This window comes from Pistacia vera, unplaced genomic scaffold (assembly GCF_008641045.1).
Source record: "Pistacia vera cultivar Batoury unplaced genomic scaffold, PisVer_v2 Contig193, whole genome shotgun sequence".
Taxonomy (NCBI): domain Eukaryota; kingdom Viridiplantae; phylum Streptophyta; class Magnoliopsida; order Sapindales; family Anacardiaceae; genus Pistacia; species Pistacia vera.
This window is the reverse complement of record NW_022195994.1, coordinates 104,190-226,693: the sequence shown is the minus strand read 5'-3', so window position 1 is coordinate 226,693 and position 122,504 is coordinate 104,190. Positions and strand designations below refer to the sequence as shown.

Sequence of the window (122,504 nt, the reverse complement as noted above, 5' to 3'; positions counted from 1 at the left end):
ATAGACCGTCGGTCCTCTAGATTGCTACCCCAATCAGCATCAGCATAACACTCAACTTTTAAAGTGCTGGCTGGTTTAAAATGTAACCCATAGTGTTGTGTTCCCTTAATATACCTTAATATTCTCTTGCAAGCCTGCCACTGAAGTTCTGTAGGGGCTTGCAAGAACTGACTCAGTTTGTTGACAGGGAAACTAATGTCTGGTCTTGTAAGAGTTAATTATTGAAGGGCTCCTATAGTGCTGCGATAAAGACTTAGGTCAGCAAAAGGTTCACTATCAGTAGAGCAAAGTTTTGTGCCCACAGCCATGGGTGTAGAGCAGGCATGACAGTCCAACATTTTGGTTTTAGACAGTAGATCTGAAACATATTTGCTTTGCTTCAAATGGATACCAGTTGCTGTTCTAGTTGCCTCTAACCCCAAAAAAATATTGTAAAGAGCCAAGAGTCTTAAGAGAGAACTCATCATTAAGGTATTTCATGAGTTGAGTGATAAAACACTTATCTGATCCAGCAATCAAAATATCATCCACATAAGCAAGTACATAGGTGAAAAATGAGTTGTGACAAAGCACAAACATGCTAGAATTAGAAACTAAATTTTGGAACCCTTTGTGATATAAGGCAGCCTTCAACTTATCAAACCAAGCTCTCGAAGCTTGTTTAAGTCCATACAAAGCCTTATTTAACTTACAAACATAGGAAGGCCTAGTAGGATCCTCAAAACCAACAGGTTGACTCATGTAAACTTCTTCATTTAAGGTTCCATTCAAGAAGGCATTATTTACATCTACTTGCTGAATATCCCACCTATTTGTGACAGCTAAGGTAAGGATTATCCTAATGGTAGATGGCTTGATAACTGGGCTAAAGGTTTCAAAGTAATCTAGGCCAGGAGTTTGTTGAAAACCCTTAGCAACAAGTCTAGCTTTATACTTTTGCAGGGAACCATTAGCATTGTATTTTGTGCTAAAAACCCACTTGTTGCCTATAATATTTTCATCAGGAAGAGGAGGGACAAGAATCCATGTGTCATTTTTCATTAATGCATCAAATTCACTTTGCATTGCCCCTTTCCATTCAGCACTATGAAGGGCTTCAAACACAGTGTTTGGTTCAGGAACAACAGCAGTAATTTCTAAATTGAGGGCTGTGGAAGACATTGTGTTAAAAGGAGCTGCTGTTGCTTTGGATCTTGTAGTCATGGGGTGTGTGTCTGAGGTTGAGGTAGATGATTTGAAAGTCATACAATCAGTAGAATTCTTTAGTGATGTGAGATCAACCTCAAGTGAGCATGAAAGTAAACCAGGACATGTAGAGAGGACAGTTAAATGAGAGGCTAAATCAGTAGAATGGTTTGAATTTGTAGGCTGGAATGTGGAACTGTTTGAACCAGTAGGCTGATGTGTGGAATTGTTTGAACCTGTAGGCTGATGTGTTGAATTATTTGATGATGATGACTTAGTTAAAGATGTAGGTTGGTGTGTGGAGGTATTTGATGATGATGACTTAGTTAAAAATGGAGGCTGGTATGATGTGAAATCAACTTCAATGTTAAAGGTTGGTAATGATTGGTTTAGGTCAGCAGGTTGATGTGAATCTATGGCTAATGATTCAAACTGTGTTGAACCATAAACAGGTAGAGAAGTGTTATGTGTAGGTAAAGGAGTGTTATGTGTAGTATGTGATTTTGTTGAGTTAGTCTCATGCTACAGTTAAAAAATCAGACTTACTTGAGGGATTTGTTACAGCAGAAGGATCTTTAGAAGGCCTTTGTGGAGACTCAGGAGAAGGTACAGATGTGAATGGAAAAGGTAGAGATGTATTGGTTAAAGGCTGATTTTGAGAGGACTCAAAACTAGATTCAGAATCAGATTTAGGAACAGACTGAGAACAAAAATTGTTAAAGGAGAAAGGAAACTCTAATTCATCACCCAAAAACCCTTAAGCTTTCATAGACAGGAGATATTTTAAATAACATTTGGTAAGGTGAGATATTATTTAAAACAGGGGTAGGCATTCTATTAATAACATAAACAGCAGATTCAAAAGATAACCACCAAAAATGAAGAGGCATTGAAGCTTGAGCAAGCAAGGTTAGTCCTGTTTTAACTATGTGCCTATGTTTTCTTTCACTTCTACCATTTTGTTGGTGGATATGAGAGCATGAATGTCTAAGCTGAATGCTTAAGTTTGTGAGATATGTATGTAGTGCTATGAATTCCCCTCCTTGATCAGATTGTAGACATTTTAATTTGTAACCAAACTGTCTCTCAGCAAGATGATGAAATTTAATAAAAATGGACTTAACTTCAGCTTTAGTTCTAAGGGGAAACAGCCAAGTGTATCTGCTGTAATCATCAAGAAATTGTATGTAATACCTAAAACCTTCAGAAGAAGGTAACGGGGCAGGACCCTATACGTCACTATGGACTAATTCTAATGGAGCAGTGGCATGAGAAGAGGAAGGAGGGAAACTTGCATTGTGAAGTTTGCCTAGTTGACATGCATCACAGAATAAAAAGGAAATTTGTGTAAGTGTGGCAGACTTTGAGTTAGTTAGGGTGGATAAAATTTTATGTAAGATTGTGGAATGTGGGTGCCCTAGTCTTCTGTGCCAGATCATATGATCCTGAGCACTTTGAAGCCACTCAGTCCAGCTCAAGGGAGAATGTTAGAATAAAAAGGACTGAAATGCCAACTGTCAAAAGATGTGGGGTTTCTTTGTAATATTACTGAAACGATGCCGTTTCAGTAATCTTCAGTCTTTCTCTTCAGCTGAATTGTGTTACTCCCTTTAGTCTAGTCTTCATCAGTTCTCTCTTCTCTTTGTAAACTCTCTCTTGTAAGCTCACTGTATAAAAATGGGCTTTTGAATGCAACACAAATCAATCAATGAAATGCATAGTCTCAGTTTTAATTTACAAATTTTCTGAAGATGTGAAAGCAAGACGGCATGTAATGCTGCAACCAACAATGAGAAGATAAATTCATTGTTTGTGCTCTCATATATATTGACTAAATTTACAATTACAGAGGCATCCTTAAAGCTGGAATGTAAAAAGGTTAGTATCACGTATTTACGTTAGACAGCTGCACAGCATATGAGTTGTCTGTACAGTAACGATGATGCTTTTCAAGCAACAGAAAAAGATAAAGCATTGGTGGACCTAGGTGATTCTCATTCTTGCAATTATTGTACTAGTTCTCATCCAGAACCACAAGCAAAGCCAGCCCAGCTATAATTTTGAAATAACTTTTCTGGCCACTTAACTTCGGTCGCACGCATCAATTGGCTCCTACCCCGAAAGTGAAAGACGATGATATATATCTGAAAGAGCATCTTAAACAGTTTGCTCTCATCAATTACTGATCGTGTAAGACAAGACTACCACTTCAACGTATTATGAAAAAATTTTGCAAAGGCCCCTTTTTCTCTATTTGATCGTGGAATTAGCACTTTTTCGCACAATCTTCATAAGAGTCTCGTTGCTTTCGGCGATTGTCTTTCAATGTTTTATCCTTTCAGTTTCAGCTGACCAAGATCACATTGGCTAATTTGTCTGATAATGGTACAGTATTGACAATGGAATAACATTGAATAAATAAGATTGAAAAAGATATTTATGCTTTTATTTATAAGTGTTAAGTGTTTGTTTTTACAAATTTTAATTATCTAAAAATAATGTTTTTACGTAAATATCTTTGTCAATATTAAGTATGATATGTATCTATAATTTTTATTATAAATCATAAATTTGATAAAATGTAACAAAAATTTTAATTTTGTACATAATTTGATTTAATTTTTTGATTGTGTCTTACAATGAAACTAAAATAAGAACGTAAATAGATAAGTTAATAGAAATTAAGGTTTTAAGGGTTATGATAAAAATTAAAAAATTATAATTAGGATAATTTTGAAGAAATTATTTAAAACAAACAAATAAAAGTCTTTACTCTTCAATTAAAAGCTAATTTTGTTAACTACTTTCGCAGATATCATATTATCTGCTGAATAAAATCTACTTTGGCTTTATATCTGCTGAATAATGGATAGGCACGTTGCTTTCTTTGCTTTGTTTTTGTTGACTAACAAAACATTATTAGTCTTTCATCAGATTTCAAAATAATTTCATTAAAATTATCTCTGGTTATGTACCAGTCAACACACTCGTTAATAGTAACCACATTATTGCATAGTTAAAGGGGAATTAGTGGAAACCAACTGTTTACAAATTACAGCCAAAGATGATTATTATGTTAAGCACAAAACAAGTGTATAATTGGATAGCTTAAGCTTTTGAGAGGCCCACTTTAATTTCTTTTGTTTCCCCCTTTCACATTTTTGTCGTTAATTTCAATGCTGTCATGGATACCACTTGTTACTGTCCGTCATTTAAAATTCCTTAATGTCGATCGTCATCACAGAATACAAGACTTGGAACATACCTACTTACTCTTTCTTTAAATTTGGTTATTAAACTTTTTAATCAGAGCGTGGCTGTAAATAAACATAAAATTAAAGAGTACACGGACATGTTCTCACCCAAGTTTAGCGAAATCCAAGCTTCCCCAGTGTAGCACGTATGCATGTGTCAATAGTCCCCTGAACTATCGCATGACAATGCATTTCATGACTCATCATCATTTTCGTGCTTGGAGTCTCGTCTTTATATACTGGGATTTGCACAGATTTATACCCAACTATTTTCCTGCTATCGCTACTTCTAGCATCACTAGCAGTATCATCTGTTTCCAGTATATTTTTCCTTGATATAATAGGTTGAATTTCCTTATTCCGCTCTAGAGACACCGAGTTTCTAGGCGTAGGAAGAGTAACCTCAACCTCGTTATCAAGTTCCTGGATTTGAATTCCCCGATTTGGGTTTAATTCCACCACGCTGGGCTGTGTAGAATATTCCAAAACCCATCGTTTCGGCCACATAAGAGCCTTCGCATTGACTACCGTAGGCCGAATCGGAATTACAGAATCCTGTCCCGGGCCATGAACCTCAGTATCTGCACTGGAGTTCATACGTATAGGATTAACAGAATTTATCAACCGATAAATTAACCTATACTGAATTGCTATTCCATCACTAGAAGCCATTAATTCTTCTAGTCCTTAAGTATGAATTTGAAGAACCATAATCCGTTTGAGATTTGGATCCTGGAGACTAACCATATATCCTGGTTTAACAGTCCCGTATGCATCTCCCAAAGCTAAGTTAGCATGAAAACTGCCAACTAAAGCTTTACCAAACGTAAGCCATCGTCTGTCCAGTAAAGCAACCTGAACAGGTACATTCATTCCTCCACGGAATAGTCCCTGCACACGAATCTGTACAGCACCAAGTTGTACATAATTATACTTGCCATTTGCCCGTTTGGCAAGATTTCGAACCTTTCGTAGCCACTCATCATTCGAGAGTACTAATTCTCCCTCTCGAGACTGAGACAAAGCTACACGAACAAGTTTCTCGTGTACATCTTCCAAGCCTTCAGCTTTAAATATCCACTTAGAGCGTTTCTCAAAAACCTCTCTTGGTGTTAACCTCGGAATTACCAAATTATCAGGGTTACCCGAGTGATCCTCGTAATTAGATGATGAACTAATTACCGAGTTAGGATTTTCATCTTCATTTCTAATTGGGATAAGATCATCCTCATCACCAATACCGCAATTCCTAGGATATTCATTTAGACTACTAGTCTTTTGCATGAATATACCTATGCGTTGAAGATTTGAAGATTTTTCCTCAAAAGTCGTATCTTTTGAGTCATCCTCTGAAGAATCCGAATCATCAAAGTAATCTGATATTAATTCATAAACCTCATCATCAGAATCAATTTCGTATCCCCAAACTGGCTCAAATTCAGAAGTTTGGCTTTCCGCGTTGACTTCCAAAAATCTTACCGCAGCCGTCTTCTTTCCCTTATGAGGGCATTTATCCGCAAAATGATTTTTGTCACCACAAATCCAGCAACAATTACAATCTTTTGCGTTTTTGCTAGCTGGGCAGGTAGCACAAAACTTAAGTGCTCCGCGTTTTTTAGCGTTAAGTCTACCTTTCCCTGTTCGCCTAATCAACCTTCCATGATCCGGAAGATTCCGTTTATTAGTAACAGGTTGTTTTACCATATTACGAACAATCGAAATCGGTCAATACATTCTTTCGCTGCTAAAACTTCCTTCTCATGGACAGGATAGTTTATTTCAGCAGGAGAGAATTTTCCTGACGCATATCGAACAATCCGTTCAATATTATCAGTACCCTTAGCCTTAAGCACACCTCCCCAATACAAGTTAGATGCATCACTTTCTATAATGAGTTTATCCTCATCTTCCGGGAGTTTTAAAGGTTTTAATTGCTTTGTCAAGGCCTTGGTCCGCTTAACACAATTAGTGTCTTCAAGTGTCCAATCCCAGGGCACTTTATCACTAACCTTAAGCGTCAAGCCATTAATTACATTTGCGAGATTAGGAACATACTCACGCATGTAATTGGCTAATCTAAGAAATTGCTGTAACATATGCTTATCTTCCAGCACATCTGGAAAATCCAGCAACTTCTTTGAGATATGTTCTTGGAGTTGAATACCTCCTTCACCTATCTCAAAGCCTAAGAACTTCACCTTGTTCTTAAACCATTCTACCTTTCTTTCAGATAGAATCATTCCATTATCAAGGAACCTTTTGCACACAAGTCTAAGATGATTTACATGTTCTTTCATGGTTTTACTAAAAACCAGAACATCATCAATATAGACTACACAAAAGTTAGATAAATCTCCAAAGACTTTATCCATTTTCCTCTGGAATATTGATGGTGCCTGCTTAAGCCCAAAAGGCAAAACCATCCATTCAAACAATCCTTTCGAACAGGTGAAAGCCGTCAAAGGAATGCTTGACTCCGCCATCCTGATCTGCCAGAATCCTGACTTCAGATCAAATTTGGAGAAGATTTTTCCAAATCTAGCTTTATTTAAACAAGCTGATTTGTTTGGTATCTTATAAGCATCGTCAATGGTTTTTTTATTTAACTGCCTATAATCGATAACCATCCGCGCTTTACCTCTTAACTGCTCAGCTCTATTCATGACCATGAATGCTGGCGAAGAGTGTGGACTTTTACTGGCGCGTATCAATTGCTTTTCCAGCAATTCCGGTATTTGCTTACTGAATTCCTCCTCTGCATCAAGAGTATAAGGAAAAGATTTGGTCACTATTTTATCATCTTTCCTTTTCAATTCAAGTGAAGCATATATACCGTTCCTTTCCCATAACTTTAATGGTTGATCATCAAAGCATGGAGAAAGTTCCTCTTTAAAGGATTTTACAAGTTCCTCAATCCTTAAAGAGTTCTTTTGGCTCTCGTTTTCCACCTTCAAGACTTTTTCCTTATGTATGAATTTATCCGTGCTCTCAAGGCATGCACCAGAGGGATCATCCTCCTGCGATATACCTCATGCGATCCGGTTTGTATGATAACTAGGATACAACCTTTGAAAGAAAACATTACAAGCCTCATCCACTTCTTCTGCTTCAGAAGATTTCAACCACCATTTCCTTGTTTCCAAAACCTGGAAAACAATGTGATCTACTTCTTGCCTTAGTTTCACCGGTCTAAAACCGTTTCTCACTTTTGAAACTTCAGGCTTAGCAAGAATAGAGATTTTATGACCTCCTAGGATAATGTGGTTATTATCCTGAGTAAATGGTCTAACCTCTGCCTGACCTCGCAGAAAGCTATTTCTGAGAATAAAATCTACCTCTAAGTAATCCACAACTAGGACTTCCCTTAGAGTGAATTTTTTCTCGTTTAACAGTACAACCACGTTTTCTACCACATCCGTGATCATACTTTGACCTCCATCTGCAACCGTATTTAGGATAGGTTTTTCCAATGGTTTCCAAAGCTCCTGTGGAAAACATTGCTTCCTTGCAATACATTTGGTTGCTCCTGTGTCTACAAGAATATCCAGAGTATATTCCTCATATTCTGGAAAACAAAGTGTAGCACGTATGCATGTGTCAATAGTCCCCTGAACTATCGAAATTATCTAATATAACAGTTAATGAGTAAAATAGTCATTTTACATTGAATTACATATGAAATCAAAATGAAAATTTCAAAATAATTATGTTTTCATCCCTAATTTTCAGCCAAATTCATCACCTTTCACAACTCACCTCTACCTTCGCAATCACCAGTTTGGCTTGATTCTAGTGTTGTTCATCACCCCTGACTCCACCTCTAGCTTCCCCACTCTTCACTCACAAAAACCCCTCTCATTTGCCGATCGCTGGCCACAACAACCATGTCGTGCAACCATTTTTTCCGGTTCCCAGCCATTTTGAGCGGCAAAAACCCTAATCGCACCATGATTTCACTCCTTGGCCCCTCTAACCTTCCCAGCCATGACAGCTCATTGTTTGCCATCCACCACTCCGCTAGGGTTTGTTCATGTTTGTTGGAATTGGATGTTGATTAAGGAGTTTTTTATGCAATTGAAGTTTTTGGTCTATTTGGTTGTTTAATTAGAGTGTTTGTGTGGTTGTTTTTAGTCAGAGAATCCACCCATTCACCACCATTCGCTCATCTTTTGTCGGTAGCCAACTTGCTCATCTCCTTTTGATTGTTGTAGACTTTTTAGGCGGTGATTTTCGACTTCGCAAACCTCCATCTTTGCAACAATTTTCCGATCGCCGCACTCATTGGAAATTCATCCAACCACCTCCATTTGACCCCACATTCTCCCCTCTTCAAAACCCACCCCCACATCCGCTTCCCTCGCTCACCATTTGCCAGCCACCAACCTTTCTTTTGCGCCCAGTGGGGGCAGTGGGTGGGCCAAAATCTAGAAAGGGTTTTGGGAATGGCCAAAATCTAGGGGTTAAAAACTCATTTTGTAATTTATTTTTCAAGGGCTGTTTGGTAATATCACTATTTATATTGTGCTAGAACCCAAAAAATCACAAATGGTGTTGATTTAAGGGTAGGAATCTAGAATTTATGAAACCAAGGATGGGAAACTTAAGTTTTGCTAAACCTTAGGTGGACTTGATCTTTTGCTATATAATTCACCTCCTAACGAGACCCCATAATTTAATGTTAGGGAAAAGTCAAGTGATTTAACATGATTTTAAAAAATTCAAGGAGGATTGTAATTGAAAAAAGTAAATAAGTTGGACCAAATCAAAAAATATAAACACAAATATAATCTGGTCAAACACAAAATAGTAACAAAAATTAATGAATTTTTTATTGAGTAAGGTCACCCCCACCCACTAGTCTCTTAGTAGGTCCATCCCCACCTTCTACTAACCTCTTACTTCACAATGGCCATACACCAATACTTAATGAAAGAGCTGTAAATAGTACAAATTTGGGTGCATATAACCCAAGGCAAATTTTATTACCCATATATATATATTAAACAGGAGATTTTCAAAAACTAGCCCTCAGTTTTTGTTAATCATCAAAGTTATGGTACTTTTGTGGATAATAGTCAAAAATCACCCATGAAGCCTAATAATGCCATCCAATTCCGTTAACTTGCAAGTTGAAATGTACATAAGATTACCAATTTGTTCTCTCTTTCATTATATTTGAATTAACTGATGCTTGCGTTTACAGTTACCATGTTACCCTTTAACGGTTGAATTAACTGATAATTCCCTAACGGTGCACTGAAGCTATGGGTAACGGGTATTATTTAGGAAACCTCACCGATACTGAGGGAGAGAATTATTTAGGAAACCTCAAGTGTAAATTGTAATTAGCTCTTTGTTGTTAGGGTAATAGAGCTATTGACTTTCTACTGATCAAGTGATGAGATTTATTTCACTCCATAACCTTATTATATACATTCTACCATCTGCTTCTGTTTCCACTCTTTGCATTACCCTCAATCAAGAGAAAATTTAGCTGACCGGCCATCCCAAGTTTCGATTTAAGAAAATGGCCTTGAAACTGTTTTTCATTTTTTTTTTAATTTAGAAAAGCTGATGTGGCACAGTTAGGATCCATTAAACATGCAAAATGGGTTAAAATGAAAAGATTAAAACATATAAGGACAAAATATAATTAATGATAGTTTTTAAAATTTGAAATTTGAAAAAGAGCCCCACACATTCAAATCGCTTAATCGAAACCAATTAGGCAAAAATCGATATCTTCAATACCTAAACTCATTCTGTGCAATTTCCGATAATAACAGTCCACGTTCCTGCAAATTTTCACACCCAAATTCAATCCTAAAGCTTCTTCCTTTCTTAAAATCATGGCTGACATTCACAATGAGGAGGAAAACCCAACGCCTCTTCGAATCGTAGAGTCCGGTGGTGCAAGCAGTTTAATGGCTGCTCCGGTGGATCCTTCGATCAGTGAAGGTATTCCAGCAGCGGAGACGATGGCGGCACAACAAGAGAGAGAACAGGAGCAAAACGGTTCTGAAGAGGAAGAGAAGGTCGGGCAGAATTCAGGCCAGGAAGAGGAGTCCGGCGAGAGTTCAGGTGAGGAGGAAAAGGAGGAGGAGGCCGCTAAAGAAAAGGTATTTGTATTTGCCGAGACCTAAGATCGCTTAAGCGATCCTTTGTATCGCTTAAGCGATTGATGGCTTTTACTCTTGGTCGCTTAAGCTATTTATGATTGCTTAAGAGTAAAAGCGGTGAATCGTTTAAGCGATATAAACGATCGCTTAAGCAATCTTAGATCTGGCAGATGTTGATTCTGCCTCGTACAAGATCTCTTAAGCGATCTGTAATCGCTTAAGCGACCAAGAGTAAAAGTGATGAATCGTTTTTACTCTTGGTCACTTAAGCGATTATCGCTTAAGATCTGGGCAGATTTGATTCTGCCTCGGAAGAGATCGCTTAAGTGATCCTTTGTATCGCTTAAGCAATTTCAGATCGCTTAAGAATAAAAGCGTCGAATCGCTTAAGTGATCTTAGATCTGGGCAGATGTTGATTCTGCCTCGGAAGAGATCGCTTAAGCAATCTTAAATCGCTTAAGCGACCAAGAGTAAAATCGACGAATCGCTTAAGCGATCTTCTATATCGCTTAAGCGATTCGTCACTTAAGAGATCTTATATGAGGCAGAATCATCTGCTCATCACTTAAGCGATTCTTCCAGAGTGTATTTTGTTTATATTTGATTTGGTTTAGTTTTTTTGCTGATATTTTTTTTATATCGATTGTGCAGATTTTCCGGAGCGTAAACTATAGAAAGTACGGATTAGAGTATGTAAGCGATATGGTATCGTACTTCCCTGTGAGGGTGATAGTGAGGTCAAGTTGGGATGTTTTAACGAGAATAACGGGGATTTTAGGGACAGTGAGGAATGGTGAAAGGAGATTCAAAGAGACTTGTTTCAGTCATTTTTGGGATATGGACACAAAATGGAAAAAGACATTCTAGGGATCGGGAGTGCATTATATGTTGCTGCACTCAATAAAAAGCAACAAAAAGCACGAAATGTGGTTCGTAGTGGATGGAAAGCCACTACGTTTTGGGATGATGTAATATGCGTTGGCGATTGGCTTAAGATGTGGGGAATTGCCAAGTGAGGTTGAGGAAAAAAGAATAAAGGACAGTACGGGAGCCAAAAGGTTGTCTAACAAGGTTTTGGCGGGGAACACGTCTGTTAAGGCACAGGAATTAGAGGACAGGTTAAAAGATGGTGAGTTTAACGATTCAGAGACGTTCAAACTGTGCTTGGTATTGTTCTTGCATTCGATCCTAATGGCTGGTGACTCAACAAAAGCCGTTGATATTGATAGAGTGAAGTTTGTAAGCAACTTGAACTTCTTTAATGCTTATCCGTGGGGACGGGTATCATTTAAGCGAACCATGGAGTCCCTGCAAGCAAAATACCTGGCGTTAAAGCACTCCCAATGGGCCGAGAAGAATAGAGCGGCCACGTACAATTTATTTGGCTTCCCATGGGCAATGCAGGTAAATATTAATAGGTTTTTGTTATATTTTTTTTAATATATGTGTTTGAATTATGATATGGACTGTTTTTTACAATGTAGGCTTGGATGTATGAGGCCATCCCTGTCCTGGCTAAGGCGGGGGGAGGATTAGGGCTTCGGTTGTGCAACAGACATTTCCTAGGATGCTGCGGTGGCATAACCAGAAGTGTACCCATTGGGATTATGAGCAAATAGAGATTGAAATTCAATCAGCTCGGGTAAGATTAAAGGATTAAGCTTTTGAATATGCACTTGCTTTAAAATGTCGCTTAAATCTGATTGATTTTGTTTCTTATTGCAGGGGGTTATCCGTCCCTTCCTCACCGCTACTGGGGGTTGAAGCGCAACAGCACTATGTCACATCTTTCTTAGCACTGAAGGATCAAAGGGATGAAGGGATAGACCGCCTGACGCGGGAGCTACAAGGGGTCACACATGTGAGGGTAGTTGCAGGGCCACTGCTTGAGAATGTGGTTGATGCCAAGGAGGATGATGCCGCAATCGGTGGGAGGGAGGAGGAAGAGGTTCGTATGCCTCAGCAAACCGGTACAACAAGTACCGCTTTGTCGAGGCATCGAGGTCAAGAAAGTGAGGTGGTTGACCTCATAAACAGTTTGTTTGATAGTTTTACAACAGCTGTTTATGGCAGGTTTGATAAGATGGAAGAGCGGTTGAAAAGGGTGGAGGAGAAAGTGGATAAGGTGGCAGAGAAAGTTGTTAGGGTGGAGGAGGAAGTTGGTAGGGTGCAGGAGGAAGTTGGTGGAGTATTGAAGGCGGTTGAAGTGCAACCTGGGCTGAAAAGAGAGAGCCGAAAGAGCAGGTTTGTGAAATCGCCTTACACCGTACTAACACGTGGAATTAAGAGGAAAACAAAGAAACAAATTGAGGAAGAAGCCAAAATTGAGGGGGTTAAAGAGGTTGCTGGAGGAAGTGGGACAGTTATAATGGAGAAGGTTGAGACGGGAGGCGAAGGAAACGGGGACATACAAATGGAGGAAGGGGGAGGAAGCGGGCAAGCAAAAATGGAGTCCACTGTCGATTTGTATAGGCCAATAGAGGAGGAAAAGAAAAAACCCTTCTATACCTATTAAAATGAATCCGGAATTGATGCCCTTGTAAAGTGTAAGACCGGGGATTATTCTCGAGATTGGTTTGAAAAAATTTTGACGATGGGCAGCTGGCTTCACGACTCGGTGAGTTATTTTCGCTTAATTTTCCTTATTTTTGCTTATGTTTTCTATGAGGTATTGTATACTTATCATGTTGTTTTTATTTGATACAGCACATCGATGAGGTATTGGCACTAATGAGGCTGCGACAAACCAGCAATGGTGATCTACTGTATCCCGATTGTGCCATCACCGATGTGGCCTTTGGCCAAACGTTGGTATCGACATATCGCAATTTATTGAAAAAGGCCATTGGTACATCTGTAGCAAAAGGAGACAAGCAAAAACGATCGAGCACAGAAGACTTGGATTGCGTCCCTAATGATTTTAAGTTTGATGATAGAATGATGCAATATGTAATGGGGGACAAGCCCAAATATTGCCATAGTTGGGCAAAGGTTAAAAGTGTCTACTGCATCATTCTGGTCAAGGAAATGCACTGGATAGCAGTCGTCGCGCTCTTAGAGGAGAGGTTGTTGAAGATCCTTAACTGCAAACCAACAATTTGTTGAGACAGGCAGTTGGAGGACGAGTTAGAGCCACTGTCCGTGTTGTTCCTGCGGCTGTTACGTGACAGCAGGATGTTTGAGCACCTTGGTGATGAAGCATTGACAGGAAAGTGGCCACTCAAGCGCATTCCCGTCCCAACAAATGAGTCAGGGTATATTTTGTATAAAACTTACATAATATAATTGTTCTATAAGTTGATTCTAATGCTAATGTCATCTTCCTATTGTAGTACTGATTGTAGGGCATATGCCCTAAAATTTATTCAGTTCGACATGACCAACAGCCCGATGGACAGATTGAATGATGAAACAATGACCATCTTTCGGGAGCGCTGGGCTGTTGAGTGCTTCCATGGGGAAATGGATCCGTTTTGAGTGACCACAACCCAATCAAAAGGTTTGGAACTTGTACTTTGAATTTTGTAGTTTATGTGATGTTGATGTTGATACTTAGGTTGTGGTGCTGATGCTGCAAGTGTTATGCTGATGTTGATGTCCTTTGGATTGCATCAAAAAGTGCAACTATTGGAAACTCTCTTTCTATTAACAACTTCAAATTTATGGACTCGGTTATGTTTGTGGTCATGACATCAAATATTCTTCCAAGAAAGTAAGCTCTACTCCATCACTCGAACCAACATCATGCTCAAGATACTTAGCAACTCTATCATCCTTGATTCGGATTTGCTGGAAGTGCTCCTCGAACTCATCAATGCGATAAGCTTTTGCTGTCATGTAGTATGTCTAAAGGAGGCCAGCACACTTAAACTTTTGTTTTATGTTCTCACCAAGGTGCCTCATACAGAATCCGTGATATGCTTGACGGTAAATAATGGCAATCCCCTTCTTTATAGAGTTGTGCCTATCGGATATTATGCACAACTCCTCAGTGTCAGGCACTATCGTACGTAACTGCTGAAAAAACCAAGTCCATGACTCGTCATCCTCAGAGTCAACCACACACCATGCAACAGGATATGTGTGATTCTTGCTGTCCTGTGCAGTGGCCACCAACAATGTACCTCCATACTTTCCCGTCAGAAAGCAACCATCAACAGCCAACACCTTTCTCATGTTTACAAAACCCTTTATAGCAGAACTGTAAGCAACAAAAAAATATTTAAACATCATATTCCTGTCCCACTTTAAAGCCATCTTGCTACCTTAGTTTGTCAACTCAAGCATATAACAGTATGCTTCTAATACTGCGTACCCGTGCTCCGACGTGCCCCTCACAAAATCTTATGCATGTTGTCTCCCTTTCCAGCATTTCCAGTAACTAACAGCACATTCCAACTCTTTGCGCACAAGTCTCTGAATGTCTTTAGGAGATGGACCTTTCCCTTCAACGAACCGACTTTTGACAAATTGTCCAATAACATCAGCGGACGCTTGTCGATGCTCACCTGAAATATGTCCCAAACCACATGTGTGCTCACGGGTATATGTGCTAAGAATAAATTTTTCCGACTCCGCTAACCTTCTACAATAAACCCGCCACTTGCACTTTCGATCACGACATGCAACCGTCACAGCTAATGAATTTGACTTATTGGTGATGAACTCAAAATTACCTCTCACGACAACAGGTTTTAGCTTTCTCACCACTTCCTTTTTGTTGTCAAATAAATACCCTACGCGTAACTCCGATCCATCCGTAAAAACATGAGCTGATTCACTACTACCTCCAATTGCCCCCTCTGAATCTGCATAAACGACCATAGTGTTCTCTTCCTCACAATCTACGCCTTCTGCATAATCTGTATTTAAAGGAATCTCTACATCTGTGGGAACATGTACGAGGTCCTCCTCCTCAACATTTTCATTCTGCCCCTCATCACCAACCTCTTCTACAGTCTCCTCCTCATCACCCAATTCACCGTCTACTCTTGATTTTTCAACTAACAAATCAATGGCCTCGTAGTTCAAATTAAAACCAGGCAAATCTCCGCTTACTTCCTCGTTATCCCCTTTCTTTGAACCAACTTCCAACGGTTTTTCTACAAAAGAAACCCTTAAAATCGGCCTCGAACAATTATCGGCCCACATCAATCATATATAACTTCACACTTTCATCCGACTTTAATATAGCAGGAGGTACCTTATAATTTTCAGGATCTCTGCTTAAAATATACTTCACAACTATATCACTTCGCGAGCAACTCAAATTACCTCTTCTAATTATTTCATCAATCAACTCATCAAAACTAACCTCTGTGCTCACAGCAATTGGTATAACTTCTTTGCTCTTCCCAATCCACTTCCACCTACTTTCTTCCTCTACCCACTCACCAAAATATTCAACACCCAAAACAACTTGTCCCATGTGTGATAATAGCCAACTACCTGTAATGCAAGAAAAAAAATATTCTTAAATGCTATACTAAGGGTTCAAATATTTTAAAAAGAATCTGCACAGTCGCTTATATGGTCTGCTGTATCGCTTAAGCGATCATGGTAATTTATACTAGATCGCTTAAGCGATAACTTGATCACTTAAGCGATCGAGTATAAATAACAATGATCGCTTAAGCGATCTTATGCCATTTACTGATCGCTTAAGCGATCTGCTCCTATACACCAGACTTTTACCAGATCGCTTAAGTGATCTAATGCCACATACTTGATCGCTTAAGCGATCTATCTGCTGCATTACCAGACCTACCAAATCGCTTAAGCAATATACCAGATCACTTAAGCGATCCATCGTACCAAGAACACATTTTCAGTGATCTCCACCTACAATCGATCCATCATACCCAGAACAAATTTTCAACAAATTTCACTCCTTTCAACTTGCATTACATCAAACACAACCCAACAACCTAAACAACTAAATCAAAATCATAACCCAAACCCCATCCATTATTAAATCTTTGTAAATCTAAATACAAAATGTAAAGAGGAGATACACATGCTTACATGAAATGTCAAGAGGAGGAGGAGGGGGATCTTTGGCGGAGAAAATGTTAATGGTGGAGGAAGAAGAAAGTGTTAATGGCGGAGGAACAAGAAGATAGAGGAATGAGGAAGAAGAAGATGTAGAGGAAAGAGGAAGAAGAAGATGTAGACGAATAAGAAGATGCAGACGAAGAAGAAGATGTAGACGAATAAGAAGATGCAGACAAAGCTAAGAAGAAACAGCAACCAAGGTGGAGATGCGTTAATGGCGGGAGGAAGAAGAAGGTGTTTGGGTTTGTTTGCAAGAATTTCGGGTTTTTCGGAATATAATATAATTTTTAAAAGATTACATAATACTTCTTTTAATCCTAATTAAGTATTAATCAAGTTTAATTACCCTTAATCAATAATATAACTATTTAGTTAAAACTTTAAAACTTGATAACCTTTTAATTACATTCAAACTTAATAAACTGCCCTATCAATCAATAAACACTTGCCTGTTATTCAAACTTAATAAACTGCCCTATCAATCAACAAACAGTTGCCTGTTATTGTTTAAATGTTCTCACTGTTGTTCTCATTCATACTGTTTTCCACCACTAATCTCGTCATTCCTCTCCGTTCCAGCTCTCTCTAGCCTCTTGATCTTCTACGGCTTTTTCCCTTTTCTTCTTTCTCATTCCTTCAGACTGCTACCTCCGATCTTTTTATTTCTAAAACCCAAAAAATAAATAAATAAATTAGCCAGAAACCAGTTCTCTTGATTTTTCACTCTTTGTCAGTTTGTCTCATTCCTTTATTTCTTGTTTTATTTATTAAAAATAAAAAAAAGCTTATTATCAGCATTTTGTCCTTACTGTTATTTGATTTTGATCTCCGCTTGTTCTGTTTCAATTTTTCTTTCTCTACTGATTCTATTTTGATTTTGCTCTCTCTTGTTCTGTTGTTGTCTCTGTTTTATTTTCAGTTGCTTTTTTCTCTTCCACTTTTCAAACTTAAAAAAGAAGTGAAGGAGAGACGGAAACAGAGTTGAAAATGGTTGAAACTGTCGTAAGTGTTGTTGTCGAAGTTGGCAAGTGGTTAGCTGCTCCGATTGGGCGTCAATTTATGTACTTGTACAACTATAAGAGCAACTTTGACGATCTCAAAAATGAAGTTGAGAAGCTTAAGGAAGCAGAAGAGGAGGTGACGGATAGGGTTGTTGCGGCTGAAAGAAATGTGGAAAAGATCAAATATAGGGTTAAGGAGTGGCAGAAGAACGTCGATTCCATCATTGTTCAAGCAGACAATTTGATTGCAGAGAAAGAGAACGACCGTTGTTTCAAGGGATTTTGTCCTAACTTGATCACCCGCTACAAATATGGTAAGAAAGCATTCAAAATGAAGGAGGATAATATATTTCCACTCCTGCAGCAACAAAAAGACTTTGATAAGGTTTCCAATCCCACTATTCTGGACGACGTGCGGCTTAAACCTGACAAAAATTACACTGAAATGGCATCAAGAAATTCTATTTTGAGTGATATAGTGAACGCGTTAAATGATGCTAATGTAAACATGATTGGGATCTATGGAATGGGTGGCATCGGCAAGACGACGATAGCGAAGGAAGTTGCTATAAGAGTCAAGAAGTTCTTTGATGTGGTTGTTTTCGTCGAGGTAACTGAGGCTCCTGACGTAAAGAAGATTCAAACAGAAATGGCAGATCAGTTACGTCTGCAGTTCAATAACGAAACTGAAAAAATAAGTAAATTGTATGAACGGTTGAAGAAGAAAGAGGAGAAGAACGACGGGAAGATTCTTATCATTTTAGATAATCTGTGGGATGATAATTTTGATTTGAAGAGTATAGGGATTCCTGATCAATCTGATGACAGGGGATGTAAATTATTGGTGACAGCAAGATACCAACATGTATTGAAGAATATGGGTGACCCTAAACCTTTCCCGATTGGCAATTTAAGTGAAGAAGAGAGTTGGAGGTTGTTTAAGAATATGGCAGGTGAGCAGGTCATAGAATTTTCATTTTTCTTTGCATATTTTAAACTCTATTTTTCTTTGCATAATTTAGTTTTCAAAATCTTTACACATGACTCACAAATTACAGAAAATAGAGTAGAGGATATAGAAATCGCAAATCCAAGAACCTTTGGCCCGATTACACATGACTCACACTTCTTTTAACTCAAAGAAGAAACCTCAAGAGCAACCTCTCTAACTCTTCCAAAACCTGATCCTTATGATCAGAAACTTGACTCTGTTTCTTGATTATATGTTACAACTTTCAAAGATTTTTTTTAAAAAGCTTCTTAAAGGAGTTTAAGTTACTAGCAATACTATATAAAATTTATATTTCCGCTTCATTAACTTTTGATCTCGTTTTCCCTGTAGGTGATTTCATTGAAAAACATGAGTTTAAATCTCTGGCAGAAAACATATGCAGCATATGTAAAGGTTTGCCCATTGCCATTGTTACTATAGCAAGAGCATTGAGGCACAAGAACCAACCATCTCAATGGAAAACGGCCTTGCGAACATTGAAAAGGTCTTCCCCAGAAAACATCACAGGAGAGATGAAAGAGGCATATGCGACTATAGACTTGAGTTACAAGTATTTAAAAGGTGAGGTACTACAGAAAACTTTTTTACTCTGTAGTCTAATGACACATCGGTGTTTCATTTTAGACTTGGTCAAATATGTTGTGGGCTTGGATATATTCCAAGACATTTATACAATAGAAGAAGCGCGAGATAAAGTGTCTGATTTGATCTATGACCTCAAAGACTCATGTTTATTGTTTACTGGTCACACCAACGAATCATTTTCTATGCATGATTTTGTTCGGGAAGTTGCTTTGTCCATTGCAAATCGAGACGACCATGTATTTTCTGTGAGAAATGAGATTACATGGTCATGGCCTCCTCAAAATTGTCTAAAAATTTGCAAAAAGATCTTTGTATGTGATAGTTCTATTAGTGAGTTGCACAATGGATTGGATTGTCCGGAGCTTGAATCTTTCTTCATGAGCACCAAGATTGGTGATTCTCATGTTGAAATCCCTGAGAATTTTTTCACAAAGATGACAAAACTCAAAGTTCTAGATTTGGTTAGAGTGCAATTTTTCTCTTTGCAGTCATCACTTCAATTCCTAGTAAACCTTCAAACATTGTGTTTGGATTATTGTAAACTTGAAGATGTAGCCATCATTGGAGTGCTAAACGAATTAAAAATTCTTAGTTTACGAGGTTCAAATGTTGAGCATTTGCCAAAAGAAATTGGTCGATTGACTCAATTAAGGCTGTTAGATTTAAGCCATTGTCGAAAACTAAATTTTATAGCACCAAATGTTCTATCAAGCTTAGTCAAATTGGAAGAATTGTATATGAATGGATGCTCTGTTGTATGGGAGGCTGAAGCAAGCAATGTTGAAAGAAGTAATGCTAGCCTTGGAGAGTTGAAGTATCTGTCTCATCTGACCACTTTAGAATTACATATTAAAGATGAAAAGATGATTCCTAAAGGTTTGTTCACCACCCAAAAGCTTGAGAGATACGAAATATCAATAGGAGATGGGTCTTCTACATTTGGTAGGTCGCACATAGAACGTGATGATGGGCGGTTCATGCGTATTCTGAGCTTTAGTTTTGATGAGCCTTGGACCTCTTCTAGAATGTTGAAATTGAAGCTTACTTCCATCATTTGGTCAGAGGAATTGCAGGGCTTCAGGAATGTTGAATTCTTATGCATAGACAAACTAAAGCAAGGTATAAAGAATGTCCTTTATGAATTAGATAAAGAGGGGTTTTCAAAATTGAAACATCTTCATGTTCACAATAATCCTAACATCTTGTGTCTTGTTGACTCAATCAAGTGCGTACCTCATGATGCCTTTCCTGCTTTCCCCCTCTTGGAGTCATTAATTCTTTTCAATTTGATTGAGTTACGGAGGATATGTTATGGTCAACCTATAGTAGGGTCTTTCTGTAACTTAAAAATCGTAGAAGTAAGAAGTTGTACTAAACTGGAAAATATCTTCTCATTCTCCAATTCTAGAAGCCTTCCACAACTTCAAAGAATCAATGTGTCAGATTGCAAGAATATGAAAGCGGCTTTCATTGTTGAAAGAGAAGATGATGTCAACATTAACGAAGTAATCTGTCAATTACGGTTTTTGACTTTGATGAATCTTCCACGGATTGCAAACTTCTACTTAGAAGTAAAGACACCATCAACGTCGCAATCAAGCCAGGAATCGACAACTGATTTGCAGTACAATGATGTCAATTTGGCGCATGAACTTGATACTCCCTCACCACTTTTTAACGAAAAGGTCTGATTGACGAAAATCTTTTACTTATGCATCATATGTTCTATCTTTTCTTAATTCTTGTTAAATTTCGTTAGCATATGTACGAAAGTAAATTCCTTATCTGAAAGAAGACGGAAAAAAAAAAAAAAAATCTCATATAGTAACTTAACATCAAATAACAAATATTGCAAATAAAACTATGTTACCTTTGTTATATCTTTCTGAATGAGCCAATTCTTCATATGATTTAATTTTCAGTTAAATTTGTTACAATAAATATAGCTAGCTTTTGACATACAGTTTGAGTGCACAAGTAATTTGTAATTTTATCAAGTGGACTTCATTCATGCTAAAGTTTGTGTACTGATAAGTATGTTAAATATATGCATATGCTAAGAGAGGGAGATAGATGCTCAATAATCCTTAATAATTTTCTGTGATTAAAACTATTCAGAGGCAAAAGAGAGATTTGTAACATTAATGGCATGTCTTACATATGACAATGAGAATTAATTATTGCTTTTTTTCCTTCACATATGAGTGTAGGTTGTTTTCCCGAATTTGGAGGCTTTAGAACTGCAAGATCTCAATTCGAAAGTGATATGGGATAACAAACTTCCAACAATGTCTTCTTGTTACCAGAGTTTGACACGGCTGATCATTGGGAACCTTGGAAAACTGAAATATGTATTTCCATCTTCTATGGTAAAAAACTTTGAGCAGCTCCAACACCTTGAGATAAGAAATTGTAAGGAATTAAATGAGATTATTGCCAAAGAAGAAGGAGCAGAAGCAGCTGCTACATTTATGTTTCCAAAGATAGAATCCCTATATCTTAGAAACTTATCAGAACTTACAACATTCTATTCTGGGATACACACTTCAACATGGCCTTTGTTAAAGAACTTGGTGGTGTCTGATTGTCGCAAGCTACACATATTCACTTCAGAATATAAGGTATGTTCCTTCTTCTTTGTTTAATAATATAAATAAAAAAGTTAGTGCAAGAGACCATAGGTAACCTCTTCAACTCACACACGTGTTTAAATATAATTTAAAATATCTTGTCTATATTTACATATAACTGTTATCAGGTAATTAACTAACTTGCTATTTGATGCAAATGCATTCCATAATTATAAGTTTGTCTTACAAGAGTGCCTTTAGTTACAAAATTTCCGCTTTTCAGGTTAATTTTCTTTTTCCATATTTTAGATGATTGAATTGAAGATGAACATATATATGAGCTATGATTCGTGTCATGGTGATGAGTTTCTTTACTTGAACAAAGAGACAGATGAAAGCAAATATTTGTAAATAAGAAAAAATCAATTACCCATCCTACATTTTCGGAAAATCCAACTTTTTAGTCAAGCTTCACGATTTTAATCAAATTAAATAATAAAAACTTCCGAAAAATTAAATTTGGCCAGGTGCGATCTAGCCTGAATCGCACCTGGTTTGGTGCAACACAAGCCTAATCACACTTGGCCAAGGTGGCCGACCAACGTCGATGAGCTGGCTGGTGGCCTACAATTGGCATGCGCGGCCAAATCCTGGCTAGCTAGGTTATCGGCAATTACCGATTCTAAACAACTTTTTTTTTTTTTTTTAATAGTTTTTATAATTTATTTATTTATAATTTATAGTTCCAGAATAATTTTTAATTTTCCAGATTTTTTTTTGAGTTTTCAGATTTTAGTTTCGTTTTCAATTAATTTTTTCAATTTTTCAAATTTTTAGTTTACTAATTCTCTCTAACGTTTATAAATTTTTTAGATTTTCTTTTAATGTCTAGATTTTAGTTTTTAGTTTAATTTTGCAGATGTTTTAGTTTTGTTCATAAATTTTTTTAAGTCAAAGGGCCAAGATGGTATTTCTTGTTTGTAAGAAATACCATATTTATAAAATCTAGGGTGACAAATGTAAATTTGATAAAGTTAAGGTCGAAAATGTTATTCTGCAAGCCTAGACCTAGAAAATGATAAAAGAAGGCCTAATAAACTTTTATTTCATCCTTAACTCAACAGTTAATAGATCAATTAACGTCATCTCTAATGTGGGGGTAACTTGATGGATTTCTGAAAAGTTTGGAGGAAAGTTGATTAAAATTGTGAAATTTGAACGAAAAGTTGGCTTTCTGCGAAAAGGTAGGGTGGAAAATTTATTTTTTCTCATTTTTAAATTAAATTTTGTAGGAATTATATATTGCACCATCCAAGAAAATTAAAATCTATTTGATAAAATTTTTTGAAATTCTTTTTGATACTGAATAAACTAAGAATAAAATTAAATAAATCAATTTTGCATTTTTAAGTTTCCTAAAAAAATTTTAATATCATTTTATACAAACAACTTTAGAAAAATGAAACCAATGAGAGTAGATCTATTAGAGCTTTTTTCAAATGAAAGAAATATATACATGAAGTAATTATAAAATCTTCTAATATTCCTTGGAATTTGAAAAATCAAACTAACATTATTCAAGGAATTAATTATATAAATTTTTATTTATTTTCTTTATAATTTTAAAATATTTTTTTTTCTAGATATATAGTTAGTATTCACCCTTATTTTTTTTTCTAAAATATAAATAATAATTATGTAAATAAAAAGAAGTGTAAGTGTATGCAATATTTTATGAGCGAAATTAACAGTCTCTTCTATTACAAGTAGAAGAAATATGTGTTATCAGATAGAAGTTTTGTTGTGCAAATCATATGCATGACAAAAACTAATGGCAGATATGTAAATAAAGGTAAAACAATTGTCTTCTGTTTGCTAAGCGAACTGGAATTTGGAACGCAGAATTTGGAGAAAACATACTCGTATAAGTTGCAGAGGCTAGCCTGTTGCTCAACCTAATAAAAGATGGAATACATATATTTATGAGAAACAATTGTTACTTCTTTTACTTGATCAGTCAAGAATATATTGAAACAATTAACTTTGGGTGCAGGTTGTTTTCCCAAATTTGGAAGATGTCAGGCTGCAAGCAATTAATTCTCAAATGATATGGGACAGTCAACTTCCGCCAATGTCTGATTGCTATCAACATTTGACACGCTTGATCATCAAGGACATTGGAAAACTGAAATATGTATTTCCATCATCTATGGTTAAAAACTTTGAGCAGCTCCAGCACCTTGAGATAAGCAATTGTGACGAATTAAAGGAGATCATTGCCAAAGAAGGAGGAGTAGAAGCACCTCCTACATTTATATTTCCACGGGTAGAATTCCTTCAATTTGGAAACTTGCCAAAACTAACAACTTTTTACCCTGGAATACACTCTTCAGAATGGCCCAAGTTAAAGAAGTTGCAGGTGTATAGTTGTGACAAACTACACATATTCACTTCACAATTTAAGGTATGGGTCTTTCTTTCTTTAATATTAGAAATAAAAAAGTTATTGCAAAAGACAATAGGTAACCTCTTCAACTTACACGTGTTTAATTCCAATTTAAAACATCTTGTCTAAATTTACATATGAATTACATCTATTGTTATCAGGCAATCAATTAACTCTCTATCTGATGCAAATGTTCCATAATTATAAGTTTGTCTTACAAGAATGCTTTTCTTTAATATTAGAAATAAAAAAATTCGTGTTATAGTTTCTTTACTTCAACAAAGAGACAGATGAAAGCAAATATTGGATATGAGAAACAATCAATTACCCACCCTACGTTTTCCAAAAAGCCACTTTTCGTTCAAGCTTCACGATTTTAGTCAACCTCCCCCCACGTTACCCCCATTTCACAGATGGTGTTAATAAATCCGATTCCAGCAAGCTTTTTATTTTTTTTTTATAGTTTTTATAATTTCTTTATTTTTAATTTATACTTGCAAAATAGTTTTTGAATTTCCAGATGTTTTTTTAAGTTTTCAGATTTTAGTTTCTTTGTTAATTAATTTTTAAATATTTCAAATTTTTAGATTTCTAATTCTCTCTAACTTTTATAAACATTTTAGATTTTCTTTTAATGTTTTAGATATTCCTTTTTTTCTAGATTTTTTTTTTTTAATTTTCACAATATTTATTTAATTTTACGGATTTTTTAGCCTTCTTGATAATTTCTTTAAAGTCAAAGGGCAAATATGGTATTTCATATTTGTAAGAAATTCATATTTTTTATATTAAGGGTGACAAATGTAAATTTGATAAAGTTAGGGTGTAAAAGTGTTATTCACCTGAAAAGGGACAAAAAAAGGGCCTAATGGACTATTACTTCGTTCTTAACTCAACAGTTAATAGATCAGTTAATGTCATCTCTAATTTGGGGGTAACTTGATGGATTTCCGGAAAGTTTGGGAAAAGTAATGCAATTTGAAATCCACTTTGGTTTTCCCTATTTTAGATGCCTTTGTTAAAGATGAGCATGTGAGCAATGAATTAATGCTATAGTAAAATTAATAGCATTCATATAATGCATAGTCCCAGAAACTAAAAATCTATTCAATGAAATATTTTTAAATCCATTTTGAAAATGAATCAAATTTTAAAGTAAAAAATAATACTTTTTTTATTCTCGAGATTTGCAAAATGACAGAAATACATATTTGAAGTAATAATTATAGAACCTAATAACATTACTTACAATTTTTAAAAATAAAATAAAAAATAATTCCTCACGTAAAAATATGTTTTAGTGTACTCAATATTGTTTTAGTGTCTCATTGCTACAAACTACTAAAGTTCACTTCAGAATACAAGGTGCAGGTCCATTATCTATCTTTAATACTGAAATAAAACGGTAATTTATGCGTCAGTTGCTATGTTTAACATTTTGGTTTGAATTCATTGATCGATATTTGATATTCACTTGAGCAAATTAAAACTTCTTGTTCTACATTTTACAATATTGTCATTTAGTTATAAGGTAAACTAATTTCTATCTTACACCACTACATTTATATTCATATTAATTCCTTAGTTTCTCTTGAGAAAATGCTGAAACAACAATCTATTACCTTTGAGCTGCAGATTGTTTTCTCCAATTTGGAGGCCTTGGATTTGCATGGTATTCATACTGAAATGATCTGGGACCATCTAATTCGGAATACGTCTTCCTGCTATCAAAATTTGACTCGCTTAATCTTGGCAGGGTGTGCAAAACTAATATATGTATTTCCATCTTCTGTGATTAAAAGCTTTGAACGGTTGCGACACATTGAAATTAGTTCTTGTAAGGAATTAATAGAGATAGTTACCAAAGAAGAAGGAGCAGAAGCAATTGCTACTTTTACCTTTCCCCAGGTAACTTTTCTAAAGCTTAACGACTTACCAGAACTAAGAGGCTTATGCCTTGGACAGCACACTTCAGAATGGCCCATGTTAAAGGAGCTAGAGGTGTACAAGTGTGACAAATTACAATTGTTGACGTCGGATTATGAGGTATGATCCCTTTCTCTTTATTTAATAATAAAAATAAAAATAAAACTTATGCACATGTTTAACTTTTGTGTTAGTGTTTGAAGTCTACATTGATCATTTTAAAAGTTTTGGTTAGAATTTGTTTACCAGTTTGAAGTCTACTTGTAGAATTTAAAACCTCTTGTTTCACATTTGTTTACAAAATTTTCGTTTAGTGTTATCAGGTTAAGTAAATTTCTATATAATTCAAGATAATGAATTCCACACCAAATTAAATTTAATACTAATTATATAATGCATAGCCCAAGAAAATTAAAACATATATGATAACTTTTTTTTTTTGAAATTCTTTTGAAAGTAAATAAGGAATAAATTAAAATAAATAAATTTTCATTTTCAATATTCGCAAAATAATAGATATACATATTTAAAGTAATAATTATAAAACCTTATAATTTTCCTTGCAATTTTAAAAATAAATAAAGAGATATTATATATTATATTTATAAAAAGTATAAAAATATTTTCTTAAAACAGTGACTTCTCACACTTTTATTTTTTTTTTAAGAAATGTAGAAAAAATAGTTCTTTACAATATGTTTACATGTATGTAATATTGGAAATGGAAGAAATATATATTTGAAGTAATAATTATAACAGCTTCTACTATTCCTTACAATTTTAAGTCTCAAATTTAATTATTCAAAGAATTCATAATAAAAGTTTCATCGGTCTTAATTATAAAATTAGAAAATAACTTTTTATAAAATACTAACTGTTTACACTTTTTTTTTTTTCCTTTTTTCACTTCGGAAAATAAGCCTTCTTTTTTCCCAAAAACGATGAAAATGTTTGAATTTTATAAAGAAGAATAATTTTAAGTTTATGCAATATTGTTTAAGAGAGTTAAATTAACAAACTCTTTTTAACACATGTGAAAGAAACATGAGTTGTCAGATCAAAGTTTTTTGTTGTGTAACTTGTCATGAAAGCCCAAGCCCAATCAGTAATGTCGGACTCTTGTAAATTAATTTATCTTTTGTTTTTTTCTTGCGTTCAATTAGATTGAAATTTCAACTTGAACTTGACTTTGTTTGATTGATTTGTAGTTTAACGTTGATTGGGAGGAATTGCTAATGAGATCAGACAACATGATGACATGGCAGTGTCTATTTCCAGAACACTTCTCTTTCAAAGGTACAATTGAGATCAAAGGTGATAAATCAACAAATTTTCTGCTCGACATCCTTCAGAGATCCATTCATATCGAAAAGCTCATATTAAGTGAAAGTTTATATGAAGAAATATTCTCATGTGGTGAGAAAGACAAACATGCAGGGACATTGATGCAGATAAAAAATTTAAAGTTGAGTCAGCTTTCTAAATTGAAGTGCACGTGGAAACAAGACTCCAAATTGGACTTTATTCTTCAAAATCTTGGAGTTCTAGAAGTAACTGATTGTGACAGACTGATTAGTTTGCTGCCATCCCATGCATCTTTCGCAAGCCTTACAGTTTTGAGAGTAGATTGGTGTTGGGGACTGACAAACTTATTTGTACCCTCAACAGCCAAAAGCCTGATGCAATTGATGGAAATGAAAATAGAAAACTGCAAATTGATAACTGAAATAATCTCTAAGGAGGATGATGAAGATTTAAGAGTAGAAGATGAAATTGTTTTCAACAAACTAAAGTTGTTGTCTCTTGAAAATTTAGAAAGTCTCACATGTTTCTGCTTTGGGTATTACAATTTTGAATTGCCGGTTTTAGAAGAATTAATTGTGAAAAAATGTCCCAATATGAAGACTTTCTCCGAAGCAGTTGTAAGTGCACCAAGTTTAAGGAAAGTAAAGTTTATTCAGGATAACAATGAAGAAGGGTGTTGGCAGGGTGACCTTAATACAACCATACAACATCTACGCAAAATTAAGGTATGTGTTCAATTAACAATTTCTTTTCTCTAGATTTTTCTTTTCCTTCTATATTTCTTGAACTCTTCCTAATAACCAAGAACCCAAATATTATGTATAAAGAAATGCATAAAATATAGAAAGAAGTTTAACTTTTAAAAGGAAAATTTATTGAAAATAATGAATATTAAATTCTTAAAATAACAAATATTCAACGCATTACCAGGATATCTTTTTAGGTTGACTGACATATTCACCCTTAGAGGTTTTGCTTGATAACATAACAGAATTATAGTGTCAAAGAAATAGAAATCTCTGGAAGCACCCAGCGAAGTTAGTCCAAGGATACCATTTTAGGTTGTAGAGGCATTTTTACCCATAAAAAAAATCTTTTAAATAATAGTTAAATATATTCCAAATATTGATTGAATCTGGGTTCCATTAACATAATGAATTATGTATTTACAATAAAGGAATTAACTGAAACATAGTTACATTAAAATAAATAAAAAAATTATAGTTAATATTAATTAAAAGGAAATTATCAAATTAGGGATAATGTTTTATTGAAATGCTAACAAAAAAAATACAAATTTCAAATCCTTTAATTCATGCAAGTTAATGGTTCAAGTTTATAGAAGTAACAGAACTGAAGCTTTTCTCATCCATAATAAAAGAAGCACTTTAGCCCCTCCACGACAAAAGCTGACGCAGACCCACAACTAAAGATGACAAACCCACAACTCACACCTCGCTCTGCATGACTCACCACTCACTCAGCACAACTCACCTCTCTCTACTTCATGAACGCCACTTGCACCTTAACTAGATACGATTGGGATAACAAGCTTCTCACACGTGTCATCATCAAATTAAAGAATGATTTTCTATCGCAATCACAGCCATCATTGATGTGCGCCATTCTTGAGCATCCCAAAGTTATAGCTGCTAATAGCCTCTTAACAGTAAAACAAAGATAGGTAGATTTAAAATAATAAATCAACAGAAAATCTTTGGCAAATCTAAGAGTTCTAAAGAGTATCTTGCTGCGGATTGATAAACTTATTCACACACTCAACTGCCAAAGCTTGATGCAATTGGAAGAGATGAAAATAGAGTATTGCGTATTGCTGGTGCTGGATGATGATAGCAGTAGAAGATGAAATTGTTTTGAGCAAATTGTAAGTTGTTGTCACTTCTATATTTAGAAGATCTCACATGTTTTTGCACATGGGATGAGGATGAAGGATATAAAGTATTACCATCAAAGGCTATGGCAATTCCCTTGGTTGCCTCCCCTGTAGCTGGCCCTGCTTGGTGCTTATTGAACCTTTCATGGTATCTTTAATAAGATAGAGGAATTAACTAGAGCATCACAAAGTTATAACCAGTAATAGCCTCTTAACAGTAAAACCAAGACTGGGTGCGTAGATTTTAAGAACAAAATTAACAGAAATCTTAATTACAGCCACATTAGGATGACTCCTTAGTTTTTCTACAATAACAAATTTATGATTTCTGTCTTCTTTTTGTTCCTGTCAAGAATATATCTATTACTACTTTTGTGTAAACTTGTTTAAGGGAATATCTATTTTGACATGATTTATATGATTAAAATTCAGGTAAACTCTAATTTTGAAAAATTGGTGTTAAGTGGAAAGGATCTCATGCCTGTGTGGCAAGACCCATTACCAGAACATCATCAGTTTTGCCAAGTTAAAGTTCTTGAAGTCATTAGGGATGAATCAGCACACATTCCAATTGAAGTTCTTCAAAGATTTAAGAATCTCAAAAAACTCATATTGAAAGTAAGTTCATATCAAGAGATATTCTCATGTGAAGAGGCTGAGAAACATGTTGGAATGCTCACACAGATAAAAGAGTTAGAGCTTTGGGGACTCTTTGATTTGAAGTACATGTGGAAACAAGACTCTCATTTGGACTCCATTCTTCAAAATCTTGAAATGCTAGACGTAAATTTTTGCCACAATTTGATTAATCTAGCACCATCGTCAGCGACTTTTGAAAATCTAACAACTCTGGACGTATGGCAGTGTCATGGATTGATAAACTTAGTATCATCCTCAACAGCCAAAAGTCTGGTGGGACTTGAAACAATGTCAATTAGCCGATGTGAAATGATGATAGAAGTAGTATCAAATGAAGGAGATAAAAAAAACGATGAAATTGTTTTTGAAAATTTGAACTCTTTAACACTTCATGACTTAGAAAGTCTCACAAGCTTCTGTTCTGGGAATTACACCTTTAAATTCCCAACTTTGGAAAAATTAGTTATGGATAAATGCCCTAAGATGAAGACTTTTTCCGAAGGAGTATTAAGCGTACCGAGTTTACAAAAAGTAATGCAAGATTGGGATGACGAAGAAGGGTACTGGGAGGGTGATCTTAATACTACTATACAGCATCGACACAAAAATCTGGTACGTATTCAGTTAAGAATTACTTCTCTGGATTTCTCATTTCCCTTGATAATATAATGTTGTAAAAATACTTGTAACCATTGTTGTTCGAAGCGAGTCAATGCATCCTCAGTCCTCGGGAAATTGTAACTTTAGACAAAAGCTTTCATTGCTAAACTATCATCATTTTATAGATCAAAGTAACTTTTCCTTGCACTTCCAGTTTTCAGTTTCAACGTGTTGTGCTTTATATTTACAGAATATTCAGATTTCTGAAAAGGATTCAGGTCAAACTTCAATGAAATCTCCGGAATAAGGTCAAGGGCACTTTTGTTGTAGTTTGTGAGGCATTATTGCGGTTCCAATTCCCTATGTGGAGGTGAGACAGTGGGAGGCCTTTTAATTATTTCTATCTTTTGTTCAGCTTTTGCTTTCTTCATTTGAAAATTGATTGGAACAGCGGAGGTTCTTTTTTCATTCTGATGTGCCTTAATGAATGAATGTGTCAATTATTAATTTTTTTGTATTTGGTGTATGATGATAATATTCGGTCAAAAGTTGTTTTAATCCAGCGCCAGACTCCTTGTTTTGTCGTAATCACATTTATGCACTGAAAAAATGCTTTACTTTTACCTCACCCATGCCCCTTCTTCCTCTCCATGACGTGTCAAATTATTATAGGTTCATTGACGTGTAATGTAACAAACCCCTCTTACTGTTACCTTGAAAAAGGTTCACACCGTCACCCAAATTTAATTCAAACTCCAGTCGTAACAAACCAAAAGCGGCGATGGCGGTTGAAGGAGGCGGGACATTACTAGAGATATACCAGAGCGCTAAGAGGAGGTGGAGTCGAGAAGTTAGAGAGACTTGACGGCTCCACATCCAACGGAGCTTATGATTCACCGGACCTCTCAGTCGCTGTGAAGAAAGACATTGCTCAGATCCAGTCCCTATACGTCGAGATGGACCGCCTCTGGCGCTCCATCGCCGCCAAGTCTGAACTTGATCTCTGGAAAAGGTACTTATAGTTACCGCCACGTGGATCCATTTGCCTATACCATTTGTTTAGTTACGTGAACAATGGTATTTAATGATGATGTTAATTATTTGTTTGTTTATCTGTCTTTTAAAAGAAAAAATCACAACGAGTCAGTTTATATGAATACTTGATTATGTTTTAATCGATTGGTAGTTTGTTGATTACTTGAAATTCCATTGAGATATAACTATACCGTTGAGTTTCTCTGAGCTCAATGCATGGCTTGGTTTCAATGTTAGGGTGGAATGTGTTTTTGGTACGAGTCATATGCAATCGTGTGTTTTCTCTGTGCATTGGTGGATCAATGATTTCAATTGAGGAAATGCATGTTGAAGCGGGATCTAGAAGAGAATTTGAGTTTTTTTTTTTTTTTTTAAATGATCTTGTTGTCTTGTTGATAGTTTTGTTTATTGTGTTCTTTATCTTTTACTTTCTTTGATGCGACAGCTTAATTGCATGGATCTTGATGGGTTTTTGGTTATATTATGTCATATTCAGAAAAGTGGAACAAGTGGCAGAAGAGGCCGAATCATTGAAGGAAAATCTGGATAAGTACTTTTTAGAAATCAGAGGCGGACGAATGAAGCTAGAGAGAGGGCAGAGTTGCCTGGAAGAGCTGTATGCGACCCATTCTTGTTATAAACTATTGTGTTCTATGTTTTGGAAATAGAATTTTGATTACAATCTAATGAAATTATTTTATGTTCTATAATGGAGACTCTTCTCATGTGTTGAGAATTTTTTATGAGGAAGCTCAAGCAATGCAGTCTGTTCAAAATTCATCGATGATGTTGCAAGAATCTTTTGTTTGTTTACTGAGGTCTAAGCTTTGTTTACCTATTTTCTTCAAAAAACAAGGATCTAATACAGGTTCTCAGTCATTTGCAATGAGAATAGTCGTTTAGAAACAATCCAGACTTTTAAAAACTCTTTCATTGTTCAAGTTTCTTCTTTTTTAATGTAAAACATGGTGAGGTTCTTGGGGTTCTTTGTATAGACACTTAGGGGACATCTAATCACGAGTGGATTTTTAATCCACTCTTTTATTTTTGTTTTTACTCGTTAATATATTCTCTTCCATTGCTTATATATATGCTTAAATACCGTTGGATTCTCATACCAACTAATGCCTTGTTGCTTTAGCAAACTATGTGACAACTGAACTGTATGCTCTTCAGCATACAAAATTGGCTAATCCATGGTGCCTAATGGATAATAAACTTGTTTATCAGTCAGTTTAATTTAACACGCCATGGGATTGATAGAATGAAGTGAGAGCTAATGGCCACATCAAATTCCTAAGTGTACTTTGCTCAAGTTTTTTATTATCAATTATATTTCCTTTTTGCTGCTCGTTATGTGGTTTTGAGATTTAGTAGAATCTATTACATTGTCTCTGCCACTCATTTTCTGCATCATCTCTCTGTGTTTGTAGCTTGTAACATTGCTGGCAACAGTTGTAGGGCATCTTGTTGCTGGTGAAACAATGCAAATGACTACTTCATCTGACCAACGGTGTAGGTATGCTGTTTTTTCGATTTCTGTATCATTTGAATAAAATGTTGTGTTCTCTGTTTTGGAAATAGAATTTTGATTATGGTCTAATGAATTTATTTTATGTTCTAGAATGGACTCTTCTCATGTGTTGAGAATTTTTGATGAGGAAGCTCAAGAATTCATCGAGGATGTTGCAAGAATCTTTTGCAACTGGAACAGCAATCCTTGCTAAATATGCAGAGCAAAGAGAACACCTGAAGGTAACTACAATCAAGCCTCTGCTTATGGGCATGTGCACACTATATCATTGCATCGCGTATGTTCTTCTGATAATTTATAATTGACATTTGAGGTCTTCTTAGCATCTATCTTTGGCGTTAGATCGTACCAAATCTATAGACCTAGTGATTGTTTGCAGCTCTGATGGTTGTGGAGAGATTTAGTCAATTTATGGTGATTATTAAAAAAGCTAATAAGTTAGTTATTTATCATCATCTTGGTTTTGGTTTATAGTCAGTTTTTTCCAAAACATAGTTTTTCCTAAATGTGAGAATTTATAAGAGATTGCAAATTTCTGTCTTCTTTGCCAAGTGAATTCAATAAAAGACAAAAGTTCTACATGAAGAGGAGTTTTATGTGAAGATCCCCTTTTTTAATGCAAATTACCAAATTTTTAATGTTGGTTTTGTTAAGTGAAGAAGAAGAGTTTGTATTGTAAGAGATTATCTTACAAGGGCTGACACAAGCATTAGATCTGAGAGAGAGATTGAAAGAGTGCAATAACGTGGGCGATAGAGTATGTATTCTGAAAAAGGTGAAAGAGGAAAGTGATTTGTGTCAATTGACATTTAAGTGTAGAAGAGAAAATCGACTTCAGGCATCTTCCTGTCTGTGATTCAAAACATCGATATCCCATATTCATGTTGCTATATTTTCTTAGTATCTAAATCTATTTGTACGTTATTTTGAAACTATCGCTTGCCCACGAAAACTACCTAGGGGAAGAATTTTAGATGGCTGTTGAAAATTACTGTAGTTTTAAGTTTGGTTGATTGGTAATTTCTAGGTTTCCAATAAATAAGCAATGGGAAGCAATGGCATCGTGAAGTGTCATGCAGGTTTGCTATCTAGTATGTAGCTTTTCGGGGACTCAATCAAACTGTTAAACTGAGCTTTAGATAATTGGAGATCATTAAAACTGGACCTAACTGTTTTGCCATTAATCTCTATGAAGAGTTTTGCTAATTTTTGCCATCTGTTGTTCAGAAAGCACAACGGAAAGCCTTGGATGTTCTTAACATGGTGGGGCTCTCCAATTCTGTGTTGAGGCTGATAGAAAGGAGGAACCATGTCGAAAAATGGATCAAGTATGTGGGTATTATTACAAAAAAAACTGCACAATTTGTAATCATCAAATTTTGTTTCTTGTTCTGTTGCCCCATCAAAAAGGGTTTAATGAGGCTGTACAAGGCTTTGTTTTTGAGAAGACACTAACTTGTAATTGTATAGAATGCTTTTTCAAGAAAAGCTACAATTTTGTTTGTTTTTTCATTATAATAGTTTAAATGTATCCATTCACTGCGGTAACTAATGCTTCTCTTAGAAATTTCATACAATTTTCTTAAATAAGTTAAATTATGTTTGTAAGCATTAGAATTATTTATCAAAATTATTTTTATGTAGAGTAAAACCTTCAAAAAAACAATATAAATGTAGTGATAATTTCTTGAAAGTAACTTTAATACTTGCTTTTAAACTTATTTATGAATGATGTAATAATTTTTTTCTAATTTAATAACTAATTATTTGACTTAAACTTAAAAGTTTAGTAATTTTGGTTAACTAACTAAATTAACAAAAATTAGAGATGACGTTTTGACTTTAAGATTGGATGAAACCTAGCGACAGTTACAATGATCACCTTTGAGATTATTTTTCTGATGACAATTGGGTCCTTATATTGTTAAAAAAGCAAAATAGATTTTTAATAAATTTTATGAAATTTCAGAGGTCTCTGGTAACTATGGTGGAGAAAATGACAAATTTTAACATTGTGAAAAACATTTTTCATTAACTTTTAGAACTAATAAAATTTAATTGTTTATTAGAGAAATTCATAAGATTACTATGAATGTGCAATCTTGATAACATTACTAAAAAAAATAATTAAAATGAAAGCAGAATAATTAGGAAATCATGGCTTAATTTCAATCAATAATTTATAATTCCATTTATGCATGTAAATTTGTATGTGGGTTTCTTTGTAATAATTGAAGTCTTTTTGGTTTTATTAAAAAATTGATTGAAAAGGAATCATTGTCAGGTTACTACAAAATCTATTGGTTGTGACTGATTCCACGTCAGCAACCCCAACACCCCATGACTTTGGAAAGCCATCCCCACCGCCGCCTTTTACAATTTGGTACTAAAACCTAATTGCAAATTTAAAACACTCCTTTATAATTTAAAACATTATATCAATAATATCATGATGCACTATAAGATTTCAATAATCTATCTCAATTTCATGCGCATTTGAGATGATTCTGTTCATGCTCCACAAATTTGAAATATATAAATTTAAAATATTAAGTGATTGTTTGATTAAGTTTATTTAAAATTATAAACACTATTGAATATTTTTAGATTATCTAATTGTATATTAAAAGTGCTTATAAAATTTTAAATACATTTGTGTAAGTTTATGAGTCAAATTTTTTTAGGTTATTTAAAAAGCTGAAATATAAGAGATTTATATATATATTTTTTTAAAACACTTTTTAGTAAATTAAAACTAGATTTTTTTTTTTATATTTTCTTAACTAAATAATTAATAAATTTTTCATAAAAATATATAGTTTTTCCAAGGAAGCCTAATATTCATTTCATATTTTTTTTTGGCAATTAAAAAAATACTTATCAATTTTTTTATTTTTTTTTACTTTTTATGATGGTTATAATTTTTTAAAACATGAAATTATAAAAAAAATATTAATTTAAAAAATATTAAAACAATAAGCGCACTTTGTAGAAAATTCAAAAGAGGAGGCAGAGAAGGGAAAACAATATTACGGGTAAGCATTATGACTATTTTCCCTTCTGTTTACGTCTGTTCTTCCACCTCTTTGCCGCCCCCCAATTCTCAACTCAACGCTCTCTCCCTCTCTCAAATCTCCTTTTCTCTCCACCCATTTAAATTGGATAATCTTTATAGCCAAATCATGTTATTTTCTCATGGACTTTCTCGGATTTCAAGAAATCCTAGAGCCTCCATGTGGACTTGCCGTTGGCTTCTCTCGCATCTAACCGACTCCCACAACTCTCCACTTCTTCACACTCTCTCAGAGACTCCGCTCATAAGGTAAAAATCTTAACTTTAATCATATTTTCCAAGTTTTCAATTTGTGAGTGAAATGAGTGTCGTTAGTTTCATCCTAATGTTGTATGTTTGTGGAAATAAAATGTGTTTGATTGGTTATAAGATGTGGATTTAATGAGCTTCATTTGCTGCTGAAGTTTCCTCCTTCCCAAGTTTGTGGGGTCAGTAGCCCCAGCTTAGAGTTGGAGTTTCAATTTGAGCTCTTATTTAAGTGTGCAAAGAATGATTTTTGAGTCAAATTAAGATGTTTTCATGTGCATTGAAGAGTTATTGTAGTGAGAAAGGATTCCTGATGCAGAAGGTTCGGTAGTATTACTTTTTGAAGTGGCTTTGAGCTCTGTTTTGTGCTTTTTTAATTGAGATTGCTTAAGTGTTTAGATGGGGAGATTGTGAGTGGCACTGTGATGAATTAATCTAGCACCATCATCAGCGGACTTTTTAAAATCTAACAACTCTAGAAGTATGGCACTGTGATGGACTGATAAACTCAGTATTATCTTCAACAGCAAAAAGTCTGGTGCGAGTTGAACGAATTGCAGTAAGACAATGTGAAATGATGATAGAAGTAGTATCAAATGAGGGATACACAGAAAACAATGAAATCATTTTCCACAAATTGAATTCGTTGTCACTTGATAGTTTAGAAACTCTCACAAGCTTCTGGGAATTACACATTCAAATTCCCATCTTTGGAAAATTTAGACGTGGAAGAATGCCCAAAGATAAAGACATTTTTAAGAGGAGTCTTAAGCGCACTGTGTTTACAAAAAGTAATTCAGCATTGGAATGACAAGGTATGGTGTTGAGAGGGTGACCTTAATACTACTATACAACATCTACCCAAAAAACTTGTAAGTATTCAGACAGCACAATTGCTTTTCTTTGGATTTTCTCATTCCCCTTCACACATGAATCCTTGATATTATAATTTTTTAAAAGTTTTTACTAGTAATCATTATTTCTAAGATTACAAGTCCATGCATCCTCATGAACTTATCTTTAATTTTATCTTTGTGTACTAATACATTATCTTCGTGGGAATCAATAACTCTGAAGTAGACAAAAGCAACAAAATTATTGAATTTGATAGTAGCGTGAAGGTCATAAGAGGCAGCCTTTACATATATAATCATGGAACATTTTCTTTTTGTGATCTTCACATTTCTTTTTCTTTGTTAAACTATCATCAATTTAGAGTTCAAAATAACATTGTCCTGCTCTTCTTGTTTTTGATGTGCTTTATATTTACAGAATATTCAGAGTTCTGAAAAGGAGTTGGGTCAAACTTCGATGAAATCTCCAGAATAAGGGCTCTTTGAATTTGTGTATAGTTTGCAAGGCATAATTGCAGCTCAGGTTCCCTTTGTTGAGGTCAGACCATGAGAGAGCCTTTTGTTTCTATCTTTATTGTTCTGCTCTAGCTTTCCTTCATTGTTAATTGATGGTTTGAAAGTGGATAAAAGGCTTAATTCTTTTCTTCATTTGAATTTGATTTGAATAGAAGAGTTCTCCTTCGTTCTGTTGTGGTGCATTGTATTTATTAGGTAAGTATGAGTTATGTGCTTAAATGAATGAATGGATGAATTATGAATATTTTTTGTGCCCTGGAAATGTATATTAACAGATCTTTGGTTTATGATGATTCTATTTGGTGAAATTGTCTTATTAAAAGTTGTACAATAATGATGCCTCTTAATCTTCATTGCTATTTTGATCACACAAACAAAATTTCAGTTGTATGTATCCCATAGCCATCTTAGGCTGGACTCATTATTTTGTTGTAATAAACTATTATGTTGTCTTGCTGTCGTCTCTGTTTCATTTTCATGATTTGGTTCACATATATCTTCAAGACCTATAAGATAAGAAAGAGACATGAAACACGGTTGAAATTCATGCTTCCACTAGTATGTGCATAGTTGCTCCATTAGAAGAATAAACCAGCAACTTAAGAATCTCAACATGTTTATATGGATGACTAAAATAGAGTAACTTACAAATCTCAAGAAATAAATAAGCACAATTGATCTCTTACCCACAAACATATGTAAACAATCAAATATCACTGATAGAAACAAATTTCTTCTTCTCATCATCCTTATGACTAATTAAATCACAGAATGCAGCTATAAAAGCTGTCCTAATATCTTTACTATCAATTGCTACTATACGTGGATGAATGTTACCCTAACATGTTTAGACTAATTTTTAAATATTGGTGATATTTGAATTTTTGCAAGGAATATTTATGTGGACTGTTGAGTGGTTTGACATCTCTAAATTGCAGGGAGGTCAGAAACTTCCAGGCAGCGCTTCCGAAAGTGCTTGAACAACAGAAATGTCTCCTCCTGTCCAAAACACAAAGAAGTTGAGTTTTTAGGTAATGCATTTTACCTTATACAAAAGAAAATATCCTGCTTCTGCTTTGTAACTTTGGTCGTCTTACCTAGAAATTGTCCAAATATTTCTAGTGTTGACAAAATTTTGTGTTGTACTTGTGGAAATCTGCAGGGGTTATTTGATTTCCTATGTGTGGAAATGGTCAAATATTGCTTTGATGGATGCAATTACGTAACATTCCTCTTGAGATGATAGTAAGTAGATCGGTGAGTTATTTCATGTATGAAAGAAGTTCATACATATTGGAATGTCTGCATACATATTGGCAAGAGTCAATTCATCTTGTCAAGTGTTGTGTGTCTATGTTCTTCAAAAAGTGTCTTGAAACAAAGTCGTTATATCAACAATATATAGCAGAATATAATAACAATTAACAAGTATATTGTTTCAAATTGTTCAATCTTGTAAATAATTTTCAAGTTATCATTTATTGTGTGGTTTGATATCTCTATATTACGCATTAAGTCATAAATGTTCAGGCTGTTCATCCAACAGTGAATGAACAATAGGATTCTAATATCCTGTCAAAAAGATCATATTTTTTTTTTTTTTTTAAACAGTCACAGTTTTCTTCATCGTAACAATTTATAACTAAAAATCAATTGTTGAGAATAGTATTTTTAGAAGTGACAATACCAGTAGCATAAACAATTGTGTGGTACCATCAAGTTTCATTGGAGGTTTGTTCAGTTCAGTTAATAGTGAACAGAAATACCCATTTCAATAAGAAAAAAAAAATTTCTCATTTACAGAATATTATTATAAAGGGTTTTCATACTTTGCTTCTCAAAGTTAATGACTATATAGAATATGTCGAATTAAAGTTTATTTAATTAAAGTTGGAGAGAGAAACTATAATTTATATGCCATGTCCAGTCAATGATTATAAAATGAAATTACAAATGTTTTGTCATTTACAAGTTTATTTGAAGAACCATTTTCTAAAATGTGGAACAACATCCTCTGTTTCAACGACTCTGATTACTGCTGAATTTCAGTAACTTCATAATTTGGAGAAATTCTTTTCAGCACTTTGACCAATATTCTTAAAACTAGACCGGACCAACCACTTGGACCAATTCGATCGGGACCCAACCTTAACTCTGGTCCAATTAGAAATTAAATCCGCTTTTTGCATTCAACCGCTTTAGACCATTAACGCATCTGTGGAACAATATTAGCCACCGGTCCGATCGGCCCAGTTGCAAAGCCGGGTCACTTAAAACCCCCAAATTCTAGAACTAAAAGCTCTGTTTGGTTCAAGTTGGAAATACTACTTTTAGGGGGTGTTTGTCTGAGCTTAAGAAAATTAGCTTATAAGCAGCAAGTGCTTATAAGCTAATTTTAGCTTATAAGTATTTGAAATTTTAAGCAATTATGTGTTTGGTTAAAATACTTATAAGTAACTGATAAGTAGTTGATGTGTTTGGTAAAATATGGTTTATAAGTATATTTTATTATAAAATGACTAGAAAAGGTATTACATTAAACAAGGGTAAACTATGGTATTTTAAAATTAAATAAGGATAATGTGGTAATATACTTTGTCAAACTAGCTTATAAGCAGAGTGCTTATAAGCAAAAAAAAAAAAAATAAAAAAATACCTCCCCCCAACTTTTTTTTTTTTTTGCTTATAAGCTCAACTTATAAGCTCAAAAAAATTATAAACAAACAGATCAGCTTAATTTTAGAGCTTATAAGCTAGTTTGACCAGCTTATAAGCTTAGACAAACACCCCTTTAGTATTCCCAATAAAGTTAAACAGTAAAATTGCAAAAACTCACAATATTATTCAAGTTTTTTTAAACCTCCTAAATTTGTTAATTTAATTAAATACCCCTAAATATTTTTAAAAAAAATTGTAAAAACACTCTAGCAATCCACATTTACCAGATTCCTGCCACCACTGCCAGAAGATGGCTGGAATTTGGTAGGATGGCGCACTACCGGCCAGATTAATCTAGGCTTTTCCAACCAGATTTACGATGGATCTGGTCGAAAAAGGCCAGATCTTTGGCCGTAACTAGTCGGTAATGACGGTCAACAAACGGTCGTCGTTGAGCATCAACGACGATCGTTTGTTGGCCATCGTTGACGAGCAAATACGGCCAGATCTAGCAGTAGATCTGGCCTTCGGTGGATCTGGCCGGAAAAGGCCATATCGGTACACAATCGGTAAGATCCAGCCGGTCATGCGCCAATAAGGCAACTTCGGCTACCCTCCGACGGTGGTGGCCGGCTGTCCATATTTCAGGGTGGGTTGGGGGTGTTTTAACTTTTAATGTTTTATTATAGGGGTGTTTTGTAAATAAACAAACATAGGAGGTATTTTATTAATTTGTAAATCCTACATCGTAATACCCACCCAATTCAACTTTTTTTTTACTTTTTTCAGAAAACTTTTCCTAAAAACACAAAAATGTGAACCAAACGGAGCCAAAACCCCTAATTCCCTATTCCAAATTTCCAATTCTAATTCTTCACTGCTTCATTCTTCGCTACTTTCGCCAATCCTATTGCAATCCATTCCCATCCCAACTCCCCGTCCTTCTCAAACCCACACATCAGGAAACAAAGACTCAATCAAGAAACCATAATAAAACTCAACATAAAATTCAGAGTCAATTAGCAAATTGAAACCAACCAAACCAACCATTCAATGGCCTCAACAATGGCCATGCTTTGAGGCCGCTAGAGAATTTCTCAAATCCCTCATCTGATGTTTTGGTATCTTCATGAGTGGCGGAGATCGAGAACTTGTTAATGAAGGATAACGACTGTAAAACCCCTCCCTAGCCGGGTATTTCCTAAGTATCCCTTGGCCATTGAGACCCTAGAAAACGCACGCCTAGGAAGGAAGTTTATTTTAAAATCCTATTTAAGGAATAAACTTGTAGTTTAAAACATATATATAGATATATGTTTTTAATTTTTTTCTTAACTATAATAAGTTCATTGTATAATCAAAAAATATAATTTCCTTTCTTGGAGTAAATTATGAAATCCATAGTAATACTTACTAGAAATACACACTTTTATAAAATTTACTAGCAATTTGTTTCCTTTATTAATACACATATTTGCTCCATTATAACATGGACATAATTACTACATTATGAGATATGAACATAATTACTATAAAAATTAGTACAAACCATTCAATAGTCTCATTAAGCATCCCCTCATGCTCATAGCGTCCCTTGGAATTCTCTCCCAGCTTCATGCCTTAATCCGTACCTGCAAAACATTTTAAAACATTTCGTGGGGTGACGCTAATCGCTCAGTAAGGAATATGGCCATTTATAAAACAATTAAGGTTCATTATACAGTAAATTACTTAGGACTTTACCGACCTACAAAACATGACCTTCATTCTTTGACATAACAAGTTCATAAAACATATCATACATTTTGGACTTTTCTATGAACATAAGTGTCAAACATAACCATACATAATATACATAGACATAATGATTATGAAATATTCATGTACATGGCATGCTTATTTGTTTGTCTATATACTTGACGGTTTCATTAGTCTTTGTTATCCGATCGGATTCATTTGACCATTACCTTGTTCTTGGTCGTCACCTCAAAGGACTCATGGTTTCCTAAAATTCCATTCCTCTGATCTTGGTTTATCCTCAAGAGACTCATGGAATTCATTCATTAACCTTTCATAATTTTTTTCATAAGACAACTAAATAGCTATATACATTACCATTATGAATGCAAACATATGGACTAACATCTCCCATGCTAAATCATACTGTATTCTCCTACTAACTTCTTAACTTAATTCATTTAATTTCTCTACATTCAAGGAATTTTGGTATAAGTTATTCAGGGGTTTATTAGAATTAGAAACAAATGGAATTTCCATTAAGAATTGGATGCCATATAGTTCATCACTTTTCAAGCAATTTTTACCTTATCTTCCAATTCGAACTGGTTTCTTACCTAAAACACAAAAGTTTTGGTCTGTTTCTCAAATTTTTAACACTTCAAAATCAACTCAATCGGACTTCTATAACTTCAGTTATGACTGATTCATGGCATGTACAGTATAAGTCTTAAACAGCCAATCCGAATTCTATTCATTTTAACCATGTCACCTTCATTTGCCACTTCATATATTTGCCATATCATTCTATGTATAAAAGGCCATAAAAACCTCCCTTTTTACAGAACCAAAAAGTGCCAAGCATCGTCCAACTACAATCTCTTAATTGGCTAATCATCCTCCACATGCACACATACACCAATCAACACACCCATTTAAACAATCCATAACCAAACATAGCATCACACTCATATTACCATAAATAAATGTAGTTTCATAAACCCTAGGTGTTTCTTATAGTCATAAGGGAGATTTTTTTTCCTTACCTTAGTATTCAAAGCACAAAGGTACTCCTCCTTGGCTCCAAAGTTTCACCTTTCTACCTTACACACATACCACTTATGAATTTCTCTTTTAACTAAAAATTCAAAAACTAAGGTTTTGAAACTCACCATTACCCTGAAATTGAAGTTCTTTAAGGGTGGATGGTGATCTCCTTTAAAAATCAACTTGAAATCCTAAAAATTGAGAATAAAAGCTTGGGTTAGTGGCTTTTATGGTGGGTTTGAGAGATGAAGAAGAAGATGATATATTGGGGTCTCCAAGGCCGACTACTCTCTCTTTAACCTTGTAAATATTCTCCATTGATACTCAAATATGTTTTCAATAAAAGTTAGATATAAAGGTCATTTGGCATAAAATTTTCATATAAGGGCGTTTTGGTCTTCTACCTCAACATAAAGATAAGTACTCATTAATGCCATTTGACTTCTTTAAAACACTTAACCATTAAGCAATCCCATTAGGTAATGACTAATTTACCCTTGGTGCACTTTTATGGACACTTAATCATATGGTTTTGTATGAAAAGACCATTATACCCTTGGTTACCGTTTATGCCATTAACCTTATCAATCAACTTTATACCATCTACCCTCATTTCTCTTCAATGACATCATCCTTTACACTTTATAACGGCCACATCCAAAATACATGTAAATTGACCATTTTACCCTTCCATTCAAAAAAGAAAATTACTTGAAAAGGAAATTTCATACCTTAAGGCATTGGAATAATAACGGCGGTTTCAATCATCCCCCTTAGAAGAATTTCGTCCTCGAAATTCAGTTGAAGAGTCTGGATATCTTTCTTTCATATCTTGCTCAACCTCCCATTGTCGCTTCTTCTACATTATGATTCCTCCACAGTATTTTAACAAGCGTACTTCTTATTTCAGAGCTCTTTTATTCGTCTATCCAGAATCTGAACTGGACGTTCTTATAATATTTCATCTTTTAACTCCACTTCATTTGCTTGTAATATATGCGAAGATCACTAACATACTTTCGCAATAGGGAACATGGAAAACATTATGGATCCGTCCATACTAGCTGGTAAGGCATCTGTAAGCTACTTTGCCCACTTCTCTAATACCTCATATGGACCAATATATCTAGGGTAAGCTCCCTTTTCTCCCAAACCTCATGACCCTCTATAAGGAGAGATTTTCACAACACTTTGTCTCCTATTTGAATTCTATATCCTTTCTTTTTGGGTCTGCTATCTCTTCTGTCTATCTTGGGCCTGCTTCATTCTCTCTTGAATTACTTTACATCTTCATCATTTTTTGTGTCATTTCTGGACCAAGAGCTTAGTCAATGCATTCTTTCTCCTATCTCGTCCCAATGTAATGAGATCTACATTTCCTTCCATACAAAGCTTCATTGGTGCCATTTTAATGGTTGCTTGATAACTATTGTTATAAGCAATTCAACTAGAGGGAGAATGTCACACCAATTCAACTTATGGTCAATCAGCATGCCCTAAACATATCCCCCAAATTTGATTCGTTCTTTCTGTCTGTCCATCTGTCTGAGGATGATGGCTGTGCTGAAATTAAGCCTAGTACCCAATGCCTTCTGCATGCTACTACTCCAGAATATTGACATAAATTTCACGTCCCTGTCTGAGACAATACTATTAGGTACTCCTGTTCTACTATTTTTTAACATATATCGGCCTAACTGATCAGAGAGATCTTGTCTGTAACTGAATGAAATGAGCAGATTTAGCAATCTATCTACAATCACCCAAATGGCATTATAACCCTTTTGCCTTTAGGAAGACCTAAAATAAAATCTAGAAATATCTTCCCATTTCCACGAAGGAATCTAAGAGGCTGCACACAATCCAGAGGCGGTTGATGTTCTGCTTTAACCTGTTGGCTACCAAGCATCTGGCAACATACTCAGTTACATCTTTCTTTAACCTTGGCCACCAATAGCTCTTCCTCAAATCCTGATACATCTTTACACTCCCTGATGAAGCGTAGAGTAGTACTATGTGCTTCCTCTAAAACTTCTTTCTTCATTTCTACCTGAGGAACAACACTCTACTCTCTAAATTTTAAGATTCCATTCACCCATTTGAATTCCGATTCTCTACCATCTTTCAACTGCTGCTCAATTCCTTTCCTAACCCTTCATTCGCTTGTTTTTCCTAATCTCCTCCAACAACTTAGACCGAACTTCAATTTTGGATAATTTCCCAAACTCCAATTCTATCCCCTCTTTCATTATCTCTGTTTTCAGGTGCTTCTGAAAGTTAATTGGCGCAAGACTTTCCTGCTGAGGGCATCTGCAACTACATTAGCTTTCCCTGGCTGATACATAATATCACATTCATAGTCCTTCACCAACTCAAGCATATCTCTGCCTCTATTCAATTCTTTCTGGGTGAAAAAGTATTTTAGACTTTGTGATCTGTTGTATATATTCATTTCACCCCAAAGAGATATGTCTCCAAATCTTCAAAGCAAAAACGACCGCTGCATTCAAGATCATGAGTGGATACCTCTTTTCATAGTCTTTCAATTGACGAGAGCCTAAGCAATCACCTTGCCTTTTTGCATCAATACTGCCCCCAAACCATTATGAGAAGCATCAATATATATCATATCTACTCCATCCTCTGGAAGTGTTAAATAGGAGCAGTAGTTAATCTTCTTTTCAATTCTTGGAAACTCTTCTCACAGGTTTCAGTCCATCGAACGGGGCTTCCTTTTGGTCAGAGCTGTGATGGAGAAGCTAATTTAGCAAAGCCTTCCACAAATTTCCTGTAATATCCTGCTAAACCAAGAAAACTTCTAACTGCTTTTATAGTCTTTGGCTTGGCTATTCAATCACTGCTTCAATCTTACTAGGGTCCACTGAAATACCCTTTTGTGAAACAACATGTCCCAAGAATGTTACTTGATCCACCAAAACTCACATTTGGAGAACTTAGCATATAACTTTTTCTCCCTTACTTTGTAACACAAATCTCAAATGCTCTTCAATCTTCCTTTGTTTGGAAGTGACCAGGATATCATCTATAAAAATTACTAGAAATTTATCTAGACAATCATGGAAAATCCATTCATCAAATCCATGAACCCGCTGGTGCATTAGTCATCCAATGGCATCACTAAAATCATAATGCCCTATCTGTTTCGAAATGCAGTCTTGGAGAATCTTTGTCAGCGACCCTCACTTGATGGTAGCCTGACCGAGATCAATCTTGGAAAACACCGAGCTCCCTTTAATTGATCAAATAAGTCTCAATTGTTTGGTAATGGATACTTGTTTTTCACCGTCACTTATTGGCTCCCCGTAATCAATACCATTCTCTCGAACCATCTTTTTTTCTTGACAAATAAATAGAGCTCCCCATAATGACTAGGTCGAATGAAACCTTTATCTAACAACTCCTGAAGCTGCTTCTTAACTCTTGTAACTCTGCGGGACATTCTATACGGGGCTTTAGATATTGGTGCCGTACCAGGAGCTAATTCTATACAGAATTCCACTTCCCTTTCTGGAGGAAGTCCTGGCAAATCTTCTGAAAAACATCTTCGAATTCTCGTACTATGGTACATCCCGAACACTAATTTTGGAAACTTTTCTTTATTCACCAATTAGCTATGTCCCCTGTACACCCCTTCCTTATCATCTTCATGCCTTCACTGCACTTATCATTAGGCTGTGTAGATGACCTTCCCAAAGGTGAAACTATCTCCAGCATCATAGTTAAACCTAGCCTTCTTCTTCCGACAATCTATCAATACTCCATATTTCTTAGAAGTCCATTCCCAAATCATATCAAAATCAGGCATATCAAAAACAATCAATCAACATTCAACTCATGCCCATCATCACTATAGTTCCCCCCATTAACAACTTATCAGCAAAATAATTCTCCCCATTAGGCATCTCGATTTTAACAGCATGTTCCACTTTACAAGGCTCTAACCTAATCTTTTTATAATACCATATGAGATAAAGAATGGGTAGCCCCAGAATCAATTAGTACATATAAAGGTAGAGTGGAATTGTAACTGACCAGTAACTGCAGATGGATTGGCTTCACTTCTTTCTGAGCTACTGAGTAAACTCTGGCAGTCGAACCTCCAACAGTCTGAAGGGAATTAGCTTGAGTACCTTTACAGTCCTTTGCCATGTGTCCCGGTTGTTTACATTTAAACACACATGGTTCCTAATAGACAATTCCCTTTATGCTGCCTCCCACATTTTTGACAATGGGGAGATTACTCCTTCTCTGTTGTTGCTGTGGAGTCCTCTTATTTGTCCACATTTCTTTTGAATCCTTGCTGAAACTTTCTTTTACCTTTATCCTCCGGGGCTTGAGTGGAATTCCCCACTTCAGTTTTCTGAACTGCTATCTGGCTTGACTAGAACTACCAATCACCAACTTGGGGTTCTCCATCCGCCTCTCCTTATTCACATAAATCTCCGCCCTCAATGCCCGTTCCAAGGCCTTACTATAAGTCTGAGGAGTTGACCACCCGCTATAACAATCTGGGCAATTTTTGGGTGTAGTCCATTATAAATCTCTCTAACCGGCACTGTTGATTACTCACCATAGTAGAGCAAAACGGCTAAGAGTTGAACATTGTAGCATACTCTCTAACAGTCATATTACCCTGCTTCAATTCCGTGAACTCTTGAGTCTTCACGGATACCATGTCTGCCGACCGATACTCTGCTTCAAATGCCTTTTAATTCATTCCAGAAAGATTACTCGTCACATAGGTATGCTCCATTAGCTTCCACCAACCCGGCATCTCCTCTAAACAATAGGAAGCATAGCGGCTTTTTCCTGATCACCATGGGAAACAAGGCCATTGCCCGTTCGACAGTCTCTACCACTCCTCTGTACCGCCGGATCGTTTGAACCACTGAACTCTGAGGTTGGTGCTTTTGAGAAAGATTATAGATTGGTTCTACTTGTCCAGAAAGTGTAGCACCCATCGGCATAACTGGTCATTACTGGAGGTGGAACTGGTATTTGGAGCTGTGGCTGAACTCTGGAGCTGAGGGATTTGTGTTCACTTGGTTACTTATACCCTCCGGGATCACCCTCCTAAAGGCCTCAGTAATGGCTGTCTGAATTATCCTGTTGATTGTAGCCTCATCCAAACAGAAGCATTTTGGGCAGACGTAGCTGGTCCACTATTGGGGCACACTGGTAGTCGGTGCTACTGGCTCACTATTGCCTGCTTCATTAATATTCTCCTCGCCCCTCCTATTAACCTTCGTGGACGCCTCGAGCCATACCCTTTACTCACACAAATTTCAATCAATTTAGTCTAATTCTATTCACTAAACAATAAAGAAAATACTTACAGCAATCCTGGAGAGAGTACTTGGGGACCATAAGAATGGTACTTCCATTACTTACAAACACCATTTTCATCATCAATTAAATAGAAAATAACTACAACAATTCAATCAAACATCATTCGAACACCAAAATCGCGCTCTGTACCAAAGGTAAACCCCTCCTAGCCGGTATTTCCTAAGTATCCCTGGCCATTGAGAACCTAGAAAACGCACGCCTAGGAAGGAAGTTTATTTTAAAATCCTATTTAAGAATAAACTTGTAGTTTAAAACATATATATAGATAGTTTTTAATTTTTTTCTTAACTATAATAAGTTCATTGTATAATCAAAAATATATTTTCCTTTTCTGGTAAATTATGAAATCCATAGTAATACTTACTAGAAATACACACTTTATAAAATTTACTAGCAATTTGATTTCCTCTATTAATACAACATATTTACTCCATTATAGACATGCAGATAATTACTACTAATTAGAGATTAACATAATTACTATACATATTAGCAAAACCTTCAATAGTCATCATTAAAGCATCCCCTCATGCTCATGCGTCCCTTGGAATTCTCTCCCAGCTTCATGCCTTAATCCGTACCTGCAAAACATTTTAAAACATTTCGTGGGGTGACGCTAATCGCTCAGTAAGGAATATGCCTTTATAACAATTAAGGTTCATTATACAAGTAAATTACTTAGGACTTTACCGACCTACAAAACATGACCTTCATTCTTTGACATACAAGTTTCATAAAACATACATACATTTTACTTTTCTCATGAACATAAGTCATAACATAACCATACATAATATAACATAGAACATAAATGACTTATGAAATATTCATGTACATGGCATGCTTATTTGTTTTGTCTATATACTTGACTTTTCATTAGTCTTTGTTATCCGATCGGATTCATTTGAACCTTACCTTGTTCTTGGTCGTCACCTCAAAGGACTCATGGTTTCCATGAATTCCATTCCTCTGATCTTGGTTTATACCTCAAGAGACTCATGGAATTCATTCATTAACCTTTCATAATTTTTTCATAAGACAACTAAATAAGCTTATACATTACCATTATGAGCAAACATATGGACTAACATCTCCCATGCTAAATCATACTGTATTCTCCTACTACTTCTTAACTTAATTCATTTAATTTCTCATACAATTCAAGGAATTTTGGTATTAAGTTTATTCAGGTTTATTAGAATTAGAAACAAATGGAATTTCCATTAAAAAGTTGGATGCCATATAGTTCATCACTTTTCAAGCAATTTTTACCTTATCTTCCAATTCGAACTGGTTCTTGCCTAAAACACAAAAGTTTTAGGTCTGTTTCTCAAATTTTTAACACTCAAGAATCAACTCAATCGGACTTCTAACTTCAGTTATGACTATTCAGTGAAGCATGTCAGTTATAAGTCTTAAAAACGCCAAACCGAATCTATTCATTTTAACCATGTCACCTTCATTGCACATTCATATTTTGCCATATCATCTATGTATAAAAGGCCATAAAAACCTCCCTTTTTACAGAACCAAAAAGTGCCAAGCATCGGCCAACTACAATCTCTTAATTGGCATAATCATCCTCCACATGCACACATACACCAATCAACACACCCATTTAAACAATCCATAACCAAAACATAGCTCACACTCATATTACATAAATATGTAAGTTTCATAACCCTAGGTGTTATCAATTATAGTCATAAGGGAGATTTTTTTTCCTTACCTTAGTATTCAAACACAAAGGTACTCCTCCTTGGCTCCAAAGTTTCACCTTTCTACCTTACACACATAACCACTTATGAATTTCTCTTTTAACTAAAAAATTCAGAAAAACTAAGGTTTTGAAACCACCATTACCCTGAAATTGAAGTTCTTTAAGGGTGGATGGTGATCTCCTTTAAAAATCAACTTGAAATCCTAAGAAAATTTGAGAATAAACTTGGGTTAGTGGCTTTTATGGGGGTTTGAGAGATGAAGAAGAAATGACATATTTGGGTCTCCAAGCCGACTACTCTCTCTTAAAACCTTTAAATATTCATTCCATTGATACTCAAATATGATTGGTCAATAAAAGTTAGTATAAAGGTCATTTGGCATAAAATTTTCATATAAGGCGTTTTGGTCATTTCTACCCAACATAAAGATAGATACTCATTTAATGCCATTTGACTTCTTTAAAACACTTAACCATTAAGCAATCCCATTAGGTGAATGACTAATACCCTTGGTGCACTTTTATGGACACTTAATCATGGTTTGTATAAAAAGACCATATACCCTTGGTTACCGTTTATGCCATTTAACCTTATCAATCAACTTTATAACCTTCTACCCTCATTTCTCTTCAATGACATCATCCTTTACACTTTATAACGGCCACATCTCAAAATACATGTAATGGACCATTTACCCTTCCATTTCAAAAAAGAAAATTACTTGAAAAGGTAAATTTCATACCTTAAGGCATTGGAATAATAACGCGGGGTTTACAACGACGACAAGTTAGAGCTGCTAAATAAGCAATTGCTCGACGATTTCTTCTTAGATATACTTGTTGATTCACTCGCTCCTTCTGCGGAGGTCATTGACATGGCAACTGATAAAGATTCTAATGTCTTCGATGAATATGTTCTTGTTAACCCCAGAGGAGGAAGAGAAGCTAGTTCACGAATTAGAAGCCAACATAACAACAATAACAGTGAAAATAACACCAATAACTTTGGCATGGATAATGGCTATTGATGCTTCGTTCATTCTTGATTTCCTATATAGTAGTGGGAAGGGTTGATCTTGTGAATGATTGCTTGAGTACGGATGAAGAGATAGGTACCTTTCTTCGTCGTTGAACAACCATCATGATTGGAACATCTTTCTTCCTAAATCTCATTAGATCAATCGGCCAGGCGAGAACCCAGAAGATGAATTGGAGTTAGTTAGCGAGCTAAATAGTTAGTAGGTAAAGTAGGAGTCCCATAGATAAGAACCTTTCACCCCTTTCCATCTAGTACGTAGTAGGGAATCGTCAACCACCCATCTCCCATGGGGAAGAGGAGTTCTCGGTGTGGTCTCTGTCCCTCTTTGTTATAAGCAACTTCAGGATCAACAGCATTGAACAGACCAACAAAGATGTGGATCTTTCTAGAAAGCATAGGACATGCGAGCACAAAAAGCATAAACTGAAACCATTCCACGTGCGGCCTTCGTCGAAGACGAAGGAAAGAAAGTAAAGGAAAGGCAAGTACTTCAATTAATTGCTCAAATACCGACTTGAAAACTCGGGCTAGCGAAGCTGCTTATCCTTTGTGTATCTGTTTGCGTCAGCATTGGCTTCAGGCATAGGAAGGAGTTGACTGATTCTCGATGGTTGCATCGCTTAACCTTGCTTTCTATTACTATTCATCAAAGAAGAAGATAAGGAAGGGCTTTAGCCCAATATTCACTCAATGCCAAAGAAAGTTTCTAAAACAAGGTAAAAACTTCACAGATTTCATCAGGATTAATAGTCATAGGAAAGGTACACTCAAACGAAGAAAATATCTTTTTTGCAAGGTCACCATAGTTCTATTTTCAATTCGACTGTTTACTACATTACTTCCTGAAAGTGTGCCTGTGCCCTCTGAGGGAAAGGGGTAGGAAGGACCTTTTATGGGTATAATTCATGTTCGGTCCTCCACTCAACAAGCACCGGATTAGCTTTCGATAGAATCTGTTTTGAAGGCCCTGGCCTTCCATTGAGACAAGAGATGATGCACACTGAACAAGGATGCTTGGAAATGGCATACTTCTTTTATGACACCTGGCACAAAGAACTAGAGTGCCGCCTGCTACTACAGTGTATTAGAGTTCGAGCAATAGATCAAGGTTCAGTTCGAGCTAAAGCTAATTCCAAGTTTTCGCGGGAAGAAGTACGGTTTCGTACAGCTCATGATGAACTATTTAATCCTTCTCCATCCGAATTTGTCTCAATTCCAGGTATTGAAGTGAAAGATGACTCGACTGGAGGAAGAAGCCACGTGAGGATAAATTTTCCACATCAGTTTAAGTGGTGGAGGTATCAGCCTTGGCATGAAGGTTTATGATTAGAATAGAATGTTGACTTCTAGTTTTTAGCCGACTCTTGATGAGCTTGTGGTCTACCCAAAACTAGAAGGGAGAAAGGGATCAGAATGAAAGTACGAATCCATATGTAAATAACCACAACGGGTCATGATTTCAGAGAAGAACCGGGATTTCATCCCCGCTAGGTATATATTTACCTTGGGAAAAGAAAAGAAATGCTTTAAATAAGATTGAACCTCAGGATCAATGCAATTGGAATTTATCCTAACTAGAAAGATTCCCCTTATGTGCAATCCCCATGAATACATCCCCCACCTTCAAAGAGAATCAATAACATCTTCTCCTAGTAGGAAGTAGGTTTCGAAGCATTATGAAAAGATAGAGTCAAGAAAGGTTGTTAGCCGTCTCAAGGGAAGCCCGAATAGCAAATAGTTTGAACGGTGGAAAGCGACCTAGCCACATGCATTTGAATTCCCAAGTGTGAACATGATAAATGGAGATAAGCAAAGGTTGACAGCCGTGAAAAGGTAGGCAACCGCACTTGTAGGAGGCATATTCCAGAAAAATCAAAGAGTCAGGATAGGAGAAACCCCCGTCCATCAGAGAGAATCAGATCTTGACAACTAAAAGGCCAAATGAAAGAAAGACTCTTCTCCATAAAGAATGGGATACTACTAGTCTACTATGGAACATGACTGTATTAAGTATGTTCGAGCCTGCTAGTAGTGTCAGATCTACGCAGATAAGGAAAAGGTTTTGATTCCTCTAAATAACATGACAACGCCTTGGCCATTCTCAATGTGGGGAATCAATGTCATCGGAAATATAACTCCAAAAGCTTCCAACGAACACCGCTTCATCCTAGTGGCAATCGACTACTTTAACGAATGGGTTGAAATCGCGTCTTATGCAAATGTCACCAAGAAGATAGTGCACAGATTCATTCAAAACAACATCATACCCAGGTATGGCCATCCTAATGACATCATCACTGACAATGCCACCAATCTGAACAATGACATGATGAGAGAACTTTGCAATAGGTTCAAAGGAAATCATCACAACTCAGTATCCTATTGCCCTCAGATGAATGGGGCAGTTGAAGCAACAAATAAGAACATCAAGAGGATAATCGAGAAAATGACTACCAAATACCATGATTGGCACGAGATGATCTTGATATAAGTAATTTTGCCTTTGGATCTAGTGTCCAAAATCAGCCTTAACTTGAATCAAATGGAAATATAATAGAAATACAGGATGTTGGTTTCATTTTGATTATATTGTTTTAAACTACTTGTTTATACTTTACAACTTGGTATGTTATAGTTTTAATTTCATGTCAGATTTGGATGAATTTGTTATAGGAGATTTTTTATTATCAGTGTTAAAATCTGCAATTTTTCACAGTTTTTTAGTTTTTGCTGATGTTAGCATGATGATGTCATGACCTACCAGTCAAACTGGTCAACCTGGCAAACCCAGGACTCGATGACTTGGTCGGGTTGCTCTTCGATTTGGATTTTAAAACCTTGGGTACAATTGTTGCACTATTCTAATGTGAAGGTTGATATGGTCATGGCTGCGATTGGTTGCCAAACTGTAGAGGCTTGAATTGATGTTTCTGCTAGTGTGATTGTGGTCCTCTATTCAACAACTTAGGACATTGGGCCTTCCAGTGATCCTTTTGCTTGCAAAAATTACATTCATCAATCCCAACCTTTGAGTGAGGCTTGTTCTCATAGTGGACATGAGGTATAGAAAGAACTGCCAAAATGGATGGATTGGGTGTCGGGAGAATTCCTTTTCCTACCTGAGATTTAAGGTGTATGTCATTAGCCAAAAGTCCACTGCCTACCGATTCGACAAAAGGAAGCGGGCTACAACTACTACTGCATTATTATATCTAGTAAATTTAGAAATACTTAAAAGATTCTTTGTAATGTGAGACACACAAAGCACAATTTTAAAATGCAAGGCTGTTGATTGAAAAGAATAAGGAAAAGAGGTAAATCTAGTTGAGAGATATTTAGAAACTCACCATTTACTACTTGTAGCTGGTTTGTTCCTTTGTAGTTAGAACCCATTAAATTTTTACTAAGATTTGAAGTAACACTATTAATTGCACTTGAATCTATGTACCAAGCAATATTTTGCACACTGGATGGAGTGGCTACTAAAGCAACTGTAGAGGTTGTAACGGAAGTGACATTTTGTAAGTGCTAGAAATATTGAGAATGCTGAGCTATAAAGGCTTGAGAGTATGGTGGAGATTATGGTTGACCAGGATCACACACATGATATCCAGTAGGATTAAGAACACTACCTCTAGGACCCACTACAAGAAAATGTATATTCTGCAACCAAATTTTTAGCAACTGGCCAATACCAGTCGTAGGTATCCCATATTTAGCAACTAAAATGCAATTGGTCGACAAAAGGGGAGTGAAATAAAAAACTTGAAGAAATTAAAAAAAAAAATTGAAGCAAATAGTCAATGGCATCGACACTTCTCTGACATAATTGGTCTAGATTTGGCCTGGAGTAGCCAAATTAGAGCCACTCAAGGCCGACGAATTTGGGGTGGCTCCGATCTAGCCATGCTAATTTTGATCTTTTTATTATTTATTTTGTAAAAACAAATTATTTAATTATGCTTTAAATTTAATTAATTTTTTATTTTAATTTTGTTATTCATTTAACAAAAAATATTTAAATTTTCTTAGTTTTTGTAAATTCTATTGTTTTTTATTTTCTAATAATTTTTATTTTTAATTTGTAAAAAGATTGGTTTAGATGTTTTAGTTTTTATTGTTTTTTAGTTTTAATTTGGATAACTTTTAATTTTATATTTATTTTGTACAAATGAATAATATGAATTTGTTCAATTACGTCTTTACCCTTATATAAAGTTAAATCTTACCTTAAGTAAATATATATTATCCCTTAATTGAACAACTTGTCATTGTTGTCCTCCCATTGCAAAGTTTGAAATCTTTGTACTCTAATTCATGATAATATCACTTTTGGTGAAATTACTTGCAGATTTGAAGAGAAAATTGAATAAAAAGTAGATCGATTTTGCAGAGAAGAAATAATTTTGCTGGAATTTGAGGATTTCTCGAGATAGTTTGGGAGGAAAAAATAATTAAGCTTCAAATTTATTTTAAATATCTTTATCATAAATAATGGAACGTAGAACCAATGGGTTGCTATTAGGGTTTGTCTACAAATTGTTTGACAAAAGTCCCAGGCAAGCACAATAAGCGATACCTAAAGCATAACGCAATCATGTCATTAAGTTTTATTAGAGTTACTACTTTAGTTTAGTGCATAACAAGAAGAGAAGAAGATGAATGGTGTTCGTTGTGTCCTTATAATTTGATACGAGATGATAACTCTTTGAAGTTAACTAAAGAGACGCAACATTAATTGAAAGCCACAAAGGCAACCCAACAATTCTCTACATGCAAAACAAGCTCATCAAAAGTAAATGTTTCTTCTAACACATTTTATCAAACACTTGACGATGTTTACTTCCATTTTATAGTTAGTTAATTGTTAGAACAAACCATGCAAATGTGAAAAGCTTTTACGAAAACCCAAAGGATCTTTTATTCATACATCTTAAAATTAAGCAATCCTTTAACAATTAATTAAATGTAGCAAAAAATAATCAAATACATATATATTTAATATTTATACCGTGACTTACAAATGATTGGACGGAACATTATGGACTTCTTTCGCTGATGGCCAAAGAAGTCCATCTTTGGCCATCAGCGATGGCCAAAGATATGGCCGTCATTTGTGGTCAACGACGGCCAACATCTGGCCTTTTCCGGCCAGATCCACTATAGATCTGACCGGAAAAGGCCAGATCGGTGAACTACCTGCCAGTAACTGTTGTACAGATTCCGAGTACCACCAACGGTGGTTGTCGAAATTTGGAAAGTGTGGGTTGATGTGGGTGTTTTTATTAATTTTTAAACTTTGGGGGGGGTATTTATGAAATTAATAAACATAAGGGGTCTAAAAGTAGTTAAAAAATATAGTAATATTTCTGGAATAATGTGTCAAACAATATTTGGAAAATAGGATTGGGAATCTGGGTAGAAATATTGAACCAAACGCACCCATAGTATTATCATATCATCATTATTACAAATCAATGCATACATTCCACATAAACACTAAATTTAACCCCTACAAATCACATTATTTGCATTACCAATTCTACCTTAAATCAAATAATAAAATATATGTTCTTTGATATATAATGTTAAATTATATTAAACTCAACAATCTAATATTTAACTGTATGCTTTAACTGTATAATTAAAACATGTTAGACCGTGTTAGACTTAACAATTTAAAATATTTATGTTAAGTCAAGTAATTTAATGCTTAAATATGTTTTTTAAATAAAATCTTGGAAATTAAAATTAGTAATAATGATTCTACAAGAAAGTATCTCAAAATAGATTGATAGTATCCAATATAAAAACATTGCCTTATAACACAACTGGGGCAGTATTTTAGATTTAAAAAATTTCCACTGGACAGTCCCCCTTGTTCATGACGTGTCAAAAACACCATAAGGTTTCGTCTCTTTGTTGATCTTGTCAAATAAACAAATACCCCGACTTCACTCCTATAAATAAGCTAAGAAGTAGTACCTCTATCTAACAGATAAGGCTTTGTCCATGGCCATGAATGTGTATCAAACGAGCGTCGTGAGAAGAGACTCCAAGCCCCCATCTAGAACACCTGTAAGACAATTTATATTGTTTACTGTTATGTTAATTGCAGCTATATTTACTAGGTTTAAGAGTTTGATCTATACTTTAAAATTTTCAGATAATTCATGCATTATTTATATTCAATGGAATAAATATTTCTTATTAAAAGAAAGAATGAATTCATCTCACTATCTCTTATCTTAAAACTTAAAAAAGAGTGAAGTCAAGCAGTTTTGCATAATGAAGTCTATAATTTGCATTTTTTTTTTTTCCAAATAGAAAATTTAAGATCATTTTAATTTTAAAAGAAAATTAAAATTTACATAAAAATAAATACAAAATATTGTTTTACTATATAAAAACTAAAAAAAAGCACAAAACAGGAAAACAAGTTTCAATCGTTTTTCCCTAGTTCAGGATTTATTTGTAAAACACCAAAAAGCCTGTTTTTATACATAACTTTAATTTAATTTCTACATAATTTATTACATTAATATAATATTGTAATAATTATATATTAAAAATATATTTAAGTAAGATCTGGAAAAACTCTACTTCTTGCCTTTTTTAACCAAGGAGGTGGAGGTCCTGTTAATTATAATTGAAATCAATAAGAACGATTATTCCGTTTGGTTCACATTTTTGCGTTTTTGGGAAAAGTTTTTTGAAAAAAGTTGAATTGGGCGGGTATTACGATGTAGGATTTACAAATTAATAAAATAACCCCTATGTTTGTTTGTTTACAAAACACGCCTATAATAAAACATTAAAAGTTAACAAAAACACCCCCAACCCACCCTCAAAAACGGACAGCCGGCCACCACCGCCGGAGGGTGGCCAGAGTCGTCGTATCAACGCATGACCGGCTAGATCTTGCCGGTCGTGCGCTGATATGGCATTTTCCAGGCAGATCTACGGCTAGATCTGGCCATTGACGGTTATATCTGGTTGTATTTGCTCGTCAACGATGGCTAACAAACCGAAAAAGGCTAGATCGACACACTATTGGCCAGATTCAGTCGGTAGTGCGCCATCCTACCAGATTCCTACCATTTTCCGGCAGTGGTGACCGGAATCTGGTAAATGTGGATTGTTGGGGTGTTTTTGTAATTTTTTAAAAAATATTTAGGGGTATTTAATTAAATTAATAAATTTAGAGGGTTTAAAAAAAATTAAATAATATTGTGAGTTTTTCGGTATTTTACTATTTAACATTTTTGGGAATACTAAAAGTAGTATTCCCAAAAACCAACCAAATGGAGCCTATGTTTCTACTCCTCCTACACCACCTAAAAGAATTTGGAAGTCTGCTACCTCCGTCATCTGATCAACACTCACTTGTCAGTGTAAGAAAATTTATGCAATTGCAGTATTAGTTTTAAGATCCTTTATATCTAATGAAATTTTCAATTTCTATACTAATATTTTCAAGAATGCTTAATTTGTCTTTTTTATTTTAAAAATCAAAATTTGATCGATATTCATATCTTTCTCTAGCCCATGACTTGATGAGTTTTGACTTACTTCAGTGAAGAGGCGAGTTGAGGATTAGGGATATTGTTTAGAAATATATATTTAAATAGTTAAATATTATTAACATATGAAATTCTTTTTAAAAGATAAAAAGGTGAAAGTATGATGAAAAGTGCTACTTTTCAACTCTTCCTCTAAAATGGTATCATTTAATTATAAATTTAAATGGTGTCATGTAATTAAAAAAAATAATCAATAAGTTCTTTTCTCTTACCAAACATTTAAAAACAATAATGACTACGTTATAATTGTAAACATTAGTTTATATTAAAAAATATCAAGTGATATCAACCGTAAAAATTAGAAACAAAAATGATTGTATACTAAAATGTGAAGAAGATAAACATTTTTTAATTAATTAACATCTAATTATTTTTTTTATGCCTTTTTTAGTAATTTACATAAAGGATAAAAGTATGCCCAAGGAAAAAATAGTTATTGGAGTTTAATAAAATAAAAAATGGAGGCCAATAGCATCACTCTATTGTGAAATTTCTTATAATATGGATATTCTATAAATAGCGTACATTATATAATTCACTTCTTCCATTATCATTTATTTCTTAAGCAATGATCCAAAATGTGTTTGCTAAACTCATTTCTAAAGGTATTTCTAGCTTTTGGAATTGAAAATCAACTTTTAGAAAATTCAATTACCAAAATACCCTAAGATTAAACATAAATGGTAATTTTATTAAATATAAATTCTAATTTTGTATAATTAAATTTTAAAATTATATTAATAAAAAAATATTAAGAAAATAAAATATATAAACTTGCCGGTGAAGTCGTTGGTCAGTTTCCAACGACGATGGCCGACCACTATCACCGAAAAATATTATTTTGGCGAGTGAGATTACACATTTGAAACCATTGGAGTCGCAAGCTGGCGATCTATGCAATGGTGGTGGAGGTTTGTCGAAATCTGGTGGCATTAAGCCCCCAAAAGCCAAAAAAGTTGGGTCAAACTTTTCCAGGTTATTGTGACTTAAAGCCGCAAGATTTCGACAAACCACCGACACCATTGCTTAGATCATCGGCGGACGATCTCAATCGTGTCAGCGATGTGCACCCATTCGCTGCAATGATAGATTTCAAGTGTTGTCGTCGGTTACAGTCCGCCAGCCAGTTTTTCTAGTTTTAAAAAAAAAAAAAAAAAATTTTTAAATAATATTATTAATTTATTGGAAAATCCAAATAACTGAATGAAAATGTCCTATTTTAGTCATTTTACGCATCCAAAATTTATTCTCTTAAAATTAAAGGTGATTTTAAAATAAACAAAAACAAACACCTAAATAAATTTTATCAAGAGTTAGTTATTTTAAAAGTTGGTTCATAAGTGATTATAGCAAAAGCTATGAACAATCCCAAACTAAGCTTTAGCCTAACTGAAAACTAATTCTCAATTACATTAGGATAACTCTCATTTCCCTTTATACAAGAAAATTACTTAAAGAGACATTTTTGAGCCAGTGAATTAAAAAATAATAACTAATAACCTTTTAGCGATAATTTCTCTTCAAACTGAAGTATCCAACAAGTTTTTGCGACAAGTTTACTCATTATTTTTTTGTGGATTTAAAAAGCAACCAAGTATATTTTGTTTTACAAAATCTTGTTTTGAGACTAAATCAAATTCAACTTATACGATACAACCATTAAACTATTGAAGATATGTGAACAATTTGAATACAAAATGAAATATTGATGAATGTCCCTTTTTTTTTCTTTTGGCTAATCAAATACTTTTTTTTTTTTCATTTAACTCTATAAGTAATTTTGAAAATTTTTAACATAATTGAGATGCACAAAATGCTTTAAGTTATTAATCAACAAGTACTACTGTTGGGTGTATGAATTAATTTCTTAGCCTTGTGTGTCAAAAACAACACCACATTTATTTTGTTCTAGTTAAAAAAAAAAAAAAAAAAAAAAAAAAAAAAAAAGAGAGAGAGAGAGAGAGAGAGAGAGAGAGCAAGTTGAACCAAATTTGATAAAAGATGCATTATTAAAAAAAAAATTATAATAAAGTTTCATAATTTAGAAAAAATAAATTAGAATCTTTGAAATAATAGTATATCTTAGATGTAGTTATTATTTTTAGTTCGTCATATCCAATCATTTTTATGAGGATAAAACTGGAATTAGAAAAAAAAAATTTATAGAACGGATATAAAAATTAGAATCTTTGAAATAATAGCATCGCTCTTTACCAACTAACTTGATTCCACTTGTATATCTCTCCTTTGACAACTGATTATTTGATTAAACTTGTTATAAAATCTTGTTAGATACTAAAATTTCAAGATAATCCATAATGGATTTAAAAGGTTTAAAGGTTAAAGGAATTTCCTATACAGTTATATCACTAATTCTAATTTCCAAAATATAAAGGTTTTATTTAAAAGGCAAAAAATAACCATAAAATCATGCGAGCTAATTGTCCTTAATGAAAATGTCAAAGCAAAAATAGGCGAAATGTACTAGACTACTAAGTCTAGAATGATCAATGTTGTTGATTTTCGCAAGTGTACGAAATTGTGCAAGTAATAAAGTATATAAATACGGATATCAAACCCAAGGGAATTATTATTATCAATTACCAATTAAACTATGATATTACCATTTGATTAATCCAAACTTTATCAAGGAAAACCTAAATTAAAAAAACAATTGAATTTAAAAAGAAAACTGAAAAGAGAACAATAAAAACAAACATTTGGGTTAAAACAAGATGACTAGACCTAGGGCATAGATTTCACACCAACTCTTATTCATATGCATTGATCACATATGCTAATTTTATTAAGCTCTTCTTACAGGTCAAACTCCTTAAATTTCCAATAACTTTCTCTCGAACAATTATCAAATTAACCTTTAATTACTAATCCGGATTATCTCTAATCAGATTTAAGCAATTGGAGATCATAACGCTCTATGGAGTTTACCAAAACCTCACAAGTCGCAGTAACCTATCTCTAACGTTCGCTCAACCTATAGTTTTACTACCATAGACTAACCAAGTATCATCTCTCTATCTAAACCTAGTCCATTAGTTCATTCAATTCTTGGGCCCTTAAGAATCAAAAGCATCATGTATAATAATAAAACTTAGGAAGAATTCTTAATAAAAATTAACAATCAAAGATCAATACATAATCAAGAGATTGGGCTACATCTTAGCCCTAGAGAATAAATTTAATTAATAATAAACATGAAAGAAACAATCATCTTTATTAAAACAATCATCATGAGTTTATAAGAAAAGAACAAGGAAAACTTCTCTATATTGTAAATCAAAGCTCTAGAACTTCTGTTACTTCTCTTCTTTGCAGATTTTTCTCCTCTTCTTCTCACCAAAGAATTCCCCCAAATAATGTTAAAAGACTTCTATTTATATCCCACAAGGGTAAGGGTTTTATTTTTCTTAATTCTATTTGGTTTAGGACTCTTAACCCTATTCTCCTACCTAAAAATGGATAACCAGTTTTTAACTTTCGTGACTGTACCCTAACACTGTGCTGCGGCACAGTAGTTACTGGAAAAAGTGTGTTGCGACACTGTACTGCGGCACAGTAGCTACTGGCCTTCTTCCCGCATCATTCCCCTGTTCTTTAGAAATGGTGATTTTTGATCTCGATAACGATGAAATTTGGAAAAGTGGTAAACATATGAAATATAGCCCTTTGAATCAGCTTTCCAACAGTCTAAGAATCGTCTTAATCCAAGCTCTACAGCTCACGATATTCTCAAAATACCAAGGCATGCTCAAGCTGGAACGTAATCTAGAATCTTCTCTTTACTTCAACTTCCATAACTTCTTCAATTCCACTCCTGTTGATGCGTGATTTTGACACCAACTAAACGCACGTGTGAAATGCTGAGCTGGCCTAGAAGACACACGTGAATGAGAGAATGAGAGTAAAAGAAAGTGACAAGATAGTGTTTAAAATGGTTCGAATGCTTAAGGAAGCAAGTCCTACATCCACTGATGCTATATTAATTATAGCGATCAGGTCACAGTCAACGAACTGACTTTACAAGTGATTTTACAAGAGAGAGAGGGAGATACAGTATATGCTATTTCTTTGATAGATTAGCTAATCCCGAAATTGAGAGAGGAGCTCTCAATTTATAGTGGGATGGATTAAGGTTATGATTACTGAATTTGTGAGTTGGTGGGATTATTCTTACAAATCTTCCTTTATGTCCCATTGCCCACCTTCCAGAGCGATTTGGTGCAAGCATTGGACACGCGGAAGATCTCCAGCTCTTGGCTGGCCTGGCGAGCACCCACTGCACTGACAGGAGCATGCTGCCCCCTTCATCACGTGACTGGGCTGCGGGTGCTCCCAGGTTCTGACTTTTGCATGCTGACTTGACCTTACGTCAGCCCTACTTTCTTTAGGCATAACAACTTTGATTCTTGATCCGTTTGTTTCCACTCGTCACTCATTCCGTTGCCAACATGATTCTTCATCCGAGCATACATTTAAGCACTAATAGCCTGAAAAACGCTCAAAAAAACCTATGATCCTGTAAAAGGCAATTATGAAAATATTAAGTAACTTTACCAAATTAAGCCTAATTTCCCACAATTAATCCCCAAAAACCACTAACTAAATGTGTATTTTCAAGCTCTTATAAATCAACAATATTTTAATTAAATTATTAAATTATATTGTTAAATGTTAGACTATTGAGTCTAGTATTGTCTAAAATAGTCTAGCATTATATGTTAAAAAATATATCAGTTGTTGTTTCATTAAAGATATAATTGATAAGTCATTTGATTATATAGCTAGATTTTTCTTTTATATAAAACCTTCTTATTTATCTAATATTTATTTATTTTTATTTTATAATAAGCAAAATTTTATTTCAAGAAGTTTCTCTTCAATATTGGATTCTAATTTGGAGTCTTCATCATAGTATGGAGACTAGGCCTGCAAACGAACCGAACACGAACAAACACTCCCGTTCGAAACTCGTTCGATGAGCACCAAGGGGTGTTCGAAATCATGTTCGGACTTGAACGAACACATAATGGTTGTTTGAGTTCGTTCGATTAGCAAAATGATTTGTTCGTGATCGTTCGATTAATTATTCGATTAACTCGTTTGATTAGATTGTTTGATTAACTCGTAAATACTTGTTCGAATAACTCATTCGAATACCTATTCAAATAAAAAATACACCAACTTTCCAATTCATGCTCTAAAAAAAAAATATACACTCATTTAATTCAGCATTTGAAGAAAATGTAGCTCAAGCTGAAGATAACTAAAACTAAATTTTTCTGTATTGAATGAATGAATGTATAAAAATAGAACAGTCTGTTCTTTTATAGAAAATACAAAACTCACCGTTTAGTCACTACTTTTAGACTTTACAAAATACACCCTACCTAACATAACTTGTAATTTTTTCATATACAACCGTGCATACTAAATCTTATACTCAATATTCCCCCTTAAACCAAAGTACTATATAACCTTGCTTACTCAACCAAACCTTATGCTCAATATTCCCTCTTAAACCAAAATACTATAAAACCTTGTTGACTAGACCTGACCACCCTTTTTTTTCTTCAACTAAAAAAGGCTATAAGTTGTTATCAACTCCTCAAACCAATCAAAAGACTGCACAAACTTCCATTCACCAACAACAAATGCATTGACCAACAGCAACAGGTACAAAATTATAGGTTATCATATATATATTATCATTACTGTCTATATATATATATTTTGTATTACCACCTATAAATTCATAGTGGTATGAGGGTCTATTGTAATAAATGATCAATACATACGTGTAATTAATTTACTATCTATAACACACACACACACACACACACACACACACACACACATATATATATATATATATATATATATATATGTGTGTGTGTGTGTGTGTGTGTGTGTGTGTGTGTGTGTGTTATTGTATATATACAAAATTATTATCATACATATATTAATTATAGATTAAATATGTTAAATATGTTATCAAATTGTCAAAATTATAGGTTATCATATATATATTATTATTATTGTCTACATATATATTTTGTATCAACACCCATAAATTCATAGTGGTATGAAGGTCTATTGTAATATATGATCAATACAAATGTGTGATTAATTTAGGTTTAATTAAGCTATTATGTTATTAAATTTGTCATGTTATATATCACTTTATTATACAATATGTTATTTTCATTAATTTTTCATATTTTATTTAATTAAGCTATTATGTTATTAAATTTGTCATGCTATACATCACTTGATTATACAATATGTCATGTTCATCAATTTACCATACTATATTTATTATTTATTAATTGAAATGATATCTCGTAATATTTAATTATTGATTACATTTAGAAAAATATGAAACTATTATGTTATTAGACTTACTATATTATATATCACTTAATTATACAATCTATTATGTTATTAAATTTGTCATGTTATATATCATAATAATTTATTATTTTTTTAACTAAAATGCTATATAGTTATATATTTAATTATTGATAACATTTTGTAAAAAAAACAAAAATTAAACATATTATATATATAAGAAAAAAAAAAAAAGCATCATAATATTTTATTATTGATTACCATTAAAAAAAAAAAAATCATCCAAACTAAACCAAGCATAATATAAAAAAGAAAAAATATAAATATATATAATAATGTATACCATGTTTTTCGAACATAAATGAACGAATAATCAAACAAATTGTTCGCGAACGGATGGATCAATCAGTCGAACGTATTATATTTGCGAATATAATCAAACGAACATTCTATGTTCGAATTCAAATCGAACAGATTATCGAACGAACATCAAACTGTTCATGAACAGTCTTTTATCGAGTCGAGTCGAACAATTATCGAACAAACATCGAGTTGTTCACAAACAACTTGGTTCATTTGCACAAGGCCATTATGTTGGAATGGAAGGTTAAATACAAACACAAGAAATGGTGTAGTACTCCACGTAGAAGAGAGAAAGAATTTGGATGGTGCAATTAATGAGGAAGAATTGAACTGCCTCAAAAGCAACTCTGTCAAGGAGAAATTGAAATCTTTGGATGATGTCTTAGTCACGTTAGATGACCTTCTAGTCATAGTCGAGGAATCTCAACCAAAGATACGAAAGGTTCCTTACATCTTACGTCATACCAACAATTTTAAGAAATACTATGAACCAAGGGTGATTTCAATAGGCCCTTACCACCATGAAAATGCAAATCTGACATGTGCATTCATTAAAGAACATGGTTTGAGCAAAGATTTTTTATTTGGCGAAATTAAGAGAGAGATAAAAAATTTGAAAAAATACTATGAGGAGGAGAAAATAGAGTGCTTCAATGATGATCACCTTGCTTGGATATTTTTTGTGGATGGTTGTACACTACTTCAGTATATGTACTATATTACGCAGCAAAATGCTCATAAGAAGTTCAATGATTTGAGAATAAAAGTCGATTGCTTAATATTAATACGTCAAGATTTTTTCTTGCTAGAGAACCAGCTTCCTCATCAAGTCCATATATTAATAAGCTGCTTGAGTAACAATAGTGAGATGATGAGGAAATCAATCGAAAAGTTCATCTTTGATAGCATTAAGGCACCAAGTGAGGAACATCAGCTACGCCAAAAGAAACATCCCACTCATCTTCTGGACTTGTTGCGAACAGATAATTCAGTGTTTGTTCGAATTCGTAACTGCGCCAGTTGACAAATCTAGAGATTGGATCGAGTGCATGGGCAATGCAGTTGAGAATTTTCTTTATAAACAAACACACGGACTCCAATTTTTCTTAATGTCGAGGAACTTAAATCTGTAGGGATTAGATTGAGGCCTCGTAATAAAGGTTGTTTGACAGACATTACTTTTAGTCTTGGAACATTGAAGCTTCCTCCTATATAGCTTTTCTTGATGCACTCAATGATTGGTCACAAGATGTTAAACAATTACCAGATAAGAAACTGCTTGTTAATTCGCTTGGTAGTGATGATGAGGTTGCTAAACCATTCAATAAGATTGGAATCAAGTTAGTGCCATATCCTCACAAATATTTAGATGTTAAAAGGGATATCCAAAAAAGTTACAAACAATAAATGGATGTCATGGATAGCTCACTTCTATTGCAAACATTTCCAAAACCCTTGGAGTGGGCTTGCTTTCTTGCTGCAATACTAGCACTTGCTTTAACTGCGGTTCAGGCTATTTATATTGTTTTGAGTTATTATAAATGAGGGAACTTGTATAGCATTGCTTATATTTTTCCTTTCATCATGAGATTTGTAATAACTTTATGTTGAATAAAATTCTCCCTGGCATGACTAGCCAGATTGCTGTGGTTTTTTTTTTTTATCTTACTAAGGGATTTTGTAAATATCAATCATTAATTTTGTGTAATTCCTTGTATGAGAAGGCTGGAATCACAAAAGCCCTTAAACTTGAAAGATAAATTTTTAGAAATCCAAGCTTTGTTACCGTTATGATTTTTTTTTTTTTTAAATTTATTTCATAATTATGTTGTTGTAAATAGTTAAGAGCTAGATTATTATTATTATTTTTTTTTTTTTTCTTTCGACTAACTTCAATTATTATTGGGTTGGGATTTGAAGAAGCAACTTTGTAACTTTCAGTTTGATTAGCTATCAAGTAAGGTTAATTTCAATTTGAAGTTGACATATTTTAACAAAACCAGTGAATAATGTATGCTTTATGGTGATTTTTGATGTTGCAGTTTAAATTTGTTAGTGCATGTGTATATTTTTGTTATTTTATGTTTGGGTTTGTTTAATTTTAATTGAGTTATGATGGTCTATATTGATTGTTGATGTAAACAACACTTTAAAGATTCCTTTATTTTCTTCATTTAAATAAAAAATTGTCCGATAGGAACAGGTTAGCTTATTTGAAAAAGATTGTGAGTGAAGTAGTCTTCTTTAACACCCCACAATTACGTCTATATTTAATTACGCCAATAAATACAAAGAAACTTATATGTTAGATGGGTCTACGAAAACTACAACTCCAGTCTTGTCCTGTTTTCCAAATAAAATTTTAGGTAAAATGCACATAACACATACTTTATGGCTCACATATTCCATCAAAGTTTTCTCCTATAACATATTACTCACTGTGGTTTTCTTGGAAGAAATTATGGGCAAAAAAAAATGGTAACGAACGGAATCTTTAACAAACAAAACACAACAGATTCCTTTGTTTTATTCATTTAAATATAAAACTAACCTATGGAAACAGCAAGCTTATTAGACAATGATTATGAGTGAGACAGTCTTCTTTGACTCCCCGCAATGTTGTTTGTATTTAATTATGTCAATTTGCATAAAGAAATTTATGTTAGAATTTTAAGTCTATGAAAACTACAACCTACAACTCGGGTCTACGAAAACTACAACCTTGCAACTTGGGTCTTGTCCTGTTTTCCAAATAAAATTTTAGGTAAAATGCACATAACACGTCATTTATGGCTCACATATTCCATCAAAGTTTTCTCCTATAACATAACATAAAAGATTCCTTTATTTTTGTCATTTAAGTAAAAAATTGCCCGATGGGAACGGCAAGCTTATTAGACAAAGATTTTGAGAGAGGCAGACTTCTTTGACTTCCTACAGTGATGTTTGTATTTAATTCCGTCAATTTATACAAAGAAACATATGTCTTATAATTTTGGGTCTACGAAAACTACAACCTAGGGCTTAGGTCTTGTCCTATTTTCCAAATAATATTTTAGGTAAAATGCACATAACACATAATTTATGGCTCACATATTCCGTCAAAGTTTTCTTATATAACATATTACTCACTATGGTTTACTTGGAAGAAATTATGCATAAGACATAAAAGATTCATTTAGTTTCTTCGTTTAAATAAAAATCTACTTGATGGAAACGGCAAGCATATTTGACAAGGATTGTGAGTGAAGCAGTTTTCTTTGACACCTCGCAATTCTGTTTGCATTTAGTTCTGTCAATTTATACAAAGAAATTTGTGTTAGAATTTTGAGTCTACAAAAACTACTAACTACAACTCGGGTCTTGTCCTATTTTCAAAAAATTAAAAAAAAAAAAAAAAAAAAGGTAAAATGCATAGAAGACATAATTTATGGCTCTCAAATTCCATCAAAGTTTTCTCCTATAACGTATTACTCATTGTAGCACTTCGAAGAAATTATGCGCAAGAAAAAAGGTAAACAAACAGAATCTTTAACTAATAAAACATAAAAAAATCCTTTAGTTTCTTAATTTAAATAAACTTCCCGATGGAAACGGCAATCTGTTTAGACAAACATTGTGAGTGAGGTAGCCCTCTATGACTCCCCACAATGCTGTTTGTATTTAATTTCGTTAATTTATACTAAGAAATTTATGTATTAGACTTTCGAGTCTGCAAAAACTACAACCTACAACTTGGGTCTTAACCTTTTTTTTTTTTTTTTAAATAATAATAATTTAAAATGCACATAACACATAATTTATGGCTCACATATTCCATCAAAGTTTTCTCTTATAAGGCATTACTCACTATGGTTTTACTTGGAAGAAATTATGCGCAAGAAAAATGGCAACAAACGAAATCTTTACCTAACAACACATAAAAGAAATAAAGAACTTCCAATGAAAACTGCAAGCTTATTTGACAAAGATTGTGAGTGAGATCGTCTTCTATGACCTCTCGCAATGTTGTTTGTATTTAATTCTGTCAATTTATACAGAGAAAATTATGTGTTAGAGTTTTGGGTCTACGAAAACTACAACCTACAACTCGGGTCTTGTTCTTTTTTCCAAATAAAATTTTATGTAAAATGCAGATAACACATAATCTATTGCTCAAACTAATGACATTTTATTCATAAATCTAAAATTAATTCACTGTAATTATGGTTAATTAGATGTAAGAAAAAATAATTGTACTTTTGATGTTTTATTAGACTGGGTCAAAATATAATAATACTAGACATACAAAGAAATCTTACAAAGATTTTCAAACAAAGTGATATGACAAAAATAGATGGAGCGGTGAAATAAAAAGTCAAACACATTATATTTACTCTTTTATTCATTTTTTATTATATCATTTTGTATAGAAATTTTTATAAGATAACTTTGTAAGTATAGCATTACTTCGAAATTACTCGAAATAAGAAGGCAAAAAATTCAAACTAAATTTCTTTTTCTAGAAATAGTCCATGGGAAAAGTTTATCGTATATTGAGTAAATCACCTTATGTCATCATCCACTTTTAATTCAATGATTGATAATTTTTGGAAAAAAAAATCAGCATGAGTTTTTATTCACTTTGTAATTGTCCAATGGGGTCATAGTCTGTCATAGAATTGGTGGGGGCATCATAATTTAGGGGTGAGCATGGGTAGCGGATAGAACCGAAACTGAAACCTACCCGGAACTGACATTGTGTGGGTAGGTTTCCATTCCCTTTTTTTGGAACCGATACTGTGCGGTTTCAATTCCGATTCCTACATGTGAAGGAACCGGAACTAGAACCTGTAATGGGTACCCAGCTTGAAACCTACAGCGGGTACCCTGTTTTGGAACCTGAGCTGAAATGAAATATATGTGAAGAATGAGGGGTCTATGTAATTTTACATATAAAAAAATAAAATGAAAAAAGTTAAATTTTTACAATAACCTAATTAAATAAATATACGAATACCATTATACTTATTACATATAAACTACACCATATAAAAAACTTTAATATAATATAATATATTAATATTAAAGTTTTGATTAATTAAGTGTATAATTAGAATTAGGACCAATTAAAAATATTTTAATGTTATTAAAATAACTATTTTTTGAATAAAATAGTATATTTGATTGAATAATAATATAATATTTAATTATTTACTTCAATTATCAAGTTCTAAGTATATCTATAATAAATTAGAAATTAATTAATTATATAAAATAAATTGATAAACTTAATACATTACTAGCTAAATGATTACTTAATCAATTATAATAGTATATTATAGTTAAATGATTACTTAATTAATTATAAGTTTATAACATTACATTAGTAATTTAGTAAATTACTTAATTAAAAAATTAGAAATTTAATTAATTATAAAATTACATTATAAACAAATGATTACTTAATTAATTATAACATTCCATTATAAATTAAAAATTTAATTAATTATAATATTATATTAAAGATTTATAGTATGATTATTTAATTTATTCTAACATTATATTATAGTATGATCACATAATTAATTATAACATTACATAATTAAATAATTATATAATTAATTATGACATTATATTATAAACATTAGTAATTTACAACATTAGCACAATACTTAATTAAATGATTAGAAATTTAATTAATTATAACATTACATTAAAAATTTATAGTATGATTATTTAATTAATTATAATATTACGTTATAAACAAATGATTACTTATTTAACATTTCATTATAAACATTGGTACAATACTTAATTAAATGATTAAAAAATTAATTAATTATAATATTATATTAAAGATTTATAGTATAATTACTTAATTCATTATAATATTATATTATAATATAATCACATAATTAATTATAACATTACATAATGAAATGATTACTTAATTAATTATAACATTATATTATAAACATTAGTAATTTACTACATTAGCACAATACTTAATTAAATGATTAGAAATTTAATTAATTACTGCATTACATTATAAATTTATAATATGATTAATTAATTAATTATAAATTTATAATATTACATTATAAACATTAGTAATTTACTGCATTAGTACATTACTTAATTAAATGATTAAAAATTTAATTGATTATAACATTACATTACAGATTTATAATATGATTACTTAATTAATTATAATATTTCATTATAAACATTAGTACAATACTTAATTAAGTGATTAGAAATTTAATTAAGTATAATATTAAATTATAAATTTATAGTATGATTGTTTAATTAATTTAATTAATTGCTTGTGTTTTGGTTTTGATTGAGGAATTTTATATGAATTGAGATTAATTGATTAAATTTAAGTAGTGGCTGGAAATTACAGGATTTATGAGTCACATTGGACACAAATGAATGAGTAATCAAAATTTGTTAGGGGTGTATTTGTAAATTTTTAAGGTATTTTTGTCATTTTTTAAACTAATAGGGGATAATTGATTTTTTTTAGGGTATCTGGGAAAAGAACCGGGACTTGAATTTTAGGTTCCGGTTCCTTGAATTTAAGAACATACACTGTGCGGCTCCGATTTTTTTTTTGGGAATCTGTAATATGCGGTTCCAGTTCTAATTTTTTCAAAAAATATAAGGTACCTAGAACCGCTCACCCCTAGGCATCAAATTATATTTGTCCTGTTTTTATTCCAGTATATATATATATATATAGTGTGTGTTTGAAGGTGTACGTGTTAGGAAATTTTTCCAACCCACCCTACTTTCCTTTCTATGACGTGTCAAAATACCGTGGGATTTCGCATCCTAACGCTAACATTTAGTCTGTCTTCTCCTGTATAAATAAGTCGTCAGTCTCAGATATTAAACTATCAAACAGTTAAAAGAATTGAGAAAGTTGCGAAGCCGGGAGCGAGGATTGAGAATCCAAGAATCTGCATCAAGCAAGAGATGTGGGAAGAAGCACCGAGCCACCATTGGCATTAAGGCCTCCGCAATCTGGAAGATCTGTAAGACACCTTTACTGTCACCTTAATTGCAGCTGTAACTAGTTTAATGCTGAAAGTCTCTTTTTTATTTGGTTTAAAGTTTGGTTTTATACATTGGCATTCTCAATTAATTAATCTTTTATTTGTTAGAAATATTTTTTATATGGATAAATTTACTAATACGATAATACCACTATGATTGGGAAGTGCAAGCACCACACCGCGACTCCCCCTGTATAAAAGCTGGTATACCGTATACATCTCCTCTATCTTTAGTTGAGAACAGTGGAATAATTGGGTATTGAGATAAGCAGTTAATACAATTTAGCATTTGTAATTTAGGAAATTCTCCTTGTAGAAAACAATCGAAAACACCTGGAATTTAAGGGTATTATCAATTTGGGGAAAGTTCTTTTCGTAAACTTATTAGAAGTAAGCAAGTTTCAAAATAAGTAATATATGATTACAAAGTGGTGGGACAAAAGATAAATATAAATGTGAAATTAAAAGATCAACTCATTAATTGAGAATAAATGATTTAATTAAATGAAAATGCCACATCATTTCCATATATATTAAAAAAACTTAAAAAAAAAAAAAAAAAAACTGTTAATGTAACTATTAAAATGCATAAATTCCCTTAGAAATAAATTTAAATTAATTAAATAATTTTTTTTTGGTAATGTATTGAATTAGGTTTATTAGAATAAATCTCCAAAGATACTGTTGTGTGTGATTTTTTTACCAAGCTCGGGGAGTTGAGAGGTAGTAGCTCGACTCAGAATCAGTCCGACTCTACCAGTTGTCTAACCCAACATAAGCTCGTCGAGATATAGCTCGACCCAACACAAGCTAGTCGCGAATAATCGGAATGATCATTCAATCAATTCCTAGATAACTTCAGATCCTAGATATTATGGGAATGATCAAATTGACAACAATCTTTGCGCAATCACAATGCCCAGTTGCGAGAATACAAAGTTATATTTCAATCTAATTGTAATCCCTTTAATTTCATTCTTGCTTCTTATACAAACTTTGTATATAAACCCCCTCAAATGATGAAAAAAGGGTTAGGAAATTCTGATAGAACTTAGTCTGTCAGCTCTTACAGTAAATACAAAGAATAGTGGACATAAGTTTAAGAGTTTATCTCGCTGAACTACTTTAAAAATATTTGTGTCATCTTCTTCTTTACATTCATTATTTGTTCATTGCTAATTATCTGTAATTATGCACACACCAGCTCCGATCTCACCAAAGTCAATTGAATAACTTTAGTTGATGTAGATTTCTGTATCAATAGATATTATCATTTTTTTTTTTATGTTTATAATTCTCAATTGTTGGTTTAGGGATATTTATGCCTATTAATTTTTTTGTTAAATTTAAACTGTAAATAAAAATATATTTATTTTCATGTTTTATAATGTATTTTAAACTTAATTTTTCTGTAAATTTTTTGAATTCTTTTTTCACATTTAAGATGATATGTCATTTTATTCGGCATTGTTATATTATTCATCAAATCACCAGTTCATTACATTGAACACCAAAACGGATTATACATCATTTGAGCTAATAAAATTTAGACGACCTTTGGGATGTTTTGTATTGATGGTTAATTGGTTATTATAAACCTCCTATGACAGGAGTTTCAAGGGAGGTTTTTAATGATTGTGAAGAATTGTTGATCGTTTCTAAAAAGTTTGAGTGTGCTTTAATAAAATAGTCTCTAAATTGATATATCAAATTAATCCATTATCAAATATTGAAAATAGAAAATTTAATTTCTTACATTGAATTTTGTCAAAACGAAAAACGGAATCAAACGACCCCTAGAAGTAGAAATTCCTTTTGATATCTAGTAGGTGTTAGGAAAATTGGATCCCATGCATATGATATTTAACTTTTATTTAAATTGAATTTAAATATTTGTTTAAAATAAATGAATGCAGACACCTAACTGTAATGGACAAAGTGACAACCTGCACCAATTCCAGTGGAACAAGTGGCGACAGAAAAGCAATTACTGAGGATGTCCCGTCTCACGAAATTGAAATCTATGAGAAAGACCCATTTCCGCTCCTCTTGCGTCAGCATCTCATCAACCCTCACCTGTAAGACTTTTAAAATACTTTTCAAAGGTTTAGTGCACTTTTATCCTTAACATACCACATGCAATGACATTGGGCACTCACTCTACCCCATGGCGGCCAACCCATGATTTCGGCCTACGCTTGCGAGGTCACCTTTTAGGGTCCTATGTGACTATGTCATTGGACCTTTTCTAGGCCTTTTTGGACTTCTTTTATGGCTCCGAGTTGGATCTATTACCCTTTGGGCCTATATTAACCATATTTTGGGCCTGCCTCCATGCGTTGGCCAAATTAATTGGTAGTTGTGGAATTAAATGAAATACACATAAAATACTATATTCATTTAAACATTAATTTATTTTCTTAATTTTTTGTGGGGCGAAGGACATGCACCCACCCAAAGGTTGAAGTAAAGACAATATGGTACAGATAGTTTGAAAAAGACAAACAAGTATTTTCCGTCGTTCTTTGTTAAGGATTTCCGTCTACTAAGGGGTAACACTGCTTAAAAGACTGAAATGCCCTTAAAATTTTGCCAATGCAATTAATGATTTTTTTTCTTCTTTGTCGTTCTAGTTTCCATTTCTTCTTCTCCATCGTTCTTTTTCTGCTTCTTATTTTTTTCTTCTCCATTGGTCTCTGTTTGATGAAATAGATGGACAAAATTGCTCTTTTTCTTTTTCCTTCTTCTTCGCCATTCTGAAATCTTCATTAATTGATAAGATTTCATTACAAAATCCATTAAAACGCCGACAAACTAAACCCCAAAACTGACCACCGAAATCTTCATGCTTTACTGTTTGCTGCTCTTGCTGTTGGTTTTGCATATTGGCGGCAAAGAAAACCACGAGGATATTTCTTTGATGTAGCTGGTTAGTGTCTGACTCCAAAAGAAACTCATCTTCATGTTTGATTTGGATTGAATTTTTACTTGGTGTGTGTTTTTCTCAGAGGAAAAAGATCCAGAAGTCCAATTTGGACATCTGAAAAGATTTTCTTTGCTAGAATTACAAGTTGCAACAAATACTTTTAGCAAGGAGAACATCCTGGGCATAGGTGGATTTAGTAAGGTGTATAAGGGACGGTCGGCTGATGGCACAGTGGTGGCAGTGAAAAGTTGAAAAGTACTCTTAGTCTTTAGTCCATTGTGAACAAGTTGTTGCTTTGTCTTTTACTTATGAATGAATTATTTTATCCTTATAGTTGTAGTCACTATAATTATTGTTTGTCTGTTAACAAATTTGAAAGCATTGGATATACAACTATGATCTGTTTATGGGTATTCATGAGTCTTTATCAGTAATCCATTATTTTTTAGAGTCATATTGACAGACTGAATACTGTTGTTTTTGCCTCTTAGTCAGATTTATCTACTGTGGGATTGAATTAAGGATATTAAATTATTAATTAATAGCTAGAATAGCTTCTTCGCTACATTTTAGTGACTTGTAGTAGTGAGTGCTTATCTAATTGAGATATAGAATATCAAATGTTCTAACTTTTACTTGGTGCAATTTTTTTTTTACTTGAATTAAAATATTGACTTCTTGTTTGTTGGAGTTTTATTTTAGCTTGCTCACTGTGATATTAACGTATAATGATTCTGATGCAGAAATCAAAGAATGACAGAGGATCAGTCAGTGGTGGGTCGAAGGAGGATATATTATGACCAAAATGGCGATGAAGCACTAATTTTCAGTGACAGCGAGGAGGAAGCAATTGATGAAGAAGAGGAGAAAAGAGATTTTGTGGATTCTGAAGATTTTATTCTTAGGTTGGTATAATCAAACTATTTGACGTGATCTAAATATTGTGTGTTCTTCGGGAAATCAGAGAAGTTTGATGAGTTGATGGCTGCTGCTGTAGAGGAGGCCCTGGAAAATAAGGAGCAGAGCTGAGCTTTTTAGAGTTTACCTGGAATGTAGGTTGTTCTTAAGTTCGTTAATTATGGACTTCTGTAATGGTTTTTTCTAGATGAACTTTTATCAAGTGAAGTTTTACTAGTAGTAACATAATTCCTGTAGGAATTTTTGTAAAATTCAATGCCTTCGGTTGCTTAATTCAAATGTGTTATGAAGTTTATGTAACCTTCTCTGTTTCACACTGGTTTGTTGGTGTTGGTTTGTTTATGGTTAGGCGTGATACTTGACCATCATTCTTTAACTCATTGTTGACCACCATAGTGAAAATAAGGGTTTACATGCCATCATTCTTTCACTGTTAAACCCACTGGCTCAAGGGTAATGAGAAAAATAAAGTCTTTTGATAATACAGATTGCCTATGAATTTCTTAAGAGGAAACGTCATCTGTAACGGATTGAGACGCAAAAAATTGTAACCTAGAAAAACTTGTGTTTCAACTACAAAATGAAGTTTACTTACCCTTAATTACATAGGTTTACTATATGATAGATTATCCAACATCTTGGTGTACACAAAAGTACTATAGTGTATCTGCAAAATTAAGTCAGCAAAGATTTGTCCCTGTATTGATAGCAAAAGTTCAAACTGAAGGTATACAAAAAATGCAGCACAACTAAAATGTTTAATTTGTGGCTGAAGCAATTAACAAGATGCTTCTATTACCATCTCCAAAAAGTTGCGCAAGTCTTGCAGTGTGGCATAGTCCTCTTCGAAAATCTTGGACAACATGGTATTTGTGGCTTCACGAATCTAATGACTAGAAAAGTGCAGATAGACAAAGAGATGCTACACCATAAACAAACAACCATTTCTCATTGCCAAAACCAAATCAAAATGACAAAAAAAATCGTCATCAAACACAAACCCACCAGTCAAAATCAAATATTGTCAAAACATACTACCCAAAGACAGCAAGTGCTACACAAAAAACACTATGCCCAATTTTCATACCACAAGTTAGCCTGCTGTTGTAGCAAACAAAAAAACCACCCATTTGCATCAATGACTTGGTTGACCTATTAAGATGAGTAAGAATAAGGTTAGTGACAGTAAAAGGTAATAGGCATAATAACATATGGTTTAAAACAGTTTTAAGTACCCCTTGAACTTGAAGCTTGTGACAAGATTGACATCTGAGTTGAAGAAGGCATTGAAGATGCTGCAAACTGAGTTGCTGAAGAGGGTGCAGTCATTGTGCGCACAAGTGTTCGCTACAAAACGAAAAAAAGGAAATCAATATTAGTATGATAATCATTGGAAAAAATTATGATGAAATGGACATTTTACTATTACATTCTGCTTCTTTCCTTTATTTGCATTCGCTGGATTTTTTTTTTGCAAGACCTTTTGTTATGGCCCATGACATTGTAGACACTACATCTAAGGGTAGAAACCTTTTTACTTTTTGGCTCTTTAGTTGGGTCTCTCCCATTGTTTGCATCCATCGATACTGCCGATAGAAGTACACCACCATAATAACCTTTCAAATGGCAGCCATCAATCCCTATTAAATACCAACACCCTTCCAGGAATCCTCTTTTTTGAGCTGTAAAACTTAGAAAAAATCACTTAAATCTAGGACTTTCTGGAACTTCTTCTCTAATCAACCTTAGTTCTGTCATCGATCTAGGGTTGGTCACTTGAAGAATGTGCGTGTACTTAAACAACCAAGCAAATGACTCAGCATGCTATTTTTGTGTCATTCTGGTTGCAATTCTCCTTGCCCTATACAACTTCCGTTTATGTATCTCCAAAAAATGCACTCTTCCTAATTCAACATCTAAGGGCTTAACATAATAACACTTATGTGATCGAATAAAATCCCCCATCTTCTCGGCAATCCATGCAGCTGAGACATCCAAATTGTTATAAACTCTAAGGCATGTATGCGTATGTTCATATTTCCTAATCTGGTATGAATGCTTGTCAATCATTAAGGCTGCATATATATGGAATGGACAAACCTCTACTTCACACACCGCTCTGATCCTCCGCTTTTGATTATACACCCTTCTCACTGCAAAGCCTCTCTGAATTATATAGTCTTTTAAAACCATCCTAAAATGCATAATACTTCTAAAAACCTGCCCTACCTGAAAGTAAATTTTCCCATCTACCCCATACTGAAACTCATTTACCTTCATATTCCTACTCATGTTGCTAACTACATCGTCATCCTCACTAGATCCCAAACCCATGAAATTGTCAGTATTTTTATCGTTATCAGACAAAATTCCCCTTTCAGCCCTTTCATCTCCACTTGCTACATTACCCCTTTCATTATCACTAGCCTCACCATCAACATTCCCAATTACACCACCAAACCCACTACCTATTTCATCTTCCTCGTCGGAGGCATCACTCCAATGGAAGTCATCGTCACAAAAACCCTTGCAGTGATTTTCTGTTTCATTATGATTAGGCTTATTAGGGTTTGGTTCCGGCAAAGGTTGCAATGATTCCAAACTTTGTACCGGGAAAGCATCAACATACAACCTAATGTCCTTCAACCCTTTCGACCCATATTGCTTGAAAAGAAATGTCACATCCTCATCATTTTCTATTAAACATTTCTTCCCTAACCACAGTAGCTTAGCCTCTACCCTAAACTTCTCATCAGGATATAGTTGAACTATCTCATTCTCCTTTGCAACACATGTTTTCATGTCCTTTATTAACACTATGTAGCTAAATTCATCAGGGTCAACATTCCGCATCTCACAATCAATACCAAACAATTGAAATATCAAATTAAATAGTTGCAGCTTCATCCTGCAAAATGAAAATTTTATATGACAAGATATTCATGCTAGCACTCCTAATAGCACATTCAAGCAAACCAGCCCCATTGTTTAGCTGGATTTTTCTTTCAGTGTAGTAAACAAGTCTCACTCCAGATTATCCATAGTATATATTGTGAAAAAGGCATCCGAAATGAACCACAAACAACTACAATGAGCCAATACAAAGTCAGACTATTCTAAAACCTCATAAAAAAACTTCTCTATCTTCTAAACAACAACCACCTCAAAAGCCAAAGCCCACCTCTAAAAGCTACCTAACTCCCACTTTCCAGCCAGCATCAAAGTCAAACACAGAAAGCATGTGATAGTCTTATTCTACTGAACTTACACATCGTTTAAATTACTAATGGGTCTCTTTAATGCCTACAGTAAATAGTACATAACACCAGAGCCCATGCCCACTACACAAATTAGCTTTTCAGTCAACACCACATGCAAGCATTGTGAAACAACCCTGCAATCAAAATCGCATGAGCCCTCAATATTGGACAAAATTACATAAAATGCTCAACATGCAACATGCAACATGCACCATATTAACATCAAACTTATAAAAAATTAAAATAGGAAAAAAAAAAAAAAAAACAAACAAATACAAAGATATGAAAAGCTTACAAATAACAATTATTTGATGCAAATGATACTTGTAAGAAATTTCTCCAAAATGATAACAGTTACAACCCATGGACACTAAATCCAAGTACATGCAAGTATTGTAAACAACCCAACAGTCAAAGAATCACATGACTCAATAAAGCCCTTAGTAGTAACACGAGCATGAAAGTCTGAAAACAACCATGGAAAAGTTTATGTAAAGAAGTAGAGTCTGTTCACCATCCTAAATACAACAAGAGCATTGATTTCAATTACTACCAAACAAATCCCATTAACACTACTTTACATTAAACAAAAGGGAAAAACCAAAGACCAGTCACTAGTTCCCTCTTTTAGTTTTATTTCTTCCTATTGATTTCCGATTTTATTTAGTTTCTAGTCATTGGCTACCTAAAAACTTAGTATATTAGATATAGAATAAAAGTAATTGAAGAAACAAATTCTAAAGATCTTTGCATGTCTTTCTCTCAGAGTTATCAGCAACATTCCGCAATATAAACAACCTTAACAAAAATATCACCTGGCCTTAGAGCTTTGCTTCACTGTCCACTTTTGATCTCCACCACTTCCAAATCCTGTGAACCAAACACAAACCGACTTAGTACTGCAGTAAAATATTAAAAACCAAGAACAATGTCTTTCACAGTTACTTTCACTTAGAAAATATTTTTCACAAAACCTTACACGCATACACACTATCAATGACAACCAACAAACCATCATACAACTTTCGATACTCTTCAAAGAAAAAAAAAGGCTGATGAATATTTACCTACTCCATTAAACCTTCGCTTTTTGCTGTTCAGTCGTCGATGATTTATCTACCATCAACCCGTAAACAACCCTACGTCATCAAATGTCGTTGTTGGTCCATATGTCGTACACCAATAATGCTGCTTCTCAATGTTTTTTCCCTTCACTCGTCGCAAACAGTTTTCTATCACTCCGCCATGGTTGTTGGCTTTAACTCGTCCTCCCCTGTCGCTGGTTCATGTTTCACTGGTTGTTGTCGATGGTTTTGTTTAGGTCATCATCGATAGTTGTTGTTCAGTTGCTCAAAGCCTCAAACTCTAGACAAAACACAAAGCCACAACAAACGAAAAGCCAATAGACTTTCGTTTATTCTTCTTTTTTTATTCAATGTCAATTGTTAAGGACACATGTCAAGCCCCAAGGAATCTTCCAAGAGAAGCTTCTTCCATTAATTGAGAAAGTTAATTAAATTTTCAAATTTGGCTGCTCTACATACAATTGCTATATTACCCTTTAATAGACTGAAATTTCTAACAAAGAATTCTCTTCTTCCATTAATCGAGAAAGTTAATTAAAATTTCAAATTTGGCTGCTCTACATACAATTGCTACATTACCCTTTAATAGACTGAAATTTCTAACAAAGAATGACGGAAAGTCTTTGTTTGTCTTTTTCAAACTATTTGGGTACCACATTGTCATTACTTCAAACCTTGGGTGGATGTATGTCGTTCAGCCTTTTTTTGGCCTTTCTCAATTAATTGGTGTCACCATCTCCCAAATACTTACTACTTTTCCCTGACTTCTCATTCAATGCTCACCGACCCAGAGTAATTACTTTCCTCACTTTCCAAAAGGAATAGTCGTCTGCGAATTCTGGCCACCTCCCCAAACCGTCATGCGTCGGTGATTCTGCCGCGTGGACGCATGCCAAAACATGGGAAGCATATTGACGCCACGTTCCCAGATGCCGGAATGGCGTCTGTGAATTGATAAACCGCCAACGCATACATGCTGCCCCACGCATCACATTCAAGAGTAATTTATGAGGTTGTAATTGTTAAGTTTCAAGAGTAATCTTATTTGATTCAATATTTTTTGCTCCTTGATTATCCTGTTGTTGCCTCTGTTTCATTTTTACTTGGTTTTCTTCACATCACACGTAGAATAACAAATTATCGTTAAGATCAGATGCTCTCACCAAAACATTATTAATCTCACAAATAAAGATAAACTGAATAAATAATTGCTAATACGTTGAAAATTGAACATTTAATAGCATGTTTATGGTTTATTGAAATAGGTAATACTAGTCGATAAACCCTTCTCATTTACTTTTTCTCACAAGCGCAACATGAAAGTTCGCAATCGATGAGCAGTGAATACTTCCTCAAACTTTTGTTACACTTCTCAATTGATAAGAAACCAAAGATGGAGAATGACGGACGAAGCAATAATTAACGAAGAACAAAAGAGAATCTAGGTAGGATTCTACGTGGATATAATGGCCAAAAAAATTAATTTTAAGATGTAAGTTTTTATTTTCACTTGCATGAAATTTTTTTACAAAATATTTGAAATTCATACCCTGATACGAAGTCATTGATATTCTCATAAGAAAAAGATTGGAAATATTAGCATAACTATTTAGGCAAGACGACATGTAGTTCATTTTTCACTCTTACAAATGATTTGTCGTTTACAAAATTTAAGGAATATATGGAATTCAAGCAAGGAAATGTGGCAACCAACAATGAGAAGACAAATCCTTTGTTTGTGATCACATAATTATTCAATGTTCTTATTTTATTATTTAGCTATTATTATGCTCATCGGTAACATTAGCTCAGTGCTAGAAATTGAAAACTTCCACACAGTTTGTGGCTTAATAGTTTATTTGAAGAAGTACATGCTCATATGTGAAAACGACAACTACTTTGTTTACTACTAGCATTTGAGTAACTTCTAAATTAAGAGTAATGTTATATATAAACTTTGTATACAAATTATCCCTTACAAACTGATGTGGTAAACATATCCTTTTGACGTGTAATTTCTTTTAATTATATAATCTATTTTTAATTTAAAATATCTCATCATCTTAAAACACATCAGATTATATAAGTGAGCTTGTATATAAAGAATTATCCCTTAGTTAAACATAGCAAAATTTTCTATTTCATCAAATGCTTCAGTAGTTAAAGTTGTATGTTAAGTAAATATTCAGCAAATGTAGAGAAAATCAACTAACAGTTCCCAATATGCTTATGCAAAATTTGAAATATCAGTGATAATAAGAGTTAATTTATTTTTAGTCCTGTGGTGTCATTGTAATAATTTAAGAACAATTGTTTCAAATACTGTTTGGTCCTTATTGTTTCAAAATACTATTGTATTAGTCCACTGACTCAATAAAAGGTTAATTGACTATTAAATTTACATTAAAATGACAAAACTACCCTCTTTTAAAGTTATTAAATTTTTATTAAACATTTATATAAAAATTCATTTTTTTTAAATGTATAATAAAATTATATATATATATATATACACACCCGTGCTAAAAACAAAAATTACACATTATACATTTAAAAATCAAAATTATATAGTTTGTCGTCTATAATGTATTTATTTAATTTGAAATTGTAGTGTGTAATGTGTAATGTCTAATGTGTTTATTTAATTTAGTGTTGTTTGTGTAAATAATTTTTCATTTTCTTCTAAAAGGGGTAATTTTGTCATTTCATCATAAATTTAACAATTAACTAACCTTTTATTAAGTTAAAAGGACTAAAACGGTAGTATGTTGAAATGAGAAGGATGAAATAATATTTGAAATGACATGACGTCTAACATGAAGATCTTTTAAGGTTGTTAAATTCTTTTGGTTAGCCATAATCTATAAAATTACAATTCTATCCCACTCAAGTAAGGAATCGGGGCTAGTTAGAAAACTGGTGGGGTGAGAATACAATCACTCTTTTTTTATATTTAGGCTGTAGCTATCATAATTTGAAGTATCTATTTTTATGTTAGTATTTTGTTTTCCCATGTTTATTATTTTAGATACTTTTTGTTCTGTAAATTGTAAGAGAATCACAACTGTCATTTTCTACTACCTACTCCTTCAAAACATAATAAAGACGACATGTAGTTCATTGTTTACTCTCTCAAATGACTGTTGTTTACAAATTTTCTGAAGATGTGAAAGCAAGACGACATGTAATGCCGCAACCAACAATGAGAAGATAAATTCACTGTTTGTGCTCTCATATATATTGACTAAATTTACAATTACAGAGGTATCCTTAAAGCTGGAAGCCAAGAGCTCTAAGTGTAAAAAGGTTAGTGTCGTTTTATTAATGTTTATTCTGAAATTGAAATTTGGGGAATATATGAATGAAATTGCTGTTTATATATATAAATACATTTATGTTAAACAGCTGCACAGCATATGAGTTGTTTGTACTGTAACGATGAAGCTTTCCAAGCAACAGAAAAAGATAAGGCATTGGTGGAGCTAGGTGGTTCTTATTCTTGCAATTATTGTACTAGCTCTCATCCAGAACCACAAGTAAAGCTCTGGTCGCATGCATCAATTGCCCCACACTGAAAGTGAAAGATGATGATATATGTATCTGAAAAGCATCTTAAACAGTTTGCTCTCATCAATTATTGACCTTGTAAGACAAGACTACCACTTTAATGTATTATTAAAAAGTTTGGCAAAGTCCAGTTTTTCTCTATTTGATCGTGGAATTAGGACCTTTTTGTACAATCTTCATAATAGTCCCGTTGCGTTCGGTGATTTGTCTTTCAATGTTCTGTCCTTTCAGCTGACTAAGATCACGTTAGCTAATTTGTCTGACAATTGAATAACATTAACTACATTTTATAAAATATGAGTATTTGAATTAATATAAAAATTATTTCTATCCTTTAATATGTATTTATTAAATTAATTTTTATATTAATTATAGACATATTTTTTTGTATAAAGTCTTTATAAATATAATATTATTTAGATAATATTTTATATTTTATATAGGAATGTATCGATTGATAAATTAATTTTTTCACTTGGTCACCACAAGATTTAAACTGAACACTTTAGCCCCTATAAATACAAATGTAACTTCCAAGTTCCAACTCTTATGTGGCCCCTCTATTAATTGAAGATTCCATTTCGGCCCCAAGAAGAAATTTTCTGGTTCCGCCACTGTCCTTCTCTTGTGGAGATCTCTGGGTAGTTTTCCGTTATTGTTCTTCAAAGTCCAACACCAGATATTTCCTTGTATATGCATGAAATTACTTTTAACAATAATCCGTTCACTTGTTGATCTCTAGATTTTTTCCACTGCTTATCCTTTATTAGTAGTAATATATATCTAAATCACTTCATATTTTAATTTGTAATCTGATTCTATATCCAGAGTTTACATCTAAACTCTTTAAAAGAAACACTTCGCTGGTATAATTTCCTCCTCGTCAGTATTTTTCTCTCGGTAGTTTTGCTCCGTAGTTGTCCAGTTGTTTTCTTTGTGCTTTCATATTGATGATCACTTAGACCAAACAGAGTACAATCAAGAATTTGATAAAAGGCCAAACCCCCCACATGTTATTGCATTGTTAAAGGGGAATTAGTGGAAACCAACTGATCATCAGCCCAGGATGATTACTATGTACTTAAGCACAAAGCCTAACACAGAATATACTAATTTTGGTTTAAATTCCTTAATGTCGATGGTTGTCACAGAATACACTAATTTTTTGTTTTTTTTAATGATAGGGTATTGGGACCTCCTAACACACACCGTAATTAATTTTTGAGATTCATTCAATATCTTATAAGTGTAATTTTTAAATGTAAACCATAAATATAATAAGTAATTCTAATGTGGATTAAACCCTAAAGTCAATGAAAGAAACAAATCTTATTGGTTGTCCGGTCAACCTCTTGGGTTTCAGAATGCAAGACTAGGAACATACCAACTCTTTCTTTAAATTTGGTTATATTACGTTTAAATTTTTTAAATTCATTAGCGGTTTTTTCTTCCACAAATATGAAGATAAATAATTTTAAAATTTTTATCATAAACATCTTTCATAAAAAAGACACCATTGGGTAAAAAAAATGCTGAATTTTGTATTTATAAATGTTTGAGTTTGAGTTTGACTAAAATATGAATGTTAGACAATTAATATCAGAGTGAATACTTTAATCATTTACATAACAAATTAATGGATAATCTTTTAATAATTATTATGAATAGATTAATTTCTTAATCATTAGTTCAAAAGAGGGAGTTTATGCTCTAGTAAACAATAAAAGAAATAGTAGTTAATCTCTACCAACAAAAAAAATAATGCCATTACTTATCGTATAACACTACAGAGGAAACGGTTATATATGAATGAAATTACTGTTTATATATAAGTATCTTTATGTTTAACGGTTGCCCAGCATACGAGCTATTTATAGCTTTGATTGGTCATTTGGTCTACCTAGCTGTTTCTCATTATTACAATTATAACCAGTACTAAAACCAACCTAGCTGTAATCATTAAATTGCTCAAGAAGGTGCCTTGTTGCTTTCAATGTTTTGTCTTTTCAGCTCACTTAAGAAGACTTCAACTTTTGATTTACCATATTTCTTATTAAAACAAAAAAAAAAAAACAGAAAACAGTTCAATTAATATTTGAATTTTGATCTAGCGTATTCTTTACTTTATTTTTAAAGATTTACTGATTTAATAGTATCTACTGAGTACTGACTAACAAAACATTCAACAATGCAGAAAATTGTTGGCCTGTTGCTTTCTTTGTTGTCTTTTTGTTGACTAAAGAAACATTTTTAGTCTTTCAAAATAATTTTTATTAAAATTACCTTTTGTTTTGAACCATTCAACACGCATGTTACTGGTGAGCACCTGTCATCAGAAATTCACACATTCTCTCTTCTTCACTCTGCTATAGAGATTTCTGAATTTCCTTCCTTTTAATCTCTCTTCTATCTCTCTCTCTCTCTCCAAACAAAATCCGACACCAGATCTTTCGTTTATTTGCTTGAAATTACTTCGTATCTTTTAATCTGATTCTATATCCACTGTTTCGGATTAATACTCCTTCAAAGAAACAATTCGCTTTGTGATCTCATTGCGTCACTACTTTTTTCTCTGTTTTTGCTCCCCTGTTGCCCTTTAGTTTTCTGTGTTTTGATTCATTTGTTCTGAAAATGGCCGAAATAGTCGCTACTGTCGCGGGTGTTGTGAGTGCTGTTATCGATGTTGGCAAGTGCTTTGGGCGTCCATTTATGACCTTGTACAGCTACAAGACCAACTTTAGCAAACTCGAAAACGATGTTGAGAGGCTCAAGGTTGCAAGAGGTGAAGTTAAGGATAAGGTTGATGCTGCTGAAAACAATGTGGAAAAGATCAAACAGCCTGTTACGGACTGGCAGAAGAAAGCGAATTCCATCATTGTTGAAGCAGAAGAGTTGATTGGAGAGAAAGCAAACAACAACTGCTTCAACTTGATCACCTGTTACAAAAATAGCAGGAAAGCATCGAAAAAGGTGAAGGTTTTAACTGATCTCCTGCTGGAAAAAGAAACACTCGGTGAAGTTTCCCTTCCTGTCAGAACTTATGAAAACATACGCCTTACTAACAAAGACTACGAGGAATTTGAATCCAGAATGTCAACTTTGAAAGATGTATTGAAGGCATTAGATGATGGTGAGGTGGGGATTATTGGGGTTTATGGGATGGGTGGTATTGGTAAGACCACGCTGGTGAAAGAAGTGGGTAAGCAAGCCAAGAAGCAGCAGCTATTTGACGAGGTCGTTTTCACAGAGGTATCTGAGAATCCAGACACTAACAAGATTCAAGATGAACTTGCAAACCAGTTAGGTCTGAATTTGATCAGGGGGTTGAAAGAGCAAGCAAGTTGTATCAAGATTGAAGAAGGATAAGAAGATTCTTGTAATTTTAGATAATTATGGAAAAATCTAAGCTTGGGAGCTGTCGGAATTCCATCTGGAGCTGTCGTGGGGGATGTAAATTGTTGATGACGGCAAGAGAGTTAACGTATTATCAAGAATGGATTCGAAAGTAATTTCTCATTGGGTATTTTTAATGAAGAAGAAGCCTGGAGTCTGTTTCGGAAGATGGCAGGTAGTCAAGTTATAGCACATTATAGGGACCAAAATGTTACTAACAGGACCAGCAAATATTACTAAAAATAATTTCCTAATAATTCTAAAAGGATTTTAAATTACTCTACCTAATGAAAAATAATACTTTTGCCCCTTTGACATGTAGTTTGGGTTCCTTTGCAGGTGGTGTTGTTGATCAAAAAAGTAAGCTGAACTCTCTACCCAATGATGTCTGCAAGGAATGTAGAGGTTTGCCAATTGTCATTACTACCATAGCGCGAGCATTAAGGAACAAGAGAAGTCGAGCTGATTGGGACGATGCCTTGCGAGAACTAAGAAAGCCTTCCCCGTTAAATTACCAGGATTGCTGGAAGAGGAATATTCAAAGATAGCGTTGAGTTACTATTATTTAAAAGGTGACGAGCTGAAGAAAATTTTTCTAATTGCTAGTCTAATGGTAAATAATTCTTCCATCTTAGACTTGTTGAAATATGTTATGGGTTTGGAGATACTTGAAGGAGTTAACCTTACAATGGAACAAGCACGAAATAGAGTAGATAAACTCGTCGGTGACCTCAAAGACTGTGTTTGTTACTTGACAGTTCTACCAATGAACGATTTCTATGCATGATATTGTTCGTATTGTTGCCTTAACAATTGCATGAAAAGAAACATGTATTTACGGAGGGAAATGATGTTGGAAAGGAATGGAGAATAAAGATGAACTTAGAAAATGCACAAAAATCTCTTTGGTAGTAGTAAGTTAAGAGCATGGCCTGAAGGTTTAGATTGTCCAGTACTGAATTTTTCATATGAATATGAAGGGTTCTTCTTTCAAAATCCCTGAAAATTTTTACGGGTCTCCAAAGTCGAAAGTTTTAAATTTATCTGGGTTATCATTATTGCCTCATCACTTGGTCTCCTAAAAAACTTCAAACATTGAGTTTGGAAACAGCAAAATTCAAGACGTTGTTGTTATTGGAGAGTTGAAGAGACAAAAATCCTTAGCTTGAGACATTCTGCTATAAGCAATTGCCGAAGAAATAGGTAAATTGACTCAGCTAAGGTTGTTAGATTTGAGCAACTGTTGGAATTAAAAATTATTGCTCAAATGTGTATCTAAGTTTGAGTCAATTGGAAGACTGTATATGAGTGATGCAATGTTTTATGGCAAGTTGAAGGACTCGGTGTTGAAAGAAGAAGTGCTTGTCTTGATGAGTTGAAACATTTGCGTCAGCTCACCACTTTAGAAATAGATATTGGAGATGACCAGATTTTGCCACAAGGCTTGTTCTCACAAAATCTTGAAAGGTATAAAATACGATAGGACATGGTGTCTGTTATATTTTGGATACAATTAGCTGATCAGATGATTCAATGATGATTGACAGCTTTATGTTGAATGACATGAGACTCTGAGAACTTAAGACTGGATCTAATTTCATTTGGCAGATGAATGCAGCGCTTCAAGAATGTGAATTCTTATGCTTAGACAGACTAAACGGTATCAAGGATGATCTTTATGAATTGAAAGGAGGGTTTTTCACAACTAAACATCTCCATGTCTAATAATCCTAACCTTTGCACATAGTTGATTCTACAAAGTGCAATATCTGTGATTCTTTCCATGCCTTCCTATCTGGAGTCACTGATTCTTTTAATTTGATGAATTGGAGAAGATATGTTATGGTGAACCACAACAAAGTCTTTCTACAACTTAAAATTCATTAGTGAAAAGTTGTGCTAATGGAAAATATCTTTTCATTCTCAATGCTACAGAAGCCTTCCCAAACTTCAAAGAATTAAGGTGGAAAGATGCCAGAATTGAAAGAGATTTTTGCTGTGGAAAGAGAAACAATGTGAACAACAATGAAGAAATTGATCATGAGATCAAGTTCAGCCAACTACGATTCCTGACTCTTGGTTTCTGAAAGCCTTGCAAGTTTCTACTCAGACTAAAGACACTCCAACATTGCAAACAAGACAGAAGGAATTGACAATCAATTTGCAGTCCAATGATACACTCATGCCACTTTTTAGCCAAAGGTTTGTTGACCATAACAAGTGTTCATGTATATGTTTTATATCTTCTTAATGCTGCTTCTCTTTGTTAACATGTATAAGAAACAAGTTCTCATTGAAAAGAGTCAGAGAGAGAAAGAAGAAGAAGTCTCTTTACTAACTTAAATAACATAAGTAAACGATCATCTATCTCTATCTATCTATATCTATATATATATATATATATATATATATATATATATAACTGGTATAGTTATCTTTCAGCATCAATTAATCTAGTCATTCAAATTATAGTTAAATCTCATTCCTAGTCATTCTTTTGAATGTTTAGTTTATAGCTATTTGAATATACAATTTGTGCCTGTGTAGTACGTATTTTATCAAATGGACACATTTCATGCCTGATTCTAGTTCTAGCTATGTTTTGGTATGCTAAAGTTTGTGTATTGATGGTATGTTTAATATTACATATGCTAGAGAGGGAGATAGATCCTCAATAATCCTTAATAATTTTCTGTGATTAAAACTATTAAGAGACAAAAGAGAGATCTTTAACATTAATGGATGTCTTACATATAAAAATGAGAATTAATTTGCTTTATTACTTAATATATGAGTGCAGGTTATTTTCCCGAACTTGGAGGCTTTAGAACTGAAAGCAATATTCTCAAATGATATGGGACAGTCAACTTCCGCCAATGTCTGATTGCTATCAACATTTGACACGCTGATCATCAAGGACTTTGGAAAACTGAAATATGTATTTCCATCATCTATGGTTAAAAACTTTGAGCAGCTCCAAACACTTGGATAAGCAATTGTGACGAATTAAAGGAGATCATTGCCAAAGAAAGAAGGAGTAGAAGCATCTCCGCATTTATCTTTCCACGGGTAGAATTCCTTGAACTTGGAAACGCCAGAACTTACAACTTTTACTCTGAAACACACACTTCGAATGGCCAAGTTAAAGAAGTTGCGGGTGTATAGGTGTGACAAACTACACATATTCACTTCACAATATAAGGTATGGGTCTTTCTTTCTTTAATATTAGAAATAAAAAAAGTTAGTGGCAAGAGACAATAGGTAACCTTCAACTTACAGTGTTAATCCAATTTAAAACATTTGTCTAAATTACATATGAATACATCTACTGTTATCAGGCAATCAATTAACTCTCTATCTGATGCAAAGTGTTCCAATTATAAGTTTGTCTTACAAGAAGCTTTTCTTTACAAATTATTACTTCTCAGGTTAATTTTATTTTTCCATATTTTAGATGATTGAATTAGATGAGCATATATGTGAGCCATGGTTCGTGTCATAGGTTCTTTACTTCAACAAGAGATAGATGAAGCAAATATTTGAAAATGAGGAACAATTAATTACCACCTACGTATTATAAAAAGCCACTTTTCATTCTAGCTCACCATTTTAGTCAAAATTGCCCCCATACTTTTCGTGAATCCATCAAGTTACCCCCATTTCATAGATGGTGTAATAAATAAGTTAATTTGTTGTCAAGAAGGAAGAAAAAGCCCACTAGCCTTTTTCGTCTTTTATTAGTTTATAGGTTGGATGAATACCACTTTACCACTAACTTTACACCCTTGGTTTCGAAAAACACCAACATTACACCCATATTAAATCCCAAAAATTAAAAAAAACAAAATAACTTATGAAATATGAAAAATGAAAGAAAAATATAATTTTTGGAAAATAAAAATAGAAAATCTACAAATTTCAGAGATAAATTTAAAAGTTGAAAATTAAAAAAAAAAATTGAGATTAAATAATCTGAATATAAAATTTCCAAAAAATAGAAAAAAAAAGAAAAAGAAAAATTGGGAAAAATATAAGAACTTCCGAAAATTAAAAAAAATGTAAAGTTTTGTAAAATAATTAAAAAAAATGGTCGGAACGCACCTGGCCTAGTGCTATTCCGGCCAAATTACACCTACCCAAGTGTGATTCGGCCTAGATCGCACCAAGTCGATGCAATCTGGCTTGAATCTCACTTGGCCTAGTGTGATTCAAGACAATCACATATGGCCAAGGTGTCCATGCTGCAAGCCTTTTTTTTTTTTTTTTTTTTATATATAGTTTTTATAATTTCTTTATTTTTAATTTATACTTGCAATATAGTTTTTGAATTTCCAGATTTTTTTTAAAGTTTTCAGATTTTAGTTTCTTTGTTAATTAATTTTTTTTTTAATTTTTCAATATTTCAAATTTTTGGTTTTCTATTTCTCTCTAACTTTTATATACTTTTTAGATTTTCTTTTAATGTTTTAGATTTTCTTTTCTTTCTAGATTTTTTTTTTTTAGTTTTCACAATATATATTTAATTTTACGGATTTTTCAGCCGCCTTTATAAATTTTTTAAAGTCAAAGGGCAAATATGGTATTTCTGACATGGTATTTCATATTTGTAAGAAATTCATATTTTTTATATTAAGGGTGACAAATGTAAATTTGATAAAGTTAGGGTGTAAAAATGTTATTCAGCAAGCCCGAAAAGGGACAAAAAAAGGGCCTAATGGACTCTTACTTCGTTCTTAGCTCAACAGTTAATAGATCAGTTAATGTCATCTCTAATTTGGGGGTAACTTGATGGATTTCTGAAAAGTTTGGGGAAAGTTGATTAAAATTGTGAAGCTTGATCGAAAAGTTGGGGGGTTTTTGGGAAATAGTAGGGTGGGTAATTGATTTTTTCTCATTTGTAAAATAAATTTAGCAGGAATAATGTCGCACCGTCCAAGAAAATTAAAATATATTTGATAAAAAATTTTAAAATTCTTTTTGAGACTGAATAAATTAATTTTTTCTAAAATATAAATAATAATTCTATAAATAAAAATAAGTGTAAGTGTATGCAATATTGTCTGAGTGAAATTAACAATCTCTTCTAGTACGAGTAGAAGAAATACGTGTTTGTTGTGAAAATCAATATGCATGACAAAAACTAATGGCAGATATGTAAATAAAGGAAAAACAATTGTCTTGTTTGTTGAGTGAATTGGAATTTGGAACGCAGATTTTGGAGAAAACATACTCTTATAAGTTGAAGAGGCTAGCCTGTCGCTCAAATTAATAAAAGATGGAATGCATATATTTATGAGAAACAATTGTTACTTCTTTTACTTAATCAGTTGAGAATATATTGAAACAATTAACTTTGGATGCAGGTTGTTTTTCCAAATTTGGAACATGTTTATCTGCAAGCAATCAATTCTCAAATGATATGGGACAGTCAACTTCCGCCAATGTCTGATTGCTATCACAATTTGACACACTTGATCATTAGTGACATTGGAAAACTGAAATATGTATTTTCATCTTCTATGGTTTAAAGCTTTAAGCAGCTCCAACACATTAAGATAAGGTCTTGTAAGGAGTTGAAGGAGATTGTTGCCAAAGAAGGAGCATAAGCACTTCCCACATTTATCTTTCCACGGGTGGAATTCCTTGAACTAGGAAACTTGTCAGAACTTACAACTTTTTATCCTGGAACACACACTTCAGAATGGCCCAAGTTAAAGAATTTGAAGGTGTATAGTTGTGACAAACTACAAATGTCCACTTCACAATGCAAGGTATGGGTCCTTCTTCTTTGTTTAATAATAAAAATTGAAAAGTGATGCAATTTGAAATCCACTTTGGTGCATAGCATGTGAGCAGTGAATTAATGCTATAGTAAAATTAATAATATTCATATAATGCATAGTCCCAAAAATTAAAATCTATTCAATGAAATATTTTTAAATCCATTTTGAAAATGAATAAAATTTTAAAGTGAAAAAAATAATTTTTTTATTCTCAAGATTTGCAAAATGACATAAATACATATTTGAAGTAATAATTATCGGACCTTATAACATTACTTACAATTTTAAAAAATAAAATAAAAAATTTCTTAAAATAAAGTCATGTATCTTAATTATAAAAAATAAATAAAATAACTTTGTTAAAACAGTAACGATTCACTTTTTTTTTTTAATTTAAAAAATAATTCATTTTCCCAAAAAAAAAAAAAAATTGAAGAAAATTTAATAAACTTTTTAAACAATAATTCCTTATGTGAAAATATTTTTTAGTGTACTCAATATTGTTTTAGTGTCTCATTGCTACAAACTACTAAGGTTCACTTCAGGATACAAGGTACAAGTCCATTATCTTTCTTTAATACTAAAATAAAACGGTCATTTATGCAAATTAAAACTTCTTGTTCTACGTTTTACAAATTTGTCATTTAGTGTTATAAGGTAAACTCATTTCTATCTTATGTACAGTTATGCGTTCCACCAATAAAAAGTTCTTGTCTTACACCACTGCATTTATTTTTATATTAATTCTTTAGGTTCTCTTGAGAAAATACTGAAACAACAATCGATTTACTTTACTTTGAGGTGCAGATTGTTTTGCCCAATTTGATGGCCTGGGATTTGCATAGTACTCATTTTGAAATGATCTGGGACCACCTAATTCAGAATACGTCTTCTTGCTATCAAAATTTAACTTGCTTAATCATAGCGAAGTTTGCAAAACTAAAATATATATTTCCATCTTCTGTGATTAAAAGCTTTGAACGGTTGCAACACATTGAAATTAGCTCTTGCAAAGAATTAAAAGAGATAGTTACCAAAGAAGAAGGAGCAAAAGCAATTGCTACTTTTACCTTTCCCCAGGTAACTTTTCTAAAGCTTAACGACTTACCAGAACTAAGAGGCTTATGCCTTGGACAGCACACTTCAGAATGGCCCATGCTAAAGGACCTACAGGTGTACAAGTGTGACAGATTACAATTGTTGACGTCAGATTATGAGGTATGATCCCTTTCTCTTCCTTCAATAATAAAAATAAAACTTATGCCCATGTTTAACTTTTGTGTTAGTGTTTGAAGTCTACATTGATCATTTTAAAAGTTCTGGTTAGAATTTGCTTACCAGTTTGAAGTCTACTTGTAGAATTTAAAACCTCTTGTTTCACATTTGTTTACAAAATTTTCGTTTGGTGTTATCAGGTAAAGTAAATTTCTGTATAATTCAAGATAATGAATTCCACACCAAATTAAATCTAATACTAATTATATAATGCATAGCCCAAGAAAATTAAAATATATATGATAACTTTTTTTTTTTGAAATTCTTTTGAAAGTAAATAAGGAATAAATTAAAATAAATAAATTTTCATTTTCAATATTCACAAAATGATAGATATACATATTTAAAGTAATAATTATAAAACCTTATAATTTTCCTTACAATTTTAAAAATAAAATTAAAATTATTCAAAAAAATAAAAATATTTTCTTAAAACAGTGACTTCTCACACTTTTTTTTTTTTTTAAAGAAATGTAGAAAAAATAGTTCTTTACAATATGTTTACATGTATGTAATATTGGAAATGGAAGAAATATATATTTGAAGTAATAATTATAACAGCTTCTACTATTCCTTACAATTTTAAGTCTCAAATTTAATTATTCAAAGAATTCATAATAAAAGTTTCATCGGTCTTAATTATAAAATTAGAAAATAACTTTTTATAAAATACTAACTGTTTACACTTTTTTTTTTGTCTTTTTTGACTTGGGAAAATAAGCCATTTTTTTTTCCCAAAAACGATGAAAATGTTTGAATTTTATAAAGAAGAATAATTCTAAGTTTATGCAATATTGTTTAAGAGATTTAAATTAACAAACTCTTTTTAACACATGTGAAAGAAAGATGAGTTATCATATCAAAGTTTTCTGTTGTGCAACTTGTCATGAAAGCCCAAGCCCAATCAGTAATGCCAGACTCTTGTAAATTAATTTATCTTTTATTTTTTTTCTTGGTTTCAATTAGATTGAAATTTCAACTTGAATTTGACTTTGTTTGATTGATTTGTAGTTTAACGTCGATTGGGAGGAATTGCTAGTGAGATCAGACAACATGATGATATGGCAGTGTCTATTTCTAGAACACTTCTCTTTCAAAGGTACAATTGAGACCAAAGGTGATAAATCAACAAATATTCTGCTCGACATTCTTGAGAGATCCATTCATATCAAAAAACTCATATTAAGTAAAAGTTTATACAAAGAAATATTCTCATGTGGTGAGAAAGACAAACATACAAGTACATTGATGCACATTAAAAGTTTAAAGTTGAGTGAGCTTTCTAAATTGAAGTGTCTGTGGAAACAAGATTCCAAATTGGACTTTGTTCTTCAAAATCTTGGAGTTCTAGAAGTATATGAATGTGACAGATTGATTAGTTTGTTGCCATCCTATGCATCTTTCGCAAACCTTACAGTTTTGACAGTATGTGTGTGCTGGGGACTAAGAAACTTATTTGCACCCTCCACAGCCAAAAGCCTGGTGCAACTGATGAAAATGGAAATAGGATACTGCAAATTGATAACTGAAATAATCTCTAATGAGGATGATGAAGATTTAAGAGTAGAAGATGAAATTGTTTTCAACAAATTGACATTGTTGTCTCTTGAAAATTTAGAAAGTCTCACTTGTTTTTGCTTTGGGCATTACAATTTTGAATTCCCGGTTTTGGAAGAATTAATTGTGAAAAAATGTCCCAATATGAAGACTTTCTCCGAAGCAGTCGTAAGTGCACCAAGTTTAAGGAAAGTAAAGTTTAATCAGGATGACAATGAAGAAGGGTGTTGGAAGGGTAACCTTAATACAACCATACAACATCGACACAAAAAAGTGGTATGTGTTCAATTAACAATTTCTTTTCTCTATATTTTATTTTTCCTTTTATATTTCTTGAACTCTTTCTAATATTATTATAAATACTTGGGGAAAAAAAATACCAAGAACCCAAATATTATGTATAAAGAAATGCATAAAATATACAAAGATAGAAGTTTAACTTTTAAAAGGAAAATTTATTGAAAATAATGAATATTAAATTCTTAAAATAACAAATATTCAACGCGGATATCTTTTTAGGATGACTGACATATACAACCTTAGAGGTTTTGCTTGATAACATAATGGAATTATAGGGTCAAAGAAATCGAAATCTCTGGACGCACTCAGCGAAGTTAGTCCAAGGATACCATTTAGGTTGTAGTGACATTTTTACCCATAAAAAATCTTTAAACTAATAGTTGAATATATTCCAAATATTGATTGAGTCTGAGTTCTATTAACATAATGAATTATGTATTTACAATAAAAGAATTAACTGAAACATAGTTACATTAAAATAAATAAAAAATCTTTGGCAAATCTAAGAGTTCTAAAGAGTATCTTGCTGCTGATTGATAAACTTATTCACACACTCAACTGCCAAAGCTTTATGCAATTGGAAGAGATGAAAATAGAGTATTGCTGGTGCTGGATGATGATAGCAGTAGAAGATGAAATTGTTTTGAGCAAATTGAAGTTGTTGTCACTTCTATATTTAGAAGATCCCACATGTTTTTGCACATGGGATGAGGATGAAGGATATAAAGTATTACCATCAAAGGCTATGGCAATTCCCTTGGTTGCCTCCCCTGTAGCTGGCCCTGCTTGGTGCTTATTGAGCCTTTCATGGTATCTTTAATAAGATAGAGGAATTAACTAGAGCATCACAAAGTATAACCAGTAATAATAGCCTCTTAACAGTAAAACCAAGACTGGGTGCGTAGATTTTAAGAACAAAATTAATAGAAATCTTAATTACAGCCACATTAGGATGACTCCTTAGTTTTTCTACAATAAGGAATTTATGATTTCTGTTTCTCTTTGTTCCTGTCAAGAATATATCTATTGCTACTTTTGTGTAAACTTGTTTAAGGGAATATCAATTTTGACATGATTTATATGATTAAAATTCAGATAAACTCCAATTCAGAAGAATTGACGTTAAGTGGAAAGGATATTATGCCTGTGTGGCAAGATCCATTACCAGAACATCAGTTTTGCCAAGTTCTTGAAATCATTAGGGATGAATCAGCATACATTTCAATTGAAATTCTTCAAAGATTTAAGAATCTCAAAAAACTCATATTGAAAGTAAGTTCATATCAAGAGATATTCTCATGTGGAGAGGCTGAGAAACATGTTGGAATGCTCACACAAATAAAAGAGTTAGAGCTTCGGGGACTCTTTGATTTTAAGTACATGTGGAAACAAGACTCTCATTTAGACTCAATTCTTCAAAATCTTAAAATGCTAGACGTAAATTTTTGCCACAATTTGATTAATCTAGCACCATCGTCAACGACTTTTGAAAATCTAACAACTCTCTACGTACAGCAATGTGATGGATTGATAAACTTAGTATAATCCTCAACAGCCAAAAGTCTGGTGGGACTTGAAACAATGTCAATTTGTCATTGTGAAATGATGATAGAAGTAGTATCAACTGAAGGAGATAAAAAAAAACGATGATGTTGTTTTTGAAAAATTGAAGTCTTTAGAACTTAGAGATTTAGAAAGTCTCACAAGCTTCTGTTCTGGGAATTACACATTTAAATTCCCAACTTTGGAAGAATTAGTTGTGGGTGAATGCCCTAATATGAAGACTTTCTCCGAAGGAGTCTTGAGCACACCGAGCTTACAGAAAGTAAAGCAGCATTGGCGTAACATAGAAGAGTATTGGGAGGGTGACCTTAACACTAGTATTCAGCATCAACACAAAAATCTGGTACGTATTCAGTTAAGAATTACTTCTCTGGATTTTCTCATTTCCCTTCATAATATAATTTTATAAAAATACCTGTAACCATTGTTGCTCAAAGTAAGTCTTACAATTTTCAATTTCAATGTCTTGTGCTTTATATTAACAGAATATTCAGATTTCTGAAGAGGATTCAGGTCAAACTTCAATGAAATCTCCGGTATAAGGGCAGTTTTGCCGTAGTTTGTGATGCATTATTGCGGTTCCAATTCCGTATGTTGAGGTCAGACAGTGGGAGGCCTTTTAATTCTTTCTATCTTATTGTTCGGCTTTTGCTTTCTTTCATTGTGATCGATGCTTTTAAAAAGCTTAATTCTTTCTTCATTTGAAAATTGATTGGAACAGTAGAGGTTCTTTTTCATTTTGATGTGCCTAATTGAATGAATGTGAGAATTATGAACTTTTTTTTTTGTATTTTACCTTATGCTCAAAGAGAATGTCCTGCTGCTTTGTAATTTGATGGTCTTATCTAGAAATTGTCTTTATATTTCCAGTGTTGACAAGAATTATGTGTTGCACTCGTGGAAATTATGCAGGGGCGATTTCTGATGCATGGAAATGGTCAAATATTTTCTTTGATGCATTAAAGAAGTTTTTAAACATTTGATTTTCTGTGTACATGTTGGCAAGAATCGATTGATCTTGTCAAGTATTGTACTATCATATGTTCTTAAAAAATTATCGGGCTGCAAAGAAACAGAGTTGTCTTGAAGTCAAGTTTGAGCAAACGTCAAAATTGTAAGTATTCATCTTGCATTTAAATGAAGTGATGCAACTATGGTGAAGAGTAGCAATGATATATTTTTGTCAAATTTATGATTTTATTTATGATACTGATTTAGTTATAGTCTCTTTATTATTTTATGATACTGGTTTAGTTATAGTCTCTTTATTGAAATTATTTCATTATCTGAATGTGAAAATTCACAAATTAATTTGAAGAACAATTTGTTAATATTTTTGTAACTTCATAATTAAACACGATTACCACATTGTTTAGATCTTGATATTGTATGGCATTAAGTAAATTGCATAGTATTGTATTATATTATATTATATTATATAATGTTATTTGAAATGTTGCATAATATATGATATAACATTATATATTATTTTTATATTATATTATGTTATGTTATGTTTGGATTGTAAATTATACAGTATAGTATTACTATTGTTCTTTAACAAAATATGGCTCCGTTTGGTTCACATTTTTGCGTTTTTAAGAAAGTTTTTTGAAAAAAGTTAAAAAAAAAGTTGAATTGAGCGGATATTACGATGTAGGATTTGCAAATTAATAAAATATCTCTTATGTTTGTTTATTTATAAAAACACCCCTATAATAAAACATTAAAAGTTAACAAAAACACCTTCAACCCACCCTCAAATACGGACAGCTGGCCACCACTGCCAAAGGGTGGCCGGAGTCGCCGTATCAGTGCATGACCGACTGGATCTTGCCGGTCATGCGTCGATATGGCCTTTTCCGGCTAGATCCATGATGTATCTGGCTGGCAAATTGGGAGCTACTGACCCCTCTAAACCCAACGTGGCTCTTTACAAAATTCCTTATGTGAAACTGTTTTACAAAGCATTATAGGTTAATATACAGTAGATTGCTCTGACCCCATTAACCATAATGGCACAAAAATATTCTTCTATATGTAATAGTTTTAATACAATAAAAATTTACAAATAAATATTATTTCAAAAAGTAAATGTTATATAAAATTTATAAAGAACCTAAAAATATAACTCTATAATTATGAAAGAGAAAAATCAAAAACGCCTACAGTTTTGGAAAGTCAGTTTGAGGCTAAATGTGACAATTTAATCAAGTTGCCCCCGGTAGTTTCGCAAATGTATCAAAATGCCCTAAATTGGTTACAGCGTTAACAAATGGTTTGGTTAAATTTGAAGTCTTTCTTTTTCCTCTCTTCCTCCCCCATTTATTTTTTTCTATTTTCCATTTCATTTTCTTTTCTTCTCCTTTTTGCAGTTCATTTTATTTTCTCTCACATTCTTATTTCTTCAAGTCAGTTTAATTGCTCATCTCCCAACTTAATAATTCTTTAACTCAAACAACAAACACAAAAGTTACTTAAATCCCAACTTAACTGGAAATTTTGTCAAACGTACTCTTTGCTTCCTTCACCTCCAACTTTATAATCCCGAGATCCTTCTCTCTTTTTACCATTCAGTTTCTGGAAAAAAAATAAATAAATAAAAGAATCCTCAACTCAAAACTTAAAGGCAAATTTAGATTTAATTCACAGATTTAATCTTAAATTTACTTCACAAACCCCACCAATTCGACACATTCAATCTCATATTTACTTAACATTCAAGCAACCCACATACAAACTCACGAACCACAAACTCATCTATGTAAACTTTGCAAATACTAATTAATATGAATCCATTATGAATCATCTTATATTTTACTTATCCTCTCAAAAAACAATGCCCATAATAATAGATTCTAGTTGAGGGTAGAGGTTCTTCTTGTTCAACTGTATCAAACCTTTATCACTTTTTTTTTTCTCAATAACAATAGTTATAGTATTTCCAAAGTATTGGATGGTTTCTGATAATAGTAAGAAACATTTTATTCAAGAAATGTTGTGTTTGAGAATGTTATATTAATGGAAATATATATTACCTTGAAGATTATTGACAATGTTATATTAAATATGTTTGGTTATATTGTAATAAATTGATAGATATATTATGTAAATTATTAAATTGTCTTACACCTGAGATTTTACTAAAACACCCCAGCCACAATAAAAGCTTAAAAATTAATCAAATACCCCCAACCACCCAAGATGACTATCGATTGTTGGGCATCACCACCGGTCACGATCAATAGTTGTCGAAAAGATGTTTGACCGATCATATCTAATCGGTCGTGCATCAATTTGGTCGTTTCAGGCCAGATCCCCATACATTTTGTTAGAAAGAAATGACCAAATCCATTTTTTAATATTGTATAATAGTATAAATTTTGTTTCTTGTTCTATTGCCCAATCAGTTGTGATAATTTACTGATGGAGAACATTGTTGCATTTACAGAAATGAAAAAGGCCAAAACATTATGGGTGTGTGCAACGTTGGCTTATTTTTGTGTGATTTGGCAAGAGAGAAATGATTTTATTTTTGAAGGAGTAATTGACGAAGAGGTTAATGGGCAATGAGACTGAATTCATTTCTTGTGTTTTTGGACTTTTGAGATCAAGGTGTTTGAAGAAATCTCCCTTTTCTTCATTAACTTGAAGAGAAAAGGGGTATTAGGCTAATCTGTTTTTTGGAATTGTAATCTTTTTAATTGTATTTAGGGGTGGTATATTGTATACCGTATAGTTTTTTATTTTCTACACTGAGATTGCTTTTCGTGTGTGACCTCTCATTGACATTACCTCCCTAAATCCCTCTCGAGGGGACTAGTTAGACTAATTAGATTAGTTATTTTGGTGTTTCCTCCCTTTGTTCTTCTATAAGTGGCATTTCTTATTTAAAAGAATAATAACGGCATGAATATCCTTGTGGATCATATTGAGTCAAAATGTGTAGTTATGTCCATGCGTGTGCACACATATATTGCTGGATATATACAACATTATGTATAATAGAAGCTGCTGATGTCATTTGTGAAACTATGAAACACGGTAAAAGAGATCCCATATTTTGTCATTTTTGTTGAAAATGCCCTCCATAGCCGTTTCATTCTGTTGTCTTTTATTTATTTTGTCCTTGCTTGGGTTTTGATATTTAAATTTTATTTGTCAATTTAATTGATTGATTTTATTTCCTAGGCTAGATCTTTTTGGGATACTTGGTAAAAACATGTTTTAGCCGTGCATTTTGGCATAAAAATCAATGATTTTATCCATATGTTAATTAAGATCTGATGTTACCTACCACACCAGTACAGGATTTGAAATCTCTTTTGTGAATTTTATTTTAATTATTTATATTAATCAAATTGTTACGCTCTGCTGTCAATGCTTAGAAGAGTCAAAAGACTTGGACAATTGTAACTTAAGGTTCCTTCTGTTGTCTTGCTGTTTTTTTTTTTTTTTTTTTTTTTTTTTTTTTTTTTTTTTTTTTTTTTTTTTTTTTTTTTTTTTTTTTTTTTTTATGCAGTTTAGCTGTATTAGCAGGAGATTTTCTTCTTTCTCGAGCTTGTGTTGCCCTTGCTTCTTTGAAAAACACAGAGGTATAATTTTTTTTGGTGTTTTTAAATTGTGAAGTTGTAGATTTTTATTATATTTGTTGGTTGTACTGAGGTCAAAGCTTTGTTTACGTATTTTCTTGGAAAAACTAGGATCTAATATAGGTTCTCAGTTATTTGCAATGAGAATGGTCGTTTAGAAACAATCCAGACTTTTAAAACCTCTTTATTGTTCAAGTTTCTTCTTTTTTAATGTAATACATGGTGAGGTAAACTGCATCATGTATAGATACTTATAGTTTCTTGGGGGAGATCTAATCATTAGTGGATTTCAGATTCACTCTTTTATTTTTCTTTTTACTCGTTAATATATTCTCTTCCATTGCTTATATATATATGCACTTAAATACTGTTGGATTCTTATGCCAACTAATGCCTTGTTGCTTTAGCAAATTATGTGACAGCTGATCAACTGAACTGTATGCTCTTCAGCATACTAAATTGGCTAATCCATGGTGCCTAATGGATAATAAACTTGTTTATCAGTCAGGTTAATTTAACATGCCATGGGATTGATACAATGAACTTAGAGCTAATAGCCACATCAAATTCCTAAGTGTACTCTGCTCAAGTTTTTGAGATTATCAATTAATTTTCCTTTTTGCTGCTTGTTATGTGGTCTTGAGATTTAGTAGAATCTATTACATTCTCTCTTCCACTCATTGTCTGCATTGTCTCTCTGTGTTTGTAGGTTGTAACATTGCTGGCAACAGTTGTAGAGCATCTTGTTACCGGTGAAACAATGCAAATGACTACTTCATCTGACCAACGGTGTAGGTATGCTGTTTTTTCTTTTTCTGTATCATTTGAATAATTGTTTCTTATATGGGGTGATTTGCTCTTCATGAGTTTTTGGTACTGGATTGCAAGTCTCTCATCACTCTTGTATTGCCTCTCATTAAATTGATTGTTTTATTAGGATGTCCAATAAAAATCCATTGGATGTCGTTTGCTATTATGCTGATAAGGTTTTTGTTCTAAACAAATATCTGATGGCCTTTACATACCTGCTGTGACAAGAAACTATTTGAGGTCACATGGTGTGGTTGGTTGAGCACTGGAAGTCTCTTCCTACCAAGTCCTTGTTCCCTCTCTCTCATGTGGTGTAGCCATGCCCCATACTTGGCTCAGTCGCTGAAAACTAGTTTGTGTTCAATCTAGGCATCGTTGAAGAGACTGTTGATGTTTCCCACCCTGTGGTTTTCTGTGATTTCATTTAACCCTGTGTGATTTTAGAAATCCATCAAACACTGCTCTGTTACTTTTCCATCTAATAGAGTTAGGTCTGACACAAGTATTTTAAAAAAAGTCCAACATATGCATTTAAAATTCTTCAAAGATTTAAGAATCTCGAAAAACTCATATTGAAAGTAAGTTCATATCAAGAGATATTCTCATGTGGAGAGGCTGAGAAATATGTTGGAATGCTCACACAGATAAAAGAGTTAGAGCTTAGGGGACTCTTCGATTTGAAGTACATGTGGAAACAAGACTCCCATTTGGACTCAATTCTTCAAAATCTTGAAATGCTAGACGTAAATTTTTGCCACAATTTGATTAATCTAGCACCATCGTCAATGACTTTTGAAAATCTAACAACTCTGGACGTACTGCAGTGTCATGGATTGATAAACTTAATATCATCCTCAACAGCCAAAAGTTTGGTGGAACTTGAAAAAATGTTAATTTGTCATTGTGAAATGATGATAGAAGTAGTATCAACTGAAGGAGATAAAAAAAACGGTGAAATTGTTTTTGAAAAATTGAAGTCTTTAAGACTTAGAGACTTAGAAAGTCTCACAAGCTTCTGCTCTGGGAATGATACTTTGAAATTCCCAACTTTAGAAGAATTAGTTGTGGATGAATGCACTAAGATGAAGACTTTCTCCAAAGGAGTCTTAAGTGCACCGAGTTTACAGAAAGTAATGCAAAATTGGTATGACAGAGAAGGGTATTGGGAGGGTGACCTTAACACTAGTATTCAGCATCGACACAAAAATCTGGTATGTACTCAGTTAAGAATTACTTCTCTGGATTTTCTCATTTCCCTTCATAATATAATTTTATAAAAATACTTGTAACCATTGTTGCTGAAAGCAAGTCTTACAGTTTTCAATTTCAACGTCTTGTGCTTTATATTAACAGAATATTCAGATTTCTGAAGAGGATTCAGGTCAAACTTCAATGAAATCTCCAGAATAAGGGCAGTTTTGCCGCAGTTTGTGAGGTATTATTGCGGTTCCAATTCCGTATGTTGAGGTCAGATAGTGGGAGGCCTTTTAATTCTTTCTATCTTATTGTTCGGCTTTTGCTTTCTTTCATTGTGATCGATGCTTTTAAAACGCTTAATTCTTTCTTCATTTGAAAATTGATTGGAACAGATGAGGTTCTTTTTCATTTTGATGTGCCTAATTGAATGGATGTGAGAATTATGAAGTTTTTTTTGTATTTTACCTTATGCACAAAGAGAATGTCTTGTGCTTGTAATTTGGTGGTCTTATCTAGAAATTGTCTTAATAGTTCTTGTGTTAACAAAAATTATGTGTTGCACTCGTGGAAATTATGCGGGGGCGATTTCTGATGCATGGAAACGGTCAAATATTTTCTCGGATGTATTAAAGAAGTTTATAAACATTTGATTTTCTGTGTACATGTTGGCAAGAGTTGATTGATCTTGTCAAGTATTGTACAATCCTATGTTCTTCGAAAATTATCAGGCTGCAAAGAAACAGAGTTGTCTTGACGTAAGTTTGAGCAAACGTCAAAATTGTAAGTATTCATCTTGCATTTAAATGAAGTGATGCAACTATGGTGAAGAATAGCAATGATTTGTTTTTGTCAAATATATGATTTTATTCAAACTGGTCCTTTGTTTCTATTTTATGATACTCATTTAGTTATAGTCTCTTTATTGAAATTAGTTCATTATCTGAATGTGAAAATTCACAAATTAATTTGAAGAACAATTTGCTAACATTTTCGTAACTTCATAATTAAACATGATTATCACATTGTTTAGATCTTGATATTGTATAGCATTAAGTGAATTGCATAGTATTGTATTATATTATATAATGTTATTTGAAATGTTGTATAATATATGATATAATATTATATATTATTTTTATATTATGTTATGTTTGGATTATAAATCATACGGTATATATTTTTAAATTGTTATATTATGTAATGTAAGTCACGTTCGGCTCATTGGGAGCTACTGACCCCTCTAAATAAAGCCAACGTGGCTCTTTACCAAATTCCTTATGTGAAACTGTTTTACAAAGCATTATAGGTTAATAATAATGTACAGTAGATTGCTTTGACCCCATTAAACATGATGGCACAAAAATATTCTTCTATATGTAATAGTTTTAATACAATAAAAATTTACAAATAAATATTATTTCAAAAAGTAGATGTTATATAAAGAACCTAAAAATATAACTATAAATTAAAAAGCCCCTACAGTTTTGGAAAGTTATTCGAGGCTAAATTTGACAATTTAATCAACTTGCCCCCAGTAGTTTCGCAAATGCATCAAAATGCCCCTAAATTGGTTACAGCGTTAACAAATGGTTTGGTCAAAATTCAAGAAGTGTAAAATTGTACGGTTGACTTTTTGCATTGACCAAAAGTGCAAAAGTCATCCCTGAAAATCTTTTCGTCCCCCTCCTCTTTTCTATCTCTCTTGCACCCCTAAGTCTTTCTTTTTCCTCTCTTCCTTCCCCATTTATTTTTTCCTATTTTCCATTTCATTTTCTTTTCTTCTCCTTTTTGCAGTTCATTTTATTTTCTCTTACATTCTTTATTTCTTCAAGTCAGTGTAATTGTTTCATCTCCCAACTCAATAATTCTTTAACTCAAACAGCAAATACAAAAGTTACTTAAATTTTTCTTTGATCCCAACTTGACTGGAAATATTTTTTTTTTTTTTTTTTTTTTTTTTTCTAGAGCAACAATCGTACTCTTGGCTTCCTTCACCTCCCAACTTAATAATCCCCAAATCCTCTATGTAAACTTTGCAAACATTAATTAATATGAATCCATTATGAATCATCTTCTATTTTATTTATCCTCTGAAAAAACAATGCCCAAAAGAATAGATTCTAGTTTAGACTTTAGAGTAGAGGTTCTTCTTGTTCAATTGTATCAAACCTTTATCACAATTTTTTTTTTTCTTGTTAACAATAGTTATAGTATTTTCCAAAGTATTTGATAGTTTCCAATAACAGTAAAGAACATTTTATTCAAGAAATGTTGTATTACTGTAAATGTTATATTAATGGGAAGATAAATTACCTTGAAGATTATTGGCAATGTTATATTAAATATGTTTGGTTATATTGTAATGAATTAGTGGGTATGTTATATAAATTACTAAATTGTCCTTTTTTAATATTATATAATAGTATTATTATTATTATTATTATTATTATTATTATTATTATTATTATTTGGATTATCTCTTTGAACCTCTTACTCTTGAGATTTTGCTTAAACATCCCAACCAAAATAAAAGCTTAAAAATTAGCCAAAAACACCCCCAACCACCTAAGACAATTGCCGGTCACCACCACTGGCCGCGACCGACAGTCATTGAAAAGACGTGTGACCGGTAGTATTTGGCCGATCGTGTGTCAATCTGGTAGTTTTAGGCCAGGTCCATGGTTGTTAACGACCAGATCCCCATAGATTTTGCTAGAAAAAAACAACCAGATCCATGTTTTAATATTGTATAATATTATAAATTTTGTTTCGTGTTCTATTGCCCCATCAAAAGGTTTTATTAAAGAAATTCATAAGAAAATCCTAGTGGATCTTCTACGTAACTATGTTAATTAAAGTTAGGAGTTGGGTATATTACCAAATGTGCAATCTTGATAACATTACTAAAATGAAAATGGAATAATTAGGAAATAATGGCTTAACTGCAATCAATAATTCAATTTTGTGCATGTAAATTAGTATGGGGTTTGTTTGTAATAATTAAAGTCCTTTTGGTTTAGTTGAAAAATTCATTGACAAGGAATCATTGTTAGGTTACTACAAAATCTATTGGTTGTGATTGATTCCACGTCAACAACCCCAACACCCCGTGATTTTGGAAAGCCACTTTACCTTATACACAAAGAAAATGTCCAGCTTCTGCTTTGTAACTTTGGTGGTCTTACCTAGAAATTGTCCAAATATTTCTAGTGTTGACAAAATTTTGTGTTGTACTTGTGGAAATCTGCGAGGTTATTTGATTTCCTGTGTGCGGAAATGGTCAAATATTGCTTTGATGAATACAATTACGTAATATTCCTCTTGAGATGTTAATAAGTAGATCGGTGAGTTATTTCATGTATGAAAGAATCTTATACATATAGGAATTTCCGCATACAGGTTGGCAAGAGTCAATTCATCTTGTCAAGTGTTGTCTGTCATATGTTCTTCATAAAGTGTCTTGAAACAAAGTCGTTATATCAACAATATATAGCAGAATATAATAACAATTAACAAGTATATTGTTTCAAATTGTTCAATCTTGTAAATAATTTTCAAGTTATCATTTATTGTGTGGTTTGATATCTTTATATTACGCATTAGGTCATAAATGTCCAGGCAGTTCATCCAAAAGTCAAAGAACGATAGAATTCTAATATACTGTCGAAAAGAAGATGAAATTTTTTGTTTTTAAACAAAATCACAATTTTCTATGATAGTAACAATTTATAACTAAAAATCAATTGTTGAAAATAGTATTTTTAGAAGTTATAATACCAGTGTGTGGTACCATCAAGTTTCAGAAGAATGAATTGTGAATACACGCGCCAAAGATGAAAACTCTCTAGAGTCTTATTAAGCACACCAATATTAAAGGAAGTAGGAGACCGGAGGGATAAAAGGTGTTGGGAGAGTGACCTTGGTAAAACCATAAAACAAATTGATTTCCTTTACATAACAACTTAAAATTTTCCAAGATCTTTTTATAAATAATGCTACGGATATTGATGTTTTGCACTAAAATATTAAACCAAACGACGTGTCACCTGAGTTAGACGAGCCATATAGCACGTTAAATAATATTTTGTGTATGAATGGTTGTCCACTTTTATTAGACGGACGCTCATTTGAAATGGACTCCCATCCATATTTTAAATTAAAAAAATTTGATAACAAAAATCATGGATGCCTGTCCATATATTATGGACGGGCATCCCTATCCATTGTTTCAATTAAAAACAAAAGTAATCTCATTCATCTAGCCAAAGTTTGTGAACCTTCATGGCACCTGTTTCTTTACTCTTGACTGCATTGATGAATGCATGACACCTGTTTCTTTACTTTATTTTTTATTGCAGATGGCAGACCCTTTGACTGCATTGATGTATGCAGTTCAAGTGATGAACTTCTATTTACTTCATTTTTGTATTTGAAAGTAAATAGAAATATAAGTTTAGAATAAGAAAATAGAAGGAACATTGTAGGAAAGAAGGGATTCTGTTGTAAAGCAAAATCCCTATTTAATGGACCGAAATGCTAAGAGGGACGCCCGTCCATTGCTTTTGTTTTTAATTTAAACAATGGACGAATGGACGCTCGTCCATAAATCTCTCTCTCTCCAAACAAAATCCGACACCAAAACATTCAGTCATCCATAGTCCACATTGTTACACCATTATAGGCGATTAGGCGAGCAAAAGCAGCTTTGCGTCATTCTCACCTCCACATCCAGTCATTCTCTGTAGTCTCTTCGTCACGTCAGTTCATCGTTCTTCTCCTTCGTTAGAAAGAGCAACTTTGTCGTTCTTCCTTCTCACCTCTGGCAGCAGCTTCGTCTTTCTTCGTTCTCACCTTAGCAAGACAGCAACAGCTTCGTCACTCTTCTTCTTCGCCAGATTCGTCACTTTTCTTCTTCAGATCAGTCAAGCTTTCCAACAAGTATTTGTTTAAGGGAAAACAAAATTATATATTCAAGGAAAAAACAGTTTAAAACTGGTTAACCGTTTTTTACTAACCAGTTAACCGGTTTTTAGGTTAACTGAAAAATTGATTTTCTCTTAAACCGGTTCAGTTTTTATTTAGTATGTAGCTTCTCTAGGGACTCAATCAAACTCGTAAAACTGAGATAACTAGACATAACTATTTTGTCATTGATCTCTATAGAGAGCTTTGTTAATTTTTGCCATCTGCTGTTCAGAAAGCGCAACGGAAAGCCCTGGATGTTCTTAACAGGGTGGGGCTCTCCAATTCTGTGTTGAGGCTAATAGAAAGGAGGAACCGTGTCGATACATGGATCAAATATGTGGATGTGATGTTGACAGTAGTCATCTTGTTTTTCTTTTGGAGGTGGTCTAGGTGATCTGCCCTTCATAATCCAACTTGCACATACAAAAATCGGCACAATTTGTAATTATTCAAAATTTGTCTCCTGTTCTATTGCCCCATCAAAAGGTTTTAATGAGGTTGTACAAGGCTTTGTTTTTCAGAAGACACTAACTTGTAATTGTATAGAATGCTTCTTCAAGAAACATTTTTTTATTTTATTTTCATTTTAATAGTTTAAATGTATCCATTCACTGCTACAACTAATGCTTCTCTTAGAAATTTCATACAATTTTCTTAAATATGTTAAATTATGTTTGTAAGCATTAGAATTATTTATCAGAATTATTTGTTTGTAGAGTAAAACCTTCAAAAAATAATTAGTAGAGTTGGAATTTCAATTTGAGCTCTTCTTTAAGTGTGCAAAGAATGATTGTTGAGTCAAATTAAGATGTTTTCATGTGAATTGAAGAGTTATTGTAGGGAGAAAGGATTCCTGATGCAGAAGGTTCGGTAGTATTACTTTTTGAAGTAGCTTTGAGCTCTGTTTTGTGCTTTTTTTTAATGGAGATTGCTTAAGTGTTTAGATGGGGAGATTGTGAGTGGCGCAAGGGAAGTGAGTGCATTGAAGTTTTCTAAAATGATACCTAATCAAGGAGTTATGGATTATCCCTTGTTGTGATGGTTGTGTAAGTGTGAGTGTGATTTGAATAGCAGAGCTCTTTTCCATTCTGTTGCCGTATTTATTAGGTAACTATGAATCATGTGCTTAAATGAATGAATGGATGAATTATGAATATTAACGAATCTTTGGTTTATGATGATTCTATTTGTGAAATTGTCTAATTAGAAGTTGTACAATGATGATTCCTCTTAATCTTCATTTCTGTTTTGATCGCACAAAAAAAAAAAAAAAAATTCAGTTGTATATATCCCATAGCTAGATTCATTATTTTGTTGTAATAAACTATTATGTTGTCTTGCTGTCGTCTCTGTTTCATTTTCATGATTTGGTTCACATATATTTTCAAAACCTATAGGATAGGAAAGAGACATGAAATACGGTTGAAATTCATGCTTCCACTGTTGCAAAAGTTGTTGAGTATGTGCATAGTTGCTCCATTAGAAGACTAAATGACCAACTTAAGAATCTCAACTACGGATTACTAAAATAGAGTAACAATTAACAAGTATATTGTTTCAAATTGTTCAATCTTGTAAATATTTTTCAAGTTATCATTTATTGTGTAGTTTGATATCTCTACATTACGCATTAGGTCATAAATGTCCAGGCAGTTCATCCAAAAGTGAATGAACAATAGGATTCTAATATCCTGTCAAAGAGGTGAAATTTTTTGTTTTTAAACGGTCACAATTTTCTATGATCGTAAAAATTTATAACTAAAAATCAATTGTTGAAAATAGTGGCTCCGTTTGGTTGATTTTTTAACCCCCTAAGTTTGTTAATTTAACTAAACACCCTCTACAATAAAAGTTTATAAATTGATAAAAATACCCCCACCCACCCACCTATTGTCAGCAGCCTGTAGCCACTATCATCGAAAGGTGGCCGGAATGGCACACGACCTATTGGATCTGGCCAGTCATGCGTTAAACTAGCATTTTCCGGCCAGATACACCATAGATCTAACCGGAAACAGCCAGATTTGGCCAAATCTAGTTGTCGTTGACGGTCGAACGACAACCAAGATATGTGGCAGTCAACGATGGCCAAGGTATGGCTGTAGTTTGGCCGTCAATTGGTCATCGTTTGACTGTCAATGGCCAAATCTTTGGCTGTAGATCTGGCTATTTCATGGATCTAGCCAGAAACGGACAAATTGACGCACTATTGGCCAGATCCAGTCGGTTGTGCATCGTTACGACATTGACAACGACGACGGTAGTGTCTGCTTGCGGGTGATAGTGACTTGGGTGCGTGGAGGTGTTTTTATTAATTTTAAAACTTTTATTGAGAAATGTAATTGTTAATGTTTTGAGATGAATAGAATAGGATTGAATGTGAAGAGAATTGAGAATATTAAAACAAATGTGTATTTGTAGGGCTGAGCACGGATAGGGGGTAGAACCGGAACCGGTATTGTGTGGGTAGGTTCTGGTTACATTTTATTAGAATCGATATTGTGCAGTTCCAGTTCCGGTTCTTATGTGTGGAGGAAGCGGAAGCGGAACCGGAACCGAAACCTGAAATGGGTACCCGGTTTGGAACCTGTAGTGGGTACCCGATTTGGAACTTGTTTGGAACCGATTTTGGAACCTAGGCTCCAGTGAAATATTTGTGAATAATGGGGGGTTTCATATTTTACATACAAAAAATTTAAAATAGAAAAAAATAAAATTTTTGAATAACCTAATTAAATAAATATATAATGATACTTATTACATATAAACTACACCATATTAAAAACTTTAACATATTATAATATATTAATATTAAAGTTTTGATTAATTAAGTGTATAATTGGAATTAGGATCCAATTAAAAGAGTTTTAATGTTATTAAAATAATCATTTTTGAATAAAGTAGTATATTTGATTGAATAATAATATATTTAATAATTTACTTCAATTATCAAGTTCTAAGTATATCTATAGTAAATTAGCAATTAATTGATTATATATGATAAATTGATAAACATTAATAAATTTAATTACTAGTTAAATATTAATTACTAGTTAAATATCATACTTAATCAATTATAACATTACATTATAGTTAAATGATTACTTAATTAATATAATTTAAACATTATTTAATTGATTTATATTATAATAATTATAGTATTAATTAATTGATTACTATTTAATTAATGACTTATAACATTTAGTATATTACTTATTAAATATTAGAAATTCAATTAATTATAGCATTTATTATAGATTTATAGTAAATTACTTAATTACTTAATAATTACTCCTCTGTTTTTTTTAAATGTCGTTTTAAGGGTGTACACGGCTTTTATAAAAAAAAATTCATTTCTCTCCCACTGACGTTTTCCTCTGATTTTGCAGGTGGGAAAAACTTTCTCGCTGCACACATTGAATTATTTAAATAATTTAATATATATATATATATATTGTCATTTTCTCTCTCCTATTATTGACTTACTTGCATTTGTTTTATTCTATTTCTTTTATTCTGCTCGTCTTCGTCTCTTACTTTTCTTTTACTCTATTCCATTTCTTTTATTCTGTCGTCCCTCACTCATTTCCATTTCTTTTATTCTATCGTCCCTCACCATGACTATCTCTTTTTACTGACTTTCATCTCTTTGATTCTGTTCGGTCAGTCACCATGGTCGAACAATGTAATAGTAGAGGTGTGCTTGGGGAAATTGATTTAAATGTTCTTCCAACATTAGAAGCTACAAATGAAGTTGATGACATAACCGAGAAAGTTAATACACATGTGAGTTGAAAAAAACCTTACAAATGAACAAAGGCAAGCAATTTTTGAATCTCTATTGAAGCGAAGTATTAACGGACAATTGAAGAAAAACACTACATCTAAGATGGCCCAATTATTTTCAGTAAGTACAGCCCAACACATTTGGCAACGGGGAAAAGAAAATGAAGTTTTGGATTCTAACACTAATGTATCTAGCAAAAAGGCACTCAATTGTGGGCGCAAGCGTCTTCAAATTGACGTCAGTCAATTTCGAAATATTCCATTGCGAAGAAGAACGACACTGAGGTCTTTATCTACTGCCACAAATTTTTCAGTGACAGCATTGTTTAGGCGGTTAAAATAGGGCTCCATACGTCGTTATTCAAATGCTATAAAACCTTTAATAAACATGGAAAACATGAAAGCTAGAATACACTTTTGTTTATCGATGATTGAACATGGCAACAACCCCAGTTGTTTGAGGTTTGTAACCATGGAAAATATTATTCATGTTGATGAGAAGTGGTACTACATGACAAAGCAGTCAGAGAAGTATTATCTCTTTCTTGACGAAGACGAGCCTTTACACACATGTAAGAGTAAGACTTTTATTACTACAGTCATGTTTCTGGCTGCAGTGACACGCCCAAGGTTTGATGAATCAGGGAATGAATTATTTTATGGAAAAATCGAGATATTTCCTTTCATAAATAAAGAATTTGCAAGGAGGAGTAGTAAAAATCGTTCTGCCGGAACCATGGAGACTAAAACAATCAATTCTATCAATAAGGAGATTTATCGATCTTACATAGTTGAGAAACTCTTGCCGGCTATCCGAGATAAGTGGCCAAGAATTGATGCAGGAAGTCCAATTTATCCAACAAGACAATGCGAAACCTCATATTGGTTTGGATGATGAGTATTTTCAAAGTAATGCTACTAAGCATGGCTTCAATATACGTTTGATCTGTCAACCACCGAATTCTCTAGATATGAATGCTCTAGACCTTGGTTTTTTTAATGCAATATAGCGACTACAATACCAACAAGCGCCCAACTCTATAGATACGCTCATAGAGGCTGTTCAGAAGTCATTTGATGAATACTTGCCAACAAAATTGAATCATACGTTTTTAACTTTACAGTCATGTATGATTTCAATTTTGAAAGCTAGAGGTTCGAACAAATATAAGGTTCCGCACATGAAAAAACATAGGTTGGAGAGACAAAATTGCCTTCCTAGACAGTTAGATGTTGACTCTGCGTTAATTGGAGAAGCAATTTCTCAATGTCAATAAGTGTTACAATTGACCTATCTAGTATTGTAGACTATTTTTGTTTTGTCCATGATGTTCATATGGGTTCTGATAAGATATTGTCTTTTAGGAGTAGTTTGTGTTTCATTTTGAATTTTGTTTTGATTTTTTTTTTTTTTTTTTTTTTTTTGGCTGTAAAGAAATTCTACTCCAACATACAAGAAAAGAACTTGTTCTATTTTGTAATATAAGCTTTCATTATGGTAATATATAACAAGGTGCCAAACCTGTACACTACACTTTTTGGCGTCACTCTGCCTGCCAAAAGATGCACATATAGAAAATCAACTTTAACTTAAACTGAGACCGATGATATTTAGATAATGAAGTAAGCAACCATATACAAATCTAATATTTTCTGCAGGTCCTATGATAGACTTCTATGTTAAAAGTTTGTGCGACAACAAGTTTTAATTTTACATCTTTCTCCAGCATATCATTATCATTGCGTAAACCTATTATTTGAAAGTTGGCCAGAAGTCTGTATTTGAGATTTTATTAATTAAGTTTATTTTTATTTTTATAAATTATCCTAGTCTTGTGGAGGTTTCCCAGAAAAAAGAAAGGGGTTTCATTTATATGAATTATAAACTGATTTGGCATTCTAAACTTTCATAATGGATAAGTAAAGAGGGATAAAAGCTAACGAATTTTCATTACAGTCTGTACATGGAAAAAAAAAAGGCCAGCAATAAAAAAGCCAAGCCATCTAGGCACAAATCAAACTGCACAGCCTGTACATAAAGGTCTGCAGCCAAAAAGTCTCAAAACTCCAGCCACCTTCAAGGAAATCCAACAAAAGCTTCAATCCCCAACTAGAAGAAAAACGAAGACTCACCATAGCAAAACTCCTGCAAAGTACACACCCAAGGATAGGAGAAAACAAGCAGCACCTCTTGGCAAGAATGGAAACTCCAACAAAGAAGGTTTTGTAACCAAATCCATGACCTGCAACTTGGGTCAACCACATGCCCTTCTCAACACCAAAGGCCCCGCAACATAGGCTAAAACAAAACATAGGCAAAATTCACAAAAATTGAGCCAAAACCGAAATAACAAGTGGAAATCGACTGAGAAAAATTGAAACACCTGAAACACCCAACAATCACTCTCACCAAGGAGTACAAGACTCGATCATCTCCTGGCGGCCATGCGAGCCATAACATCAGCGAACATATCCACACTAACAGGCACTTTATAGACTTTGACATATGTAAAGGAATCAAGCAAATCACCTAATACACACTTTTGTTCATCATTCCTATTAAGGCTGTCAATTAGTTCTTGAGAGTAGGACAAACATTGGCCTTCTTTAACACCATTTTCATGAGCAACACACAGTCCATGATATAAGGCAAGATATTCTGCATGTAGTGTGTTAGAAGCTGACACATACTGTTCTAGTAAAGTCAAATTTCCACAGCATGTATCATGCATTACAATGCCCACTGCTGATTTTTCTTGGTTTCCAAACTCCAGAAATTTCAATTTTGACAATCTTTCTTGATGCATCTTCTACATTGTTTTTTTTGCAAATGTACTGTATAAGACAAAATATTGTAACTAATTAACTGAATTGATGAAAGCAAAAAAAAGTGTATTGACATCAACCAAAGAAAAAATCAAATAAAACCTCCACTATTGATATCCACCATTCCAGATTGATTTGCAATGCTTGTACTGCCTTCAGTGTCAATTAATTTGGCCTCATTGTTGATGCTATGATTCTCTTCAAAACCTAATCATTCATGAATTAAAGAGTCAAATGAGTCATGCAATTATGCACCATTATCACTTTTAAGAATAAATTACCGTAAGAAAACACAAAAAGCCACTTACACGATAAAGGCACCCATATCCTCATTTGTTCTAATTCTTCATTCGAAACTTCACTAGTTATAATCTCCACTACGTTTACAGCCTAATGTATTTACAGAACCTCAATTTGCAGAACACAATAATGCAACAACATCAACCATAGTCAACCATAACATTTTTTTCTTTGTCGCACACATTTGACTTCATAAACAAACAAAGCACAAAACAACGGCGGCAATGCAATTAAATGCTATCAAAGCAAGGAAGAAATACCTGCCACTCAACCGTCTTCCAGACTGCTAGATTGAGTAATGCCGGAGTCGCAACATCAAGGTCTGACCAAATTGAGTGAGGGCAGCCACTTCATGTTTCAGAATCTCAATAACCTAAACAAAAATGCAACTTTATCTTAAAAAAAAAAAAAAATTAAAAAATGGAGAGGTTACAGAGTACACAAGAGATCATAGCATACAAGCTTTTAATTGAAAGGTGCTTCCTTCCTTTTTGCAGGTTCTACAACCTTAGTAGATAAAGAGAGAAAGGAGATGAGGGGCAGAATAGAGAAAGAGAGAAAGGGGACGTCGGTGATAGAAAATGTGGAAGAGAGGAGATAGGGAAGAGATAGCGAAAAAGAGAAAGAAGATGGAAGCAGATACGCAGAGTAGAGAAAGAAGAAGTGGCGATGGAAAATGTGGAAGAGAGGAGAAGAGGGAAAGAGATAAGATAAAGAGAGAGAAAGGAGATGTGGGCCATGACAAAAAGTGGAGAAGGGAGACAGACAAGACAAGTGACATTTAATTTGAAAAAAAATTACACCGTTAAAACGACATTTAAAAAAAACAGAGGGAGTATAACATTTTATTAATTTGAAAAAAAATTACACCCTTAAAACGACATTTAAAAAAAACAGAGGTAGTATAACATTTTATTATAAACATTAATACAATACTTAATTAAATGATTAAAAATTTAATTAATTATAATATTACATTAAAGATTTATAGTATGATTATTTAATTCACAGTAACATTACATTATAGTATGATCACATAATTAATTATAACATTACATAATTGATTATGACATTATATTATAAACATTAGTAATTACTAATTTACTAAATAAACATTAGCACAATACTTAATTAAATGATTAGATATTTAATTAATTATAACATTAATTGAATGATTACTTAATTAATTATAACATTCTAATATAATATTATATTAAAGATTTATAGTATGATTACTTAATTCATTGTAACATTTCATTATAGTATGATTACATAATTAATTATAACATTACATAATTAGATGATTATTTAATTGATTATGACATTATATTATAAATATTAATTATAACATTACATTATAAACAAATGATTACTTAATTAAATGATTAGAAATTTAATTAATTAAACATTACATTATATAGTAAAACCTCTCTATAGTCATAATGGTGAGATTAATAAATTTTATTACTATAAAGAGGTTATAACTTAATAGAGGTGTGATAATAAAAATTTCTTTATAATTCATGTTTCAGTAGCACAGTATTAGGATTTCAATTGATGTTTTAATACTATTAAGATTTCAATTGATGTTTTAATACTATTAAAATTTCAATTCAGCGCTTCAATTGCCTACTTTTGAAACGAATAAAAGATCATGTCTTGAAACCAGCAAAGATAAGTGTCCTTAATGAAATTGTAAATGAAATTCCTGCATGGTCAAATTGTCAATTGTTTTAATCATTACAAAATTATGTAGCAAATTGATGTGAAGTCACATATTATTGCCCAATTGTTTTAATCATTACAAAATTATGTAGCAAATTGATGTGAAGCCACATACTATTGTCAATTGTTTTAATCATTACCAAATTAGGATCCCCTTTGGTAAGATCACTGATGTCGATGAATTGCAAGTTACAAATAAAGTGGAGGAAGAGAATCAAAGAGTCATTGTAGAATTTAGTGATCAGATTCGACAACTTCATTACACTAATCGAATGAATATTAATGTCTTTCTCAATCATCTAAATGAGCAATACGTCATGTATACTTTAACTAAAGAAAAAATCATTACTACAATTAGACAAGAAGATAAAGGAAATAATCATGAAGATGATAGTACGAAAATACAAAAAGTTTGTGCTAAGAAGCTCTAAACATACTTGAGAAACTAGAAATATATGGCTTCAATAAGAAGATGTTCATGCTAGCGAGTAACCTACCCGCAAGTTAAAAGACGTAGTAACAACTCTAAAGCATAAATCATTATCTCAAACCTTAATGTAACATAGCATATTTTCTTTTTCTTTTTTGCAATATATAGATACTTATTACTATGTGAGGGCAACTTTTCTTAAACGGGAATTAGAAAAATTATAACTTATTACAATGTAGAGTTTATTTTTATTTATAACTATCCCAAATTGGGAATTGAATTTTTTTTTTGACTATGTAGAGTTTATTCCTATATAGAGTATCACTATAGAGAGATTTTACTGTATTATGATCATTTAACTAATTATAACATTACATAGTTAAATGATTACTTAATTAGTTATAAATTTATAAAATTACATTATAAATATTAGTAATTTACTACATTATTACATTACTTAATTAAATGATTAAAAATTCAATTAATTATAATATTACATTAAAGATTTATAGTATGATTATTTAATTCATTATAACATTACATTATAGTATGATCACATAATTAATTTTAACATTACATAATTAAATAATTACTTAATTGATTATGACATTATATTATAAACATTAGTAATTACTAATTTACTACATAAACATTAGCACAATACTTAATTAAATAATTAGAAATTTAATTAATTATAATATTACATTATAAATTTATAGTACGATTACTTAATTAATTGTAACATTACATTATAATTAAATGATTACTTAATTAATTATAACATTCTATTATAAACAAATTAATTATAATATTATATTAAAGATTTATAGTATGATTACTTAATTCATTATAATATGATTACATAGTTAATTATAACATTACATAATTACATGATTATTTAATTGATTATGACATTATATTATAAACATTAATTATAACATTGCATTATAAATAAATGATTACTTAATTAAATGATTAGAAATTTAATTAATTAAGCATTATATCATAGTTAAATAATAACTTAATTAAATTATAACATTATTACATTACATTATATTATGATCACTTAATTAATTATAGCATTACATAGTTAAATGATTACTTAATTAGTTATAAATTTATAACATTACATTATAAACATTAATAATTTACTACATTATTACATTACTTAATTAAATGATTAAAAATTTAATTAATTATAACATTACATTATAGAGTCATAGTATGATTATTCAATCAATTATAACATTCCACTATAAACATTAGTATATTAATTAAATGGTTAGAAATTTAATTAATTACAATATTAGATTATAGATTTATAGTATGATTACTTAATTCATTATAACATTACATTATAATATGATCACATAATTAATTATAAGATTATATAATTAAATGATTATTTAATTGATTATGACATTATATTATAAACATTAATAATTTACTACATAAACATTAGTACAATACTTAATTAAATGATTAGAAATTTAATTAATTATAACATATTAACATTATAGTATAAATTTATAGTATGATTACTTAATTAATTGTAACTTTACATTATAAACAAATGATTACTTAATTAAATTATTACGTAATTAATTATAACATTATTACATTACATTACATTATATTATGATCACTCAATTAATTATAACATTACATTATAAACATTATTAATTTACTACATTAGTCATTAGTACATTACTTAATTAAATGGTTAAAAATCTAATTAATTGTAACATTACATTATAAATTTAGAGTATAATTACTTAATTCATTATAACATTATATTATAAACATTAGTACAATATTTAATTAAATAATTAGAAATTTAATTAATTATAACATTATATTATACATGTATAGTATGATTACTTAATTAATTATAACATTATATTATAAGCATTAGTACAATATTTAATTAAATAATTAGAAATTTAATTAATTATAACATTATATTATACATGTATAGTATGATTACTTAATTAATTATAACATTACATTATAATTAAATAATTACTTAATTAATTAAAATATTATTATATTATATTATAAACATTAACAATTTATAACATTAAATTAACAATTTATAGATGAATAATTGTTTGTGTCTTGGTTTTGACTGAGAAATTTTATGTGAATTGTGATGAATTGATTGAATTCAAGTGTCGCCTAAAGATTAGAGGATTTATGAGTTACATTGGACACAAATGAATGAGTAATCAAAATTTGTTAGGGGTGTATTTGTAAACTTTTAAGGTATTTTTGTCATTTTTTAAACTAATAGGGTGTAATTGGTTTTTTATAGGGTACCCGGGAAAGGAACCAGAACCTGCATTTTAGGTTCTGGTTCCTTGAATTTAAGAACCTGCATTGTGCAATTCCGGTTTAGGTTTCGGTTCCGGTTTCTTTTTTTGGGAACCCGTATTGTGCGGTTCCGGTTCCAGTTCCCCCGAAAAATGCAAGGTACCCGAAACCGCTCACCCCTATGTATTTGGATAGGATAGTGGGAAAAAAACTAAAACAAATGGAGCCCTATTTTTAGAGTTACAATACCAGTAGCATAAACAATTGTGTGGTACCATCAAGTTTCAGACTGAAGGTTTGTTTAGTTTAGTTAATAGTGAACAAAAATACCCATTTCAATGAGGAAAAAAAAAAAATTCCCATTTACAGAACTTTATCATAAGGGTTTTCCATACTTTGCTTCCATACTTTGCTTCTCAATTTAATGGCTACATAGAATATGTCAAATTAAAGTTGGAGAGAGAATCTATAATTTATATGCCATATCTAGTCAATGATTATAAAATGAAATTACATATGTTTTGTCATTTACAAGTTTATTTGAAGAACCATTTTCTAAAATGTGGAACAACATCCTCTATTTCAACTACTCTGTTTACTACTAAATTTTGGTAACTTCATAATTTGAAGAAATTTTTTTCAACGCTTTGAACCAATGTTATAGTAAATATATAATAACTTTAACATTCCCCCTCAAACTCACGATGTGGTTGCAGAAAGCATCGAGAGTTTGCCAACGAGGAAACGAAAGTGTGAAATAGGATGCGACTTGGTAAAAAAGTCAACAAGCTGCAAGGAAGAAGAAACAAAAGGCACAGTATTGGTGCTATGCTTGAGATGGTGACGAGAAAAATGAAAACCGATCTTGATGTGCTTGATTCGTTCATGAAAAAACTGAGTTGTGAGCAATCTGAATAGAACTCTAATTGTCACAATACTTAGGAATGGGATGAGAAAGAGAAACACCCATATATGCAAGTAACCAATGTAACCAAACAATCTCTATAGTAGTAAATGCCATAGCACGATACTTTGCTTCGACAGTAGATTGAGAAACAACAGTTTCTTTCTTACTCTTCCAAGAAATAAGAGATTCACTCAAAAAAAATACAAAAACCAGTAGCAGACTTGCAATCTGTAGAATCATAGCCCCA

General features: G+C 32.9%; 1 protein-coding gene and 1 pseudogene across 1 annotated transcript; both read left to right on the top strand.

Moving 5' to 3' along the window:
• The first annotated feature begins 17,600 nt into the window (after positions 1 to 17,600).
• On the top strand, positions 17,601 to 30,898 carry LOC116127665. Its single transcript, XM_031413298.1, has 9 exons — positions 17,601 to 18,567; positions 18,957 to 19,187; positions 19,251 to 20,896; positions 21,422 to 21,832; positions 23,835 to 24,245; positions 25,863 to 26,273; positions 27,362 to 28,183; positions 29,785 to 30,603; positions 30,842 to 30,898. The coding sequence occupies exons 1-9, from the start codon at positions 17,601 to 17,603 to the stop codon at positions 30,896 to 30,898; spliced, it is 5,775 nt and encodes a 1,924-aa protein (XP_031269158.1).
• Positions 30,899 to 31,372: 474 nt separating this feature from the next.
• On the top strand, positions 31,373 to 110,364 carry LOC116127693 (annotated as a pseudogene).
• Positions 110,365 to 122,504: the final 12,140 nt, after the last annotated feature.

What these genes read in the sequence shown, in the direction of transcription:
- LOC116127665 (XM_031413298.1), top strand. Translation starts at nt 17,601, where the DNA reads ATGGTTGAAACTGTCGTAAGTGTTGTTGTCGAAGTTGGCAAGTGGTTA. An exon ending in GTTGTTTAAGAATATGGCAG is followed by an intron (nt 18,568 to 18,956) that starts GTGAGCAGGTCA and finishes TTTTCCCTGTAG; the next exon opens with GTGATTTCATTGAAAAACAT. An exon ending in TATTCACTTCAGAATATAAG is followed by an intron (nt 21,833 to 23,834) that starts GTATGTTCCTTC and finishes CTTTGGGTGCAG; the next exon opens with GTTGTTTTCCCAAATTTGGA.